General features: G+C 45.1%; 2 protein-coding genes across 5 annotated transcripts; both read left to right on the top strand.

Moving 5' to 3' along the window:
* The first annotated feature begins 27,119 nt into the window (after window positions 1-27,119).
* On the top strand, window positions 27,120-117,275 carry LOC115083701 (oocyte zinc finger protein XlCOF6-like). 4 transcript variants are annotated; one of them, XM_029587671.1, is made up of 4 exons: window positions 27,120-27,276; window positions 94,559-94,939; window positions 113,807-113,930; window positions 115,307-117,275. In XM_029587671.1, the coding sequence occupies exons 2-4, from the start codon at window positions 94,625-94,627 to the stop codon at window positions 117,067-117,069; spliced, it is 2,202 nt and encodes a 733-aa protein (XP_029443531.1). In that variant the 5' UTR covers window positions 27,120-27,276; window positions 94,559-94,624; the 3' UTR covers window positions 117,070-117,275. The 4 variants fall into 4 exon arrangements, with proteins under 4 accessions (XP_029443531.1, XP_029443532.1, XP_029443530.1 ...); XM_029587670.1 differs by lacking the exon at window positions 27,120-27,276 and adding an exon at window positions 91,417-91,577 and having other exon boundaries at window positions 115,310-117,275; XM_029587669.1 differs by lacking the exon at window positions 27,120-27,276 and adding an exon at window positions 91,417-91,577.
* Window positions 48,684-55,633, top strand: LOC115083702 (gastrula zinc finger protein XlCGF57.1-like). The gene is made up of 2 exons (XM_029587673.1): window positions 48,684-48,739; window positions 53,587-55,633. The coding sequence occupies exon 2, from the start codon at window positions 53,718-53,720 to the stop codon at window positions 55,080-55,082; it is 1,365 nt and encodes a 454-aa protein (XP_029443533.1). The 5' UTR covers window positions 48,684-48,739; window positions 53,587-53,717; the 3' UTR covers window positions 55,083-55,633.
* Window positions 117,276-136,287: the final 19,012 nt, after the last annotated feature.

The raw sequence follows: 136,287 nt of genomic DNA, 5'->3' as shown, positions 1-136,287 counted from the left end.
TTTCTATTACTACTGTTGTTTTTAATTTTATTTGTTATTAGTTATTATTCAATTTTCCTCCAAGTTCATGTTCCTGTTCCATGTAAGACACACATGTTAAGTCACCCCAATGTTATATGTAAACCGAAATGATTAGCAACATTGTTGCTAGAACTTCGGTATATAAAAAATGTTAAATAAATAAATAAACTTCTTTCAATTCATATCACTTGTGCAAAGTGGAAGGCGCCAAATCATTAAAGATGAAAATCTTGTGGCCTTCCCAAAGCCATTCATTTTGCTTTTTGGCCACAGCATAAAGTTGCTTCTTAAGGGCATAGCCTTGCAGACAAAATATAATGTCCCGAGCTTTATTATCAGTCTTTTGGCCCAATGCTCTAAGGGGCGGATTTTCAGAGCCCTGCTCGCCTAAATCCGCCCAAAACCGGGCGGATTTAGGCGAGCAGGGCCCTGCGCGCCGGTGAGCCTATTTTACATAGGCCTACCGGAGCACGCAGAGCCCCGGGACTCGCGTAAGTCCCGGGGTTCTCCGAGGGGGGCGTGTCGGGGGGCGGACCCGGTCGTCGCGGCGTTTCGGGGGTGTGTCGGCAGCGTTTTGGGGGCGGGTACGGGGGCGTGGCTACGGCCCGGGGCGGTCTGGGGGCGTGGCCGCGCCCTCCGTACCCACCCCCAGGTCGCGGCCCGGCGCGCAGGAGGCCTGCTGGCGCGCGGGGATTTACTTCTCCCTCCGGGAGGCGTAAATCCCCGGAGAAAGGTAAGGGGGGGTGTAGATAGGGCCGGGCGGGTGGGTTAGATAGAGGAAGGGAGGGGAAGATGAGGGGAGGGCGTTAGAGGATTCCCTCCAAGGCCGCTCCGATTTCGGAGCGGCCTTGGAGGGAACGGGGGTAGGCAGCGCGGCTCGGCGCGCGCCGGCTATACAGAATTCATAGCCTTGTGCGCGCCGATCCAGGATTTTAGTGGATACGCGCGGCTCCGCGCATATCTACTAAAATCCCGCATACTTTTGTTGGCGCCTGGAGCGCCAACAAAAGTACGCCAACGCGCCTTGTTTGAAAATCTACCCCTATGAGAGCTCTCAATTTTTATCTCCAGCAAGGACACCAAATCTGAGATAGAGCTACCATCAGGGGTTTTGAGTAAAAGTTTGCAAACTGACGACACCACTGTCAGGCAATTAACATATTCAGGCAATTCTGGGATGCCACAATCTGTAAATTGCATTGACAAGAACAGTTGTCCAAGTCCTCCAACTTTTCGGCAAGCAATACACATTCATTTTGCAAAGCTTTCTGTTGGTCCGCCACTTTTTTAAGTGAATCAGCCTAACTTTCCACACAAATATCCTTTTTGTCAATTCGGTGCCCAGAGCCACCATATTTATGAATTTGTATAATTTTGTGCTATTTCCGTTTGTGTTGCTATACAAAGTTTTGTGCTTTAATTATGTATGCTAATAAAAATAAAGTTAAAAAAGAGTATTAACAGTAAACATAAGAGAATGAGCTCATTCCCAACTTACTCTGTCTTATGAATGAGGTTCATTCCTGTCAAAATATGTGCAAACCTCATTTGTAAACATTAACTCTTGTAAGAAACCATTTACGTATCCTGATTGTGATAACATTTTCAGTAATCTATAGGATTCATACAGGGGATAAAAACAGTATCCAAGCTTATGTTAAGGCATCAACAGATCCCAGTACTCCAATAGTATGTAGTATGGAAGTAAATGGCCAAACTCAGTCTCCATCCTTAAGCTCAGATGATCGTTTCTGTGAATGGAAGAAGTGAGAAATTAGCAGCACATGATGGGAAAGAGGTAACTATTTGTAAAATGAGAGCAAAATCTCTTTAAAGAATCTCAGAGACGATCTGGTGTCGTGGGGCCACCACTTGGATGATATGGATATGAGGGCGGACAACCAGGCTGCCGCCCTAATAACACTGCAAGACCAGCAGGGTTCAATGGCCAAGGAGGTAGCCAATCTCCAAGAGAAATTGGAAGACTTGGAAAATCGCACCCACAGGTGCAACATTAGGATTCAAGGGGTTCCTGATTCTGCAGCCTTTGCGGACGCTCTGGAGGTGGCTGAGAAAGTTTAACGATTTATTCTTCAAGGGGGGCAGTCCGCAGATGGTGAGGGGGCTGCAAATCCATGTGTCTTCAACATAGAAAGAGCTCACAGGGCCTTGAGCCAGCGGTCAGAAACCAGACCGAGGGACATTATCATATGTTTTCACAGTTTTGTGCAAAAATCTCAGATTATGGCAGCAGCTCAAAAGAAAAATGACTGGACATGGGAGGGCCATGCCATAAGTATATGGCTTCGACGCTGAGGCAGAGGTATGATTTGCGGGAAGGGACTTTGCTCCTAAGGGCTGAAAATATTTGGTATCGATGGAACTTTCCTTTTGGTCTACAGTTTACGGTGAACAGCTCGATCCATCAGGTACGAACATTAGCTGAAGCAGCAGCTGCACTGGACAAGGCAGGTTTCAAGCTTAACATCGCTCTTTCCAAGATCGCACCCAAATCACAGAAAATCGATGACCAACCAAGATGGAGTCAGGTTGGCAAAGGAGACACTTGGAAGACTTGAGGGTGGCCCTCTCGGACCAGGGCTGAAGCTTGAACTTTTATCCTTTTACTTTTACTAATTTTTTGCTACCTCATATAGGGGTTTGATGGTTGGATTTCCTGGCCCAATCTGTATGGACAGGGCAAACTATTCCACTTTTCTTTAGGGTCCCTAAAGGGGCTGGTTTGTTATTCTGGTTTGTTATTATGGCTCTTATCCAATGTGACTAATGTTTTATGATTATTCAAAAATCAGTTGTTTTTATGCTTGAGTGTTCCGGGAGGGGGGAATGGGTGGGGGGCTGTCTCTAGCAATGACAGGGGCCCTCCTAAGAGGAGGAGAGGAAATGACCACCCAGATGGTCGGGAAGTCTAGATGAGAAGGGGGGTACGGGGGGGGGAGGTGGTGTCTCCAGGGGGAACCCTTACTCACCTATTTAATGGGGGGAATGGATGGGGGTCAGAGGGAATCGCTACTATTATTACTATTCAGGAGACAATTTTTACTCTTCCATCATGGTGTTGGCTGAGCATCTTGTCTCTATAAATGTGAAGGGACTCAATCATCACCACAAACGCTTTCTATTGGAGCAGGAGTTGCTGGCTAAGAGGGCATCCACAGCGTTAATACAAGAGACTCACCTATGCAAAAGGCATGAACACTTATTGTCATTCTGGCAGTTTCCCCATAGATATTTGGCTGCCAGTTCCAAAGTAGCTAAATACACGGGAGTGGGTATCTTGATACACAGGGACTTGATCCATGAGGTGTTGGCGGTAATCACAGATCCTCCTGGCAGGTATGTCCTACTAAAGCTGTGTTTGGGGACAGAAATTATTACAATATTAACGATCTATGCTCCCAATGTTGGCCAAGGCCACCTCTTTGCTGATATGGATGCCCTTTTAGTGAAACACTCGGAGGGGCTCCTTATCCTTGGGGTGATTTCAATGTTACTTATAATCCTAAATTAGATAATTCCTCGCAAGTTGCTACCGCTTCTGGTCATGCCCGTCGATCTCTTAAGTCCCTTATGTCCAGGTGGGGCTTGCATGATATCTGGAGGCAGAGGCACCCCCACTCATGTAGTTATTCATTTTATTCCTCAGCACATCAATCGTATTCTCGGATTGATTTTTTCTTGGTGGGTGCCTTGATTCAAAATCGAATCACACAGATAGATATTGATTCCATTACCTGGACAGATCATGCCCTGGTCTGGATGGAGGTGCGTTTGACCACAGTCCATCCAGGAGTCAAATTCTGGAGGTTAAATGAATCCTTATTACTAGATCCTAAATTTGTGCAGAGCTTAGGGGAGGGTGTCCGAGAATATTTCCAAGTCAAGACTTCTTCCACGCCTACATCCCCAGTAATTTGGGAATGCTCTAAAACGATTGCGAGGGGGCTCATTATATCCAGAGCCACTTTTTGCAAGCAACAGAAGGGGGAGAGGAGAGCACGACTGTTACGGGAGATAGATAGGCTCACCCTCCGGCATCAGGCCAATCAAAGTCCTAAGGTTTACAGGGAATTGGAATCTGCGAGGGCTGACCTGCAAACCATGAACACTGAAGCTCTAGCCCATGCTTTAGATATCACTAGGCAGCGTTATTTTGAAGAGGGAGACAAGGCAGGCTGTCTATTAGCGAGACGTCTGAAGGCAGTCCTTGCTCAGAATGCTATAGCCAAAATAAAGTCTGTGAGTGGGCAGTTCATTACCTCCTCTGAAGACATTCGCAGTAATTTTTCATATTTTTATACTGCATTATACATGGCTGATGAGACTATTTTGAAGGCAGATATGGACGCTTACTTGGCCGCACTATCCCTCCCCGAAATTACATATGCACAGTGGGTATTTTTGGATAGCCCCATAAGAGAGAGAGAGGTTCTACTAGCCATTAAATCGCTAAAAGCGGGGAAGTCCCTTGGGTTAGATGGTTTGAAGGGCACTTATTACAAAAACATTAGCTCATGTCCTATCACTTAACTGAGATGTGTAACTCTCTGAGGACTGATGTTTCATTGGACACTCATGCTAATGTAGCAGGCATAACAATCCTGGCAAAACCAGGAAGAGATCCAACCTTATGCGGGTCTTACAGGCCGATATCTTTGATCAATGTAGATCTCAAGCTATTGGCTAGTATCTTGGTGGAGAGACTGAAAACTGTTCTCCCTAATCTCATACATTCTGACCAGGTGGGCTTTGTGCCTGCACATATGGCCGGTGATAATGTACGCAAAGTGATTGATCTAGTGAAATGGGTTCAACGCAGACAATCCCCCGCGGTTTTATTGGCAATGGATGCTGAAAAGGCGTTTGACCTCATTCACTGGCCGTTTTTATTTAGGGTACTACAAAAATTGGGGTTTGGAGAGCATTTCCAGAAGTGGGTTGCCCAGTTGTATGATTCTCCCAAAGCTCGGGCGAAGGTGAACAAGGGATATGGCCCTAGGTTCCCTATTCAAAGGGGAACTAGACAAGGCTGCCTTTTATCACCCATGCTTTTTGCTCTCTTCCTGGAACCCTTTGCAACCCGTGTACAACACTCTGAGAGCATTCGGGGTGTTGAAGTCGAGTCCTCTCAGTACAAGCTGTGCCTTTTCGCTGATGATGTTCTGTTTACACTTACTGAGCTTTACAACTCAATGCGGGGGGTGGTGGAGGAATTGGATCGCTTTCATAAGGTAGCGGGCTTTAAGGTAAATTATGATAAGTCTGAGATGGGACTTATCATAATAGGCTAGAGATGGAACGCTAGATGGGCTAGAGATGGAACGCATTACTCGGGATTTTCCATTTCGGTGGGCGAAAAAATCAATCAAGTACTTGGGGGTCCAATTAAGAGCGAAGCTGTCAAATTATTTGCCCTAAATTATGCTCCTTTGTGAAGAACATTGAGAAAGATCTCACTTCCTGGAATTGGGAACACTTTTCTTGGGTAGGAAGAATAGCGGTTATTAAAATGAATGTCCTCCCTAGACTTTTGTATTTTTTTTTCTACTATTCCCATAATAAAATGTGGCAGAAAAAGATTTTTGACTATATCTGGAGGAAAAGGCCTCCTCAAGTGGCCAGAGCTGTCTTATATTTCTCTAGGCATCGGAGTGGCTGGGGAGTTCCTAATCTGATGTGGTATTGTGGTGCAGCTCAACTTAGGGCCTTGGTAGATCTCTACAATAAGAAAGAGGTAAAACAGTGGGTGGGCTTGGAGCAAGCCATGATAGATGGGATGCTATTGCAGGCCCTGCCTTGGCAGCCTAAGGCGACATGGAGGCCCGTGCTTTCTATGCTCCTGGCGTTGGGGAATACGCTTAAAGCCTGGACTCAATAGCGGGCCAAACTAGTAGGCTCCTTTCAATATTTTCATTTATCTCACCTATTCCACAATATTAGTTTTCTAGCAGGACTGGACTCCTCAGTTTTTACACAGTGGGCTGTGGAGGGGATTGTCTGCCTGGGCCACATATGGAAGGAGGGCTCTATAATCCCTTTCGCTGACTTTCAGCATAAATTCTCGGGATGTGCTCCACACTTTTTGAATTTTGCCCAGGTTCGCCACTTTTTGACAACATTTCAGGGCCGCCAGGTCCTGCGTACCTCTAAAACTCTTTTTGAAAACTATTGTGAGCATTCTGATCACATCAAAGGAGTGATCTCAAAAATATATACTCTTCTCAATGCTCTCTCCCCATACGAGTTCTCTCATCTCACTGCATGATCCTGGGATTTCGGTGCCTTCTTATCAGAGGATGATTAGGACTTAGTGTTCTCTAGGGTGGCGAAAAGTTCCATATCTGCCTCTGTTCAGGAACACTGTTCTAAGTTGTTATATAGATGGCATCTGACCCCAGTTAAACTACATGCTATTGTAACCCTTGAAGTTCAATTTTCTTTATGACTCCTTGTGTCTGAAACCTGCACTTTGATTCCCAACCCAGTATCAGAAATGAATCCACATGCTCTTTAGTGAGTAACAGTTTTATCTTTACTGGAATGAATGACTGAAATAAATCTGTTCACTTCCTAAGCATCTGCATTTGTCATATAAACACATGTATATAGTACAAGAGAAAACTCAACTTTGTCATAAACTCATGTTAAGTATTTCAACCAGAATCAGCATGTGATATAGCACCCGACCTTAAGCAGTCTCTGAACAAGCAAAGTCCCAGATTGTATCCTACTGTGTGTCCATTTGAATTTAGAGCTGAAGAGGGCGTCAGTACTGCTCTTTGCTTCAACTGCCAAATCCACAATACAGCAGCCTCTATCCAAAAGAAGAGCTTCAAATCCTGACAGGGCACAGTTCAATTACTCCCAAGTCGTCCACAGCAGGGTTCCAGAAAGAGAACCTTAATCAGTACAGATAATATTTATTAATTCAGAGCAGGGCAGGAACTCTGTTCAAGCTGAGCAGTGATCTGTTTGCACATGCTCAGACAATCCAATTTTGAATCTCCTTCCCCCCCCCCCAGCTCTTAAAGAGACAGCACTCTATTGTCAGTCTTTTCATGTCACAATGATGATTCAACATTTCTCTGCCCTAGTTCCTAGAGGTATGTTACATGGTCCCCTCCTAAAACCTGACGTCCCCGGCAGGTATTTATGTCCACAGCTTATATATTAACTCTGTTTGTTTCCTCAATATCTCTTGCATCATACTACTTAGTTGCTGCATGGATATACACGTCTCCAATGGATTCCTTGAATATGACTGTCTCAATATGTTGTGGCTGTGCAACCCCTTGGGCAATTGCACTTCAAAGTCATCGAATTTACTAGGCAGTCTCCTTGCTCTCTGCGATCTTTGAGGTAACGGTAGAAGTCCTATTTTGGTCATTGATTCATCAAGAGTTTTCCTCTTCCCCGAGGAGGATGCACGCTGTTCTTCATTGACTGAGCTGTTCAAATCGCATGAATTGTTATGATTTACTGGTATACTAACTTCCACAGGATCCTCTTCCCATGACTCTGGATGAAACTCCTCCGCATTAGGATTTAATGTTCCATTTGACTGAATTTCACCAGTAATTGGACTCTCTTCCAGTTCAGCTGGATCTGAACTTCCGCTCTCCATGATAGAGCCATCCATACTATCCTCAGCGTCCTCCTTCTGCTTTTTCATCAATTGCTTGGTACTATTGAATGGTTCACAGTGAATATCAGCCTCTTCTCTTCCAGAAATAAATCCACAGGGGCGCAGTAGATCCCTGTGTAACGTCCTTTCTGGTCCATCCCCTGTTTCTGGCTTCACCACATAGACTGGTATACCTTCAATTTGTTTTACCACAATATACACTGAAGACTCCCACCGATCAGCCAATTTGTGCTTGCCCCTCAACTTCACATTCTTGACCAATACTCTATCACCCTCTTCCACTGAGGATGGCATTACTTTCGCATCCCATCTGCGTTTGTTGGCTAGTTGATGTTTCTCAGCTTCCTGAGTAGCCAGCTCGTATGCATACTTCAACCTCTGACGTAACTCTCGTACATATTGGTGATGAGTTTTAGCGTTATGACCCACTGGACTGATGCCGAAGCATAAGTCTATTGGAAGTCGAGGTTCTCTTCCAAACATGAGAAAAAACGGAGAAATTCCAGTACTGTCATTCCGAGTACAATTATAGGCATGTACTAGTGGCCGAACATATTTTCTCCAAAGTTCCTTACGCTTATCCTCTAATGTACCCAACATTTCTATTAAGGTTCTATTGAAGCGTTCTACTGGATTTCCTCGAGGGTGATATGGAGTGGTTCTGGATTTAGTGCCTGCTATTCTACATAGCTCTGAAATGAGTTCAGATTCAAAATTGGCTCCTTGGTCACTATGGATTCGTTTTGGAAATCCATAGTGGCAGATGAAATTCTCCCACAGGGTAACAGCAACAGTTCTTGCAGTCTGATCTCTAGTGGGATATGCCTGAGCATACTTAGTAAAGTGATCCGTGACTACCAAAACATTTCGTGTATCCTTGTCGTCAGGCTCTAAGGTAAGGAAGTCAATGCAAACTAGCTCCATGGGGGCGTAAGCTTTTATATTTACCAAGGGGGCTGCTTTTTCTGCTCTAGCTTTTCTCCGCACACATCTTTCGCATGTCTTCACCCATTGCTCTACCCCATGTGCCATTCTCGGCCAATAAAAACGTGCACGTGCTAAGTCCAAGGTCCATTCACAACCCAGATGGCCAGTTTCATCATGTACCCCCTCCAGAGCTCTCTGACGATATTTTCTTGGAATCACAAGTTGTTGGTGTGGTCCTCCACTCCTCATCACTTTTCTGAAAAGTACTCCCTCTTGAAGACATAGTTTTTGCCTTTCTCTGAAGAATAATCGCAATTCTGGATGCTCCCGATTCCTGTCTCGATTTTCAAATTTCTCACCTCTCTCCAGCATCATTATGACTTGGGATAAACATGGATCTTCCCTCTGGAACACTCTCCAGTCACCCAAGGTAAACCCAGGTAGGGTGGGTTGTCCAGGCCACAGGTCCGGGTCATCAAAATCATCTGGAACAGCATCTCCTCCTGCAGGTAAGATTTCCACCAAGGCACCAGGGCTGCACTCAAACTTGGAAGTAGAATGAGGTGTAATGGGAGTGTCGTAGTCTCCCGAATCTTCTGAAATATGTGTCAAAATAGAGACATCATGCTTCTGGAATGCCGCCTTACATATTACCTTAGATAGAGTGTCCATTCCTTCTTGATCTGTCTTCACACGAGATAGCATCTTGGCAACCCTCTCCTCATATTTCAAAAATTCTTCATCATCTTCTTCAGGATCATGTGGTCTCCTAGACAACCCGTCAGCATCTATATTGGCTTTACCAGATTTGTATCCGATGTCAAAGTTGTACAGGGAGAGGGATGCTAACCATCGATGACCTGTGGCATCCAGTTTAGCAGTCGTCAGGACGTACGTCAGAGGGTTATTATCTGTCACTACTTTAAACTCTGCACCATATAGATAATCATGAAATTTTTCACAAACTGCCCATTTAAGGGCTAAAAATTCCAATTTGTGGATAGGGTAATTCCGTTCACTTTTAGTGAGCCCACGACTGGCATATGAAATCACTCGCAGTTTTCCTTCTTGAATTTGGTAAAGTGCAGCGCCTAGCCCTGTAGTGCTGGCATCAGTGTGTAATACATAAGGTAGCTTCCAATTTGCGAAAGCCAACACAGGGGCAACCGTGAGTTTTTCCTTTATAATTTCGAATGCTTTCTGACATTCTGAGGTCCACCGCGTACCCAATAGCTGCTGACTTTGAATCCGGGCTTCTTTCCTATCCTTTCGACTGTTTGTTAGTCCCACCAACAGATTACTGAGCGGCTTCACCAAGCGTGAGTATTGATTCACGAATCTTCGGTAATAGCCCGCAAATCCTAGAAAAGATCGCAGCTCTCTAATGTTTTTAGGTTGTGGCCACTTAGTAATGGCTGAAATTTTCTCTTCATCGGGGAGCACCCCCTTCTCTGAGATATGATGACCCAAATATTTCACTGACTTCTGAAAGAATTTACATTTAGATGGAGAGAGCTTCAATCCACATTTCAACAGTCGTTGTAACACCCTCATCAATCGGTCCTCATGCTCTTCCAGTGTGTCCGAGAATATTATAAGATCATCCAAGAAGGCCACAACTTCATGTAGATTAATATCAGTCATTACTTTCTCTATCATTCTTTGAAAACTTGCTGGAGCATTTGTCAGTCCTTGAGCCATTCTCTTAAACTGCCAATTTCCAAAGGGCGTGGTGAATGCAGTTTTAGGCCTATCCATTTCTTCTACCTCAATCTGATAGTACCCACTCTTGAGATCTAGTACTGAGAACCACTTGCTACCTGATAGGAGAGTGAATGTCTCCTCAATTCGAGGCAATGGATAGGAGTCTTTTCTGGTTATGTTGTTCAATTTACGATAATCAACAACCATCCTCAAGGTACCATTCTTCTTTCTAACCAATACCACAGGTGAAGCATAAGGGCTATCAGACTCCTCAATCACTCCTGTGGCTAATAGCTCCTTCAGGTGCTGCCTGAGATCCTCAAAGTCAGCTGGGGATACATGACGTGTGCGCTCTTTAAATGGAGTTGGATCCAACAAGGTGATTTTATGCATTATTCCTGGAATACATCCAATATCAAGGTCATGACAGGAAAATGCTCCTTTTGCCTCTTGATTAATTCTCTTTTCTATATGCTGTTTAAACTCTTCAGATATTGGAGAATCTCCGAAGTCTAGCGACACCTTCTCAGACTCCATGTTACCCTCTCCAATAGATTCTAGTTTAGCACCATCCTTATAGGTCGAGCCTGTAACGTTCATGGTCCTCACTATATCGACTGGCTCACCTACACCCAATGTCCTTCTAGGAGGCAAACTGATGCTACAATCCGATATATTCTTCAATAGCACCCTAGCCTTTGTGTGCGACTTACTGCCAGTTCGGATGAGTTGAGGTTGTACTAGTAAGCCTCCGGGTAGAGGATAATTTTCTGAAGCCTCAAGCAATATGGACAAACTCTGACCATGTCTGGGCATTCTCAGAATGCATTCCACTTCCTTCGCTTCATCCCTTTCGAACACTATTGGTCTGGTGCTGGTCAATCTAGCCATCATTGGCCTAGTAACTCTTTGATTGGAACTTTGATGAGAAACATAGGTCTGATATGTAGTTACCCAATTTTTGTCCATGGCTAACTCCTTAAGGTAATTTGGGCCAGCCAGTTCTTTACAGTCATGTATTAGATGTCTGAGAATATTTGTTCCCACTATTAAAGGCAGGGGTTTGTTCTTTTGATCGGGACAGACTAGAGCAAGGACAGAATATTTGTTCCCACTTCCACAGGCCTCCTTGGGAAACTGTACTTCAACTTCAATATACCCCAGATAAGGAACAGGTTGACCTCCTGCACCCGTAACACAAAGTAAGTCTTCTAGCGGGTATAGCTTCCGATGTGATAAATAGTCTTCATAGAAGGTTTGTGTTATGCACGTCACTTGAGAGCCAGTGTCCACTAAGCAAGGGCACTGCACACCATCCAAATAAGCGGTTGCAGAACAAACCTTTCCCACGAGGCGTTTCAAAACATCATCTGGTAGAGGACATGGTGGGATATGATCACTGGATATTTTTCTTTTGGGACTTATCTGAATTGCATTTGGTGCCTTTGTCTGCCCCTCGCAAAAGCACCTTTTTAGTTTAAAGGAGAATTTGAAACCTGCCTAATGCTGGGTATTTTTTTTTTTTTCAAATTTTTCCAGCAATTTCTGTTGGACTAGAGCAGCATTTACAGGATTGATGCATTCTCCCATCATGTGTCCATTCTCTCCACAGTTATAGCAAAATGAAAGTATCTTGGGATGATGCCTCCCTTTTTGAGGCATCTTCTCTACCCAAGAGTTTCTTCGCATCATGCTGTTTGCAACAGGGCTATTTACTATTTCTGAATTGGCAGCTCTACAATGAGTGATCAATGGGGCGAGCAAAACATTATCTTCTCCTGAAAATGTTCCCAACTCAGATCCCACCTTAAACTCACTTGCCTCTGGTGTCATATGTTGAGCAATGCTTATGTCATTTGCTAGGTAAGTCCTGCTTACAGGTTTAATCTGGGTAACTCCCAATTGACGTATCCTCCTAGATTCTTTCATGTTTCTTTCTTCCTCAATCGTTCTGATTTTAAATAGCAGCTCCGAGTACTGTGGCAGTTTCTTCGACTGGCTCTCTAATAAGTCCCTCAATTGCAGTCGGGTAATCAGGGTCTCCTCCCAGCACCCACGTACAAACTGTTGTAGTAACTGCCTGTCTGGGGCGAGCCCAAAGAAAATTCCCCGCTCCACAACTTTCTGTAACAGGACCTGAAGCCTTCTCAAATAGTCTGAAGATTTTTCTTTGCCATTCTGGAAAGTTTCAATAAATTGAAAAAATAATTCCTCTCCATTAGTTACACTGCCATATGCCTTCTCCAGTTCCTCTAAACACTGCTCTGCTGTGGCGCTTTTATCTATGTAAGAGACAATATTTAAAGCTGGAGGAAGGAGACTTTCAATTAATTTCCTTTTTTTTTGCACCTGCGGTGAGATCTGGATCCTGCAGTAATTGCTTAATTTGAATATGCCAAGTTTCATAGTCTCCTTCATTACTAGGTTTAGGGACATTTCCAGAGAAAACTTTAATTTTGTAGTACGTATGATTCAACTCTGCGCCCTTTTCCTTAGGAGTTTTGATCACATGCTCCACTATAACCTTTGAAACATCCGCAGGAATAGAAATTGGTGGAATGGAATATTGAGAAGAATTGACTGCCACAGGATGTTGGGTTAGCATAGCATCCAAGCACTTGGGGACTCCTTTTCGGCTTTTAACTGGAGTCTGCAATATACTCTGGGGTGATTGATCTATATCTCGTGTTTCTTTTTCTTGTGACCCCAAACTCTCAATCATGAGAGCAGATGTTCTTTTTCTCAGATCTTGAATATTGATTTTATGACTGTCAGCTATATATGCTAATTCTTCTTGAAGTCGATCTGTCATATCTAAAAGTATGTCACTCACTAGTGGGTCAGTGCATGCTTCAGGGGACATTGACTCAACATCCTGTTCTGATACTGTCTCATCTAAGACAGGTAAAATTATCCACTGACTGTCCAGTTCCCCTTTTAAGCTCATTCTTTCTAAAATAATTATAGAAATCGGTTCTTCAAACTCACACAAAACTTGATCAGATGACTCAGCTCTTAAACGTTTCAATTTTGTAACTACACCCGCTGGGCTTAATGCATCTTCTACACTTGCTAAAGATATTTCAGGATTTACAGAACTCAGAATAACAGATCTATCAGGAATACAATCATAGTACTTGCAATACTCCATTTTGTATGAGAAAGAAACAAAGAGAATACTGTGCTCACTTCACTAATGATGCTGGGTCGCTCAGTAGCAGGTCAGACAGAGAGAAAAAAAAAAAAAAAGAAACACCGCCCCACGTTGATGCGCCAGAATTTGTTGTAACCCTTGAAGTTCAATTTTCTTTATGACTCCTTGTGTCTGAAACCTGCACTTTGATTCCCAACCCAGTATCAGAAATGAATCCACATGCTCTTTAGTGAGTAACAGTTTTATCTTTACTGGAATGAATGACTGAAATAAATCTGTTCACTTCCTAAGCATCTGCATTTGTCATATAACACATGTATATAGTACAAGAGAAAACTCAACTTTGTCATAAACTCATGTTAAGTATTTCAACCAGAATCAGCATGTGATATAGCACCCGACCTTAAGCAGTCTCTGAACAAGCAAAGTCCCAGATTGTATCCTACTGTGTGTCCATTTGAATTTAGAGCTGAAGAGGGCGTCAGTACTGCTCTTTGCTTCAACTGCCAAATCCACAATACAGCAGCCTCTATCCAAAAGAAGAGCTTCAAATCCTGACAGGGCACAGTTCAATTACTCCCAAGTCGTCCACAGCAGGGTTCCAGAAAAGAGAACCTTAATCAGTACAGATAATATTTATTAATTCAGAGCAGGGCAGGAACTCTGTTCAAGCTGAGCAGTGATCTGTTTGCACATGCTCAGACAATCCAATTTTGAATCTCCTTCCCCCCCCCCAGCTCTTAAAGAGACAGCACTCTATTGTCAGTCTTTTCATGTCACAATGATGATTCAACATTTCTCTGCCCTAGTTCCTAGAGGTATGTTACACTATGTTCCCCACCACGTCCAACAAGTGTTGGAGGAACTGTGGACAAGATGGCACATATATTCATATTTGGTGGCATTGTCCTAAAGTGGTAGTCTTTTGGGAAGCTATTCGTAGGTGGATATGCACCCTCATTGGGGAAGAGATAATCTTAGTACCTCAGCAAGTCTTGTTAAACTTACCGGTGGAGGGCCTAGTTAAATCACACCAAACCCTCTGTACTCAGATCTTTATAGCCACATGATGTGAATTGGCAAAGGCGTGGAAATGTCTTGACCCTCCTTCTTTATCATTGGTGATTCATAGACTTCACACACACTATCGTCTGTCGCACTTAACAGTGATTAGGCAGGATAGGTTGACGTTATTTCATGCTATATGGTCTCCTCTGGGTGACTGGCTGCAGACACAGTCCCTTAACGGCTAGTTATTATATGTTTTATATTCTCTTCCATCCCATAACTGATCTCGTCATTAGAGATGTTCATGGTTTTGTAATTTTATTACTCTTATTGATTTACATGTTGTCTCCTGTTGACTCTGCCAGCTGTGGGGGTGTTCCTATTGGAGAAGGAGAGGGGAGGTAGAAGGGGTAATGACAAGACTCAATCTGTTATTGTTTGAAAATGTTTATCATCATCATTATATTACTATTCACATAAAATGACCTGACAGTACTGTTCTGCCACATTGTGTACAGCAGGAGTGGATGTTTGTGATAACCTGTTAAGGTCAATAAAAGATTACATTTAAAAAAAATATATATATAGTGGGAAACCTCATGTGGATCAAAATCTTGACTTAGGAATTTAGACTTGAAGGAAAGCACTAGTATCACACCCTTGAGATATTTGAAGACTTTGTGGTGATCTGGGACAATCCTGTTCCAATGGATAAAAAGCTCAATACAAGAAAACTGGAGCTTGTGGTAAAGGAGAAAAGCACAAGAAGAGCATTGTTGACAGGAGTCAGTACCAAGTAACTATTTTGTGGTTCAGATGGAGAGAGAGAAGATCCTCACATATCAAATAATGCAATTAGATATCAGGAGAGTGGCAGAGAGATACAGAAATAGTCCTAGTTGTATTGAGTGCCAGTGGCCTGAGTAAAAAGAATTTTCAGGCACAGCTGAAGATGTTGCCTGTGCATATAACTTCTTATGAGCAGAAGAAGGAGGCTCTCTTTGGTACAATGCAAGTATTATGAAGGGCATTAGCAGAGAATGTGAGAGATTGAGATCTTATTCCACATTTCCTGACTTGGTATTTGTCTGTACTGAATGTGACAAGAATTTCACTCAGCTTCTCACCCAAGTGCTCCATTCACATCTGAGGGACAGAAAATTGTATTTATTAAAAATATTTATATTCTGCATAATCTGAAAATAAATTAAGCAGATTACAAGTTTCTGAGATTAAATTTAAGGCAATAAAAATAATTACAACATTAAATAAACAATAAAACCAATAATAAAATTATAAAAAAGCTGCCTGAAACAATAAAGCCTTCAGCTGTTTCCAAAAACACTTTTATGTCATAAATTGCTCAACGGTTGTGAGGCAAAGAATTCCACTGAGAAGAACCTGAGACAAAAAAAAGCTTGGCTCCGGCTTTCTTTTAGATGCACCCTCTTACTACAGGGGATGTCCAATAAAAGCTTCCCTTGAGAACGTAATGTACGTGTTGGTTGATAATATTTTAGTAAAGATGACAAGTAACTTGGGCCTTCCTGTTTTATAGTTTTAAAGATCTTGTAATCAATTTAAATTCAATGCACTGTTTATCTAGCAGCCAAAGAAGTTCCTTTAGGATCAGTGTAATATGGAACAGAGCAACTCTTGAACATAAGAAATTGCCATACTGGGTCAGGCCAAGGATCCATCAAGCCCAGCAACCTGTTTCCAACAGTGGCCAATCCAAGCTATAATTACCTGGCAAGTACCCAAACATTAAATAGATCCCATAGCAGTGGCTATTCTCTATGTCAACTTGATTGATAGCAGTTAATGGACTTCTCCAAGGACTTCTCCGAACCTTTTTTTGAACCCAGCTACACCAACTGCAAGTACCACATTCTCTGGCAACAAATTCCAGAGCTTATTTGTGCGTTGAGTGAAAATAATTTTTTCTTTGATTAGTTTGAAACTTGCTAACTTCATGGAGTGCCTCCTAGTCCTTCTATTATATGGAAGAGTAAATCACCGATTCACCGGTACTCACCCCAGCCAGACACTTCTCCCAGGCACTTAGTCTACCCTACAACAGGGGGGATGTCCACCTAGAACCTGCCTGCCCCCCCCCCCCCCCCTGGAAGGAACGGCACCACTGAGTCCTTTGTCCTTTGCTGTTTTGTTTTGGGGTTTGGGTTTTTTTTGTTTTTTTTTTTAACTTTCTTGTTCTAAAAACTATGGACAAGAGAAGGATTCCTAAGTTGAGAATCCCCCCTGAACAAATTTTTTTTTTAAAACTAGAAGAGGACCACAGGGTCTGCCGCCTTCATCTGCTGGAGACAGAGAAATACTGAAGGGGCTGTGTTATGAGTGGGTGCTTTTCAAGTTTTTCTCTGTCTCCATCTGCTGGAAAGGAGGCATAACCCATGGTCTGGACTGATCCGGGTATGTACAGGGAACACAGATTGTCATCAAGCATAATGGAACAGTCCCCCCTTATGATCTTGCTAATGGCTATATCCCTATACACAACCTTACTACTAAATAAAATCACACATGCTTTTCTCCCAACTGCTGGTACAGCGGCATTTTCATCAGAATATACCGTCTTCCCTTGGTCAGCAACACCCTTCCACACGATCTCAGGCTTGGGCTTAATCCTTTCGTGGATGCCAATCCTTCCACAATGGGGCTTCTCACGGACCATCTGGTCCCAAGTCCACTCAATGAGACAACGCCGACCCATTCCTCGGTTCCTGTTATAGGGGGGGGGGGCTCTCCCTGTGTTGCGATAGTGCCCCGTTTGGGCAGTATCTTCACCTCTTTTGCCTGTTTCTTCAGCGGCCTGGAGGCTGCCAGCATTTCCTCTCGTGGTCCAGAGACCGTTGAAGCTCCCTATTGCGACTGGAGCTGTGCTGTTTCATCTCCTGCTGCCTGGTGCCGCCGACACTCTTCAGCATCTGGGAGAGTCCAGACCATGGGTTGTGCCTCCTTTCCAGCAGATGGAGACAGAGAACAACTTGAAAAGCACCCACTCATAACACGGCCCCTTCAGTATTTCTCTATGTGGCCAGGAGGCCACCAAGGTTCCTTAACACGGCTGGAACCATCCCAGCGCAGCCTTACGGTCCGGAGGCCACCGATGTTCCCAGCGCTGCTGGAGCTGTGCTGCTGTAAGCAATGTGGTCAGGACACCACCGTCAGCCCTCTTATGTGGCTGGAGCCACGTATCATAATTTCCTGCGGCCCACTGGCCGCCGACACCGCTGTTGTCTTCCCCAGCGCAGGGAGCCATCGGGGTGCATCTATATGCGGCAGGAAGCCACCGACTGGCATCTCCATGTGGCCCGGAGGCCACCAACCTTACCTCGAAGGGAAAGGCCTTCAGCCTCGGCCTTTCCTGCAGCAGGAAGCTGCCTTTGGTCCATCTTTCGTGGCAAGGAAGCCGCCGTCCATCCCAGGGTCTGTCCTGAGACCTGCTCGGGGTCTGCTCCTCTTCAGCATCTCCCTGCTCTGCATGGCTGCTGTCCAGGGTCCTGCCCCTTCTCCTAAGGGGCAAAGCCGCACCTCTTCTTCATTCTTAAAGGGCCAGTGAAAGAGTGGTCCACTTCTGATGTCATCAAGGGAGTCACCTCTTCAGCCCTATAAAAGGGGCTCATTGTCAGTTCAACCTTGCCTTCGCAAGAAGCCAGTCCTCCTTAGGACTTCTTGTGTTCTGCTTCTCAAGGCACTTTGATCCATGTGGGATCCCTTGTCTTCCTCATTCTTGGTCTCTCGTCTTGTCAAGTCTGTGTTCCAGCTGTTCAGACCTTCCGATGTCTTCCATCCTGATGTCGTCCACCTTCAGATATCTTCACATCCTGATCTTCATCGCCAGATGTCTTCACTTAACCTGACCTTCATCTCCTGATGTCTTCACATTCTGATCTTCATTTCCAGATGTCTTCACCTATCTTGATCCTCTCCCCCAGAGGTCTTCATGTATCTGGATTTCTTGCCTTTTGATATCCATCTCCTCAGCAGCTCAATCTCTGGAGTTCCTGGCTTTTAATCCTCCTTGCACTGAGTCCCGTCTCAGTGTTCCTTCACCGAGTCCCGCCTCGGTGATCCCAGCTCTGAGTCCCGTCTCTGAGCTTCTCCTTTTTCCCTGAACCATGTCCAGGTCCTTTGGAGTCCATTGCACTTGCTTCTGTCCACGAATGAACTCTGCTTTAACCTATTCGTTGGTGTGGTCCACGCCTGGCCTTGATTGACTGCGGAGGGCGCGCCTCGGTGCAGGCCTCGCCAGAGTCTTTGTCCTGGATCTTCTAGCAACCTGTGTTGGGAACCATCAGCGTGGTCCGTGACCTGCCTTAACTGGCTGTGTAGGGCACGTGGTATGGCAGTACCTACTCAGCCTTGTGGACACTGTGACTCTTTCAGAGTCCTCTTTTACAACCAATTCTGAGTCCCATCTCAGACCTTCTTTTCAGCTATCCGGAGACCTCTTTTTACCATTTGAGTCCCGCCTCAGACCACCTTCTTCAACCTATCTGAGTTCCGCACACTGCCCCCCAGCCAGACAGACTGGCGTCAGTGGTCACTATTACCCAGTGAGGGATCACGAGATCCTTCCTCTTCTGCAAGTGGTCCAAGATGAGCCACCATCGCAGACTGCATCTGGTGGAGTCCGATAGCTGCAACGGGGCATAGAACTCTTCCAACTTCAGTTTCCAGTGGGAAAGCAAAGCCCTCCGTAAGGGTCGCATATGAGCAAAAGCCCAAGATACCAACTCTAGAGTTGACCTCATAGATCCAAGAACTTGCAGACAGTCCCAGGCTCAGGGACGTGGTAGCAACAAGAGATCTTGCACTTAAGACATCAGCTTGATAGAGCGGTCTTGTCTGAGAAAACTTTCCCGACCTGAGTATCGAACTGTGCACCCAAAAATTCCAGAACCTGGGAAGGTAAAAGGTTGCTCTTGGCATAGTTGACAATCCAACCAAGGGATTGAAGGAGATGCAGCTATTTCTGAACTGCCAGCTGGCAAAGTCCTTCCGACTTCGCCTGGATGAGCCAGTCATCCAGGTAGGGATGGACCAGGATCCTGTCCCTCCAGAGAGCCGCTGCCACCATGATCATCACCTTGGTGAATGTATGCAGTGTGGTTGCTAGACCAAATGGGAGGGCCCGGAACTGGTAATGACATCCGAGTATCTTGAATCTCAGAAATTTCTGATGCTCTGGGCGTATTGCAATATGTAGATAAGCCTCTGTGAGATCCAAGGAAGCTAAAAACTCTCCAATTTGCATGGCTGAAATGACAGAGTGCAGTGATTCCATCCGAAAATGTTGCACTTTGAGGGCCTTGTTGACCTTTTTCAAATCTAGAATTGGACAGAATGACCCTTCCGTTTTGGGAACTATGAAGTAGATGGAATAATGACCTGTCCCGCACTCCTCTGGCAGAACCTGGAGGATGGCTCCAAGATCCGTTAGTCTGCGGAGGGTCTGACGAACCACCAGCTTTTTCGCTGAGGAACCACATGGAGAAACCAAAAACTGGTCTCACAGTGGACGAGCAAACTAAAGCATAACCATGTTTGATTCTTAGAACCCACTGATCCAAAGTAATTTCGACCCATTCCTCGTAGAACAAGGTGTTGCGGGACCGCAGGTAGTGGACCCATCTCTGGTGGAATATGTGTATCCCTGGGCCCTGACGCAGCTGCAGAGGGGCTCCAGCAAGTACAGAGGCAGGTGAGATGCGTCCGAGTGTAGGCTGGTGTAGATGGACCTTGACCACCACCGCACCTGTGCACAGCAGAGAGACCCAGACAACGCAATGCTTGGTCTCATGAGTGGTCCTCCGACTACTCCTAGCCCTTTCGGACCTGCCGCATGGGAGCAGCAACTGCGACAGGGCAGACAGTGGTCAGAGGATGAAGACATCAAAACGAAGGCTAGATATGTGAGGGCTTCACGGGTACTTGATTGAAGGTTGAGACGAAGACGAAGACTTGTATTGCTTGGAAAGAACTGGTTAGGTACTGTCTCATCACGCGCCCTACTCAGCCAATGAGGGCTGGTCGCGGACCACGCCAGCAGGCGCGCCCTACACAGCCAGTCAGGGCTGGTTGTGGACCACGCTGGTGATTCCCCGCTCAGGTAGGAGAAAGTGAGACGAGACTCAGGTTGGTTGGATACATAACCAGTAGTAGATGATACACTCACAATTGTAGATATCTGTAATGGCTTCTATGCAACAGAGAGTCTTCAGTATATTCAGGAACAGGAGCCATAGGCGTGTACTGGTTCCTATATGCAGTCTGGAATGAGAACTCACAATATCTGTGTATGAGATGGCTTCTGGAATAGAAGAGAATCTTTGGAGAGTTTTAGGAACATAGGCCCTCGTGAAGCGAGTACCGGTTCTTATCTGAAATCTATAATAGTAACTCACAAGATATAGGTATGTAATAGCTTCTGAGATAGAAGAGAGTCTGTGAAGGGTTTTAGGAACATGGGCCCTCGTGGAGCGAGTACCGGTTCCTATCTGCAATCTGCAATAATGACGCACAATCTCCGTACCTGCGATAATGACAGAAGGGAGTCTTTGGAGATTAGGAACATATACCCTCATGAAGCGAGTACCAGTTCCTATCCGTAATAGAACTCACAGTGTTCACGTCTGCGATCGCTTCCAGGTAGTAAGGAGTCTTCTGAGCATTCAGGGACGTAGGCCCTCGAGGAGCGAGTACCGGATCCCGTCTTAGCAATCTGAAATCAAGAAGAGAGAGCAGGGCCCCCGAGGAGCGGGTACCCCTTGGTAAGTTTGTGGAGGCAGAGCAGCGGAGAAAGAATTCCCCTTGCTAACTCGATTCGTAGTTGCAAGCAAAGACCTTTTAAGTTGGAAGTGGATGATGTCACTACGGGGGCACGCCCCCGAGGTTTGTGCCCTTGCCGGTACAAACTTTGGAGCGTGCGCGCACACGCGCCCTTACATCATCAGGAACATGGCGGATCCACAGCGTCAGACCAGCCTGGGGATTCCAGGAAGAATGGTGAGGAGAAGCCGCGGCAGCATCTGTCTGTCAGACCCAAAGGGAGTCGCCACTAAGGTAGAGAGGGTGGAGCGAGGGCGAGAACAGGCATGAACGCAACACCACTCTTGCATGAGGGCATCGATGTCCAAGGAATTTTGATCTCTCCTGCAACTGAAAAAGCAAGGAACCTTCGCATTGTGAGAAGTTGCCAGCAGGTCTAGAAATGGAAGGCCCCAGTGATTCACCCTCAAGCTGGTGCCTAGTTTGACAATTTCCATTCTCCTGGATCCAGACTCTGTCTGCTGAGAAAGTCGGCTCTGACATTGTCTTTTCCTGCAATGTGGGAGGCTGAGATCTTCTGAAGATGCACTTCTGCCCATTGCATAAGTTGGGCTATTTCTTGTAACACCTGCTGGCTCTTGGTTCCTCCCTGCTGATTGATGTAAGCCACTATCGTCACATTGTCCAACATTATCTGGACTGGTCAACCCTGCAAGCAGGTGACGCACCACAAGCCTGGACGGCACGGGCTTCCATCTGACTGATGCTCCAGAGAGCTGTCAGGAGTTGACAGCTCTTATGCTGTCAACTCCTGACAGTGAGCTCACCAACCCTGGAAGCTCACATCTGTCGTGAGTACTAGTCAATCTGGTGATCTTAGAGAACCCTCTTTCTTCATTTGATCCACTTGTAACCGCCATCGCAGTTGTATGCTGATCTCCATCAATAGGTGTAGCTGAATCGAATAGTCCTGAGACAGAGAGCTCCAATGACCCAGCAAAATGCACTGAAGAGGATGCATAAGCGCCCTTCCCCATGGCACCACCTCTAGGGCTGCCTCCATCAATCCGAGTACCTGTAAATAAGACCACATTGTTGGGCGTATTGTGTTCATCAATAGACGCACCTGCACCATCAGCTTCTGAATACGGCCCTCTGCAGGAACACCCTGCTGTGCCTCGTATTGAACCAAACAATGAGATACTCTAGTGTCTGGGATGGCTGAAGATTGCTCTTGGCAAGATTCATCACCCAACCTAGCTCCTGTAACACGGAGATCACCCTGCGTGAGACCCGAAGACTCTCTTCCAGACTCTTGGCCTGAATCAGCCAATCGTCTAAGTATAGGTGTACTAGAATCCCATCCTCTCTCAACTTTGTCACCACGACCACCACCACAATAACCTTGGAAAAAATTCTGGGCGCGGTGGCCAAACCAAAAGGCAGTGCTCGAAATTGAGAATGTTCTCAAAAGTGGTGGTCAATGCGACCGGCAAGGTCTATCAAGGAATCCAGGGAGTCAGGTAGTTTCCAGGCCACCAATTCTTCCTTGATCCGTGGGCTGAGACCTTCGAGGAAGATAGTACATAGGCAGTCCGAATTCCAGTGCAGTTCAGATGAGAGGGTCCTGAACTTAATGACGTAGTCGGTCAAAGACCTAGCGCCTTGTTGGAGATGAAGAAGGGAAGACCCGGATATGGTTTTTCGACCAGGATCGTCAAAGACGGAGCGAAATAAGGCAAGGAAGCCAGGCAAATCTCGAAGAACTGGGTCCGCTCGCTCCCACAGTGGTGACGCCCAGGCCAAGGCCTTACCATCCAGGAGTGACAGAATATACATTTGTGAATAGGTTTTGGGGTTGAGGGAGGGCATACTTTGAAACGTGATATGGATTAGTCAGTAGGTGGGCATATTTAGGGGAGGAGCTAATAGAGTTTTAACGTGCGCATGTGTAATGTTGTTTGTAGAATGTGCAAGATGGCGGATGTTATTTGAGAGAGCATTGTGAAACGGGTAAGCGGTGTATTGGGGATGAATGATGTACTTTTTGGGTGGGTATGTTGGGTTGTTATAAGTGGTATGTGTTTTATAATTTTAGAATGTTCAAGATGATCCCCTGATGCAGGCAACCATGAGCCGCCGAAACATTGCAGTGTCGGGCATGTGGACAACCTTGAAGAGCCAGTTACAGTCTATGGTTGTAAAAAAGAAAAGACTGTTTGGAGCGATGTGCACGTTTAAACAATGTGAAATGCAGCAGTTGAAGTGACTTTTTGGATTCTTTTTGACAGACCGGTGGATAGTTGACCACAGCGTGGAAATAGAGAAGGGATTGAACATTGAACATGTTTTTTTTTTAGATATTTATAAACATGATATGATATCTTAGCAATCAGAGAGAAAATGTCAAATTGGTTGAGATATAGAATAAATGTGGTGAGAAGTGTATGAGAGGTGCTGTTGAGTGAGTGTGTAGTTCATTAGGGGTGGGCTTGATATGAAAATTGTGCACTTTAACATGTAAATGGAATAATAATCTAGTAGTGGAAAAGGTGGATGAGGGATAAGAGTGTTTTATATAATATAAGTGAGATGGTATATTTTTACAATGAGAAAAGAATAAAGAGATTGTGTAAAAGAAAATTGAAGCCAATAGTAACAGGTGGGAGAGAAAAAAAGGGGAAAAAAATGGATAAAGTGCGTAGCTTGCTGGGCAGACTGGATGGGCTGTTTGGGCTTCTTCTGCCGTCATTTCTATGTTTCTTGTTTCTATGAGTAGTTGATGGTGTACTGTAGACTGTTCCCTTTTGTAGGGAGGTGATTTATTTGAGATAGTCATAGACTGTCTATTTTGCGGTGTGTGGTTTTGTTTCGGACCAATACAGAAAAACGTGTGGGAGAGCAGGCGAGCGCCTGCTCTCCCGACACACGCCCAGGCCACTCTCCTGGGCGAGCGATTCAGGAAGCAACAATATGCAAATTAGGGCCCATGGTAAAAAGAGGCGCTAGGGACACTAGCGCACCCTAGCGCCTCCTTTTGTTGTGTTCCGTGCCCGTGGCCGTCCGCAGGCACGCCCCCCTACCTGACCGCGATGGCGACCCACCGTGGCAAGCATCAGGAGGAGATCCGTGGTCCGGTGCCATTGTTCCCGTGCGTCGGCACGGGCCCCCGAGGTGACCGCCGAGCTGGGAACCGTCCCTGCTCCTCCTGCACGGCATCAAACAGCTTCTCCCCCACGGCCGGAATCCAAGATGGCCACCACCATCTTAGGCGTGAGGCCGCGCCCCTCACTAGATTTAAAGGGACCTGATCCCTTTAATTACTTCCAGCTGTCTTCAATGAGCCAGAGCAGAGGAAGTATAAAAGGAGGCTACCTCTGCTCATTCCTTGACTTGGCAACGTCTCTTGTAGCGCTGTTAAGTCTGCTTGCTTCGGTGAGTCTTCTTGCGCTTTGGATCCTTGTTCCTGGTTCCTGTCTCGTCTTGGTGTTCCTGATTTCGGATTGGCTAGCGGTGATTCCTGGTGTTTGACTTCGGACTGGCAAGCGGTGATTCCTGGTGTGTGACTTCAGACTGGCAAGTGGCGATCCCTTGGTATACAACCTCGGACTGGTAAGCGACGACCCTCTGGTAGGTGACCTCGGCACTTCACCTCTGGCACGTGACCCTCTGGCACGAAGACATTGTCTTCAAGGGCCCACCTAAGTCCCAGCGGCCTGGGTCCCTACGGGCTCCTCCTGGGGGGACCGCGGGCTTCCAGGGGTGAAGTTCCAGTTAGCCCTTGCACCGAACTCTGGACTCCTTGACCTCTCAAAGGTCCACCTAAGTCCCAGCGGTCCGGGTCCCTATGGGCTCCTCTTGGGGGGACCGCGGACTTGCAGTGGCGAAGACTCCATTCTTCTCCTTGACGTCATGACTCTTCATCTGCTCCACAGTCGCCTCAGTCTCCAGTGCCGAGGGTCAGCTGGTCGATCTTCTGTTCTGCCTTGCCACCCGACGGGAGAACCTACGGATCTTCCTCCTAGGTTACACCATCCTCCCGTCGGCCCAAGGGTTCACAAGCCTGAGCATAACACCTTTTTGATAGAAGCGGTGGCTGTCAGCGGGCTTGACAGCCGATGCTTAATATTACCGGCTTCGGTTGTCGAACCCACTGACAGCCACGGGTTCGGAAAACAGACACCGGCAAAATTGAGCGTCCGTCTTCCAACCCGGGGCTGCAGGCAAATTTTTTATTTTTTTTATTTTTAATGTTTTTTTATTTTTGTTGCCTCCGACTTGATCTCGCTATGATATTAAGTTGGAGAGTGTACAGAAAAGCAGTTTTTTCTGCTTTTCTGTACACTTTCCTGGTGCTGGACGAAATTAAAATGTGCAGCTTGGCTGCACATTTTACTTTCTGGATTGGGTGGGACTAAGTAATAGGGTCATCAACATATAGCATGTTGTGGACGCTATTAGTTTCGGGGGGGGTTCACCGCGCTACTACCCCTTATTGTATAAGGGGTAAAAATAACGCATCGAAAATGCGCAGCCAAATGGGGGCTAATGGTGCGCTCAGCCTCAGCACACTGTACTGACGGGCCGATACAGTACAAATCGCAGGACACTCTCCTGTGCGTGCGATTCAGTAAATTAAATTATTCAAATTAGGCCCACGGTAAAAAGAGGCGCTAGGGACACTAGCGCGTCCCTAGCGCCTCTTTTTGGACAGGAGCGGCGGCTGTCAGGGGGTTTGACAGCCAATGCTCAATTTTGCCGGCATCGGTTCTCGAACCTGCTGACAGCCAAGGGTTCGGAAACTGGATGCTGGCAAAATTGAGCGTCCGGTTTTCAACCTGCAAGCTGTGGGCTGATTTAAAAATTTTTTTTTTTATTTTTAACTTTTTTTAACTTTTGGGACCTCCGACTTAATATCGCGATGATATTAAGTTGGAGGGTGCATAGAAAAGCAGTTTTTACTGCTTTTCTGTGCACTTCCCCGTTGCCAGCAGAAATTAACTCCTACCTTTCAGTAGGCGCTAATTTCTTAAAGTAAAATGTGCGGCTTGGCATACTGAATAAGGGGTAAAGCTAATGCGTCGAAAATATGCGTCCAAACGTGGGTTAACAGGTGTGCTCTGTCGGAGCGCACTGTACTGTATCGGCCTGTGAATCGGCCCGTTTGTGAGTTAAAAAAAAATTAACCTGAGCGTTAAAAATGTGCGCTGGAAATCCGAGCACATAGGCCGATACAGTAAGGTTCGAGGGAGAGAGGGCGAGCTCTCGCTGTCCCGGCGCGTGCACAGGCCAGTGTCCTGTGCGCGCGATTCAGTAAATTAAAAGATTTAAATTAGGGCCGGCGGTAAAAAGAGGTGCTAGGGACACTAGCACGTCCCTAGCGCCTCTGTTTGGACAGGAGCAGCGGCTGTCAGCGGGTTTGACAGCCAACGTTCAATTGTGCAGGCATCGGTTCTCGAGCCCGCTGACAGCCACGGGTTCGGAAACAGGACGCCGGCAAAATTGAGCGTCCGGTTTTCAACCTGTGAGCCATGGGCCGATTTCAATTTTTATTTTTTTTTTAACTTTAACTTTCGGGACCTCCGACTTAATATCGCCATGATATTAAGTCGGAGGGTACACAGAAAGGGGGTAAAGCTAGCGCATCGAAAACGCGCTTCCAATCGCGGGTTAACAGTGCACTCCGCCGGAGCGCACTGTACAGTATCGGCCAGACTATTGCATCGGCTCCTTTTTCATTTGTTGCATGATCCAACCAGCAGTCGCACAGTGATGACGCAGTTGAAGCAGCAGCCTAGCCAGCAGTCTCACATTGATGACTCATCGGCAGCAGCAGCCAATCAGAAGAGCAAGAGGAGGAGGTCACTAGAAGAAGGGGGCGGTGGCTGCAGCCTGCAGAAGGTGGAAGACGAAGATCTCTCCCCTACCTCGTGTTCATAACAAAGCAATTTGCTTTTCTTAACCAGGAATAAGCGATTGCAGTGAAGCTCAGCCCCGGAGGGTAAGCGGTGCCTTTCCAGCCTGTTCTCTTCCCGGTGTCCCTGTGACATTTTCTAGCAGAAGCAGCAGCGCTGAGTGTGAGGAGCTCCAGGCAGGGGGCTCTGCACAGGGAGCAGGGGAGGGAAAGCAAAGCGGGGCCAGGTCTCTGATTAGGAATCTCAGCAGCCTCCCCGCCCTGAATTCAGCCCTCATCATGAGCTGCTCTGATTGCTGCCCAGAGGTTTCCCCATAAATTTGGATTTTAAAAACCTGAGCATTAAAATGTTAAGATTTAGGGGTAAAAGCTTTGCCAAGAAAAATCCTCACAAGACTTTGTGGCTTGAGTAGGAGCTGAGTGGGGGGCTAAGCACCACCCCGGTAAAGAGAGAAGAGGGGAATTGGTCCACCAGAGGCTCCTCTCAAAACTCACAATTTTACTTGTCATTTGTACTCTCTGTAACCTGTAATTTTACTTCAATGTTATTAATTTGTAGTTTTTATTATTTTTTTTCAATTTTGATATCCTTGTTTGGTGAGGATCTGTCTGTATATTCCATGTGTGACTCAGGTGAGGGATTCACCTAATGTTTAGTTTTTGTGTAAGGGTCTGTACCAGTCCAGCTTCTTTTGTTTTACAATAGATATATATATATATATATAAAAGCATTTCTAATTTACATATGACAAAAAGCTCATTGTATAGTTGCTGTAGGGCATAATAAAAAATGTTTCAGGTACATTCAAGGTAAAAAGCCTGTGAGTGAGTCAGTTGGACTATTAAATGATCAAGGGGTAAAAGGGAAACTTAGGGATGAGAAAGCCTTATCAGAAACAGCATCTATGTACCTGAAGACTGGAGGGTTGCCAATGTAATGCAAGGTTCCACAATAGGAGTCACCATTCAGGAAAGGGATCTAGGTGTCATCATTGATCATATGTTGAAAACGTTTGCTCAGTACGCAGCAGCAGCCAAGAAAGCAAATAGAATGCTAGGAATTATTAGGAAAGGAATGGAGAATAAAACAGAGAATATCAAAATACCTCTCTATTGCTCCATGGTGCAACCTCATCTTGAGTGTTGTGTGCAGTTCTGGTCACCAAATCTCAAAAAAGATATAGCAGAATTAGAAAAGGTACAGAGAAGGGCGATCAGAATGATAAAGGAGATGGAACAATTCCCATTTGAAGAAAGACTAAAGAGGTTAGGACTCTTCAGCTTGGAGAAGAGATGGCTGAGGTGAGATATGATGGAGGACTATAAAATAATGAGTGGAATGGAATGAGTAAACATTAATCAGTTGTTTAATCTTTCAAAAAGTACTAAGACCAGGGGACCCACAATGAAGTTACTAGGTAATACATTTAAAACTAATAAGAGAAAATATTTTTTTACTCAAAGCATAATTTCCTAGCATGTAGCCAGCTGGACTCGGGACCAATGGAGACGTAGTAAGATTTCAAAGCTGACGTCACCCTAGATATACCCCTGCAGTGACCTCAGCTATTCAGTATCTCTCTGTCTCCTAGCAGATGTAGACTGTTTCTCCCTATCTGGAATCCAATACTCCTTAGAATAGGAAAAATTACCTGTAAAATTGGAGAAATATCAAGCCCTGTTCTCCTGCGGTGATAACTAATGGGTCTTCCCCCAGTTGAGAATTCCTTAGGCAGTTTTTGAGATCTCTCAGACGTGTGCCTTGATCCGGTAGCCGGCTCCCAGCGTGGACTTTGCTGCTGAAGCAGCTGAAAGGCAGCGGGTGCAGGAAGCCGAGTACGACGGTGATGGTCTACGCCCCCTCCCCCCCGCAACTGGAGACCGTCTCTGTACTCTGCCGGTAAGCGCTGAGTCCAGGTAAGCAAGGAAGAGCTCCTCCAATCCAGAGTCGAGGAAGGGCTTCGGTAAGTCTTTCCTCCATTCTCCTTGCTCGCCGAGCCGTACCGATGACTTGCCCAATCCCGCCGCAGCAAGGGAAGGGGGTTTCTGAGCCGGTTGAGTAGCCCTTGGATGGGCTAGGACCTGATTCAGGTTTGGTGGGCACTCCACTTGGTAGGAGCCATCTTGCGCGTCGTCTTGTGTGGTGCCATCTTCCCCACCGTCCTGTACACATGGTACAGACCAGTCCTGTTGCGTGCATAGGTGTGCGCTTAGTGGCCATCACGCGCGGAGGTACGTGCCTTTGTGTGCGCCTTTTGCGCCCAGAGGGGCGCTCGGTCCTGTGTGCCTAGTGTGCCCCTAGGTGCGCACATAGCTGAGTGCGCTCCTGAGTGCATAACTGTGCGCTGAAATGGGTGCGTAACCGCGTGCAGGCACCCGCGCACAACCTGACGCCTTACTTACATGGGTCAGAACAGAACTGTGCGCGTTTGAACTCGGGCGTTTTCTGGCTGAATGCACAAGTGACAGGAACTATGGCTCTGGCAGCTAAGAAGCATAAGCACAACTCCCTTTGTGCCGCCTGCCATATTAGGGCCGCACAGTTTGACCTTGAATCAATCCTGTGACAGCACTGGAGGAGGCCCAGGGAGGGGGCTGGACTCTCAGAGGTTCTCCAGGTCCGGCCCCTCTCTGAGGATGGGTCGGCCACGACCTCCGGTAGCGCCCCGGGCCTAAGCAACCCCAGGCCTGCGTCATCCCCAGGAGAAGGCAGTTCAGCGGCCCCTCCCCCAGTTTTCCCTGGACTAGGCGTAGACCTGGCAATCTTTTCTTGGTTGGAATTCTTTCAGGACTTCAAGCCTTTGTTCAGGTGCCCCTGCTCAGTCTGAACCCAAGCTAGGAGGACCTCGTCCCCCCCAGCCCTACCAGCATACCTCAGGACATGCCTCGTCTCACCAAGGGCATCCTTGACAAGGACCTAGACCCTACGGACGACGATGGGGATGCAGACTCATTGGAGGATGAAGAAATTCCACCAGGACTGGAATCTTACAGGACCATGCTAAGGTTCTTCCACAGAGATGATTGTCAGACCTAGTCTCCCAGACCCTGTGAGTGTCCGGCATGGAGATTATGTTGGAATCAAAAAGGAACCCCATCCTGGTGTCTCTATGGAAATCCTCTTACTATTTCCCAGTATTGGAAGCCATCCAGGAGTTGAATGACCTAGAGTGGGATGCCCCGGAAGCCAGTTTTAAAGGAGATCGAGCATTAGAAGCCCTGTTCCCGCTGGACCCAGTGGCCAAGGAACGCCTGTGCTTGGTCTGAGCCATCTCGAAGTGGACACCTATCCCAGTAGAGGGAGGAGCAGCCTTGAAGGATACACACGACAGGAGGTTGGAGTCCATCCTTAAGCAAGCCTTTCACACGACAACAATGACACTGCAGATCACCTTGTGTTGTGCCCTGGTGGCCCGTTCATGTCTGGTTCTCTCTCTCAAGAGAGGCTGATAATGCAGGGGTTCCTACCAGGGAGGCGATGGAACCCGCTGTGGCCTTCCTAGCGGATGAAAGCTCAGATCTAGTGCGTACCTCGGCCAGAGGAGTAGCCTCAATGGTGGCAGCCAGAAGACAACTATGGCTATGAAATTGGTCAGCAGATGTGACCTCTAAGGCAAACCTCACAAAGATGCCCTTTAAGGAATCCCTTCTATTCGGAAGCGAGTTGGAAATCTTGCCAGTAAGTTGGGAGAATCTCCAGTGCCTCGGCTACCGGAAGATAGGAAGAAGAGGTCACAGGGCTCCTTACCCAGGAGGGGTTGGGCTAGGGGCTCCCAACACTTCCGGCCCTACAGAAACCCGGTGTACCAGACATCTCGATCTTCAGGAAGATCTCTGCCCTTTTGGAACCGACAACCAAAAAGAGAAACTGGTTCGGGCTCTGGTTTGGCCCAAACTGTACCATGAAGCTGGGCTGACCTATCCACTGGAAGAGGAGATAAGGGGCCAACTATCCCTCTTCTATCAGGTGGGTCAAGATCACGTCGGACAATTAGGTTCTGGACATCATATGAAAAAGATGTGCCCTAGAAATTTGCAGCATTCCTCGGGACACGTTCATGATGTCGCCTTGCCACTCCCAGCAGAAAAGACTGGCAGTAGAATCCACGGTAGTAATGTTCCTTAGTTTGAGGGCTATAACCCCAGTGCTCACACCTCAGGAAAATACGGGGCGTTATTTCATCGTACCCAAGAAGGAGGGGGTCATTTCGTCCCATTCTGGACCTGAAGAGCATCAACCGCCATCTACGGGTAACCCACTTCCGCATGGAAACTCTTCACTCTCAGAGGTCTACCTTCATATTCCAATTCATCAAGACTACCAGCGTTTTCTGAGCTTTGTGGTACTCTGCCACCATTATCTGTTCTGGGCATAGCCTTTCAGCCTGGCAACAGCTCCCCAAACATTCTCCAAAATTATGATAGTTGTAGGAGTGGCACTAAGGGAAGAAGGAGTCCTGGTACACCCTTACTTAGATGACTGGCTAATCTGGGCGAAGTTGTCTGAAGAGAATCTCCAAGCTACCAGCAGGGTAAGGTCCCTACTCCAGGAACTCAGGTCGTGAACATAGACAAGAGCAGTCTCAAGTCCTCCCAGAACTTGGAGTACCTGGGAGTCTGATTCGACACTAAACAAGACAAAGTCTTCCTCCCTCAAGGATAAGGAAGCTGATGCGCCTAGCGCACCATTGACTAACATAATACGCCCCAGGATATGGAGCTATTTCCAAGACCTCGGCCTGATGGCGTCAACACTGGAGGTAGTGCCATGGGCGAGGGCACACATGAGACAACTTCAACAGTCCTGCTGACACATTGGAACCCACTATTTCAAGACTACTCGATTCGCCTCCACCTACCAATGGAAGTATGTTCTCGGCTCCAGTGCAGGTTACAGGAAGTGAACTTATGCAAGGGGGTAAGCCTGTCCCCACCGAACTGGCTAGCCTTCCATCCATCAACCTGTTGGCCACATCTCACAATACAAAGGTCCCCTGATTCTTCAGTCACAGAAGAGATCAAGACTCCCAAGGCATAGACACCCTGGTTCAGACCTGGCCAGAGGAGGGCATACTTTACCTCTTCCCTCCATGGCCTATGCTGGGAAAGGTCATCCGCAAGATCAAACGACACAGAGGGTTAGTCCTCCTAGTGGCACCGAACTGGCCCAGATGCTCTTGGTATGTGGACTTGCGGAGGCTTCAGGTGCAGAGCCTCCTACAACTCCCCCCCCACCCCCCGGCACAAGGACCAACAAGATCTGATCCTTCACGAGGACCCGACTCAATTTTGTCCTACGGTTTGGCTCTTGAAAGTTCTCACCTAAAGAAGCGTGGATGCTCGGTGGGTGTATTCGCCACCTTGCTCCATGCGCAAAGTTTTTCAATGTCCCTGGCGTACGTGAGGATCTGGAGAGTTTTTGAGGCCTGATGCAACGAACACGAGGTGCCCCCTCGGACGACTGGGCTGAAGAAAGGGCTATCCCTGAACTCCTTGAAGGTTCAGGTTGCGGCTCTCTCCTTTTTCAGAGGCGAGGTGAACGGAGCCTGCTTAGCTATGCATCCAGACTTGACCCAATTCCTGAAAGGGGTTAAACATCTCCAACTGCCCTTAAAGTGGCCGGTGCCCCTATGGAACCTCAACCTTGTATTGGACTTCCTGACAGGGCCTTCATTCCAGCTCCTTCAACCTCTGTTCCTTCGCCTACGAATGCTGAAGACCGTATTTTTGGTGGTGATATGTTCTGCTCATCACATCTCTGAACTATAGGCTCTGAAATGTCCTCTAGCTGACTACAGGAATGTTGCAGCTTTGCACCGTCCCTTTTTACCAAAGGTAGTTTGAGTTCCACCTGAACCAGTTCATTTCCTTACCGTCCGTAGACAGATGCAAGGACTCGGAAGACTACCACCTCCTACACCACTAGAAGGTACAGAACTATTGTGCAAGATGGACTGTCTATTTGTTTTTCATGGCAGAAAGAAACAAGGCGAACCAGCTTCATGAGCTACCGTAGCCCGTTGGATGAAGGAAGTGATCAAGGGACCCTACATAGAGGCAGGGAAGCCTCTACCCCTTCAAATTAAAGCTCACTCCACTAGGGCCCAGGCGGTATCCTGGGCTGAAGCTAAGCTACTGTCTCCCGGCTGCATTTGCCGAGCAGCGACATGGTCTTCCTTGCACACCTTCTCCAGGTTCTACCGCTTGGACGTCCAAGCCCTAGAGGACACAGCCTTTGCATGGGCAGTGCTCACTGGACCACGGGTGGCTTTCTGCCCCGTCCAGGAGTAGCTATGTACATCCCATTGGTCCTGAGTCCATCTGGCTACACACTAGGAAACGGAGAAATTACTTACCCGAGGAGCAGGTACCCAAGACTTCCAGGCAGCAGTGAATACCCCGGGAGGGGTAGCAGGATTGAGTTTCCAAGCGGGCAGCTTAGAAGCGGTCGGAATAGCAAAACCGAAGTCCTTGATAACTCGGAGAGTGTTTGGTGGAGCAGAGACTAAATACCCGAGGTTCCCGCCATGACGTTTTCAAAAGTGTGGGTGGCGTGCGCGCGCCCACCCTAGGAGACCTCGGGAGGAAACATGGCGCACGCCGGAGAGGTCGGCAAACAGCAGCGGAGGCAGCCATGTTCCACATAGAGAGGAGCAGGATAGAAAAGAGGTGAGGCAGAGAGGGCGAGGCATCCCGCCCACAGCTGCCCACGAATAGTGCCAAGGAAAAGCACATGAACCTCAAGGGATTACAGGTAAGCCATCTCCCTATCCCTGGATTGGGATTTCTACGAGTTGGCCAGGATTCGGGGCTTAGGTCTGAGTGCAGCTACAGTCTCTGGCCTTCACATTTTGTAATCGAGTTTCTCAATGCTTAGTCCACAGTGGCTTTTGAAGAGAATACTGGATGGCTGAGGTCACTGCAGGGGTATAGCTAGGGTGATGTCAGCTTTGAAACCTGACTCCGTCTCTATCTGCTAGCAGAGGGGCACATAACCCATTGGTCCTGAGTTTGTCTGTCTACACTAAGGAAAACGAAATTATCAGGTAAGTAGTTTCTCCATTAAGATTGGGAATTCATTGCCAGAGGATGTGGTGAAACTATTAGTGTAGCTTCTTTAAAAATGGTTTGAACAAGTTCCTGGAGGAAAAGTCCAATAACAATTACTAAATTAGAGTTGCAGAAATCGCCTGCTTATTCCTGGGATAAGCAGCATGGACTCTATCAATCCTTGGGATGCAGCCAGTTACTTGTGACCTGGCTTGGCTGCTGTTGGAAACAGGATACTGGGCTTGATGGACCTTTGCTCTGACCCAGTATGGCAATTCTTATATTCTTATGTTCCAGTGTTACCGTTTCATAGATTAAATTGTTGCTGTGTGAGCTTTGGGTGTTAGCACTGTTTAAGTGTGATGGGTTTGATTATAAAGGTGCTGAGAGTGTTTTCTGCAGGGTTTTGTGTTACTTCCCAGAGTGCCCGGTACAGGAGGGAATTAACTCTCCAGATTCTCTCTTTCTCTCATCCTCAGCCCGACCTGTCTCTGCTGCTTACATCGAATAGAAAGGAAAAGTCTAAATCTCGCCCGTCTCCCATGGATGTTCCTGTTGGACCGATGGATGGTTTTATGGGTTCTAGGACTTCAGTGGAGCCCAGGAAGGGGGTTCTGCCTTCTCCAGAGCCAGATCCCTCCTCGGTACAGCCTCTGGCAGAGCCCCCGGGATCAGAGGAGGGGGCAGGGCTGGCTCTGGATCCACTGCAGCCCAGGACTTTGGGCTCTCTGTGGATGGTTCTGGAGCGGCTGGAAGCAACAATGAGCAGCAAGTTGGAAAGGATTCAAGGGGAAATCTCCTCTCAGCAGAAGAAAATCTCTGCTCATGCTAAACGGCTGCAGGTCCTGGAGAGCAAGGTAGGACATTTACTCTCAAACTATTCTGCCTCCGTTCAAGATTGTTTCACTCTTTAGGAACATTAAGAAGTTAGAAAATGTTGTGAGAAGAAAAATATTTTAGAATTATCAAATTTCCCACGAGATTAATAATTATTTATGGGAGGCTTAGCAAATATCCAAGGAATCTCTTCCTCCATTTAACCAAATTTCTTTTCTAATGAACATTACATTTATAAAGATTTTCTGTCTTTTGTTGCTGATCCACAAATTGAGGAATAAGAAGTTGAACCCAAAAACCTCTGTCATTTTTAGTCTTGAGTTCCCAGCCAGGTCACCTCTACCCCCTCCCTTCCCCCGCCACCCTCTATTCCTTTACTGAAGTCACAGTGACGGGGGCTGCCCATCTTCTCTCCTCCTCCAAACTCACTGCTTCAGGGGTGGCCAATTCCAGTCCTCGAGAGCCACAAACGGGCCTGGTTTTCAGGATATCCACCAGGAATATGCATGGGATAGATTTGTATGCACTGCATCCATTGTATGCAGATCTGTCTCATGCATATTCATGGTGGATATCCTGAAAACCTGGCCTGTTTGTGGCTCTCGGGGACCAGAGTTAGCCACCCCTGCAGTCCTTGCTCCTCTAACCCCATTGCCGCTAGCTCCTGAGCTGTATCTGTCCCATCCTCAATCTATCACTTTCCACTGTTACTGTTCCTGCTGCTTTGAAACGCGCTGTGATCTCCCCACTCCTCAGAAACCCTCACTGCTCCTTACCTGTCCTGCCAAATATCGTCCCGGCTTCCTCCTCCCGCCTCCCTTTCACTTCCAAACTACTTGAACTTGCTGTTCACCGCCTCTACCTTGATTCTTTCATCTCAAGCCATTCCCAATCCACTCCAGTCTGGTTTATGCAATTCAGAGAGTCAAGATCTCCCTCACCCCCAACAAAGGCAACAGCAACTTTTGGTGTTATTAAAGGCCGCAGTTTATTAACTAACCCGAGCCCGTACAATACATATCAAGTTAAGATATATAACATAACCCCCCCCCCCCCAATCCGTATCTTCCTCCTTATCTGCCTAAACCACCACGTTCCACCGGTAAGGCATAAGGGATAATCCCCTGCTTACCCCACCTCGTTCCAGCGAGAGTAAGCTGCGGCCTTGAGCTTAGCCCCTTGCTCTTTGGCTGCCCCGTGTAGCAGCCTCCCCAGCTACACAGGACTCCCCCCCCCCCAATATCCTTTTAACAATGCATTATCAACACAAACACAGTCTGGGCTCAGGTTTCTGCCACGAACCAGGATGAAAAAGTCACCCTTGTTCTCCCACTGCGGTCCTTCACACTGCAGCAATTGCTTTTTCCGGTCCCTTCTGAAGGGCAACACTGTCGTGGCAATGGCGGTGGTTTATTAAGAGAGGGAGGAGGAGTGGGCGGGGTTTATTTCGGGGTAGGGGGAGATGGATAAGGGAGGGGGGAAAAGCCTGGATGGGATTTCTTAGTGGATGGCTGAGGTGGAGGATACGATTAAGATGGTGGAGAATGGTCATAGCTAACAGGCATACACTGGTTCTGAAGAGTTTTAATAATTACATCCCTTAAATTTGTATCCTTGAATGTCAAGGGATTAAACTCACCATATAAACGCTCCATTCTGTTCAAAGAACTCCACACATTGAAAGCGTCCGTAGCGTTCATACAGAAAACGCATCTCCGTAAACGTCATGAGAGATTACTTCATTCACCCCAATATAATCATTTACTTCTAGCAGCTAGTGCACCGGCACATAAATATACGGGGTGGGGATTCTTATATCTAAAGATATAATGGTGCAGATTGAATCCGTGACTAGAGATGAAGAGGAACGTTTTATATAAATAAGGAGCTATATGTTTTGGTTAACGTATATAGCCCGAGCGTATTGCAGAGAGAGCTATATCAGAAATTGGACAAAGTATTATTGCAAACTAAGAGTGGAAAATTGATCATGGGGGGATTTTAATTTGGTGTATAATCATAAAGTGGACTGCTCTAAAGGGGGGGGCATTATTCAAAACCTGATCGGATAGCACGCCAGCGATTTATGGTTAAATGGCACTTGGTAGACATTTGGCGAGATAGACACCTCACAGGGAGGGATTTTTCATTCTATTCTAAGGCCAATGATACAATTACCGGAATTGATTACTTTCTGGTGGATAAATCATTTTCAGCTAATTCCAAGGAGGCGGGAATTGGGACCTTTCCGTGGTCAGACCACGTGCCTATATGGTGGGAATTACAGGGGCAATCTTTTGATAATGGTCGCAGATTTTGGAAATAAAAGGATTCACTACTTAAAGAGCGTGAGGTGGAATCAGAAATTAGGATGGATATAAGGGACTACCTGCACAATAATAATTCACCAGATATAACCCCAGTAATACTTTGGGACTGTTAAAAAGCTGTAATTTGGGGATGCCTGATTGCCGTGGCATCTCATAAAAAGAAAGAAGATTTGCCAATATACATCACTGAAAGAAATGTTAGTGGAAGTGGAAAAGGCACATAAAAAGACACCTACTAGGCATCTTCTGAAGGAATTGGGGGATATCCGACATCAGATATCTGTGGTGGAAGCAGAAGGGATGGCATACAAGCTGGATATGGTTAAACAAACATAATATGAGCATGGCAATAGAGCTGGGATGTTATTAGCCCATTCATTAAAAGCCAGGACATATCAATCTCAGATTGCAAACATTAAAGCTGGAGACAGGTCCATGCTCGTTGACAATGAGGGGATTAGAAAAAGGTTCAATCAGTTCTTCACTGAGTTGTATTCCTGTGAAAATGAGGTCTCAGCCAGCGACCTTGATGAATATCTGGACGGAGAACAACTCCCAAGTTTAGATGTAGAATTAGAAGAGAGGTTAGGTCATCCAATATCATCTGTAGAGGTGTTGGCAGCGATTGTTGAGCTCAAACCAGGGAAGGCTCCAGAGATCGATGGATATGCCCCTCTATTTTATAAAACGTTTAAGGATATTTTAGTAAGTCCCTTGATAAATATGTTTAATAGCTTAAACACTAGCGGCCATATTTTGCCCTCAGCCAGTGTGGCTGGAATAACTAAACTATCTAAACTACACTACCTAAACTGCACGCTATGCAGCTCATACCGCCCAATTTCACTTTTCAACATTGATTTGAAGTTGCTAGCTAAAATTTTGGCGAACAGATTGAAACTAGTAATTCCTTTGCTTATCCATGATGATCAGGCGGGATTCATGCCGGGGCGCATGCCTGCAGACAATATTAGACAGGTTGTCAATATTATTCATCATGCGAAGCAGAAGGGAATACCCTCAGTCTTGTTCGGGTTGGACGCTGAGAGAGCTTTTGACAGTGTACATTGGCCCTTTCTGTTTTGTATGAGAAAAGTGGGATTGGGGGAAGGTTTCCTCAAATGGGTACAGGAACTATATAGAGCATCTGAGGCCTATATAAAAATTAATGCGGGGTACTCTGCAAACTTCCAGGTGCAGAGGATTACGAGACAGGGGTGCCCATTATCACCCTTATTAAGAACATAAGAACATGCCATACTGGGTCAGACCAAGGGTCCATCAAGCCCAGCATCCTGCTTCCAACAGTGGCCAATCCAGGCCACAAGAACCTGGCAAGTACCCAAAAACTAAGTCTATTCCATGTTGCCATTGCTAATGGCAGTGGCTATTCTCTAGGTGAACTTAATAGCAGGTAATGGACTTCTCCAAGAACTTATCCAATCCTTTTTTAAACACAGCTATACTAACTGCACTAACCACATCCTCTGGCAACAAATTCCAGAGTTTAATTGTGCGTTGAGTGAAAAAGAACTTTCTCCGATTAATTTTAAATGTGCCACATGCTAACTTCATGGAGTGCCCCCTAGTCTTTCTATTATCTGAAAGACTAAATAACCGATTCACATCTACCCGTTCTAGACCTATCATGATTTTAAACACCTCTATCATATCCCCCCTCAGCCGTCTCTTCTCCAAGCTGAATAGTCCTAACCTCTTTAGTCTTTCCTCATAGGGGAGCTGTTCCATTCCCCTTATCATTTTGGTAGCCCTTCTCTGTACCTTCATCACAATTATATCTTTTTTGAGATGCGGTGACCAGAATTGTACACAGTATTCAAGGTGCGGTCTCACCATGGAGCGATACAGAGGCATTATGACATTTTCCATTTTATTCACCATTCCCTTTCTAATAATTCCTAACATTCTGTTTGCTTTTTTGACTGCCGCAGCACACTGAACCGACGATTTCAATGTGTTATCCACTATGATGCCTAGATATCTTTCTTGGGTAGTAGCACCTAATATGGAACCTAACATTGTGTAATTATAGCATGGGTTATTTTTCCCTATATGCATCACGTTGCACTTATCCACATTAAATTACATCTGCCATTTCGATGCCCAATTTTCCAGTCACACAAGGTCTTCCTGCAATTTATTACAATCTGCTTGTGATTTAACTACTCTGAACAATTTTGTATCATCTGCAAATTTGATTATCTCACTCATCGTATTTCTTTCCAGATCATTTATAAATATATTGAACAGTAAGGGTCCCAATACAGATCCCTGAGGCACTCCACTGCCCACTCCCTTCCACTGAGAAAATTGTCCATTTAATCCTACTCTCTGTTTCCTGTCTTTTAGCCAGTTTGCAATCCACGAAAGGACATCGCCACCTATCCCATGACTTTTTACTTTTCCTAGAAGCCTCTCATGAGGAACTTTGTCAAACGCCTTCTGAAAGTCCAAGTATACTATATCTACCGGTTCACCTTTATCCACCTGTTTATTAACTCCTTCAAAAAAGTGAAGCAGATTTGTGAGGCAAGACTTGCCCTGGGTAAAGCCATGCTGACTTTGTTCCATTAAACCATGTCTTTCTATATGTTCTGTGATTTTGATGCTTAGAACACTTTCCACTATTTTTCCTGGCACTGAAGTCAGGCTGACCGGTCTCTAGTTTCCTGGATCGCCCCTGGAGCCCTTTTTAAATATTGGGGTTACATTAGCTATCCTCTAGTCTTCAGGTACAATGGATGATTTTAATGATAGGTTACAAATTTTTACTGGTAGGTCTGAAATTTCATTTTTTTAGTTCCTTCAGAACCCTGGGGTGTATACCAGCCGGTCCAGTTGATGTACTACTCTTCACTTTATCAATCAGGCTTACCACATCTTCTAGGTTCACCGTGATTTGATTCAGTCCATCTGAATCATTACCCATGAAAACCTTCTCCATTACGGGTACCTCCCCAACATCTTCTTCAGTAAACACCGAAGCAAAGAAATCATTTAATCTTTCCGCGATGGCCTTATCTTCTCTAAGTGCCCCTTTAACCCCTCGATCATCTAACAGTCCGAATGACTCCCTCGAAGGCTTTCTGCTTCGGATATATTTAAAAAAGGTTTTACTGTGAGTTTTTGCCTCTACAGCCAACTTCTTTTCAAATTCTCTCTTAGCCTGTCTTATCAGTGTCTTACATTTAACTTGCTAACATTTATGCTTTATCCTATTTTCTTCTGTTGGATCCTTCTTCCAATTTTTGAATGAAGATCTTTTGGCTAAAATAGCTTCTCTCACCTCCCCTTTTAACCACGCCGGTAATTGTTTTGCCTTCTTTCCACCTTTCTTAATGTGTGGAATACATCTGGACTGTGCTTCTAGAATGGTATTTTTTAACAATGACCACGCCTCTTGCACACTTTTTACTTTTGTAGCTGCTCCTTTCAGATTTTTTTCTAACAATTTTTCTCATTTTATCAAAGTTTCCCTTTTGAAAGTTTAGCACGAGAGCCTTGGATTTGCACACTGTTCCTCTTCCAGTCATTAATTCAAATGTGATCATATTATGATCACTATTGCCAAGCAGCCCCATGGTTAGGCATGCCGGGGGTTGGGGGGGGAAGGGGCAGTTCTTTGGGCAGGGGGGGGGGGAACAGATGGCGCTGTTGTGATCTTTACATGGAACGACGGTATATAAAATGTCTAAATAAATAAATAATGACCTTAATGATTATAAGTATGATGGATATTCACGCATGTAGCTCTCAGAGCTTTGTTTTTGGGACATTGTGGGGGTGGGGGCTGGGCTGGGCTGGGCAATCTCCCCCACAATGGTGCTTGATGACTCTTTGATTATTTATTGGGGACCTTTGGCCATACTGCTCTAATGGTAACGGGGAAACTAACTTTTATTTTCTGGAATGTGTGCGGCATCAACTCCGTTATTAAACGCTCTAAAATATTTGACCGCCTTAAATAGGCTACATGCGGATATTGCATTCCTGCAGGAAACTCATTTGAGTGCAGAGGAGCACCGGAAATTAAAGAAGGAGTGGGTGGGCAAAGTTAAGTTCTCCTCGGCCTCCACACGCTCGGCGCTCAGCGGGGGTGGCTATATTAATCAGGAAAACTGTTCCGCTTAAAATAACACGTGAAATAGCAGATCCAGCTGGTCGCTACTTGATTCTGTTTGCAGAATCATATCGTAAGCCACTAATTCTTTGCAATATATCTGCACCAAATTGCTATAACCACACATTTTTTACCGCTCTCTATTCTCAGCTATGTCCGCATATGACTGATGCCATAATAGTAGGGGGAGATTTTAATTGGGCAAGAGACCCGGCTATGGACAGACCGCCTGCCTTGACTAGGGACCGGGCATTGGGTATTTGGAAAAGGGGCTGCAATTAGTGGATGGGTGGCGAATGCTCCATCCAGATGCGAGAGACTTCACGCATCTCTCCCGCGCACATGCCTCCCACTCACGGCTTGATTATTTCTTGGTATCCTGCCATCTTTTTTTCCCAGGTCCTAGAGGGCACAATTTATACCCTTCCCGTGTCCGACCATGCACCTGTAGGGCTCCAACTCATGGATTCTTCGGGGTAACAGGGCAGGAGGCCGTGGAGATTCCCTTATTATCTGGCACAAGACCTGCACTTTCAAAGTTATCTTAAGGAAAAATGGCAGATATTTGATGCAAACGCTGCACACCTTCAGGACCCCATACAGTTTTGGCAAACTGGCAAGGCAGTAATCTCCTTTGCTGCGCGACTAAGGAAAGACATAGATAGACAATTAATGGAGGTGGAAAAGCAAATGCATAAAGCCGAAAGGCGCCTGCTGGGGACCAACACTGATTTGGCTAGGGAGGATTACATAGCGTTGCGAACCCAAAAAAATGTAGCATATGACAAATATAAACTCTATCAATATAGTAACAAAACTGGTAAATATCTGGAAAATTTGATCAGGCCGGCAAAGGGAGCCATTTACATTTCCGGATTGCGGTCCGCTGGGGGTGGAGTTGTTCAAACCAACAAGGCAATTGCTGATGCGATGAAGTCCTTTTATCAGGAACTTTACACATCGCAGAAGTCGTCTTTCCAACTTAATTAGGCACCTCTTACAGGGTTTAACAGCTCTCCAGTTTCTCCGAGGAGCAAGTCACCAGGCTAAATAGGCCAATTACAGGGGAGGAAATCCGCATGCAAATCAGTCGGGCTAAACCTTTAAAAGCCGCGGGCCCAAATGGGTTTAGTGGGGAATTCTCCAAGATACTAAGCGACCCAATTTTCCAACTGCTCACTTAAGTCTTTCCGGACCTTCTGGAGAAAGGGACATACCTGGAGGGGGATAATATAGCCCAAATAGTAGTGCTGCCCAAGCCAGGCAAGGATCCTCTGCTTTTGGCTTCCGACCGACCCATATCACTGCTCAGTTTTTACCAAAAGCTTTTCACTAAGATCTGGGCAGATCGTCTAGCGCTTCTCCTGCCAAATGTGATAGGCCCCGGGCAGGTGGGTTTTGTGCGAGGGAGGCATGCCATGGCTAATGTTCACTGGGAGGCAGATTTTATAAATTTGCGCGAGCGCGTACTTTTGTTCGCGCACCAGGAGCGAACATAAGTACGCTGGATTTTATAAGATACGCGCGTATCTTATAAAATCCGGGGTCGGCGCGCGCAAGGGGGTGCACATTTGTGCAATCTGCACGCGCAGAGCCCGGCACGCACTGCCTGTTCCCTCCGAGGCCGCTCCGAAATCGGAGCGGCCTCGGAGGGAACTTTCTTTCCACCTTCCCCTCCCTTCTCCTACCTAACCCACCCCCCGGCCCTATCTAAACCCCCCCCCCCTACCTTTTGTTGGCAGATTTACGCCTGCTGAAAGCAGACGGAAATCTGCGTGCGCCAGCGGGCTGCTGGTGCACCATCACCCGACCCGGGGGCTGGACCGGGCCGGCGCCACGCCCCCCAGTCCCGCCCCGGGACTTACACGCGTCCCGGGGCTGTGCGTGCGCCGGCGGCCTATGGAAAATAGGTGTGCCGGCGCGCGAAAATCCAGCCGGATTTATGCACGCAGGGCATTTAAAATCCGGCCCTTGGTGATGTCTGCTATGACACATTGTCGCCATACACAGACAGCCTTTTTGGCAATCAGCTTCGATGCCAAAAAGGCATTCAATTGCGTAGAATGGGCTTATTTATTTGAGCTCATGCAACTCATGGGGTTGGAGGGCTCATTTGGTGTGGCGGTCCAACTATTGTATAACAATCCCAAAGCCATGGTAATGATTAACCAAACCAGTTCTGATCTTTTCCCCATTAGGCGAGGTACTAGGCAGGGGTGTCCTTTGTCCCCTCTTTTTTGTTTTTGTTGTTTTTAGAACCGTTCCTACGCTCCTTGAAGGCTGATGAGTCCATAGCGGGCATCCATTTGGGACAGTTCCATTTTAAGTACGCGGCATTCGCTGATGACATTCTGGTTTTCCTTACGTCTCCCATCGCCTCCCTACCATCCTTGTTGGATGCCTTTACAACCTTTGGGAGGGTTTCGGGCCTAACACTAAATATTGATAAATCAGAGGCCTTAGCTTATCCACCAGCGTTATCTGCAGACTGGGGCCCAGGCTTCCCGTTGAAATGGGCAGCAGGGCAATTTAGATACTTGGGCAGCCAGGTGTCTACAGATCCAATAGAATACTATGACCTAAACGTGCCCCACTTGCTGACTCACACCAAAGAGAAATTCCATATGTGGCAGAGTCTCCCTCTATCCTTGGGGGGGGGGGGGGGGGATGGGTGAATCTTTACAAAATGGTCCTATTTCCCAAGTGGATGTATGTACTCCAAACTTTACCCATTTGGCTCACTCGCAAGGATCTGGGGGCATTGAATTCCCTTCTTTCAAAATGTGTGGCAGGGGAAGAAGCCTCGTCTATCCCTATCCTGCTTAAAATTACCATGGGAGTAGGGAGGTATGGGAAAAACATTGGCACTTCCCTTGAGTTTACGCTATGTCCTTCATGCTGCTGATAAAGTGCTCCCGGGGGTAATCCGTAGGAATGTATTAATTGCTCCTATAAGATGGGCTTGGAAAAGGTTACTAAAGACATACAATCACTCGCATATCACCTCGCAACTATTACCACTCTATGGCAATCTGGACTTTCTCCCAGGGGGGCAATCCAAGGACTTTCGGAAGTGGTTTGCCATGGGTATTGTTTACTTGCAAAATGTACTGACCGAAGATGGCGGCATGAGACCCTTTATCTTGCTACAACCTGAATACGGACTGACCAATGCTAATTATTTCTCTTACCTGCAATTGAAGCACTGTGTGTCTATTCTACCAACCGTAGATTTTGACTTTAAAATACTGGACCTGTTGGAAGCCTTCGTCAGCCTGGACTGGAATAAATGTTCGGTGTCTACCCTTCAGGGAAAAAAACTTTGCACTCTTGCCACTCCTCCAAACCACAATATCATTGTGGATCGATGGAGGCAGGATGGAAGCATACAAGCACAGGACATAATGATTCAGAGATGCTTCAGCTCATTAAAGGATTTGACTGGGAGCATGGCATTACGCGAACTACATCAAAAAAGTATTGTGGAGAGCCTATGTGTCACAATGGCAGACTTTTAGGGCTGGTATAGCCCAGTCTCAATTGTGTCCTAGATGCCAGAAGGTACGGGGCACCTTGACTCACGCCTTTTGGTCCTGTAGTGTAGTTCAGCATTTTTGGGCCAAGGTCCTGACGTATCTCTCCACTCTTTTGCACCATCGCATTCCTTTGGACTCTGGGTCCATCCTCTTTGAATACATGCTGCCTACTGGTCTTAAATCTAGAGGAACAACTCTATTGTTTCGCAAAGCCTGCTTACTGGGGAAAAAAACGATACTATTGACGTGGAAGGAAGCCGCGGGTCTTTCCTACTGGAACTGGTGCAATTTATTCCATACCCTTGCAGTTATGGACTATAAAGCATCACACCACTCTTTTAAGAAACATTAACTCTCTATCCCCTAAAGCAAGAAGTTTAATATTGAACAATTGAACAAATCCCCTTAAGATTTTTATTTTTATTTATTTAAGGTTTTTATATACTGGCATTCATGATAAAATCACATCATGCTGGTTTACATTAAAACAGTGGTGCATAGAAAGAAAAAACAAACTGGAACTGTAGTGCGGAAGAAAGCAGTTACAAAAAACAGGGATGCTTAAACTGGGAGAGGAAGGAAAAAGAAAAGGTTAATAGCATTTTAAATATTTACAACGAACAGTTAACTGAGCTGGTTGTGTTATAGAACTTGAAGTTGAAGGACATTAGCTTGCCATATGCCAAGATGCCATATTAATTTCTCTATCCATCTACTCATAGACAAACTTTCATAGTTGCTACATGCACCATCTACATGACGGTTTATTTAGCTTATCTGGGGGGAGGGCTGAGGAAGGGAGGGGGTGGGTGCGACTAGTTTATATTAGCACTTAATGTTCTATGAAGGTTCACTATGCATATTGACCTGGAGGAGCGGGGTTTGTCAGGACAAACATAGCTTGCCTCCGGAGTTGCAGTTGTAATCTATTATAATGTTCTCCTTATACAGTTTAGTTGTATGTTGAGGGTATATCTGTCTAATATTGTGTGCTGATTATAATAAAAAAGATTAACAATAAATATCAACATCACAGAACATATAGAAAGATATGGTTTAATGGAACAAAGTCAGCATGTCTTGCCTTACAAATCTCCTTCACATTTTTTGAAGGAGTTAATAAACCGGTAGATTTAGTGTATTTGGATTTTCGGAAATCATTTGACAAAGTTCCTCATGAGAGGCTTCTAGGAAAAGTAAAAAGTCATGGGAGAGGTGGCAATGTCCTTTTGTGGATTACAAACTGGCTAAAAGACAGGAAACAGAGAGTAGGATTAAATGGTCAATTTTCTCAGTGGAAGGGAGTGGACAGTGGAGTGCCTCAGGGATCTGTATTGGGACCCTTACTTTTCAATATATTTATAAATGATCTGGAAAGAAATACAAGTGAGGTAATCAGATTTGCAGATGATACAAAATTGTTCAGAGTAGTTAAATTACAAGCAGACTGTGATAAATTGCAGGAAAAACTTGTGAGACTAGAAAATTATGCATCCAAATGGCAGATGAAATTTAATGTGGATAAGTGCAAGGTGATGCATATAGGGAAAATAACCCATGTTATAGTTACATAATGTTAGGTTCTATATTAGGAGCCTACCACCCGAAAAAGAGATCTAGTCCTAGTGGAATCATCGGTTCATTGTGCTGCGGCAGTCAAAAAAGCAAACAGAATGTTGGGAATTATTAGAAAGGGAATGGTGAATAAAACGGAAAATGTCATAATGCCTCTGTATCGCTCCATGGTGAGACCGCACCTTGAATACTGTGTACAATTCTGGTCGCCGCATCTCAAAAAAGATGGAGAAGGTACAGAGAAGGGTGACCAAAATGATAAAGGGGATGGAACACCTCCCCAATGAGGAAAGACTAAAGAGGTTAGGACTTTACAGCTTGGAGAAGAGACGGCTGCAGGGTGATATGATAGAGGTGTTTAAAATCATGAGAGGTCTAGAATGGGTAAATGTGAATCGGTTATTTACTCTTTCGGATAACAGACTAGGGGGCACTCCATGAAGTTAGCAAGTAGCACATGAAAGCAACAATCAAAGCAGTAAATAAAGAAGGCTTCTATAAATTACAGATTTTTAAAAAATTGAAACCTTTTTTTACATATTGGGGATTTCCGTACGGTACTGCAGGCACTTATTTCACCAAAGTGAGATTACTGTAATGCCCTTTTGCTGGGAGTACCAAGTTCGATTCTACGTCCCCTACAGTTGCTACAAAACGCAGCTGCGCGTTTATTAACCAACAAGAGGAAATACGACCATATTTCACCTGTCTTGAAGGAACTCCATTGGTTACCGATTCACTCAAGAATTCAATATAAATGTTTACCGGTATTACTTATCCATAAAACAGTGTATGGTAATAATTCCGAATGGCTAAATACTTCACTTCGGATCCACACACTTGTTCGCAATCTGAGATCTTTGAGTAAAGCATTGCTTATAATTCCTTCACCAAAAATAGCTCATCTGAGCTCAGTCAGAGAAAGGACTTTATCCCTGGCGGGCCCAAAAATTTGGAATGCTCTGCCTGTAGATTTTAGAACAGAAACCAGCATCCAGAAGTTTAAAAAACTGATAAAAACGTGGCTATTCGAGCAGGCTTTTAATGAAGTAAATTGAGACATTGGAGCAGGTAATATCTGATTATTTATTCTAATGAGAGTATTTAACAAGTTTTATTATTTAGTTTTTATCAAAATGTTTTAAGTTTTAGAATTTAGTTGTATTAGTAAGAATTTTAAATATAGAAGTGCTAAAGGATAGGGTAGTAATAGATGATCTGAGGAAGGTGATAGGATGTTTAGACTTATGGATAGCAGTGGTGAATAATTTAGATAAAGAATTGTTTATAACGATTATTCTGTAACATTTTATAATGCTTGTTTTATTGTATTTTATGTTTGGTTCTATTTTATATGATTGTGTTTTAATGGAAATGTATTGATATATTGTTAACCGACTTGATGTCTTTTGAGGAAGGTCGGTATATAAATACCTGTAAATAAATAAATAAAATTTAAAACTAATCAGAGAAAGTTCTGCACAATTTAACTCTGGAATTTGTTGCCAGGGGATGTGGTTAGTGCAGTTAGTGTAGCTGTGTTTAAAAAAGGATTGGATAAGTTCTTGGAGGAGAAGTCCATTACCTGCTATTAAGTTCACTTAGAGAATAGCCACTGCCATTAGCAACGGTAACATGAAATAGACTTAGTTTTTGGGTACTTGCCAAGTTCTTATGGCCTGGATTGGCCACTGTTGGAAACAGGATGCTAGGCTTGATGAACCCTTGGTCTGACCCAGTATGGCATGTTCTTATGTTCTTATTTGATATTCTGTGTCTCTGGGATTAGACTTGCAAACCTCATGGTCCAGAAAGGAAACTTATGCCAGTAAAACAAATCTGGCAGTTCCTGGGGATGAGGGGTCCTGGTCTCCCCTCTTCCATGATAAAATGTTATGAGATTAAAGCCAGATGAGCCCCTCCACGTGTCCCTGAGTGTTTCTGGTTTGTGTTTCAGGTGCCGGTGACATTTGAGGACCTCGCTGTCTCTTTCTCCCAGGAGGAAGGAGATTGTTTGGATGAAGGGCAGAAGGAGCTTTACAGTGATGTGAAGGAGAATTATGAGAGCCTGAGTTCTGTAGGTAAGGATTGCATTATCTCTATTTTTGGTAAATACAGGGGATGTTTTATTAAGTCATTTTTTCCTGGATCATCTCTACACCAAAGATGTGCAAACAGGGCTGGATTTAGCAATAGGTGCACGAGGCCTGTCCTCTCTGCCTCTCCCCTCCCTATGCTTGGTCCTCTCTGCCTCTCCCCTCCCTATGCTTGGTCCTCTCTCCCTCTCCCCTCCCCATACCTGGTCCCCTCATCCTCTTTTTCTCCCATCCTTAAGATCTCTCTGTGTTGATAGCTGAGATCACTTTTCCTCAATGAAAAGAAAGTGAATTATGCAGACACACAAGTTTGGAAAACTACTTTATGTAATGTAATAGAAAACATAGAAACATAGAATCATAGAAATGACGGCAGAAGAAGACCAAACTGCCCATCCAGTCTGCCCAGCAAGCTTCACACGTTTTTTTCTCTCATACTTATCTGTTTCTCTTAGCTCTTGGTTCTATTTCCCTTCCACCCCCACCATTGAAATATCTAGCTTGATTAGTTAGGGGTAGTAGGGGTAGTAACCGCCGCAACCAGCAAGCTACACCCATGCTTATTTGTTTTACCCAGACTATGTTATACAGTCCTTATTGGTTGTTTTTCTTCTCCCCTGCTGTTGAAGCAGGGAGCTATGCTGGAAATGCGTGATGTATCAGTCTTCTCCCATGCCGTTGAAGCAGAGAGCCATGCTGGATGTGCATCGAAAGTGAAGTATCGGACACAATTGGTTTGGGGTAGTAACCGCCGTAACAAGCCAGCTACTCCCCACTTTGTGAGTGCGAACCCTTTTTTCTTCTCCCCTGCCGTTGAAGCAGAGAACTATGCTGTATATGCATTGAAGGTGAAGCATCAGGCTTATTTGGTTTGGGGTAGTAACCGCCGTAACAAGCCAGCTACTCCCCTCTTTGTGAGTGTAAATCCATTTTTCCACATTTCCTCTTGCTGTTGAAGCTTAGAGTGATGTTGGAGTCACAGTAAGCATGTGTATGTTTATTGAATAAGGGTATTGTCTCCAGGCAGTAGCCGTCATTCTGGCGAGTCACCCACTCTTCATTGGCGGCCTCTTGACTTTATGGATCCACAGTGTTTATCCCACGCCCCTTTGAAGTCCTTCACAGGACTTGTTAGGAATTGTTAGGGATGTGAGAGATTTTTAAGTGATCTGTGCTTTAGATGTAGACATGCTATTGTATATTAAATGTGGTTTCTTATTATTTTAATTTATTGTAATCTGCTTAGTATGGCAGGTCCACTATAAGCAGATAATAATAAATGATTTTAAAAAAATATAATAGTAGATAAACCCAGAGGAACCAGACCCACAGGAATCCTAAAGGAGGGACCTGTGTGATCTCCAGCATTCCTGTATTGCCACAGCTTTATTGCTGCTCGGATAAAAATGTCACATCATTAGTGGCAGGGGTAGGTATGATCCCAACTCCTGTGTTAAAGGATCTTCACTGGCTCCCTGTGCAGAGTCGCTCTTAGGTGAAACTGATGGTGATATTCAGAAATAAAGTGTTTGATGTCTTCTAAGTTAGGAGGTTATGAGCCACCGATATCATTGAGGGCTGAAGGGACAGGGATGCTTCTGTTCCCTCTGCTCATAAGTACTGATTGCTACTAACACGTAAGAGATCATTTGTAGACATTAGTAAACTCAAAGATACTCTTGTTGCAATTCCTGAATTCTCAGAGAATAGCGACATAAATAATTTTTTCGATGAATGGGTTTCATATTTGAATTCTTCTTTGAATGCCATAGCTCCGTTTAGGTGTTATTCTGACTCTGTATCTAATAAAGAAAAGAATTCGACCTTGGAATACCCAGGCATTAATATTGTCTCGTCAACAGTTAAGGAAAAATGAACGTAAATGGTTTAAGCATCCTTCGCGTGAAACTGCTTTAATTTATCCATCTTCTTTAGAAAAATATCAGTCTGATACTTTATCTGCAAAAAGGGAATATTATTCCAGAAAGATAAATGAAATTAGTAATAATTCTAAAGCTTTGTTTAATCTTGTGCATAGATTAACTAAGAAGCAGACATTAGAATATAGTTCTGATTTGTCTGCACTCTCAGCTGATATGTTTGCTAATTATTTCGCTTTGAAATTGGAAAATGTACTTTTAACCTTTAAAGATGTGGCTCCTTGATATTCTGAATTGGTTGTAACTATCTCAAATTTGTGGTCTGAATTTGAATTAGTTTCTTCTGTCGAAATCGCAAATTTAAATAACACCATGTGTCCCATTTTGAATGTCTCTACTGTGACATTTAAAGATATTTTCGATCTTATGAGAGCTTCTATTACTCAAATAGAATAGTTAAATTCCACACTTACTGCTGGGATAATGCCCACCATATTGAAATCTGCAGTGGTTAAGCCATTGCTTAAAAAATCTAATTTAGATGCTAGTAAGGTCGAGAATTATAGACCTATTTCTTCGCTTCCTATTATTGCTAAAGTGATTGAAGGGATAGTTTTAAATCAATTGACTGATTTCTTGGAAAAAAATTAGGTTTTGAGTCCTCATCAATTTGGATTTCGTCGTGGTCTAAGTACAGAATTATTTCTTATCTCTATGGTTGATTCCATTAAACGGAGCCTTGATAGCGGGCAACAATTTCTTTTGGTTTCACTTGATATTACTGCTACTTTCGATTCAATTGATCATCAAATTTTATTGTGTCGCCTTCAGGAATGTGGGATTTCAGGAACAGTTCTTGCATGGTTTAATAGTTATTTATCTCAGCGGTCTCAATCCATCAATTTCGGGAATTCACGTTCGTCATTTCAACAGTTGAAGGCTGGGGTGCCACAGGGCTCTGCCCTTTCGGCAATGTTATTTAATATTTATCTTGCCCCCATTGCCAAATTGTTGACTATCATCACAGATGGTTTTAAGATCTATGCTGATGATATTCAGTTTTACATAAAAGTTCAACTTTCGTGGCAAGAAACAGTTGATTCTTTACTTCTATGCATGGATACCATTAAACAATGGTTGAGACAAAATAAACTTTTGTTGAATATAAGTAAGACCGCTATTCTTCTTATTCATCGACCACATTCAATACTGTCTCATGATACAGTGTCTATAGATAAAAAAATTTTCTCTTTGGTTAAACCTATAAGGAGCCTTGGTGTATTGCTTGATTCTAACTTTTCATTCAAACCTCAGATTAGGTCTCTCATTAAAATTGGTTTCTTTAAACTCCGGTTTTATTTATTTATTTATTTATTTATTGCTTTTATATACCGACATTCGATCGAGATATCACATCGGTTTACATATGACTAAACAAATAAGACGCGATCTGCTTATTTACATTGTAACAGGTAACTGATAAGAACGAGGAAGAGAAATATTTACATGGAACGTTATAACATTGCATCTTGGGAGATGCTATATAGGATACTATCTAAGAGTGTCTTAGGAAGGATAAATGTGGAGGGGTTCTTGAGAGAGGGAGGAGAGAGGATGGAAATGCTGGGCGAGGGGGCAGGGCAGTGGGTGGCAGCGGTAGGGGGTATCGTTAGCAAGTTTACGACACTTGCTTTATGACAGTGATTTCTTGACAGTGGTACAGGCGATCATATTTCCGCATATTGACTATTGCAGTAGTCTTTATATTGGTTTACCTAAAGATTTGATTTATTCAATACAGCTTTTATTGAATTCAGCCGCTAGATTAGTTTCTCATTCTAAGCGTTTCGAGCGGATTTCTCCTACTTTATGTAGGCTTAATTGGCTGCCAGTTACCGAGCGTATTGTGTTTAAAATTGTCATGATAGTTTATAAGCTTCTTGCTTCAGATTCTTCATATTGGCTTAATGCATTATTACGGATTTTTAAACCTGTAAGATGTTTGAGATCTTCTCAATTGAATCTTTTAGAGATCCCTTCAGTTCGACATGCTAAGTTGTTTAGTACGAGGGAGACCTCTTTTTCCATAGCAGCTCCTACTCAGTAGAATCTCATTCCTGTGGAATTGAGGTCATTGGAAGATGTTAAAAGATTTAAATAAGCATTTAAAGAGTTTTTTCTCCGCCGTGCTTATAATATGTAACAGCCTGAAGAATGTGTAATTCAGTTTTCAGTGAAAAGAATGTGAGAATATGGTTATCAGAAAAATGAGAATAATGTGAATTGAGTAATGGCTATGAGCTTTCGTTAATGTCAACTGACGAATAATAAATAACTTGATCTAGGGATATAGATACCATTATTTGGTAGTATTTTTCCCCCAGTTTCTGTGAAACTAAAGATTTTTGTCTGAAGTGTGTGTTTATTATTGTTTTTATTATGTATGTATTTTTGTTCATCGCCTAGGCCTATTCTGTGTTAGGCGATCAATACATTTTAATAAATGAAAAATGAAATGAAAGCCTTTACTTTCTCTTGCTCTTCCAGTTGACTTCAGGATGGAGTGTGATTTAAGAGTTCAGAAAGTATTTGAAAACGTTATTGTTTAAAGATGTTTTTAATTTATCAATTTTATATTATGTTGTTCTGTTTTATTTGTGATTGAATGTGCGTGTATTTTTGTAATCCACCCTGAAAGATTGCATTGGAGGAGGCGGGGTATAAGTTTTATAAATATATAAATGAATAAAACAAACCACAGGAGCTGTATAAAGACATCACACAGGCGTTCTCACAGGCGTCTCCTGAAGCTTTTGCTTCGTTAGAAAAATCTCTAATATTAGAGATCCTATGCAGTCATTGTGTGATCTTTTAAAAAGTCTGATCCCAGGTCATTGATAGCTTTCCATTCCATTGTCACTGACATGATTAATTCTTTCTTTTTATATCCAGCAGACAATGAGGTCGTACAGGAAGAGAAGAAGGAAGAGAATCAAGAAGAACACCCTATACTACTGGCACTTACCCCAAGACAATCAGGAAATGTCTGTGAGAATCTTTCCCAGAGGACTGAGGGGGGAGACATGAGCCAAAGTCAGCAGGAATCAGAGAAGAAGCAGCGAGACCCTGCAGGAGAGTCACCGGATGGAGTCACTGCATGGGAGAGAAGTGGCAGGGAGCTCACAGCCATCCCTGAGCACCAGAGACACCTGAGAGTAGAGAGACCCTTCCAGAGTAGTAACAGTGATCAAATGGCTTCTGAATTCCACCAGAGAGATCTGAGAGCAGAGACACCCTTCCAGAGTAATAACAGTGATCAAATGACTTCTGACCCCATCCAGAGACAGGAGGAAGAGAAGAAATCCTTTCACTGTCACCCCTGTGCGAAAACCTTTGCTAGGAAATGTCATTTTGTATTGCACCAAAAAACCCACACAGAAATGAGAACTTTTCCATGTTCTCAGTGTGGAAAATGTTTCAAACAGAAGGGCACCCTGAAATTACACCAGAGAATCCACACTCGAAGGAGCACTTTCACTTGTATTGAATGTAAGAAAAACTTTTCTAGCAGGAGATCCTTAATGATACACCAAAGCACACACACAGGTAAGAGACCCTTTCATTATCCTCAAGATGAGGAATCTTATAGCTCTGATTTCTCTTTATTAAATTCCCAGAAAATGGAAACAGAAGAGAGAACATTTACATCTTCTGAAAGAGGAGAAAACATAATTCAAACGCAAGACCTAATAATAAATGAAAAATTATTCATGTGTACTGATGGTGACAGAAACTTCAATGTGAGAGAAATGTTCACAGGACAACTAAAATTCCAAACAAGGGAGAAACCTTTTCCATGCTCTGAGTGTGGTGAATGCTTTAAGACAAAGGGAGAAATCAAAAGCCATCAGAGAATCCACACTGGAGAGAAACCATTTACATGTGAGTGTGGGAAAAGTTTCATTTATAAATGGGACTTGAAATACCATCAGAGAATTCACACAGGTGAGAAACCATTTACATGTAGTGTGTGTGGGAAAAGTTTCAGTTGGAAAGGAAACTTCAAATGTCACCAGAGAATCCACACTGGAGAGAAACCATTTAGATGCTTTGAGTGTAGTAAATGCTTTAAGACAAAGGGAGAAATGAAAAACCATCAGAGAATCCACACTGGAGAGAAACCATTTACATGTGAGTGTGGGAAAAGTTTCAGTCAGAAGGCCTCCTTGAAGTACCATCAGAGAATTCACACAGGTGAGAAACCATTTACATGTAGTGAATGTGGGAAAAGTTTCAGGCAGAAGGCATCCTTGAAAAACCATCAGAGAATTCACACAGGTGAGAAACCATTTACATGTAGTGAGTGTGGGAAAAGTTTCAGTCGGAAAGGAAACTTCAACTGTCACCAGAGAATCCACACAGGAGTGAAATCATTTTATATGCTGTGAATGTGGGGACAAAGGGAGACATCACAATCCATCAGAGTATCCGCACAGGTGAGAAACCATTTACATGTTGTGAGTGTGGGAAAAGTTTGTCGGAAAGGAATCTTCAAATGTCAGAGAATCCACACAGGAGAGAAACCATTTGCATGTAGTGAACGTGATAAAAGCTTCAGACAGAAATTTCTCATATGGCATTAGATAATCCACCTTGGAGTACTTTGTGAGGTAAAAGCTTTGGAACGAAGGAAGAACTTTCAAGTCACCTGAGAAGCCACACAGGAGTCAAATGTAATTCACACACTTTCCTATAATTTTGAGGTAGAGGTTCATCTGTAGCGAATGTTTTCAGAACGGAGAACCTTAGTAACTTCTTTCAATTCATATTTCTTGCGCAAATTGAAAGGCGCCAAATCATTTAAGATGAAAATCTTGTGGTCTTCCCAAAGCCATTCATTTTGCTTTCTGGTCACAGCATAAAGTTACTTCTTAAGGGCATACATAGTCTTGCAGATAAAAAAAAAATAATGTACTGAGCTTTATTATCAGTCTTGGGGCCCAATGCTCTATGAGCTCTCTCAATTTTTATCTCCGGCAAGGACAACAAATCTGAAGTAGAGCTAACATCAGGGGCTTTGCAAGCTTGCAAAGCCCCTGATGTTAGATGACAGTGTTGTTGTTAGTTTGCAAGCTTTGCAAGCTTGCAAACTAACAACACCACTGTCAGGCAATTAACATATTCAGGCAATTCTGGGATGGCGCGAATCTGTAAATTGCACCGACAAGAACGGTTTTCCAAGTTCTCCAACTTTTCGGCAAGCAATACACAGCAAAGCTTTCTGTTGGTCCGCCACTTTTTTAAGTGAATCAGCCTAACTTTCCACATGAATATTCTTTGTCAACTTGGGTGCCCAGAGCTGCCTTATTTATGAATTTGTATAATTTTGTGCTATTTCTGTTTGTGTTGCTATACAAAGGTTTCTGCTTTAATTATGTATTCTAATAAAAATAAAATAAAATAAAAAAGAGTATTAGCAGGAAACATGAGAGAATGAGCTCATTCCTGTCAAAATATGTGCAAATCTCATTTGTAAACATTGCCTCTTGAAAGAAACTATTTACATATCCTGATTGTGATAAAATTTTCAGTAATCTAAAGGATTCATACAGGGGATAAACAGTATTCAAGCTCATGTAAAGGCATTAACAGATCTCAGTTCTCAAATAGTATGTAGTATGGAAGTAAATGGCCAAAATCAGTCTTCATCCTTAAGCTCAGATGATAGTTTCTGTGAATGGAAGGCGTGAGAAATTACCAGCACATGATGGGAAAGAGGTAACAGAATTTGTAAAATGAGAGCAAAAACTTTTTAAAGAATCTGAGTAGCAGATGAGGAAACTCAATTGACACAAGCATAAATATAGTAGGAAATACAGAGAATGCTTCAGAAACCTCATGTGGATCAAAATCTTGACTTAGGAATTTAGACTTGAAGGAAAACACTGGTATCAAGCCCTTGAGATATTTGAAGAATTTGTGGTTATCTGGGACAATCCTGTTCCAATGGATAAAAAGCTCAATGCAAGAAAAGTGGAGCTTGTGGTAAAGGAGAAAAGCACAAGAAGACCATTGCTGATAGGAGTCAGTACCAAGTAACTGTTCTGTGGTTCAGATGGAGAGAGAGAAGATCCTCACGTATCAAATAATGCAATTAGATATCAGGAGAGTGTGGCAGAGAGATACAGAAATAGTTCTAGTTGTATGGAGTGCCAGTTGCCTGAGTAAGAAGAACTTTCAGGCACAGCTGGAGATGTTGCCTGTGCATATAATTTCTTATGAATGGCAGAAGGAGGCTCTCTTTGGTACAATGCAAGTATTATGAATGGTATTAGCAGTGAATGTAAGAGATTGAGATCTTATTCCACATACCCTGATTTGGTATTTGTCTGTTACTGAATGTGACAAAAATTTCCCTCAGCTCCACACCTTAAAAGGCACCAAATGCTCCATTCACATCTGAGGGACAGAAAATTTTATTTATTAAAAATATTTATATTCTGCATAAAATGAAAATAAATTAAGCAGATTACAAGTTTCTGAGATTAAATTTAAGGCAATAAAATAATTACAACATTAAATAAACAAAACTAATAATACAATTATAAAAAAGATGCCTGAAACAAACCTTCAGCTGTTTCCAAAACACTTTTATGGCATCAATTGCTCGACGATTGTGAGGCCAAGAATTCCAATGAGAAGAACCTGAGACAGAAAAATTGTTTGGCTCCTGTTACGTTTCCCGGCCGCGTGGGTGCCACAACCGGGCCTGCTCACCTCGCGCTTCCCTCCACCAGCTCCGGCTTTGCCCCTGCTGCCATCTCCCAGCACCCATGACGCTCACCATGGCCCTCTCTGGCTTCCTCCACTGCCTCGGCCCCACTACTAGGCGCGTGAGCGGCCAACATCGCCATCTTTAAAGGGCCAAGGGCGGGAACATCAGCTCGGACGCTCCCTGTTGACATCCTCTAGCAGGACTATAAGAGGCGAGGCCCTTTCCCCAGGACATCACCTTGGCAATCGGGTCGACACCCTGGTGTACTAGTTTGCCTAATTCTGCGTTCCAGTGTCTCCTCGTTCCAGTGTCTCCGTGTGTTTCTTCCTGAGTCCCTACTCAGGTAGTACCTTCTCGGACTGATCTCTGGTACTGACCTCAGCCTGTCTGACTACGCTCTTTGTCTGCTGCCTGGAACTGACCACTGCCTGCCTGAATACTCTCTTCGTTTGCTGCCTGGAACTGACTATCGCTTGCTTTGACTACGCTCGAACTGACCTTGGTATTGACCCCAGCTTTGGCTGACCACTTCTGGACAGATACTCTGGCTTTGACTCTTGCGCTTCACTCGGACACTCTCTTCTGGCCTTCCGTGACTACCAGACCTACCTGCTTGGACTCCATCCGCGGCCTTCACCTGACTAGACCCACAGGCGCTGCCTGCCTCAACTTTCTGCCTGCCCCACCCTTTCTGAACTGTCACCTCCTTGAGGTCTCCAGAGCTTCCAGTTCAGGTCTGGTCCATCCTCTCTGCATCAGCCGCGTACCCTTGCTCATGGTGAGCACACCCCTCCGCTACTTCTCCGGGAGCCCATCTGAGGCCCACCTGAGTCCAGGCGGTCTGGGTACCCAAGGTCTCAACCTGCGGAAACTCCGGATTGCTATTGGCGAAGCTCCAGCCAGCCTCTGTCTCCTCGTGTGCTCCACCTTCTGGTGGCAGGTGCTCTCTGGGTCTGACCAGAGGACCGTACCAATCCTGCACCAGGCCAAGGGTCCACCTCCCGCGCAACAGCTCCGGCTTTCTTTTAGATGCTTCCTCTTACTACAGGGGATGTCCAATAAAAACTTCCCATCAGAACGTAATGTATGTGTTGGTTGATAATATTTTAGTAAAGATGACAAGTAACTTGGGCCTTCCTGTTTTATAGTTTTAAAGATATTGTAATCAATTTAAATTCAATGCACTGTTTTAGTAGCCAATGAACATAAGAACACACCATACTGGGTAAGACCAAGGGTCCATCAAGCCCACATCCTGTTTCCAACAGTGGCCAATCCAGGCCATAAGAACCTGGCAAGAACCGAAAAACTGTCTATTCCGTTACTGTTGCTAGTAATAGCAGTGGTATTTTCTAAGTCAACTTAATTAATAGGAGGTAATGGACTTCTCCAAGAACTTATCCAATCTTTTTTAAACCCAGCTACACTAACTGCACTAACCACATCCTCTGGCAACAAATTGCAGAGTTTAATTGTGCGTTGAGTGAAAAAGAGCTTTCTCCGATTAGTTTTAAATGTGCCACATGCTAACTTCATGGAGTGCCCCCTAGTCTTTCTATTATGTGAAAGATCGGTGTAATATGGAACAGAGCAACTCTTGAACATAAGAAATTGCCATACTGGGACAGACCAAGGGTCCATCAAGCCCAGCATCCTGTTTCCAACAGTGGCCAATCCAGGCTGCAAGTACCCAAACATTAAATAGATCCCATAGCAATGACTATTCTCTAAGTCAACTTGATTGTTAGCAGTTAGTGGACTTCTCCAAGATCTTATCCAAACTTTTTTTAAACCCAGCTACACCAACTGCATTTACCACATTCTCTGGCAACAAATTCCAAAGCTTAATTGTGCGTTGAGTGAAAAAAAAATTTTCTTTGATTAGTTTTAAACTTGCTAATTTCATGGAGTGCTCCCTAGTCCTTCTATTATCCGAAAGAGTAAATAACTGATTCACAAATATCCATTTAGACCTCATGATTTTAAAGATTTACATCATATCCCCACCTCAGCCATCTCTTCTTCAAGCTGAACAGCCCAAACTTCTTTAGCCTTTCCTCATAGGGGAGCTGTTCCATCCCCTTTATCATTTTGGTCGCCTGTCTCTGTACCTTCTCCAGTGCAACTATATCTTTTTTGAGGTGCAGCGACCAGATTGTTATCATCTCAAAAAAGATATAGTTGCACTGGAGAAGGTACAGAGACAGGTGACCAAAATGATAAAGTATTGAAGGTGCGGTCTCACCATGGAGTATTATGACATTTTCTGTTTTATTCACCATTCCCTTCATAATAATTACTAAGATTCTGTTTGCTTTTTGGACTGCCGCAGCACACTGAGCCGATGATTTCAATGTATTATCCACTATGACACCAAGATCCTTTTACTGGGTCGTAGCTCCTAATATTTTTTATTTTTTTTATTTATTTATCGAGTTTTATATACCGTCATTCGGTTTCGCCATCACAATGGTTTACAATTTTCGATGGGTAAGATGTTAAGAGGTTAGGATGGGGATTAACTTCGTATTCATATTGGTTAATACGTTTTCGATGAATAAAGTGTTTGAAGGTTAGTAGATGCATTGATGTACATAGAGTGTTCATTTATACATACAGCGTTCATTTAAAGCATTATTAGGATTGAGGGGGATATTCTTAACATAGCAAGGGGAACATGGGGTTCTGAATGAAGGTTAATAGGGCGGGGGTGAGGAGGTTTCAGTCCAGATTTGTGTTATATTTTGGGGAGGTTGTGTATGACTCATTGGGTGTTTTGGTAGGCTTTGGTGAACATCCAGGTTTTAAGTTCCTTTTTGAAGGTTTTTAGGTTTGGATGAGTTCTTAGTTCCGTTGGGAGTGTGTTCCAGAGTTTGAGGCTGCCAAGGGATATGAGTCTTTCACGGGTTGGGGTTAGTTGTTTGGAGTGTGTAGGTGGGATCTTCAGAAGGCCTTTGTTGGTTGAGCGGAGGTTTCGTTGAGGTGTGTGTATTTTTATTGTTTACTTAACCAGTTAGTTTGTTCTTCATATATTGTTTTGTGCAGTAGTGTCAGTATTTTGTAATCTATTCGATGTTTTATAGGGAGCCAATGTAGAGCTATGAGAATTGGCGTAATATGTTCATGCTTTTTTGTTCCTGTGAGGATTCTGGCAGCAGTGTTTTGTAAGATTTATAGTGGGCGGATGGTGGAGAGTGGTATTCCAGATAATAGGGAGTTGCAATAATCCAGGTTGGAAAAGATGAGTAGTTGAAGGACTGTTCTGAAGTCAACTGGAGTAAGGAATGGTTTTAATCATCTTAGTGTGAGTAGTTTGTAGTATCCTTCCTTAATTTTATTCGTGATGTGGTTCTTGAAGGATAATTCCTAAATTACGAGCATGTGAGATCGGTGAGATTGCTGTCTTTTGGTTCTCTGTGTTGAGCGGTGGTGAGGATGATGGTGTGTTTTTCCTATCCAGGAGAATTATTTCTGTCTTTTCGATGTTTATTATGAGTTTCATGTTGGTTAATAATTGTTTTATTTTGGAGAGATGTGAGGCTGGTTTTTTTTGTAGGTTTTGGATTGGGATTAGTATTTGGATGTCGTCTGCATATAGGAAGTGGGTAAGTCCTAGGTCAGATAGAAAGTGGCAAAGTGGGAGAAGGTATATGTTGAAAAGGGTTGCGGATAGTGCAGAGCTTTGGGGAACACCAGTGTTTAGGTTTATTTTCTTCGAGAGGGTATTATTTATTAATACCTGGTAGCTTCTGTGTGATAGATAGGAAAAGAACCATTGTAATGTTTTCTCAGTTAATCCTATTTCAGTCAGTCGATCCAAAAGGATTGCGTGGTTTACAGTATCAAATGCGGCTGATAGGTCTAGGAGGATTAATAGGTAGCTTTGGCCATTTTCGAAGCCTTTGAGCACAGTGTCGCTTAGAGAGAGGAGTAGTGTTTCAGTACTCAGATATTTCCTGAAACTAAATTGTGTGGGGAATAGGATATTGTTCTTTTCTAGGTGGTCGGATACTTGGGAGTGGATGATCTTTTCAATGATTTTGGCGATGAAGGGTAGGTTAGATATGGGTCGATAGTTTAGTGGGTTGTTTGGGTCTAGGTTGGTCTTTTTTAAAATGGGTTTGATAACAGCTGATTTTAAGGAGTCCGGGTAGTTTCCTTCTACGAGGGATAGGTTAACTATGTTGGTTTTAGTTTTGGTTATTGATGTTTTGCTAGCTTCGATAGCTTTGATTGTTGGTATAGGTATGCTGTCAAAGGGGTGATTTGCTGGATTCATTTTTTTGATGATTGATTGTATTTCCAGTGATGAGGTTTCATCAAATTCGCACTAGCTTGGGGTTTGATTGGTATGCATTTTGATGATCTGGGTGTTGCAGTTGAGGTTGTTGTTGATTAGGTTGTTGATTTTCTTGTCAAAGAATTTGGCGAATTCATTGCTTTTGTTCTTGTGGAGTTGTGTTTTCTGATCATTTGGGGGTTTGATGAGATTTTGGACAATAGCGAAGAGCATTCTAGGGTTATGTTGGAATTTATTTTTTGTGAGTAGAGTTCCTTTTTTGCATTGTGTATAAGTTTTTTGTAATGTGCTAAGTGTGTTCGGTAGGCATTAAGTAGTGAGGTTGTTTTATTCTTGCGCCAGGCCTTCTCTTTTCTTCTGAGTTCTCGTTTGGCAGATCTGATAGTGTCGTTGTACCATTGATTCTAATGTTTTGGGCTTTTTATTGCTTTATTAATATGGAACCTAACATTGTGTAAGTACAGAATTGGTTATTTTTCCCTATATACATCACCTTGCACTTGTCGACGTTAAATTTCATCTGCCATTTGGATGCCCAATCTCCCAGTCTCGCAAGGTCCTCCTGCAATTTTCACAATCTGCTTGTGAGGTAACTACTCTGAATAATTTTGTATCATCTGCATATTTGATTATCTCACTCGTAGTAATCCTTTCCAGATCATTTATAAATACATTTAAAAGTACCAGTCCAAGTACAAATGCCTGAGTCACTCCACTGTTTACCCTTTTCCACAGAGAAAATTAACCATTTAATCCTACTCTCTGTTTCCTGTTTAACCAGTTTGTAATCCACGACAGAACATCGCCTCCTATCCCATGACTTTTTAATTTTCTTAGAAGCCTCTCATGAGGGATTTTGTCAAATGCCTTCTGAAATTCAAGGGCAATTTCTGGATAATTTGAGGGAAGCCATGCCTTCAAGAGTTGGAGGATCATCTTGGAGTGGGGGGTGATTTTAATTTGGTTAGGACCTTAGCGCTTGAGGAGGGGTTTGTCTGGCCAAAATCATTGGGTTAAACTAAACAGTGGGAGAACTGAGAGGAGAGGATCACCTTGCTGGTGGCTGAAAGGAATCAGTAAATTTTTGCTTGGGATATTGTCTTTTTTAAAAGTATTGGGGCAAAGTTAACTATTTGGAAATATTATTTAGTGTGTTTGTGCTTTTAATAGTCAGTAAGGCAGCGAATAAACAAGTTAGACTGTATTTTTAAATAGTCACTAAGGCAGCTAGTAAGCAGAACTGCGTGTTTGTATTAAAAAAAAAAAAAAAAGGTAGCCAGAAGCTAGAAATAAGCTAGGAGCAGTATATACCTAAGTAAAAAGGTTGAAAAGTTCAGTTCAGTTACTCACCTTGGAAAGGTGTTGAGGTAGTGTGATTTGGTTTGATTAGGTACCAACATTTGTTAATCAAGAGAGCAGTGAGTCACTCTGGCTGACTAACTGAAGTTAGACTGTTTGTATTTCAAACCCTCCCACTCATCGCCCAACCACCCATAGCTCATCCTTTAATTTATAGGCAGGTGCCACTTTCACAAAAAAAACAAAACAAAAACCCAACAACAACAAAAACTTTATTGAGAGTTTGATCAGTCCCTTGTAGGCCACTACCAGACATATAGTGAATTCACTAATACATTTAAAGGACATTAATTAGACACATTCCTGCTCCCATAGCAACCTAAAACTTAACTAGGAACTGAACAAAATTGAGATGAAGGCAGCAGCCCAGCAGCAAGAGGGGGGGCTTCCCAGTCTTTTGCATCGAGTGTCACATGTATGATATTTTACCTGCCGGTGAGAAGTTGTATATGTGCATGCGATGCAAAGAGCTCCTGGCTCTCAGAGAACGAGTACAATATCTGGAGGCTAGAGTGGCAGACCTGGAGGAGCTGAGGCATGAGAGAGGTATATATATGAGACCTTCAGGGACATAGTAGCCAAGTCCTAACTTCAGACTGGCAGCCCTGGTGCTGCCTTGGAGGAAGAAGGTCTCATGATTGGAGAGCATCAACCAGGTGCAGCAGGAAAGGATCCTGTAGCAAGGACCTGCTCTCCAGGTGATTATGCATTGTCCTTTCGCACCGAGGATATCTCCCCAAGGCCTACTGCCCAGGATGGAAGGGTTAGGTCAGCCGTCATAGTTGGTGATTCGATTATTAGGAATGTAGATAGCTGGGTGGCTGGTGGGCATGAGGATCGCCTGGTAACCTGCCTACCTGGTGCGAAGGTGGCGGACCTCATGCGTCACCTAGATAGGATTTTAGACAGTGCTGGGGAGGAGCCGGCTGTTGTGATACATGTGGGCACCAACGACATAGGAAAATGTGGGAGGGAGGTTCTGGAAGCCAAATTTAGGCTCTTAGGTAGAAAGCTTAAATCCAGAACCTCCAGGGTAGCATTTTCTGAAATGCTCCCTGTTCCATGCGCAGGTCACCAGAGGCAGGCAGAGCTCCGGAGTCTCAATGCGTGGATGAGACGATGGTGCAAGGAAGAGGGATTCAGTTTTGTTAGGAACTGGGGAACCTTTTGGGGAAGGGGGAGTCTTTTCCAAAGGGATGGACTCCACCTTAACCAGGTTGGAACCAGACTGCTGGCGCTAACCTTTAAAAAGGAGATAGAGCATCTTTTTTTTTTTTTAATTCTTTTTTTATTATTTTTCAATATACTCATCAATAAATTATTACATTCAATTAAATCCATTGAAATGTAACCATATATTTCAACAATAAAGGAAAAAAAATAAAAGTATAAACAATAGTAAAATTCACTCAAAGAGAATTTCCTAATTTATATATCAGTAATATCACATTAGGAATATATTAATTTATATATATGAGGCTTTGGAGAAAAAAACAAATATGGAGAATTATAAAAGGAAACTAAATACTTTAGGACATCAGCACAATATTACAGCTGTTTTAAATATTACGTCTACACATCAAGAGACAATAGGGGAGGAGGTTACTGGTTCCCGTGTCTCCACAAACTGACGTAATTGTTCTATCTGGGTAAAACTAAATGACTCATTTCCTTTCTTTATATTACACCGACATGGGTATCTAAGCATAAACGAGAAGCCTAAAAAAATCACTCTTTGTCTTATGGCCAAAAATGCACGACGTTTAATACGTGTAATTGGCGCTAAATCTGGGTAAATTTTTACAGTTTGGCCATAATAAGATACTGGAAATTTCTGAAAATATATTTTCATTAACTTACTTATCAGACGTTGTTATAAAAGATACAATTAACGTATCTCTGTCTAAGACCTCTAAAGTTGAATTCTCTAAGAAACCTGTAAGATTTGCTGGAATAGAAACAGCTGGAGCTGAGGTTCTTTTCTTAACAAAGAAACATGAATTAATTGAGAACAAATTATTTTCAGGAACACCAAGGACCTCAGCAAAAAATCTTTTTAAAGAAACATAAGGAATTTCTCCAGCAATCTTCGGAACGTTAACAATTCTAACATTCAAATGCCTGATATTATTCTCTAACATTTCTAACCGCCTGGAGGAAGCTGATTGATCTTTTATCAACATAGCATTTAATGTTTGTAAAGATTTAATATTTTTCTCAGCCTCCTCCACTCTAGCAACGACCTCATCTGTTTGTTGCTTCATACCCAGAAACTGTTGTTGAAAGTTTAAGGAAACAGAGTCAATTTTTTCTTCCAGTCTATTCACAGTTACACTTAAACCACTCACCAAGTCCCATATTGCTCCCAATGTCACCGTCTCTGGCCTTGAAGTTGTAGGCCGCATTTCCTCGGGCTGATCGGAGTGGGGGATTTCATGTTGTTTTCTTACAGACAATGCTGCCATCTCCTCCAAAGAGGAAATCTCCTCGGCGCTCCTCTCCTCTTTTCCTCTCTCCTCCGATGCCGGGTCGGATCCTGCACCTTCACACATTGACACTCGTTCCACATCTTCAGTGGGCGGCGCTATTGCATCTCCGTTTGCGCCACGTTGAGCAGGAGGTGGGTGTTGATCTGGACTGAGGGAAGCCTCGTCTAAGGGAGCCTCCCATTCTCCTACCGGGGAGCTACCAACAGATTCACCGGGTCCCTCTCTCTCCAGCTGAGTCATGAAGCGATCAATCTCAAGCTGAAGAAGCGGGGGTAAGGGCTCTGAAGGAAAGACCCTTACTTTCCCTTTTCTTTTGGCCGGCATGACTCAAAAGATAGGTACAAAGTTCTTTAGAAACCAATCATAGCTTGAGATTTAACGCTTCTCCTGTGCTGTCTTCTATTTTCGAAGCCTCAAAATAAATGGGACCAAGTATTCGAGCCTTCTCCTTAAGTCCGTCCTAGTCCGGACTAAGCCGGACCAAGCCGCGTGCCGGCGGCAGTGGCGCACCGCTCTTATGGCACTTAGGGCTCCTCCCCCTTACGTCGAGGCCTCCGGGGGTACGATGTTCCGGCCTTGGTCAGACGGCTCCAACCTGGTCCCGCAGCGTCCAACTCCACTACCGTGCCGCTCTTATGGCGCTTAGGGCTCCTCCCCCTTACGTCGAGGCCTCCGGGGGTACGATGTTCCGGCCTTGGTCAGATGGCTCCAACCTGGTCCCGCAGCCTAGAGCAGCTCTTAAGCTAGAACAAAGGGGAAAGCTGACAGTCACTCAGCAGTGCATGGTTTGGAGAGAGGTATCTTCAAAGGCTACTAATGATGCATTAGAATTAGGGAATCCCAGACGTCACCCGCTAAGATGGCCTCTTGAACTAGTGGATTGCGACTTCCACCCCCGCGATCCCTCACCATCGGCGGCACAAGCGCTTGGTTTTGCTCGCAAAACTCATAGCAGAGCTCCAGGACGCCAAACATAACAACCCCAAGGAAAACACTGGACCGAAATAGATTTTCCTTCGCTTCGGCGGCGGTGACGGCTGCAATCGGGTTTGGAGACAAAATGGTGCCCGGGCAGGAGAAAACGCTGACGCTGACACAGCCGCTATCACGGTTGCGGAGAGCTCCAACATCCCCACTAGACAGGAATTTAAAAGCTGGTTTCAGGAGTTGCGAAGGGATATGGCCCGATTCAGGAGAGAGATCGGAGACGTTTTGGAGAATATGCAAAGTGAAATAAGAGACCTCGGGGGAAGAGTGGAGGACGCAGAAACAGGCCTGGAGGAACAGCAAACGGAGGTCAGTAAGCTTAAAGAAGAGCAGGAAAAGCTGAGAGAAGCTCAAGAAGAGCTAAACCTGCATGTTGAAGATATAGAGAACTGATCATACCGCGTAAATTTGCGTTTCTGCGGGGTGCCTGAAGCAGAGGAATATCATGATTGCTTCACAGTGGTGAAAGACATTTGCTATATGTTATACCCCACTGGCGGCGAGGAAAATCGCAAGGAAGTGGTCTTAGAACGAGCTCACAGAGCTATGGGCAGCCCACGTAGCAATCAGGCACGGGACATCATAGCCTGTTTTCACAGCTTCACAGTAAAAGAGAGGGTGGCTCAAGCTGCCAGGAAAAGTGGGGCTTTATCTTGGCAGAATCACAAGATTGAGGTTTTTCAGGACCTTGCAGTTTGTTTATTTATTTATTTAAAGTCTTTTCTGTCGCTAAGATATATACCATCGCAACGGTTTACATGTAGGCACATAAGTAATGTTGGAGTAAGCGTACTATAGTACATTCTAACTGGTGCCATTAAGTTTTAGGTTACATTAAATCATCAAAATACGCATAAATGTTTAGTGTTGTAGGTTCTAGCCAGGTGTACCTGGAAGGTACTTTACAGGTAAAAAATCTCATTTCCTGTGTTTTATTATTACGTTCGTTGTGTGCTAAATTTGATAAAATATTGTAATGCACATTTTTGAGAATAGTGTTGTGTGCCGGTGCACTTCTGTTTATTCCAATATATTTTCTATTCTCCGGTCTCTTTATAAAAAGCTTGTTTAAAAAGCCATGTCTTTAGACTTCTCTTGAATGTTTTGGGGTCTCTCTGTAATCTGGGCTCTAAAGGCATTGTGTTCCAGAGTGTGGGTCCTGCTAAAGACAATGCCCTTTCTCTTACCTGGGTTAGTCTCGCTGTCTTGACTGAGGGAATGGTTAAGAGTGCTTTGATTGCTGAATGAAGGTTCCTGTGTGGTACATGTACCCGTAGTGCAGTGTTTAGCCAGTCCGCTTTTTCATCATGTATTAGTTTATGTATGGTACATAAGGCTTTGTATTTTATCCTTTGTTCTATGGGTAGCCAATGAAGTTCGGCTAAAATTTGTAATATGGTCTCTTCTGTTTTTTTCCAGTTAGTATTCTAGCTGCTGTGTTTTGTAGAATTTGAAGTGGTCTTATTGTTGTATTTGGGAGTTCTAGTAAAAGTGCATTACAGTAATCGGTACTGGCGAAAACTAGTGCCTGAAGCACTGTTCTGAAATCTGCAGGAGTTAGTAGCGGTTTAAGTTTTCTGAGGATTATGAGTTTAGCGTAGCCTTCTTTTACTTTTAGCAATATGTGTTGTTTTAGATTAATTTCGGGGTCCATTATTATTCCAAGGTTCCGTACTTTTTTCGCTAGTTCTATTTTCTGGTTGTTTTTGAGTATTATTGGGGTTTGAATGATTTCAATATTTTTTTTCTAAGTGTAGAAATTCCATTTTTTCAATGTTAATCACGAGTTCCATTCGGTTTAATAGTGGTTTTATTTATTTAGCACTTTTATATACCGATATTCATGTAACAAGGTACAAATCACCTCGGTTTACATTATAACAGAAACTGTTGCAAAAGAAAGCATTACATTAAACAAGGATGAACCAACTTGGATCCAAGGTTTAACATAGGGTAAGAAGAGGAACTTTAACCGGCAGGCCAGGTGCTAACTTAGGTGTATAGCCAGGTTTCTAAGAAGATGACACTGGTATTAAGTAATGAGGGGGAACCTTTGTTAACTCGTCTGTACAATGAGCGGCTTGCTAGTGAAGATGGTCTACTGACCAAACCGTGAGAAGATCCGTGGTTCATCTGAGTTCAGCGAAGGCTTGGCTGAACAGCCATGCTTGAGTCTTTTTTTTAAAGGTGATTGGGCATTGTTCGAGCCGGAGATCTGGAGGGAGCGAGTTCCATTGAGTTGGTCCAGACATGGAAAGAGCTCTCTTCCTTAAAGAGGTTTTAATGGGGTGGGCCTGGAGGGTGTCTCTATACGCTGATCTCACCGGTCTGGCAGGTCGAAGAGGGATCTTGAGATCCAGTGGGTTGATGTTGTGAATGGCCTTATGAATGATTGTTAGAACTTTGTATAGGGTCTTTATTATCCGTCAGAGGAGCAATGAGATTTGAGATGATTTTATGATGTCTATGTACATGTTAGCTAGGTTTAATGTTTTTTCTATTGTGTCGTCGATTGGTAGAATTAATTGAATATCATCTGCATAGATGTAATGTATGATTCCTAATCCTGCTAGTAGATGGCATAATGGTAGCATGTATATGTTAAAAAGGGTTGCGGACAAGGCTGATTCCTGCGGTCCTCCTGTTTCAAGATTGAATTTGTCTGACAGTGTGCTGTTGATTTGAACTTGAAAGAACCTATTATTTAGATATGAGCTGAACCAGATTATTGTTTCATTGTGTAGTCCAATTTCTTCTAGTCTTTTTAGTAGAATTTTATGGTTTACTGTGTCAAAGGCTGCTGATAGGTCTAACTTTATTAGAATGTATTGTTTTCCACTGTCAAAATCTCTTAGGATGTTGTCTGTAAGTGAGAGGCGTAGTGTCTCGGTACTGTAGTGTTTGCGAAACCCATGTTATGATGGATATAGTACGTTATTGTTATCAAGGTGTTCCGCTAGTTGTTTCTGTACAGTTTTTCTATTAATTTGACTAATAAGGGAAGATTTGAGACTGGGCAGTAGTTATTCAGGATCAGGGGGTCACTGTTTTTTTTCTTTATGATTGGTTTTATAATTGCTCCTTTTAGTATATCTGGAATTGTTCCTTCCTTTAAGGATAGGTTTATAATCTTAGCTAAGGTTGGGGAGACTGTGTTGGCTGCTTTTTTTATGTCAAATGTTGGTATTGTCTCAATTTTGTGTGGAGCCGGGTTTAGATTTTTTTTCAACTATAAGAAAGAGGAGAGAATTCCGTGACATCATTCAAACACTGCGATCCCAAAACATACGCTACCGCTGGTTGTTTCCCTTCGGCCTTACTTTTACAATCAGCTGAGTCAACGCTAGGGTCCGCAGAGTGACCGAGGCGGAGGACATCCTTCAGGAGGCTGGCCTGCCCCTGGAGGGCCCAAAGAGATCTGAGAACACAGTTGCTCTCAATGGGACAAACAGAGTGGTACGCCCCCACTGGAAGACAGTGGATAAAGGGGACCGACATCTTCAGAGGCAATCATGGGGACCACCGACGCCATCACAGGATCCTGGATAAGACAGAAGAGGAAGCAGCTAGTGGAATTTAATGCACATCCAGACTGAGTAATATGCAATAAGACGAGGTTAATTTCACTAATAATAGGTTGATGTTAGTTGACACAAACAGTTTTGCATCAAGAATTTATTCCGTTGATGGGGGGAGATCCTACGTTCCCTTCAAGTGATGTTGCTATTTTGTTCTGTTATAAGTTGGGGTGGGGGATTGGGCGCCACATTGGATGGCGGTGATGTCGAAACTCTCCAGGGAAGACTCCACATGGGAGAATGTGGAGCAGACAGGGAAAGGGAGGGGGGAAGGGGGATAATGGAGAGGAGGGGTTTCATGGGATGTCTACATTATACATGGTTCTTAGTAGCTATGAAGCAGAGACGGGACGATACCAGTACAGAGTGAGGAGGGTACTGCAGAAACAGAGTTCAGGAAGCGGGCGGGTAAGGATTATGGTATGGGGACTGTAAAAATGATCTCCATTAATGTGAAAGGGCTACAAACGTCCACTAAACAGCAGGTGTTCACTCGAGAATTGGCTGCACTTCGAGTCAATATTGTATTTTTGCCAAGAACCACACCTTACCAAGCAGCATGAACGCCTACTGGCATCCAAGGAGTACCCTCAGACATTTCACGCGGCGGCATCAATGCATCATAAGTACAGTGGGGTGGGAATGATGTTTTCCAAACACATGGTGTTAGATGTACTTACGGTTTTAAGGGACGTGGAAGGTAGATACCTTCTTGTGAAGGTGAAAATCCATGACAAAATATACACTCTCCTAAATGTCTATGCACCTAACACAGACCAGGCAGCTTTTCTGACCAAGATATCCAATATCATAAGTGAGTGGTCTGAAGGCCATCTTATTGTTGGGGGGGATTTTAATCGCACTAGGTACCCTTACCTAGACAATTGTAACCCAGGTGGCAGTGGGGCCAGGACAAACAGAATGGCACTGAAGCACATTATTGCAGACAAGAGGACTCACTGATATATGGCAGTTGCACAACCCCACTACACGCAATTACACTTTCTATTCTCACACACACAAATCATATTCCAAATTAGATTACTTCTTAATAGAGAAGCAGCTGGTTGGTTCAGTCAGTGAAGCAGAATTAGGGAACATCACATGGTCAGACCACACACCTATATGGATATCCATAATTGCTGGGGGGACACCTGCGGGTACAAAATTCTGGCGTCTAAATGATAGCCTTTTGAACGTCAGCACCTTTGTGGCCCAGTTGAAAGATGAAATTCAGACCTTTCTGAAACTTAATGATAATGGGGAGGTATCACCTGGGACCCTATGGGACAGTTTAAAGGCCTAGATAAGAGGATTGTTTATTGCGAGGGCTGCGCACGTAGAGAAAGACAGAGACAAAGAGCGGCTTGCCCTAATGGAAAGAATTAACAAATTGGAAATCCGCCGTAAACGATTCCCAGACGAGCTTACACTCGGTTGTCTGAAGGAAGCGAGACAGGCCTTACATAACCTAGAGCTTGGGAAAATTGCCTACCAATTAGAGCGGTTGAAACAGCAGCATTATGAGTTTGGCAATAAGGCAGGTCGTCTGTTAGCAAGAAAGTTAAAAGAGAAGGATGCTCAAACTCAGATTACTAAAATTAGGGATTCTCAGGGAACCTTTGTGTACTCACAGGCAGATATTTGGCGCCTATTCACACACTTCTACCAGACTCTATATGAGGCTGAAACTCAGTGCTTCCCGTTGGATATAACACAATTTCTGGATGGGGTGGACCCGGCAATCTCATGAGCACAGGGAAAAACTCAATGCTGAATTAACTGAGGGGGAAATCCTGGGTATTATTAAGGATCTCAAATTAGGGAAAGCCCCAGGTATTATAAGGTATTTAGCGCCGACTTAATAACACCCTAGTATATATGTATAATGCCCTAAGATCTGATGGCTCGATTGCACCGGCAGCTAATACGGCGGGCATCACAGTATTGGCAAAACCCGGGAGGGATCATACACTCTGCGATTCATATAGGCCGATATCCCTGATCAACATAGACCTTAAAATATTGGCCCATGTCTTAGCCATACGTCTGGGAAGGGTGGCACCCCTTTTAGTGGCGGTGGACCAGTCGGGGTTCATACCTGGCCAATTAGCATCGGACAATGTCCGAAGGGTGGTTGAGCTGATGTGGTGGGCCCAATGTCAGAATATTCCAGCAGTTCTTCTAGCGGTCGATGCAGAAAAGGCCTTCGACCGTGTGCATTGGCCTTATCTTTTTCAAGTGCTGGAAAGGATGGGATTAGGCGATTCAGAAATTGTATGGACACCCACATGCCAGAATACAGATTAATGGAGTCTATTCAGATCCTTTTGAGGTTAAAAGAGGGACTAGGCAGGGCTGCCCCCTATCACCTCTTCTATTTGCATTATTGCTGGAATCGCTGGCGGCCAGAGTGAAGAACCATGCTCAGATTCGGGGAATTCGTATAGGAGCGACCGACTATAAGATGTCGCTCTTTGCGGATGTCTTGCTATTTACTATATCAGACCCGGGAACATCCTTACTGATCCTGTTGGAGGAACTCATTCAATTTGGGCGATTATCAGGTTTTAAAATTAATGCCGATAAGTCGGAATTACTGAATGTATCTCTGTCGGCAGAACAGTATGCTGATGTGGGGGGCTCTCTACCATTTCGTTTGGCTAAAAATTATGTAAAATATCTAGGAGTCAAAATTGGAACTAATCTTGACCATTTGTACCAGTTAAACTATGATCCCTTAATCTCCCAAATTCAACAAGACATGGATAGGTGGGATAGATCAGATATTTCGTGGTTTGGCAGGATTGTGGTGATCAAAATGAATGTATAATTAATTGCAACAGTAGCATGGGATCTTCTTGGTGTTTGGGTACTTGCCAGGTTCTTATGGCCTGGTTTGGCCTCTGTTGGAAACAGGATGCTGGGCTTGCTGGACCCTTGGTCTGAGCCAGCATGGCAATTTCTTATGTTCTAATGTATTACCACACTTCTGCTACATGTTTCAAACATTGCCTGTTGAGGTTCTGGAGGGAGCAATGCATATGGAAAAGGAAACCTCCCAGGGTCTCATGTCAAGTTCTTTTTTTTTTTGTAATAAACTGTTTATTCACAGGGTAGTCATCAATAAAAGAGAGGTACAGCCAATACATGGAATAAAAATTATACAAAGTAAAAGAACAGTCATAATATAGGCGATACATCAATCACAGCAAAGCAACCCCGTCGTTTTAACATTAACAAAACCACGCCCAACCCCCCCTCCCCCCCCCAAGGAAGAGAAGCAAATAGCAAAAGAAAAACGTTGTGCAGAAATGAATAACATATGAAACAAAATCAGAGAACATGGGCAGCAGTAAAAACCCCCAGTATCCCCACTGCCAAATACAAGGCCGCACTCAAGGCTCTAGTAGCATACAAAAAAAAAAAAAACCCAAAGAAGGCAGTCCCAACCACCGAACGCCGGTGGAAAGGTATGTTCAAAGAGGAACCTGACAATGGGACAGTTGCCACTGCTGATACCATTTCCAAGGCGCAGCAAAACGCGCTAAGCGATCATACTTAATTGCAGTTAATTTCTCCATATAATACACCCAGTGAAGGCGCCTCAAAACACTATCAAACGGGGGCACGTGGGCACTTCGCCAATCACGAGCTAGGACCCCCCGTAGGGCCATAAGAGCTGCCTTCACGAAGGAGCATTGAGATTTAGGCAACGTATCCACAGGAAAATTCAAAAGCGCAATTTGAGGAGATAATATTACTGGGGTGAGCAGCACCTCACTGAGCCAGCTCTCTAGCTGATGCCACAGAGGCCGGAGGGCAGGGCAAGACCACCACATATGAAAAAAGTCGCCAAGCTGTCCACAGTTTCTCCAGCATTGAGGACCCCTGCCAGAGAACATTTTAGCCAGTCGAACCGGCGTATAGTACCATCGTACTAAAACTTTATAACTATTTTCCACTAGGGAGGCCGAGATAGTACTCCGGCTAGTCCGCAAAAAGCACTGATCCCAATCCTCTGCCGGGACTGCAATGCCCAGGTCTTTCTCCCAGGCCAGGAGAAATTTTGCGGAGTAGTCACTCACCGTGTTTAAGACACCATAAAGTTTAGAAATAACTCCCCGCACCTGATGCGCTTTATCACACATACCCTCAAATAAAGATTTCCCCTTAAGCATATCCGGGAACACCTCCTTGGAGTACAAAAAATGTCGCAATTGGCCATAGGCAAAATAATCCGTAGAGGGAAGGAGGAACCGCGTTTTAAGATCATCAAAAGACATAATAGTATCCCCCTTCCAAACCTGTCCCAGGGTAGTAAGGCCTTTCGTCGCCCAGTGTGAAAACACCTTCCCATCCCGCCCCGCAGGGAAGGCCGCACAACGACGAATAGCGGTAGAAAAAACATAACCCCTGGGGCCCACTATCCGAGAACGCCAGGCCCTCCAAATCGCCATTGTTAATGCAGTGCAGGGAGAGATTACATTTATGGAAGGCAATCGAATATCAAAAGACCAAAAGGATTCACGTAGCAAAGAGTCATTCATCATGCCCTCTTCAATTGCAACCCATTGTTTACCAGTGGTCGTATTATGAAATTCAACAATCGCCTTAAGATGGGCTGCAACATAATATTTAAGAAAATTAGGGACCCCTAGCCCCCCATGAACCTTAGGTTGATAAAGGACAGTCCGAGACACCCGTGGAGGCTTTCGTTTCCAAATAAAATGAAAGACTTTCCTTTGTAAAGTACGAAGATAACTCGAGGGCACGGGGCATGGCAATGTCTGAAAAAGATAACCAATCTTTGGCAATAGGGACATTTTTACGGCGGCTATACGCCCCAGCCAAGACACAGTAAGCCTGTCCCAACGACCGAGGTCATTGACCAATTGTTTAAACATGGGAGGATAGTTTAAAGAGAAGAGCGTCTCAAAAGCAGGGCCCAACAAAACCCCCAAGTATTTGATGGCTTTAGAGGCCCACTGGAATGGAAATAGGCCCTTAAGGCGTTGCTCAGCCTCTAAGCTAAGATAGACAGGCAACAGTTCGGACTTAGTAGTGTTAATTTTAAAACCGGATACTCTCCCATAGGCCTCTAATTCCTGAATCACAGCAGGTAATTCCTGAATCACAGCAGGATCATGTCAAGTTCTTTATCGGGACAAGAGCAGGGGGGGAGTCAATATTCCCAATTTACTTTGGAACTACTCAGCTATCATGTTGGGAGCGGTCATCAGTTGGCACAGACAGAAGGATGTGAAACCTTGGATCTTTATTGCCCAGGTGGTAGCAGGTGCCCCTCCCATGGAATATAGGGTCTGGAGTAAATCGGGGGGGGGGGAGAGGGGGAGATACTTGTAAATACCTGAGGCCCTTGTTGCAGGCTGTGCTTAAAGTCTGGCTGACATGGCGATCACATCTAGTGGGGGACAAGGGGGTATACCGCTCTACCTCTTTCCTATATGATTATGCCTTCCCACTGGGAATGGACAGAGCTTTTATCTATCGCTGGCGGGGGAAGGACCTGAGCAGGATAGGACAGTTTTATTTGGGCACCCAATTAATTCCATTTGTAGAACTGCAAAATAAGTCTGATCTGACACCAGTGGATGGGTATACGTATATACAACTAGCGCATTACTTTAAAGCGGTGGGGGCTCCAGAAGCCCTTTCAGCCGATAGGGCAAGGTTTGAAACTCTATGCGAGCAGCCCGGTCCCCTTTAATCGCCCAATATCCAGAGTGTATACGATTCTCAATGGTGGCTCCAAAACTAAGCTGACCTTGGGGGCGAGTTATCGGAACTAGAATGGGACTCATGCCACAAACAGATGGGCAGGAGCTCGGTATCAGCCACCTTCAAAGAAAATGGTTACAAACTCTTATAGAGGTGGTATAGGTCTCCCGAGCACTTACATAAATTGAATAGCGGTGTCAGCCCGCTGTGCTGGCGGCAGTGCGGGGAGAAGGGAACATTTTTTCATATGTGGTGGACCTGCCCCAAAATAGTGAAAACATGGGAATTGGTACTAGAGCATATTTTTGAAGTACTAGGTGTCTGTACAAAGCTGGCTCCTAAAACCTGCTTCTTAAGCCTGCTGGAGGACACAGCAGGAGACCCACTAAACTCACTGACACTCCAGTACATGATAGCAACTCGATATGAAATAGCCTATATGTGGAAGGGTGTCAATACCCCCAATCTCTCGAATATATTGAGCCCAGTAGACAGAGTATATCAGATGGGATACCTCACTGCCCTTCGAAATCAAAGCGTTCAGAAATTCCATGTGATATGGAAGCCTTACTGCACCTGGAAAAACCGTACTCTGCAATCACAGTAGAAGTTACTTTGTAGACACACAGGGGTTGGGGAGAGTGAAAGAGGGGAGGGAGGGTGAATGGGGGCTGTTCCAAGGGAAAAATTGCAATGTAATCAGATAAAGGAGACATGATATGGTATTGCAGAAGTGTTTAAACTCTTCACAGATATGTGGCATATCCGGGATTAATCTTTGATCTGGTTCTGTTCTTGAACTTCGAAAACATATATGTTGGTTGTTCTGTCTACAATAATAACTATGCATATCTGTACATTTCTGAAATCCTTATGGATGCTGTTGGTTATAATGGAAAATAAACAATTACAAAAAAAAAGAATTAGGGAATCCCAACAGAGAGGTTCCAATAATAAGAAAAGTAGTCCAAGTGCCTGTAACTAAAAACTCACCTGAGCTAAAAAAATTCTAACTTATCCCTATCAATTAAAAAGCAGAATGAAAATACAAACAAAAAACAAACTTTGAAATGTTTATATGCTAATGCCAGAAGTCTAAGAAGTAAGATGGGAGAATTAGAATGTATAGGAGTGAATGATGACATAGACTTAATTGGCATCTCAGAGACATGGTGGAAAGAGGATAACCAATGGGACAGTGCTATACCGGGGTACAAATTATATCGCAATGACAGAGAGGAGCACTCGGGAGGAGGTGTGGCACTTTATGTCCAGGATGGCATAGAGTCCAACAGGATAAACATCCTGCATGAGACTAAATACAAAATTGAATCTTTATGGGTAGAAGTCCCTTGTGTGTCAGGGAAGACTATAGTGATAGGGGTATACTACCATCCACCTGGTCAAGATGGTGAGACTGACAGTGAAATGCTAAGAGAAATTAGGGAAGCTAACCAAATTGGTAGTGCGGTAATAATGGGAGACTTCAATTACCATTGAAGTAAACAACGTGGTTCAATGTATTTTCAATTTGCAATGCTGTATGTTATTTCTGATAAATTTAAAGAGATACACAATTATATGAAATTAGGGACCATCATACCACCCACTGTGCTTGCAAGTTGAAACTTGTGTTTTATGCACTTTGTTGGGTCACTTTTAATCATCGGTCCAACAAGTCCAGTATACAACTTTTTCATAAACTTATATATAAAAAGAGTACAGAAGATATAACTTCCCTTCAGTAACTGTCGGGGTCAGTAGTCCGACGCACATGTTTTGCAACACTGCTGCTTCAGAGACATAAACTTTTCTGATTCTCCTGATCCAGCACTCCCCATACGTCTTACAGACAGGATTGTAGGCAAATCTTTCAAGCCAGTGCTTCTTTAGAAATCGCCGAATGTTACTGAGGCGACTTAATAGAAACTGAAGGTCCACTATAATTTCAGATCCAGAAAAGTAAAACGTCATGGGATAGGTGGCAATGTCCTTTCGTGGATTACAAACTGACTAAAACACAGGAAACAGAGAATAGGATTAAATGGACAATTTTCTCAGTGGAAGGGAGTGGGCAGTGGAGTGCCTCAGGGATCTGTATTGGGACCCTTACTTTTCAATATATTTATAAATGATCTGGAAAGAAATATGCTGAGTGAGATAATCAAATTTGCAGATGATACAAAATTGTTCAGAGTAGTTAAATCACAAGCAGATTGTTATAAATTGCAGGAAGACCTTGTGAGACTGGAAAATTGGGCATCCAAATGGCAGATGTAATTTAATGTGGATAAGTGCAAGGTGATGCATATAAGGAAAAATCACCCATGCTAAAGTTACATATTAGGTGCTCCATATTAGGTGCTACTACTCAAGCGAGAGATCTAGGCGTCATAATGGATAACACATTGAAATCGTCGGTTCAGTGTGCTGCGGTAGTCAAAAAAGCAAACAGAATATTGGGAATTATTAGAAAGGGAATGGTGAATAAAACAGAAAATGTCATAATGCCTCAGTATCGCTCCATGGTGAGACCGCACCTTGAATACTGTGTACAGTTCTGGTCGCCGCATCTCAAAAAAGATATAATTGCGATGGAAAAGGTACAGAGAAAGGCTACCAAAATGATAAAGGGGATGGAACAGCTCCCTATGAGGAAAGACTAAAGAGGTTAGGACTTTTCAGCTTGGAGAACAGATGGCTGAGGGGGGATATGATACAGATGTTTAAAATCATGAGAGATCTAGAACGGGTAGATGTGAATCTGTTATTTACTCTTTCGGATAATAGACAGACTAGGGGGCACTCCATGAAGTTAGCATGTGGTACATTTAAAACTAATCGGAGAAAGTTCTTTTTCATTCAACGCACAATTAAACTCTGGAATTTGTTGCCAGAGGATGTGGTTAGTGCAGTTAGTATAGCTGTGTTTAAAAAAGGATTGGATAAGTTCTTGGAGGAGAAGTCCATTACCTGCTATTAATTAAGTTGATTTAGAAAATAGCCACTGCTAATACTAGCAACAGTAAAATGGAATAGACTTAGTTTTTGGGTACTTGCCAGGTTCTTATGGCCTGGATTGGAAACAGGATGCTGGGCTTGATGGACCCTTGGTCTGACCCAGTATGGCATGTTCTTATGTTCTTAACAAAGTTTATGGAGCACTGGAACCTTTCAGATATTTGGTAGAGATGTGCTTCGTTTATCAAGGGTAAGCCATGTTTTCCTTCATCTAGGACATCCACCCTGCTGCGTGTCGACGCCTTCCGGTTGAAGGCACTGGCGGTCTCCAGCTATAGCCAATGAACTAGATCAAGTTAATCAAGTTAGTCAAATTAGTCAGTCACACATATATCCACAATGATTTTCGTGAAGAATACTGAAGAGCTGCACTTCCTGCAGGGGTATATGTACTAGGGCTGACGTCAGATTGAAATCTGATCTGACTCCAACTGCTAGCAGGAGTACACTATACCCATTGGTCCTGAGTCCATCTGTCTCCACTAAGGAAAACAAAATTATCAGGTAAGTAATTTCTCCATTGCACAACTTGCTACCTGCGCCAGATGACCTTAAAGCTTTAGATTTGAAAAGCATGGCCTACAATTTAGAATTGATCAAACAGTCATATTTTGAAGGAGGTAGTAAAGCTGGTCGTCATTTGGCACGGAAATTGAAATAATGTGATCAAATTGAAAAGCTGCAAGTGGCTACGGTACCAAGGCATATCTCTGAGGGATCTCAGAAATCGCCTCAGGAATTCTCAACTGGGAGAGGGATCTTTAGGTATCATTGCAGGAGAGCGGGGCTCAATCTGTTTTTCCAATTTAAATGTGGAATTTCTTCTTTCAAAAAGTACAGCAATCCCCATAGGGAGAGGTATATCCACAATCTGTTGAAGACTGAGAAATACTGAAAGGCTGAGGTCACTGCAGGAATGTATGTAGGGTGACATTAGCTTTGAAATCTGACTCCCTCTCCATCTGCTGGCAGGGGAGCATAATCCATTGGTCCTGAGTCCATTTGGCCACACACTAGAAAAATGATTACCAGCATGGTTAAAAGGTGAGACAAAACAGGCTATTTTATCGAAAAAAACATCCTTCACATATTGAAAGAAGGATCCATTTGAAGAAAATAGGGAAAAGCATAAGCATTGTCAAGTTAAGTGTAAAACATTGATAAAGCAGGCTAAGTTTAAAACCATGCTTAAGTTCAAATAGAAAATTTTTAGCATCAAGATCCCCACAGGGTGCAAATAGCCTCTATGGAAAAGAGCCAGACCTCATCAAGTATTCGTAACAACCTTTAAGGTGCATTTCTTGTATGAAGACTGTAGAAGCTTTAAACTGCCCCAGATCTTTGGAGAGAAATTGCCTTTTACGATGGGAATTTAATCCTTTCACATTTAGGGAAAAAGGAAAAGTAAATACAACAGTTCCCTGCAACTGCCTAACACAAGATCAAAGAGGCTTTTCCCAACCAAAATAATTTGATTGACTATCAGTTCCCACATAATCCCATGTCCCTTCCTTTACCGGATTTCTTACCCATGCCATCTTTATTCATAGAAGCCAGGCACCCGCCCCCCCCCCCCCATTTCACACATCCCCTCCAATGGGAGGAAAGATCATTGCCAGACCAATGGAAACCCCCCCCCTATCGGGCCTCGCCATCAAATATACCCCTGGATTCATCATTCCGCGGAATGATGAGCCACGAAAATGATGAGCCACGTAAAAAAGGGGCGGTGGACAATAGTGAGCAGGCTGCCGCATCGCAGCGGTGCATTATCGCCCACGTAGCACCAATGAAATAGCTGTAACTATTTCTGGCACTAATGCGGGTGATAAATTGCAATACATTATCGCCGCAGCGCTACAGGACCCAATTTTCTTAATCCCCACTTAAACCTCTCCCATCCTCCTCCCCTTTCCCTAATTTACATTTGCAATTCCCAAAGGGGTAGTTATCGCGTGTATTAGGGCGATTTGAAGAATGACCCCCATAGTTAGAAAACAAAAGCAAATATCAATAGAAAATGCTAAGTCTGAGCAACTTTTTAATGACAACAAGCAAGGTCAGTACGTGTGTTCAACAGTGCTCAACTCTGCATTTCTCTCTCATGAACATCTTCACCCTGTACATATTTTGCATTTGAAGTATGTTCTTTTGAAGCTGTTGATTGCCTCTGACCATCCCCTTATGGTTTTCAGTTCCATGTTGATGCTGATTATTCCCAGATTGACTATCTACACCAGGAATCTCAACTTCTTGTCTGACATTGCTGCCTGGATGTCCCTCTGCCACCTTAAACTTAATCTGGGTAAGACACAACTCCTTATCTTTCCCACCAAATCCACGTCCCCTCTTCCTCCATTACTCTAGACAACACTGCCATCCTCTCAGACCCATTAACTCATAACCAATTGGTCATCTTCCTCTCTTCTCTCTCCTTCTCTACATGCATCCAAATCACTGCTATAATGAGCCTTTTCTTTCTCTACAACATCACCAAAATCCATCCCTTCCTTTCTGAACACAGTACCAGAACCCTTATCCACTCTCATCTCTCGCTTACACCAATGCCACCTGCTCCTCACAGGTCTCCAGTGAGCCCTCTCTCTCCACTACAATCCATCCAAAATTCAGCTGTGTGACTTATCTCTCACCAATCGCTACACCCAGCTCCTGTTCATAGCCCAGATGAGACCAGACTCCTGTGTTTTGCCTCCCTGCCAGCAGATGGAGACAGAGAAGGTTTTACTGACACTGCCATATAACCTAGTGTGCCACCTGCAGTCCCTCAGTATTTCTCCATCTCCATCACGTAAAACCTGCAGTCTGGAGTACATTAAAAAAAAAAAAGAAGACGACAAAGGTTTGGAAGAATCCTCCCAGGAGGTTGTTAGGTCCTGGTTGAGGCAGGCAAGCAGGGGGTTGGTAACCCTTGTTGTGTTTCTGCCCTGAGCGAATGCTGAAATCCGGTGGTGCCGGAGCCCTCATCCCTCTCTCCCCCTCCCTGCTTGGCTGCGCTCCCTGTAGTGGCTCCAGAAGTGAAGATTACTGACAGGGAAGTATTTCTTTTCCTTTATTAAAAAAAAAAAAAAAAAAAAAGGGGGGGGGGGATTGGTTGGAGCCGGGGAATGTGGAGGCAGCCTCTCCAGCTGAGCTGTTGGTTTCCAGGCGGTGCGTTCACCCTGGGGAGGAGATGTTCGCAGCCGGCGGCTATGTGGCTGAGCTCGGGAGGACCTAAGCACTGGCAGTTGAATCTTTTTACTCAGCTGCAGTGCCGGGAGCGAGCAATATAGGTCCAACAGCGTCAGGGCCCGTGGGCTCGCTCAAGGCAAACAATTTATTTAATTAAAAAAAAAGAAACAGAAGACAGAGGGCTGGCATACTCGCTCCTGCTAGAGGTAGGAGCATAGGTTTTCCGGTGTCATGTTGAACTGTTCCGTTCAGATTAATTTCCCTCGCCGCTGAGCACGGGAGGACAAGTACCATTTACACTGCCTCCTCCAATTTACTCCCATTCAATAGAAAAACCTGTGTGAATCCATTACTTAGTTACTCATGTGACCACACCCGAGTTATGTGTGCAGTTCTGGTCTCCCCATCTCAAAACAAAACAAGTAAAATTGGACATGGAAATGGTACAGAGATGGGTGACAAAAATTATAATGTGGATGGAAAAGCTGAATAGATTAAGGCTCTTTAGCTTGGAAAAGGGATGAGAAAGGGGATATAATTGAAATTTATAAAAATCATGAATGGAATCGAATGGGTAAATAGGGAACGGTTATTTACTCTTTCAAACAACACTAGAATGATGGGATAATCCATGAAACTATCAACCAGCAAATTTAAAACAAATCGTAGGAATTATATTTTCATTTGGCACACAACCCATGGAATCTGTTGCCAGAGAACGTAGTCAAGCTAACTACCATAGAGGGGTCCAAAACAGGATTGGACAAGTTCCTGAAGGAAAAGTCCATAACCAGTGTGGAGATTTGTCAGTGCTGTCAGCCTGACTGTGCTTTTTCTAATACCCCATTAGGAGTAGCCTAATGGTTAGAACAATGAGCTGGAAACCAGAGTTCAAATCCCACTTTGGCTCCTTATAACTTGTAGGAAATCTTAAGGAGGAGCTAGCTTGTGGAAGAGTATTGTACTGTGATAGATAGGAATGAAGTGGAGAAATTAGTGTAATTATTTGATATAAGGCATATAAGTTCTGAGAATAAAAATGCCATTTTTCTTAGCCTGCTTGAAACATAAAACAAGTCCTGAGATCAGATACATTGAAAGAGCAGTTAATCGAGGGCTAACTGTGCAGATATCTGAGGAAAACAGGACACTAGCCTCTTGGCCACACTTAGCTGCTGCTGATGAGGTAAGACAATAGGTATTATGGGAGTCTCTGTTTAGTGGACCCTTGGGCCGTCTTGCTGGAGACTGGGAAAGGTGGTCAATGTCTCTAATGAATAGCAGGCCGGGAGGCAGATGTTCAGGCAGGACGTAGATGCTCTTCACCCTGGAAGCTGGTACTCCCCTGGGAGGAGCCCGTAGGAGTCCAACCGCTGGAACTTAGGTGGCTTCACCTTTGGAAGCTGAAGCCCCCACCCCGGGAGGAGCCTGGCCCCTGAGCAGTGCCTTGGCAATCGGGTCGAACACTCCTGTGTTACTAGTTTGCCTCGTCTTGTTCCTGATCCTGTGTTCCAGTGTATTGTTCCAGTTCTTCTGTTCCAGTGTCCTCCTGTCCCAGCGACCGTCTGTTCCAGTGTCCTCCTGTTCCTTCACCTTCCCAGGTAGTACCTTTGGACTGCCTTCTCGGTACTGACTTCTGCCTGCTTCTGACCACATCTGCTCGCTGCCTGGAACTGACCACTGCTCGTCCTCTGACCACGTCTTAATGCTGCCTGGAAATTGATCTTGCTTGAACTGACTATCCACGGACTGACCACAGGGATTGACCCTTGCTTCGGCTGGCTAATCTTCCTTGACTCTGGCCTTGATCCTTGCTCTTCATTCAGAGACTCTGTTCTGGCCTTCTCAGGCCTCTGGACTTCCTAGTTTGAATCTCAACCTTGCACCCTTGTCCGTGGTGGGCACACCCTTGAACTTTATCTCTCAGAGATCCTGCAAGAACCAATTAAGACCAGGCGGCCCGGGTAACCAAGGGCTCAACCTGAGAGAACCCTGGGTTGCTATTGGTGAAGCTTCAGCTAGCTTCTGTCTCCTGTTCTCTGCCTCCTGGTGGCAGGCGCTCTCTAGTCCCTACCAGAGGGCCTACCAATCCTGCACCAGGCTATGGGTCCACCTCCAGGCGCAACAGGTTGCCAAGGCCATGGACTCGGCGGAGTCTCCCGCCTCATGGGCCATTTCGGGTCTGGCCGCAACTGTCCAAGAACAACGACGTACCTTGGAAACTCTAGCGTCTTCAGTAGAAGAGCTCTGTTCTCAATTGCAGGATGCAGTACTGGCTAACCCAGTGGGTCTCACTTCTACCCTGCTACCGAGAGCATCACTGGCCTTGCCAGCTCCACCTCATTTCAACGGGGATCCATGCCTCTGCCGAGGCTTCCTCAACCAGTGTGTTGCTTCCGTCGGTCTCAGACGGCTTCGACCTCTGTGCCTCACCTTTCTTCCTTCTCTCTCCTCAAGCCTTGGGAAGATGGCTGCTGCCGCGTCTTCATACGCTCTCTCCAGCGTCCCCGGATCGGCGACGGTGTTCACCATGATTTTCCTGAGGGCCTCCTAGGGTGCACGCACGGACGCCACCCACGTCTATATCCACGTCATGGCGGGAACCTCGGGGGTGTCCCCTCCGAGTGACATCATCACATCCTGGTATTTAGCCTTCCCTTCATTTGCTAACAAACTGAGTTAGCAAGGTTTGGATTGGATTGGAATGCCTCCGGTCTAAGCTGCTCTGCCGCTTCCAGCTGCCACAGGAAGCTCTCTCTGCCCTTCGGGGTATTCTTCACTAACCTGGGTACCCGCTCCTCGGGGGCCTTCTACTTTATTTCAGGTACCTATCCTGGGATACCGGGTACTCGCTCCTCGAGGGCTTGCTCTCCCTAATCTGGTGCCTGTCACTGAACAACTTCTGCCTGCCAGGACCTTCTACAACACAGCTTCAGCTCAGTGAGAACTAATTCAGGTCTGTCTCATCTCCAGCGCTCAGGGTTTACATCCGGGACCTGTCCCTGCTATGCCGTGTTGCCTACCACCTACTCAAATGGGAGACGTGTCTCCTCTGCTGAGGACCCCTGGACTACTTCACTGGACTACCTTCACTGCTGTCCACCCTGGGCAATACCATCAAGATGTACAATAAATATTACTTCTCTGTGTCTGCGTGTATAGAGTCTAGCCTAGTACTGCAGTTCTTCACGGGGCTCCTCCCCGTGGGAGTGGCCATCACCACAGTACCCAAGAATCCACTTCAACACCTCATAACCATAACACAGTGCTTCATGCAATTCGCACTTCAGCCTTCTCTGTTCCTGAAGGAATCCACCAAGGTCACCTTCATCCTCTCACGCCTTGAGGGGAAGGCCCTGGCATGGGCTTCTCCACTTTGGGAGTGCTCTGATCCCATTCTTGCCCATTCGTCCCAGTTCATCGCCGCCTTCAAGCGGACCTTTGAAGATCCTGGTCGTCAGGCGGTCGCTGGCCACCATCTCCTCCACTTCTGTCAAGGCTCAACATCCATCTCTGAATTCACGGTGGAATTCAAAACACTGGCCACAGAACTGGGATGGCAAGAGGATTGCCTACGGGCCCTCTATCTAGAAGGTCTGTCTCCCGTGCTCAAAGACGAGCTTGCTGTCCGTGAGATTCCCATATCTCTAGAGGCCCTGATTTCCCTCGTTGGGAAGATAGACCATCACCTCCGGCAATGGCACCAAGAGGTGAAGGCCTCCCGACCTCTTGCTTAATGCCCAGCACGTGCTGTAAGCCCTCAGGTGAAGGCCTTACTGGCACCACCGCAACCTACAGAAGAACCAATGCAAGTCAACCGTGGGCGTTTATCACCCCAAGAGCTTCTTCGTTACAAGAAGCAAGGCCTCTGCCTTTACTGCGGTGCCTCCGGACACCTATGGCAGTCCTGTCCGGCCCAGCTGGAAACCTGCAGAGCCTGAGCCCGGCAGGGGTCCCAAGCTTGGGCACAACAGTTACTGGCCCTCAACTATTGCTTCCAGTATCCCTTTCCATGGAATCCTGTTCCTTCGCCACCACTGCTCTTATTGACACAGAAGCAAGTGGCAGATTTATTATGGACGACATCGTCAAACTCCTAAAGATTCCCCTGCAGCTCTCAGAGGTGCCTCTCCGCATCGCATCAATCCAGGGGGAACACCTCCCTGGATGCATCACTTATCGCTCGGTGGCCTTCTGCCTCACCGTGGGAACCCTCCACGAGGAAGGTTTGGATAAGTTCTTGGAGGAGAAGTCCATTAATGGCTATTAATCAATTTTACTTAGGGAATAGCCACTGCTATTAACTGCATCAGTAGCATGGGATCTTCTTAGTGTTTGGGTAATTGCCAGGTTCTTGAGGCCTGGTTTTGGCCTCTGATGGAAACAGGATGCTGGGCTTGATGGACCCTTGGTCTGACCCAGCATGGCAATTTCTTATGTTCTTAAATATCCTTGTATGTCTTGAAGCGTTCTACGCATCCAGATATCCTGGGGCTTCCATGGCTTCAGATGCACGCACCTCAATTTGACTGGCAATCTCTACAGTTGGTCCAGTGGAGACCCCAATGCCAGAAACACTGCTTAAGAAAAGTGTCCCCAGCAGACTCCGTCCTAAAGACTACAACTCTCACCAGATTACCCGCACAGTATTCTGACTTCGAGGACGTTGTTTCAAAACATAAAGCAGACACTCTACCTCCACTCAGGAAGTTCAATTGCTCCATTGAGCTCCTACCGGGCACCACACTCCCAAAGGCAGAACTTACCCACTCTCACTTCCAGAGACCTGGGCGATGTCCGAGTATATTAAAGAGAATCTGGAGAAAGGTTCATCCGACCCTCCAATTCCCCGGCTGGAGCAGGCTTCTTCTTCGTCAAAAAGAAGGATGGTGGGCTACGCCCATGTATCGATTATCGTGGACTAAATGCCATCACCCGCAAGCACCGCTATCCGCTGCCACTCATAAGTGAACTCTTTGACCGCCTGCAAGGCGCCCAGATCTTCATGAAGCTGGATCTTCGAGAGGCGTACAATCTCGTAAGCATCCAGCCAGAAGATGTTTGGAAGACAGCTTTTAATACCCGGGACGGCCACTACGAGTACATAGTGATGCCTTTCGGCCTTTGTAATGCCCCTGCGGTCTTTCAATGCCTGATGAATGAGATCCTCAGAGACCTCCTATACTCATTTGTAGTGCTCTATCTAAACGACATATTGATTTTTTCAAAGGACCTGAAATCACACAGCACACACGTCAGGACAGTCCTCCATCTCAGAGAGAACCACCTCTATGCGAAACTGGAAAAATGTATCTTTGAACAGAATCGTCTGCCCTTCTTGGGATACATCATCTCAGCTCGGGGGTTTACAATGGACCCTGAGAAGCTTCAAGCGATTTGTGACTGGCACCAACCAGTAGGCCTCCGTGCCTTGCAACGATTTCTCGGATTCACAAACTATGACAGAAGCATCATAGCAAACTACTCCACACTAGCTGTTCCACTCACAGCCATGATGAGAAAGGGAACTAATTTCCGAGTCTGGACTCCCAAGGCTCAAGCCGCCTTCCACACCTTGAAAGAGGTGTTCTGCTCCGGCCCCTGTCTATGCCATCCTGACCCGAACCGCCCATTCATCGTTGAGGTCGATGCATCCGCCATTGGAGCAGGGGCAGTGCTGAGTCAGTACTCTTCCAACAGGAATCTGGTATCATGTTCATTCTACTCCCATAAATTTTCTCCTGCAGAGCAGAACTACGCGATTGGAGACTGGGAACTTCTAGCCGTCAAGCTAGCTCTCCAAGAGTGGCACCCGTGGCTGGAAGGAGCACAGCATAAGTTCACCATATTCACGGATCATAAGAACCTTGAACATCTGAAAGAAGCACAATTATTAAACCCTAGGCAGGCTCAATGGGCATTGTTCTTCGAATGTTTCCATTTTGAACTTCGCTACCAGCCAGCATCGAAGAACCTCCAGGTGGATGTGCTCTCGCGCTCCCTCGAACCAGAGGACACATCAGACACCCCAAGACACATTATTGATCTAGCCTGTGTGTCCCTCGCTGCTACCATCATGGTACCAACTGGAAAAACAGTGGTTCCACATTGCCTGCGAGAGCATGTACTCCGCTGGGCCCGCGATTCAAAGTTAGCCGGACAACCTGGACGAGCCTGAAACCTTGAGATGTTAAGAAGGTTCTACTGGTGGCCCAGCATAGTAAAGGACTCTCGCAACTATGTCGACTCGTGTCCCATCTGTGCCCAACAAAAACCTCCAACTGGTCGACCATGGGGGCTTCTTCAACCTCTCCCGGCGCCCACCAAACCTTGGTCAAGTATATCCACTGATTTTATCACAGACCTACCTGTTTCAGGAAAACACCGTAATTTGGGTCATCATTTACCGATTTTCTAAGATGGGCCACTTTATTTCCCTACGAAACTTTCCATTTGCTCCTGAATTAGCCAAGTTATTCCTTAAGCACGTCTTCCTTCTCCAAGGGTTGCCCAAAGAGATAATTTCGGATTGAGGACCACAGTTTGCAGCTAAGTACTGGTGATCGCTGTGCAAAAAATTTAATATCATCCTCAACTTTACATCAGCCTACCACCCTCAGGCAAATGGACAAGTGGAGAGGAATAACCGCACACTGAAAACCTTCTTGAGGTCTTACGTGAATGACCAACAAAATAACCGGGCCGACCTGTTACCCTGGGCAGAGTTATCACACAACACACACGTTGCTGCCTCCACTGACGTCACCCCATTTTCAGTGGTGTTCGGCCATCAACCACAACTACCCTTACCAGTACCCCTCTCCATGCCTGCGCCAGAGGCTCAGTTCACAGCCTAGACCATTCACAGTGTATGGAACCAAGTAAGAGAACACCTGACTCAAGCCTCAGAATGCTCCAAGAAGGTCGCTGACGCTCATCGATGGGCAGCCCTTCTCTTTGGAATCAGTCAAAAGGTATGGTTATATGCCAAGCACATCAGGCTATGACTGCCCTCTCACCATCCAACACCGAAATATATTGGACCGTTTCAAATTCTCCAGCGAGTAGGAGCAGTATCCTACCAAGTCCAGCTGCCACAGTCCTTAGGGATACATAATACCTTCCATATGTCCCTGTTAAAGCCGCTTTTACTGTCATGGCCTTCTCATAAGGAACCACCTCCTCAAGATGTATCAGCTGAGCCTGAAGAGACCATGCAGGTACGAGAGGTCCTTGATGTCCGCAAGAGACTAGGCCATTGGGACTATCTCCTGTCATGGGAGGGCTTCAGGCCCGAGGAAAACTCGTGGGAGCCCTCCCACACATATATGACAAAAAGCCCTCTGTCATGGGCTCCATTACCATTTGTTTGAACAGAGCCCCTTGAAGGGCATCCATTATCTTTCTACGTCTGGTAGATTCCACAGAAGGGATTCTCCAGTCTACATCCAGCAGATTAAAATCTCCAACCAGCAACACGTCTTCCTTTCCCACCTTTTGGATATATTTGACCAGATCTCTGTCCAGTTCTTCTGTTTGAGTTGGTGGCCTGCAGATCACACCAGTAAAAATGGAAGCAACATCTTCTCTTTTTAGGACTGTCCATAATGCTTCTTCTCTACCCTACATCCCTTGCAATTCAGTTGCTTGGATATTGTTTTTGACATAAAGAGCTACTCCTTGTCCTTTTCTGTCCTCTCTCTCCTTCCTTATCGCATTATCACCAGAGATGGCTGTATCCCAATCATGAGACTCAGTGAACCAGGTCTTTGTAACAGCAACTCTGTCCAAGTCCACTTCCACCATTAAGGCCTGCAGCTCTGGGATTTTATTGCCCAGACTATAGGCATTTTTCCAACCATTCTCCCTAGGATTGCTGTTCTTTCTAGTCATGTTTTTGCTATTTTGAGCTAATTGATTTTCTTGTTTTCTTCTCCCAATTCCTGTATTTCTTGTGGGTGACAAGGCAATTTCTTTGGCTACCTCTTGGTACCCCTGCCTTCTAGTTTAAATGCCGGATAATGTATGCTCTGAATTTCTCCCTTAGCATCCAGTATTTATCCAGCTATGTGTCGGGGTCACTACCACATAGCCCCTTGTAGAAATGGCCCGGTGAAAAGCCAGCACTGGAAGCTCTCCCGGGAGGGGGAGCAAAGCAGAATAAAGGAACGACCCCATGAAATGCCAGAACTACACGTTCTCTGGGGCAGAGGGAGCAAAACGGAATAAAGGAAGGGCAACACAAAATGCCTGTAGTAATTGAGATCAGGGCCAGCACAATTCCAGCCCAAATGCTAAGAACCCTCCACCACTCTCGCCTTAATGAGCCCGTCCCACTGCAGGGTCCCCGGGCCATCTCTCCTTACTGGCACTGGCCTCTTCCTCGGCTTGCTGCTTTCCCCCCTCCCCCTCAAGCTGATACAATAAAGTGTGTTCAGCTGGTTTTATCCACACTTGGGCGTGCCTTTTCTGCAGGCAAAACTTACTCCCGATGCAGGAAATGTTTGCATGCAGAAAATGTGCATACTTCAAGAGAGTAATGCTTAGCGCCCTCGCATGGAAATCCCATGCAAATGATTGCATTATTACCACCCAACGCACCTTCTTTACCACTGGAAACTTAACTTCCGAGTCAAGCCTGGAGTTGTTTCCAGTGCTATAGAAAAGATAATTAAAAAGGGAAAAAAATGTCCGCTGCTGCCGCCACCTAGGCAGATAAGTACTGAATTATCCGTCTATTGGGCAGCGGGAAGCAGCTGCCAGATAGCTGGATACATCAGTAAATATCTGGCTAGATTTCCACTCCATAGCCCACACTTGTAGAAAGAGCCCTGTAAAACGCAGACACTGCAAGCTCTCCAGGGCAGGGGGAGCACAGCGGGATAAAGGAACAGCCCCGTGCAACACTTTGCAGCCCAAACCCCGAAAACCCTCCGCCGCTCTCGCTTTAATGCGCCTGACCCGCAGCGGGGTCCCTGGGCTGGCCCACCACTTCTCCTTACCCATCTCGATTGCGCCTCCCTCTTCTCAGACTGTTGCTCTCCCCCACCCCCCCTTCTCCGTGTTTGGTATTTTTATCTCCTGATGCATTAGCATATTATTAACTTATTTTATCTGGAATTAAAAATGTACGCTAGAAGTCCGAGCACAGGTTTTTTTACGCTCTGATTACTGCATCAGCTCCTTTGCTTTTGGCTCCTTTTTTATTTGCTGCACGGTCCCACCAGCAGTCGTAGGGTGATGACGTACGAGCAGAAGCAGTCCCGCTATTAGTCGCAGACTGATGACGTACCTGAAGCAGCAGCCCAACCAACCGTCTCAGATTGATGGCTCATCGGCGGCAGCAGCCAATCAGAAGTGGCAAGAGGAGGAGGTCACTAGAAGGGGACGGTGGCTGAAGCAGGTGGAAGATGAAGATCTCTCCCCTGCCTCGTGCTCATAACAAAGCAATTTACTTTTCTTAACCAGGAATGAGCGATTGCAGTGAAGCTCAGCCCCGGAGGGTAAGCGGTGCCTTTCCAGCCTGTTCTCTTCCCGGTGTCCCTGTGACATTTTCTAGCAGAAGCAGCAGCGCTGAGTGTGAGGAGCTCCAGGCAGGGGGCTCTGCACAGGGAGCAGGGGAGGGAAAGCAAAGCGGGGCCAGGTCTCTGATTCGGAATCTCAGCAGCCTCCCCGCCCTGAATTCAGTCCTCCTCATGAGCTGATTTGATTTGCTGCCCTTAGGTTTCTCATTAATTTAGCTTTCAAAAACTTGAGCATTAAAATATGATTTAGGGGTCAAAATTTTGTCAAGAAAAAGCCCCACAAGACCTTGTGGCTTGAATAGGAGCTGAGTGGGGGGCTAAGCACCACCCCGGTAAAGAGAGAAGAGGGGAGTTAGCCCACGAGAGGCTCCTCTCAAAACTCACAGTTTTACTTATTTATTTATTATTTTTGTCTACCGACATTCGATCTGAGATATCACATCGGTTTACATTCAGGTACTGTAGGTACATAAATCTAAAATTTGTCCTTTGTACTCTATGTAATCTGTAATTTTATTTTAGTGTTATTAATTTGTAGTTTTTATTACTTTTTTCAATTTTGATATTCCTTATTTGGTGAGGGTCTGTCTGTATATTCCATGTGTGACTCAGGTGAGGGATTCACCTAGTGTTTAGTCTTTGTGTCAAGATCTGTACCAGTCCAGCTTGTTTTGTTTTACAATACATTTTTTTATGTATTTAAAAACATTTCTAATTCCCATTTGACAAAAAGCTCATTGTATAGCTACTTTAGGGCATAATAAAAAACGTTTCAGGTGCATTCAAGGTAAAAAGCCCATGAGTGAGTCAGTTGGACTATTAGATGATCAAGGGGTAAAAGGGGAACGTAGGGATGAGAAAGCCATAGCAGAGAGACTATGAGTTCTTTGCTTCGGTATTCACAAATGGGGCGGAAAACGCGCGTCCAACCCGCGGCACCTAATAGCGCCCTCAACATGCAAATGCATGTTGATGGCCCTATTAGGTATTCCCCGCGATACAGAAAGTAAAATGTGCAGCCAAGCCGCACATTTTACTTTAAGACATTAGCGCCTGCCCAAAGGTAGGCGCTAGTTTCTGCCGGCACCGGGAAAGTGCACAGAAAAGCAGTAAAAACTTTCCTGTAAGTAGACGCCCTGGTCTGCGTCGTCTCGAAGCATCAACTATCTCAGTAGAAGGAGGAGTGGCCTTGAAGGATGTACATGACAGGAGGTTGGAGTCCATCCTTAAGCAAGCCTTTGACACGACAGCAATCACACTGCAGATCGCCTTCTGTTATGCCCTTCGGGTCCATTCATGTCTGCTTCTCTTCTCTCTCTCTCTCTCTCACTCTCTCTCGAGGCTGATAGCTCAGGGGTTCCTTAGTTTTACGAGCAACTCACACTGCTTCATAAGCATAGTATGTCAGTCTAGATACTGAATTTTTGACGTCCCCGATTGGGAATGTGTAAACAACTACTTCCAATTTAGAAATTCGCCAAAGGCAGAAATCACTGCTTGAATACAAAAATTCAGTATCTAGACTGACATACTATGCTTATGAAGCAGTGTGAGTTGCTCGTAAAACTAAGGTCCTTGTTTGCCATCCTTGTTGCTACATAAAAGAATGTTTATGTAGTTTCATAATCATCAAATGAAATTTGAGCCACCTGATGCAGCCTCACTTGGCAAAACTCGGCCGGAGTTGGGCTCTCTAATAGAATATATCAATAAAATCTTTCCACGGTATAAGGTTGTCCTTTGTTGTTTTTTGCCTTGGCTACGTGGGACCGCCTTCGATTTGTTTTATTGGACCTTCTTTTTAGTGCCATTCCTCCACTAGGGCTCGGGCGGTATCCTGGGCAGAAGCTAAGCTACTGTATCCCGACAACATTTGCAGAGCAGCGACATGGTCTTCCTTGCACACCTTCTCCAGGTTCTACCGCTTGGACATCCCTAGAGGATGCAGCCTTTGCGAGGGCAGTGCTAACTGGACCACGGGTGGCTTCTTGCTTTGTACAGGAGTAGCTTTTGTTCATCCCATTGGTCCTGAGTCCATCTGGCTACATGCTAGGAAATGGAGAAATTACTTACCTGATAATTTCATTTTCCTTAGTGTAGACAGATGGACTCGGCATCCCCCCCACAGCTGCCCACGAATAGTGCCAAGGGAGAGGACATGAACCTCGTCCCCAAGGGACTACAGGTAAGCCATCTCCCTATCCCTGGATCGGGATTTCTACGAGTTGGCTGGGATTCAGGGCTTACGTCTGAGTGCAGCTACGGTTTCTGGCCTTCACGTTTTGTAATTGAGTTTCTCAATGCTTAGTCCACAGTAGCTTTTGAAGAGAATACTGGATGGCTGAGGTCACTGCAGGGGTATATCTAGGGTGATGTCAGCTTTGAAACCTGACTCCATCTCTATCTGCTAGCAGGGGAGCACATAACCCATTGGTCCTGAGTTTATCTGTCTACACTAAGAAAACGAAATTATCAGGTAAGTAGTTTCTCCATTAAGATTGGGAATTCATTGCCAGAGGATGTGGTGAAAGCTATTAGTGTAGCTTCTTTAAAAAAGGTTTTTGGACAAGTTCCTGGAGGAAAAGTCCAATAACCACTACTAAATTAGAGTTGCAGAAATCCCCTGCTTATTCTTGGGATAAGCAGATGGAATTTATCTAATCCTTAGGATGCAGCCAGTTACTTGTGACCTGGCTTGGCTGCTGATGAAAACAGGATACTGGGCTTGATGGACCTTTGGTCTGACCCATTATGGGAAGTTTTATGTTCTTATGTTCCAGTGTTACCGTTTCATAGATTAGATTGTTGCTGTGTGAGTTTTGGGTGTTAGTGCTGTTTAGGTGTGATGGGTTTGATACAAAGGTGCTGAGAGTGTTTCTGCAGGGTTTTGTGTTACTTCCCAGAGTGCCCGGTACAGGAGGGAGTTAACTCTCCAGATTCTCTCTTTCTCTCATCCTCAGCCCGACCTGTCTCTGTTGCCGACTACATCGACTAGAAAGGGAAAGTCTAAATCTCGCCCATCTCCCATGGATGTTACTGTCGGACTGATGGATGGTTTTATGGGTTCTGGGACTTCAGTGGACCCCTGGAAGGGGGTTCTGCCTTCTCCAGAGCCAGATCCCTCCTCGGTGCAGCCTCTGGCAGAGCCCCCGGGATCAGAGGAGGGGGCAGAGCTGGCTCTGGATCCACTGCAGCCCAGGACTTTGGGCTCTCTGTGGATGGTTCTGGTGCGGCTGGAAGCGACAATGAGCAGCAAGTTGGAAAGGATTCAAGGAGAAATCTCCTCGCAGGAGAAGACAATCTTAGCTCATGCTAGACGGCTGCAGGCGCTGGAGAACAAGGTGGGACATTTATTCACAAACTTTTCAGCCTCCATTCAAGATCGTGTTTCACTCTGTAGGAACATTAAGAAGTTAGAAAATGTTGTGAGAAGAAAAACATTTTAGAAAATATCAACTTTCCCAAGAGATAATATTTCACCAGGGGAGATGATTAATAATTATTTAGGGGAGGCTTTGTAAATAGCCAAGGAATCTCTTCCTCCAATTAACCAAATTTCTTTTCCAATGAAATTTAAATCTATAAAGGTTTTCTGTCTTTTGTTGCTGATCTACAAATTGAAGAATAAAAAGTTGAACCCAAAAACTAATTTTCTAAACCTCGGTCATTTTTAGTCTTGAGTTCCCAGCCAGGTCACCTCTACACCCTCCCTTCCCCCGCCACCCTCTATTCCTTTGCTGAAATCACAGTGACGGGGGCTGCCCATCTTCTCTCCTCCTCCAAACTCACTACTTCAGGGGTGGCCAATTCCAGTCCTCGAGAGCCACAAACGGGCCTGGTTTTCAGGATATCCACCATGAATATGCATGGGATAGATTTGTATGCACTGCATCAATTGTATGCAGATCTATCTCATGCATATTCATGGTGGATATCCTGAAAACCTGGCCTGTTTGTGGCTCTCGAGGATGTAATCAAGGCTTATATCGAAGCACAAGGCTGCTCTGTGCTGGGCCTGCCTGTTGTAACCGGAGGGAACATATAAAACATCTACTTCACCACCTCTGAGGTAAAAGTGAATGACAGAAGACTATCAGTTTATTATACCTCCGGACTGTGGTTCTTTGCACCGTGGGGAGCAGTAAAGACTATTTCTTTCAATACTACTTCTCAGTTTTCCTTTGGATACATTATACCATTGTCTTCTTTCAACAGAACTGATTTGCCCCTAAGAGAAGGCGCAGGTCACCTATTCGATTTCCAGATGGACTGTGATCCTTTCATCGTATTTTGAGGGCTGTTTTTCCTGGTTTAAGAGTTTTTGAACTTGAAAGTGCTTTAAAAAATCTTTCTGCCACTGTGAAAGTCACACTGAACAAGACAACAAAGATTATGGGACTAATGCAATTAGAGATCAAGTCTCTTAAAGAAATAGTTTTAGATAATCGAATGACGTTAGACATGTTGCTTGCTGACAAAGGAGGGGTTTGCCAATTTATTAAATTCTTCTTGTTGTTCCTATATTAATGATGATGGTAGTATTAGAAATCACATGCAAGCTATAGATAATTTACTGTCACACCTTTCTCACTATACTGACACAGAAAACCCCTCCTGGGATGTTTTTGTATGCACTGCGAGTAAATATATAGTAAATATTTAAGACAAGCATTGCCCCTGGACCAAAAGGAGGGACTGTGATAATAAAATGTATTAGGGCCATCTGTTTAGTGGAAATTTACCAAAAGGGCTCCAGGGGGCACTGCTCGGTCTTGAAACTGTCTCTGAAGCTGTCTCACACTTAGATAACAGAAAAACATATGTATCACTTTGTAGTTTTAGGCAGCACAATGAAGAGATATAAAATTTATTTATTTATTTAGGGTTGTTTTTTTTATATACCGACATTCTCGATATACATATCAAATCAAGTCGGTTTCCATACAACAAAACTGTCGCCGGTCAAGGCGTTACATTAAACAATAGACAGCGTATTGAACAGAGAACGTTCAATCAAGGTTAGTTAGTTTCCCAGAGCCCTTTGGAATGCCAAATGTAAGCAAATGTTTCCTTTCACCTTGTAACCTTAAATCAAAGGAGTATTGTTTTAATTACTATGCAAAACTGTATTTAAGATTAGCCAATTCAATCACTAATCAAGTCAGCCTCTTAGGCTTATGAGCTGACTTCCTTATGCGCATAAGAAATAAAGGCTTTTGTTCATGAGAAATACACTGTCTCTATTTTCCTCGTGTCCTGGCTAAACCTTTTTCATTGCAAGGACCAGAGTTAGCCACCCCTGCAGTACTTGCTCCTCTAACCCCATTGCCGCCAGCTCCTGAGCTGTATCTGTCCCATCCTCAGTCTATCACTTTCCACTGTTACTGTTCCTGCTGCTTTGAAACGCTCTGTAATCTCCCCACTCCTCAGAAACCCTCACTGCTCCTTACCTGTCCTGCCAAATATCGTCCCGGCTTCCTCCTCCCTCCTCCCTTTCACTTCCAAACTACTTGAACTTGCTGTTCACCGCCTCTACATTGATTCTTTCATCTCAAGCCATTCCCAATCCACTCCAGTCTGGTTTTTGTCCTTTACATTCCCCAGAAACAGCTCCTGCCAAAGTCTCCAAGGACCTGTTCATGGCTAAACCCAAAGGCCTTCCCTCAGTCCTTATCCTCCTTGATCTGTCTCCTGCTCTGACACTGTTGACCACAATCTCCTCCTTGATGCTCTGTCCTCACTGGGATTTCAGGTCTCCCTCCTGTCTTGGTTCTCTTCTTACCTCTCTCATTGAACGTTTAATGTCTTCTGGTGGATCCTCCTCGCCTTCCATCCCACTATCACTTGGTTACCTCGGGGCTCTGTCCTAGGCCCGCTTCTCTTCTCTCTCTATACTAATTCCCTTGGTGCTCTGATCTCATAGAAATATGATGGCAGAAAAGGACCGATAGGAGTCTCTAGTCTGCCCATTCACCCAAATAACTTGGCTTTACAATTCCCATCACTCCCTCAGAGATCCCATGTGCTTATTCCATGATTTCTTGAATTAAGATCATGTGTTTCCCTCCATCACTTCCACTGGGAGGCTGTTCCATGCATCCACCACCCTCTCTGTAAAGAAATATTTCCTAAGTTTATTCCTGAGTCTGCCCCCTTTGACCTTTATCTCATGACCCCTTGTTCTGGAGCCTCCTTTCCTTTGAACGAGGCTCACCTCCTGTGCATGGAAACCTTGCAGGTATTTAAATGCCTCTCTCATATCTCCCCTATCTCACCTTTCCTCTAGGGTATTCATGTTTAGATCTTTAAGTCTATCCCTATATACTTGAGAATGATGACCACTGACCATTGTAGCCGCCTCCCTCTGGGCCGACTCCATCCTGTTTATATCCTTTGAAGGTGCGGTCTCCAGAATTGTACACAGGAATCCAAGTGAGGTCTCACCAGGGATCTATACAGGGGCAATATCACCTCCCTTTCTGCTGACCCTTCCTCTCCCTGAGGATCTTTCTGGCTTTTGCTGTTGCTTTATCCACCTTTTTGGCCATTTTTAAGATCATCAGATACAATCAGCCCCAGATCCTGCTCTTCTTTGTGCTTAGAAGGATTTCACCCCCAATGCTTTACCTCTCCCTAAATACATAACTCTGCATTTTTTATCATTAAATCTTACTTCCCAGACCCTCATCCATTCCTTGAGCTTAACTAACTCCCTCCTCATGTCTTCCATGACTGCCTTTGGGTCCTGGACTTTATTTCCCATACTGTGAGCATTACAGAGCTTTTCCAGATGTTGCTCTTTTTTTCCCCATTTTTATACAAGTATTTCATGTTTTACTTACCTTCAGGGGTTTATTCACCCATCCCTGACCATCCTCTCCTCATTTTCAACTTCACCTTATGCTGATGATTCCCAGATTTACCTCTATACCAAGAATCCAGTCCCAAATCTCAGCTTCTTGTCTGACATTGCTGCCTGGATGTCCTTCCACCACCTTAAACTCAACGGGAGCCAGACAGAGCTCCTCATCTTTCCCACCAAACCCACATCCCCTCTTTCTCCCTTCTTCCTGTATTACACTGGACAGCACTGCCATCCTCCCAGTCCCCTTAACCCATAACCATGAGGTCATCTTCCTCTCCTCTCTCTCCTTCTCTACACACATCCATAGCACTGCTAAAATGAGTCATTTCTTTCTCTATAACATCACCAACATCCATCCCTTCCTTTCTGAACCCTTATGTCCTCCCGCTTACATCAGTGCAGCTGGCTCCTCACAGATCTCCCGTGAGCCCTCTCTCTCCCCTACTGTCTGTCTTTTTTTTTTTTAATTTAAATTTTAATTGCAATTTTTTTAAACAGTACAACCATAATAATATGCATGTTCTAACAGCATACAGGCATGTATTCATAAGAACATAAGAACATGCCATACTGGGTCAGACCAAGGGTCCATCAAGCCCAGCATCCTGTTTCCAACAGTGGCCAATCCAGGCCATAAGAACCTGGCAAGTACCCGAAAACTATGTCTATTTCATGTTACCGATGCTAGTAATAGCAGTGGCTATTTTCTAAGTCAACTTAATTAATAGCAGGTAATGGACTTCTCCTCCAAGAACTTATCCAATCCTTTTTTAAACCCAGCTATACTAACTGCACTAACCACATCCTCTGGCAACAAATTCCAGAGTTTAATTGTGCGTTGAGTGAAAAAGAATTTTCTCTGATTAGTTTTAAATGTGCCCCATGCTAACTTCATGGAGTGCCCCCTAGTCTTTCTATTATCCGAAAGAGTAAATAACCGATTCACATCTACCCGTTCTAGACCTCTCATGATTTTAAACACCTCTATCATATCCCCCCTCAGCCGTTTCTTCTCCAAGCTGAAAAGTCCTAACCTCTTTAGTCTTTCCTCATAGGGGAGCCGTTCCATTCCCCTTATCATTTTTATTTATTTATTTATTTATTTTGACGGTTTTGTATATCGACATTCGTTAAGAAAACATCACATCGGTTTCCATAGAACAATAAATAGCCAACAGGGCTTTACAATGAACCTGATACAATAAACTAGGGAGGGGGTGAAGAAGGAGGGGGCGGGGAGGAGGTGGAGTGGGATTAGAGGGTGTGGGGAACCGGGGTTATACTGTACATATGGGTTAACATAAAAACATAGTTAAATACAATTATAATTAGCGTACATGAGGATTATAGTTAATATAAATATAGATAATGTACATTGAAAACTCGGAGGATAGAGTTAAGAATGGGGTATTCGGTGGGGGCCTAGGGGGGTGAGGGGAGGGGTAGGGGGTGGAGGCGGGGTAAAGGAAAGATGGAGCGGAAGGAATAGGGGGCTCATGAGTAGGCTCGGGCGAACAACCAGGTCTTGAGGTTCTGTCTGAATTTCTTAGAGCAGGTTTCAAGGCGAAGGTGGGTGGGCATAGAATTCCATAGGGAGGGTCCAGCTAGGGATAATGCACGTTGCTTGGTGGTTTTTAGATGGAAGAGTTTGGGAGAGGGTGTGTTAATGTTAGCGGTGTAGGGTGCTCTGGTGGGTCTGGAAGAGGAACGTATGAGTAAATATTCTGAGAACCAGAGCATGTCTGGATTGTGGATGGCTTTGTGGATAAGTGTGAGGGTTTTAAATTGAATTCTGGCTGTGATGGGGAGCCAGTGAAGTTGTTTGAGGATAGGTGTGATGTGTTCTTTTCTGCGGGTGCCTGTCAATATCCTTGCAGCAGCATTTTGAAGTAGTTGCAGGGGGGCAAGGCTGTTCTTCGGGAGACCTAAGAGCAGAGCGTTTGCATAGTCTATTTTAGATAAAATGAGGGCTTGTAGGGCTGTTCTGAAGTCATTGAGGTGCAGAATAGGTTTGAGTTTTTTGAGGGTGTGTAATTTGAAGTAGCAGTCTTTGATGGTGGAGGAGATAAATTTCTGTAGGTTGAATTGTGGGTCAAGTGTGACACCTAGGTCTCTTACAAGTTGCGAGAGGACTGGAGGAGAAGGGGGGGAGTTGGCTGAGGGTATGGGTACGTGGGGGGAGTTGGCTGAGGGTATGGGTACGTGGTTGATGGGTTGGGGTGAGATGATAATGAGTTCAGTCTTGTTAGGATTTAGGGCTAGATTGAGTTGGGTGAGTAGACTGTTGATGGAAGATAGGGCACTGTCCCATCTTTTTAGGGCATTGGGGATGAAGTCGGTGATAGGGAAAAGCACTTGCACATCGTCGGCATAGACGAAATGCGGGAGGCCGAGATTTGAGAGTAGCTGGCAGAGGGGGAGGAGGTATGTGTTGAAGAGTGTGGATGATAAGGAGGAGCCCTGGGGTACACCCCTTGTGATGTCAATTGGCTCAGATTCATGGTTTTCAATCTTTACCTTGTAGTGTCTGTCCTTTATATATGAATTAAACCAGCGAAGAGGGGTCCCAGAGATGCCAATGTCGGCTAGCCTGTCGAGTAATATAGAATGGTTGATAGTGTCGAAGGCTGCGGAAATGTCTAATAGGGCAAGGATGAATGTGTGACCTTTGTCAAAGCCTCCGATGACGAGGTTGGTGATTGTCCTCTGTACCTTCTCCATTGCAATTATATCTTTTTTGAGATGCGGCAACCGGAATTGTACACAGTATTCGAGGTGCGGAATTGTACACAGTATTCAAGGTGCGGTCTCACCATGGAGCGATACAGAGGCATTATGACATTTCTCTTCTACCCTTCCCCCTCCCCCCTGGGTAGGAAGTGTAGACCGTCCTCTCATATAGAGCTTCAATTTTCGTCGTAATCAAGGACCATAGTAATGTCCACATCGAGTATCACATGAAAACGGTTGACAGAGTTGACAACTTCAAGTCATATTTTAACATCATTAGTGCAAGAACAGCATAGTAGGCAACAGTATGAATATGCGTATGAGAAAGGCATAAGAGTATATAAGCGAGAGGGCCTAAAATCTGATCCACAAGTAAGACTGACCACCACGATCATTTGCTGATTGTCCATATGGAAGCGTAAAAACAAGCTACTACCCTTGCCAGTGATTTCACTTAACAAGAACGAAATACTGAGTGAGATAAGGTATGTGCTATGAGTTCATATCCTCACGTGGCCGCTCCATCAGGCAGCACCTTCCATACTTTATTAAATGAGGTCAACTGGTTGTATTTGGCCGCCGTCAGATGAGCTAACCGGAGCCCTTGTAGCGTAGCCTTCACCTCTGACATATCAGGTACCTGTTCCGACTTCGTGTCGTAGGATCACCAATCGTGAAGCAGCAAAATTTCTGTTGGTTAATGTCTAATCCCTCCATTGGGGCATTTAAAAGAGAGCTTATAGGATCTGCAATAAGTTGTTTCTTCAGTACCGTTCCCAGAACGGAGTAATCTTAGGACAATCCCACCACATGTGCCAATAAGAGCCTATATTACCACAATCTCTCCAGCATTTAGGTGAGACTGTGGGATAGATTTTATTTAATTTCTCTGGAGTGAGATGCCACCGATACAGCATTTTATAACAGTTTTCCTGTAAGCTTGCAGATACAGAGCTTTTACCAGCTCTCTGAAATATGGCCTCCCTCGTTTTCCTTGAAAGTTTCCTTCCCAAATCAGACTCCCATTTTGTTATATGAGAGAGGCTTTGTACCTCAAAATTATTTAAAAGCCCATCAATTTTCGATATCACCTTAATGTGCTTATCTGCATTGATGCATAAGTTCTCAAAAAGGGATCTGGTATTTCTAAGTTGTTGAGTAGCTAAGATATTTCTAATAAAATGTTGTATTTGAGCGTAAGCTAAAAAACTGGTGTCATCTAGCTCACATTTTTTAAATAGTTGTGACAGGCTTAGCATCTTGCCCTCGTAGAGCAATTGTCCTTTATGAGAAATGCCAACGTGTTGCCATTTACGAAAGAAGCTTGATTGAAAATCGATTGCAAAATCTGTATTATGGAAAAGATGTCTTTGGTAAAAGTAGCTATATTCTCCCACCAGTTTCTTTCGCCACGTTGTCCAAAGCTTTAAAGTGGTTTGTAATGACCATGGGATAGTTAATAATTTGCGCCAAGTATTCCTAGGCTGCCAAGGGAGTACCTCCAGAGGCATTGACCCAACCATAAGTTGTTCTGCTTAGGGACGTTATGTCGATTAATATCTAGTACAGCTCTCAACTGAGAGGCCATGTAATATAATTGTAAGTTAGGGACCCCCATACACCCCTTGTGGTTTAGGTAGGAAAAGAATACGCTTCGCCACTCTGGGGGGGTGTTGTCTCCATATGAAGTCAAAGATTTTCTTTTGTAATCTGCATAAAAGCGCTGTCGCCAGATAGATTGGTAATGTTGAAAACAAATATAGGTAATGGGGTAAAATATTCATCTTTGTTATAGCCATACGGCCCAACCACGAATGGGGCCCTATATGCCATTTATTGATGTCCCTATCGATAGAATTTATTAGCGGGGCATAATTAAGGGCAAATAAATTTTCCAATGATGGATGTTTGATTTATTTATTTATTTAACAGCTTTTCTATACCGACATTAAAATATACATCATATCGGTTTATGTTTTAACGTAAAAAAAGGTGGAAAATTTGTAAGAAAATCCCTAAATATTTTAACGCTTTCTTAGTCCAGCGAAAGGGGAACCGCTGTGTAATCATGGAAATTTCAGATTGCGATAAAGAGATATTTAGTAACTCTGATTTTTCAGAATTCATCTTAAACCCTGATATTGTACTAAATGATTTCAGTTCAAGTTCTTCCCCAACCAGTGCTGTTAGTGGTTCAGATAGGGTAAACATGATGTCATCAGCAAATAAACGCGCCTGCATTCCCGAAAGTGGACACTATGGCTTGTGCAGTCTCAAAGCAAACAACGATTCCCGTTGAGGGAGGAGAGGCCCTGAAGGACAGACGATTGGAGTCCATCCTTAAGCAGGCCTTCGACGCAATAGCAATGACACTGCAGATTGCTTTCGGCCAGAAATACGATGGAATCTGCGGCATCCTTCCTCACTGAAGCAAGCTCAGACCTAGTGCACACCCCAGACAGAGGCATTGCCTTGGTAATAGCAGCCAGAAGACAACTATGGCTACGAAATTGGTCTGCAGATGCGACATCTAAAGCAAATCTTACAAGGTTCCCCTTAAAGGATCTCTCTTGTTCGGGAGCATTTTGGAGAAGTTAGCCAACAAATGGGCTGAATCTCCAGTGCCTCGACTACTGGAAGATAGAGGTAAAAAGACCCCAGCGTTCCTCCCCCAGAAGGACCTAGGGCAGAAGTACGCAGCCCCAGGTACCTCGCCCCTCCAGAAGGAACCAGTTCTCCTGGAGCAGACACACCAAGAGTGGAGCAGGACTGGGGGACAGGCTCCAGCCGTACCCCACATGAGAAAAGACCGACCCATCCACAGGAAGAAGCCATAGGGGGTCGACTGCCCTCTTCTACCAAAGATGGGTCGATATAACGTCGGACAAATGGGTCCTAAATATCATTCGAGAGGGGTACTCTCTGGAATTCCGCTGCATCAATCAAGACAAAGTTATGAGATCACCCTGCCACTCCCACTGAAGAGACTGGCAGTAGAAACCACATTAACAAGACGACTCAGTCTGAAGGCAATAATTCCGGTGCCCACGCCCTAGCAAACTACTGGGCGCTATTCCATCTAGTTTATCACTTCCAAGAAGGGAAGGGTCATTCCGACCCATCTTGGATCTCAAGAACTTCAACAGTCATCTACGGATGCCACATTTCCACAAGGAAACCCTGTGCTCCATTATAATGGCAGTACAACCGGAAGAGTTCCTAACCTCTCTGGACCTTTCCGAAGTCTATCTTCACATCCCAGTTCATCAGGATCACCAGTACTTAAGAACATAAGAAATTGCCATAATGAGTCAGACTAAGGGTCCATCAAGCCCAGCATCCTGTTTCCAACAGAGGCCAAACCAGGCCACAAGAACCTGGCAATTATCCAAACACTAAGAAGATCCCATGCTACTGATGCAGTTAATAGCAGTGGCTACTCCCTAAGTAAACTTGATTAATAGCCGTTAATGGACTTCTCCTCCAAGAACTTCCTGCGTTTTGCGATACTGGATCACCATTACCAGTCCCGGGTGCTTCCCTTGGGCCTAGCAACTGCCCCCAGGACCTTCACCAAATCATGGTGGTCGTGGCAGCAGCACTGAAGAAGGAGGGGATCCTAGTACATCCTCACCTGGACGGCAGACTGATCAGGGCAAAATCTTCGGAGGAGAGCAGGCAGGTGACCAGCAGAGTCAAGAGCTTACTGCAGGAGTGCGGATGGGTCATGAACACCAAACAGAACAGTTTTCCTTCCCCCGAGGAGAAGAAAACTGAAGTAACAATCATGACAATTGACAACCAATGCATGCCTCAAGGTATGGGACTACCTTCAAGCCTGCTGCCTCATGGCATTAACCCCCGGAGGTCATTCCGCGAGCAAGTGCCCACACACGACCGCTCCAGTGCTCCCTACTGTCACGATGGAATCCACTGTCCCAGGACTACCCAATTCACCTCCATCTACCAGCAGAGGTTCAGGCTCAACCCCAATGGTGACTACAGGAAGTCCACCTAAGCAGAGGAGTAAGCCTATCCCTACTGAACCGGATCATGCGAGCCTTCGAGGGTGTGGAACCCACTGTCAGGAACTGACGGTCCAGGGACAAGGGAACAAGAAAGAGGCAGAATGGAACATAATCTGCCTGGAAGCTCGTGCAGTCAGGCTAGCGTACCTGCGATTCAGCCACAGACTCCGGGGCGAGTCAGTCAGACTAATGTCTCGGACATCGCGACAACAGTGGCTTACATCAACTGCCAGGGAGGAACCAAGAGCCGGGGATGGAGATAGACCCTCTCTTGGCAGGGCTGGAGATAAATCTATGAGGGATCTCGGCCTCCCAATTCGCAGGAAAAGATAATGTCTCAGCAGACTACTCCAGCAGAGAGAGCCCACACCCAGCGGAATGGATGCTGTCGACCACAGCCCTTCAACTGATAGTAAATAGCTGGGGCCTCCCAGCTTTGGATCTACTGGCAACCCGGCTCAATGCCCGAGTTCCCAGGTTCTTCAGTCACAGATGAGAACCACAACCCTGGGGACTCGACGCTCTCATCCAAACCTGGTCACAGGAAGACCTATTGTATGTTTTTCCATGACCTCCACTGGGCAGAGTCATCCGCAAGATAGAGCACCACAGGGGACTAGTTTACTAGTCACCCCTGATTGACCAAGATGACCATGGTACGCAGACATGCGAAGACTACTTGCGGGGAACCCTCTGTGCCTACCTCCACACAGGGATCTCACCCAGCAGGGCCCGATCCTCCATGTAGGTTCGTCTCGATTCTCTCTTACGTCTTGACCCTTGAGAGGCCCAGCCTGAAGAATCACAGTTACACAAGGCCGTGATGGACACTCTGCTTCCAGCACACAAGGTCTCCTCATCCCTGCCTTACATCTGGATCTGGAGAATATCCGAAGCCTAGTGTAAGAACCACGGGATTTTCTCGCGGACAGCCAATAATCCATGATCCTGGAGTTCCTGCAGGATGATATGAAGAAGGGGTTGGCACGCAACTCCCTCAAGCTCCAACTTGCCATACTGACCGGCTTCTCTGCCAAAGTAGACGGCATCAGACTAGCAACCCATCCAGATGTATCCCACTCCCAGAAAGGGGTTAAACAACTCCGACCACCCCTAAAGTGGCCGGTACCCCTATGGAATCTCTACCTAGACGAGACTTCCTGCAGATCAACTCGTGGTCTGCCACCACACCTAACATTGAAGGCGGCATCCTTGGTGCTCCAGCTTGTTGCATCTCCGAACTCAGGCTCTATTCAGTCAGGAACCGTCCCTAGACTCAAGCCTAGAATCATACAACTACGCACGGTCTACTCCATCTTACCGAAAGTGGTTTCCCAGTTTCATCTTCAGATGAACATAAGGATTCTGAAGACTCCGCCTCCTTCGCCATCTAAATGTCAGCAGACTCCTAGTCAGATACCTGAAAAGATCGGGACCTGTGGGCAAAACTGATCGCCTGTTCATTCTTCACAGTGGGAAGGAACAAGGGGAAGCGGCATCGCAGGCGACCATAGCCAGCTGGATCAACGAAGTAATTAATGCAGCATACAGAGAGGCAGGAAAACCATTACCTCTACAGGTCAAGGCTCATTCTACAAGGGCCCAGGCTCCTGGGCTGAAACCAAGCCGCTTTTGCCAGTCGAGATCTGTCGTGTGGCGACGTGATCCTCCCTACACACCTTCTCCAGGTTCTACTGCCTGGATGTTCAGGCCAGGGAGGACACAGCTTATGCAAGGGAAGCACTAAGTGGGTCACGGGCAGCCTCCCACCCTGTAGGGGAGTAGCTTTTGTACATCCCATTGGTCCTGAGTCCATCTGGCTACAAGCTAGGAAATGGAAAAATTAATTACCTGATAATTTTGTTTTCCTTAGTGTAGACAGATTGACTCAGCATCCCGCCCATGGCTGCTCCAGAAATAGAGAACCTCGGATATCAAATCTCGAGACTGAGCAAATAAGGGTAAGCCACGGCCTACCTCTAATCCAAGACACCCGCAGTTGCCAGGTGTCGGCGTTCATTGTTTCAATGCACTGGCGGTCTCTAGTTTCAAATTTTACATATATATAATCAGTTGAACCAGTTCAAGGTCAATCAAGGTCAATCAAGTATTAAGCAACTTATATCCACACTGGCTTTTCGAAGAGAATATTAAAGACCTGAGCATGCTCACGGGTATATGTAGGCTTACGTCTGCTTTGAAATCTGACTCCATCTGCTATCAGGAATACACTATACCCATTGTTCCTGAGTCCATCTTTCTACACTAAGGAATACGAAATTATCAGGTTAGTAATTTCTCCATTAATCCACCACATATTAAACTCTGAGTCATCCTGAAGAAGGAGTAGTTAACTCCGAAACATTGCAGTATTGGACAGACTACGGACTGCAAGAGACATCGTTGCATTGTGGATGGTTACTCAGATAAGTGCATTCAATAGCTCCAATATGGAGAATCCATGAACTTTAAGTACAAGTGACCTATGATTAAAAAGCTGAGTAGGGGGGCGTGGTTAACGCAGCCGATGAAAGCAGACGCATAGCTCTTGAGCTCCGCTCCCCCACGAGCCCGCTATCCGCCCCAAAGGCAGCGAACCGGGTAGATTTTTTGCGAAATTGCCTGGAAGACTTGCACTCAGGGTCCGCGTACCTTTTTTGATGGCCACCAAGCGAAAACCAGCCGATCTTCGGCAATTTTCTTACAACAAATTACCGCCGGATCCGGAGCAAGATGGCGCCTCGGACGGCGACTTCAGCGCGGGGGAAGGTGAGGAGGCCGAGGAAACGCGCGCGCTGGCGCCCGGCGGGGCTGCTCCCTCGACAGCTGATTATCTCACAAGAACGGAGGTACGGCAATGGTTTATGGACCTCAGAAAAGATATGAAGCAGCATAAACAGGACATTATGGCATCTGTAGCAGATCTAAAAGAAGATTTGGCGGCTATGGGGCACAGGGTCGATGACGTAGAAACCCGGGTGGAATCTCATGGCGAGGCCCTCAACACGCTACAAACTCAGGGCACCCAATATCAGTCTGATATTCTGGAGCTTCAGGAGAAAATAGAGGACCTGGAAAATAGAAACAGGAGGGCTAATCTCCGTATAAGGGGCGTCCCTGAGACTCCTGAATTTTCCGATGCGGCGCTTGTGGCTACCCAAATCTGCCAGCATTTGCTCCTTGGTGGCCCGGATAGTAACGCTGCCTCACCGGCCGACCCCCCCAGAGGTGCGCTTGGAGCGGGCACACCGTGCGCTGGGTCAGCGCCGGGATCAGCAGCCCCGTGACTTAGTCATCTGCTTTCATAGCTTTCTGATAAAGGAAAGGGTGTATGCTGCTTCTCGCTCACAGAAGGACATACATTGGCGCAATCTGACCATCTCAGTCTTTCAAGACCTTGCACCCGTCACCCTTCAGAAACGGTATGCCTTGCGAGAGGCCACAGCTGCGTTACGCTCCAAGGATATCAAGTATCGTTGGACTTTCCCTTTTGGCCTGCTTTTTCAGGCTCAAGGAGTTACCTATAGGATTAAAACTTTGGCTGATGCCGCGGAAGCCTTTCAAAAAGCACAAATTCCAGCCACGTTCCAGGTCCCTAAGATGGCGGTTTCCCTGGGAAAACTGGACGCCACCCCTCGTTGGCAACGAGCAGACAAGGGGGGAAAGAGGCTGAGGAGGCAATCTGATGTTCGCCGCTCCCCACAGAAGGACCTAGGGTGAAATCTTATTTTGAACAGTTTTTTTTCTACACTTGTGGGTTTCACTTCTGTGTTGCTGCTTTATAACAGAGGTGCGGACTTGCTGTTGTTTTTGGACTGACTTTTTCCCAGAGACCCTTTCTTATTACCATGCCAGGCTGAATGTGTGGTTTCTTCTGGTACACTACATTTTTGTTAAGCAAGTGGGTTTCTTGTTCAGGTTTTTGTTTTGTGCTTACTTTAGGCTGCGGGCTCAGGGGAGGGAGGGTTTTGGGGGTTTGTAGCTGCTGTATATCGGGAGACCACGGCTCCCATTATCTGTGTATCCCTGGGGCGGATGCTGGGATACGGTGTAATTATGGGAACACACACGGGGGCATTTGTTTTTTCTCTGTTATTTTGGATGGAGGGGGTTTGGATGGGGGTATCTCTTTTCTCTTTGGTTGTGCAATGGGTTGGGGAAATCTCACTATCTTTCTTGGTTAGCTGTTTTCCTATGACCAATGGCTACTAAGATTCTCTCACTTAATGTGAAAGGGTTGAACACCCCTCGCAAGCGTTCGTTACTTGCTAGGGAGCTCCAGCGTCAGAAGGTGGGAGTAGCCTTCCTGCAGGAGACTCACGTGCGTAGGCACCATGAGCGGCTGCTGACATTTCCAAATTTTTCTACTGCATGTTGGGCGGCTAGCTCCAAGGCTCACAAGTATGTGGGAGTGGGGATACTGATTTCTAATACCTGTGTGCATGAAGTCCTGCTTACCATTACTGACCCTCAGGGCAGGTATATTTTTCTACAGATTAGGGTGGGTACCAGTGTTATTTCCCTCCTTAACGTTTATTTTCCAAATACGGGTCAGGTGGCGTTTCTTAGTTCACTTGACCATCTTTTACAACAACATTTGGAGGGGGACCTGGTCCTGGGAGGCGATTTTAACGCCACCTTGTCTCCTAAAATGGATCACAGTACTGGCGCGGGGCTAGCCACTAGATTTCGTACTAGATGGTGTCGCTTCCTGACCAAATGGTGCGTTGTTGATATTTGGCGGCAACGCTACCCGCATTCTAGATCCTACACCTTCTACTCTAATCCTCATGGCAGCTATACCAGAATCGACTATTTATTTGTTTCAGTGCAGATTCAGGCCCGAGTACTCCAGACAGGGATAGAACCCATTACCTGGTCTGATCATGCTCCCATTTGGATTGAGGTTGCCCTCCATGATTCAGATCCAGGGTACCGACCATGGCGTCTTAACGAGGGTCTCCTTAAAGATCAGGGATTTCTCACTAAAATGGAATCCCATTTACAACATTACTTCCAGGAGAATACTACTGAGGGCACTGGTCCTTTGCTTATATGGGAGTGTTCTAAGGCTGTCATGAGGGGACACTTTCTATCGCAGGCTGCCTATTGTAACAAAACTAGGGCCCAGTCTAGGCTTACATTACTGTCCGACCTGGAAGCCTTAACTAAACAACACATTGCCACCTCCTCTCAATCAGTCTACCGACGCATATTACAAATTAAGAGTCAACTTAGCTCACTGGACGATGAAGCTATCAGTCATCGTCTCCTTTTATTAAAACAACAGTTTTTTGAAGGGGGTAACAAGGCGGGGCGTTATCTTGCGCATAGACTGCGTGCAGCCAGGGCCATAACAACTATTGAAAAATTGGATTTAGGGACTGGATCTCACATTACCACCTCTGATGGTATCCAGCAAGCTTTCACTAGATTTTATGCCCAGTTGTATGCCCCTGATGGCGTGGTAACTGACACTGCTATCGATGACTATCTCCGTTCGGTCCAGTTACCTAAGCTCACGGATTCGCAGAGGGCATATTTAGACAAACCCATTGACCAGGATGAGGTCCACCAGGCTATCAAACTCTTAAAGCCAAGCAAGGCCCCGGGCCTCGATGGATTCACGGGCTCCTACTACCGCAAATTTGCACATATATTAGTGGGTCCCCTAACGGACGCCTTTAACTCTCTCTTACAGGGTGCCTCTCTCGGTAGTGATTCCAATACCGCAGGGATAACAGTGCTTCCCAAGCCGGGTAGAGATCCCACTAAATGCAGCTCATATAGACCCATTTCGCTAATTAACATAGACCTTAAATTGTTGGCCAGAGTTTTAGCAGTACGGCTTAATGGGGTCTTGCCCACCTTAGTGCACAATGACCAAGTGGGTTTTGTACCAGGTCGTCTGGCGGCGGACAACGTTAGGAGGATAGTGGACATTATTGATTTGGTACACACTCAGCGGCAGCCAGCGGTCCTTCTCTCCTTAGATGCCGAGAAGGCTTTTGATTTGGTTCACTGGCCCTTTTTATTTAAAACCTTGCAGTCCATGGCCTTTGGCTCCTCCTTTATGTCTTGGTTGGCGAAACTATACGACCATCCTTTGGCTCAGGTAAAGGCGAATGGGGGTTATGGTATATCCTTTCCCATTAATCGGGGCACAAGGCAGGGGTGCCCATTGTCCCCTCTCTTGTTCGCTCTGTTCCTAGAACCCTTCACCACGACCGTCCGGGAATCCAAGGATATAGTGGGAGTACAGAAGGGCGGTCGTCATTTTAAAATTTCCCTTTTTGCGGATGACGTGATGCTCACACTTACTGATCCGGAAACGTCCCTTAGGGGTGTTATGACAGAGCTGGGTCGGTTCACTGCCGTCTCCGGCATGAAAGTGAACTATGATAAATCAGAACTTCTCAATTTAACTCTATTGCCTTCAGAGGCACAACTGATAGAACAAGCCTTTCCGTTTAAATGGGCCCAGCCTGCCCTGAAATATCTGGGGGTTCGCTTGGGATCTTCCAACAGTCAATTATTCTCCCTGAATTATGACCCTCTTATAAAAAAAATACTGCAGGATTTACGTAGTTGGCAGAATCAAATGCATTCCTGGTTGGGCCGCTTGGCTGTCATTAAGATGAATGTCCTCCCCAGATTTTTATATTTTTTTACCACTATTCCCATTTATTTACCCACCAGTGTTCTCAAACAATGGCAACGAATTTTGTGCAGCTATATTTGGCGCAAGCGACCTCCGAGGGTGGCACGGAACACGTTGTATCGTCCAAAACTCAGGGGGGGTGTTAACTTACCAAATTTGTTATGGTATTATTCCGCTGCGCAACTGCGAGCTCTGGTTGCCATCCATCGCTCTCATGACATTCCACAGTGGGTGCATTTAGAACAGTCACTTCTAGGGGATTTCCCCATATCTGCGCTACCCTGGCAACCCAAAGTTACGTGGGGACCACTCCTCTATCTTCCGTTTGCGCTCCGCACGACTCTTCGTGTTTGGCGCACTTGGAAACTTGCCCTTGTTGGTCCTGAGAAATACTCTACCATGACCCATATGCGGTCTAACACAGTATATTCTACCCAGGATAACTCGGCGACCCTGAGTCAGTGGGCGTCTAGGGGCCTTATTTGTTTGTTCCAAGTCCAACAGTTAGGGGCTCTTTTGACTCGCGATCAGCTTTGCTTAATGTACTCCTTGCCTGCGATAGATTTCTTGCATTATGCAAAGCTGCACTATTTTGTTCAGCGGGGCCTTCGTGGACGTGACTTGACATTAAAGGGTACCCTTTTTGAAAACTACTGCAAGAATGCATCCACCATACGAGGCGTTATCTCTAAAGTGTATGGCATTCTTAATGGACTGGCAAGGGATCCCCCCCGTCATCGTGGTCTGTGGGACCGGGACTTTCAGTGTCAGCTGGACGATCAGGATTGGGATGCTATATATATTAATGCTCATAAATGCTCAGTGTCGGTGGGTCTCCAGGAAAACTGTTATAAACTTATATATAGATGGCACTATACTCCGGTCCAATTACATAAGTATCGCCCATCCCTATCGGATTGCTGTTGGAGGGGGTGCGGGATCACTGGCACCTACTACCATTTATGGTGGGAATGCCAGCAGATTGCTCTTGTTTGGCGGGAGGTGTTCGATTGGTTGTCCACGTTTATCCCGGACCCGATAGCAGCTGAGCCTTGGCATGTGCTCTTAGGCCTTCCAGTTCCCGGACACAATAAACACACTCAGAGGTTCTTGACACATGTTTTTATTGCTGTTCGCTCGGAAATTGCATTACACTGGAAAGGGGCCACAGTGCCGAACATGGCTAAAATACAACATAGGTTACACACCTTTTATCAACTCAGTAGACTTACTGCTGTTCTTAGGGATCGTTTGGGTATTTTTGAGAAAATATGGGTTCATTATGTTCACTGGCCTGGGTCTCAGGCACTCTCAGTTCCCCATGCTCCTTCCTCTTGAGCGTTTATGAGGCTCCCTGGAGCTTACTGATGTTTTTCGGCCTTTGGTTTTTCCCTAGTATGTCTCATGTGCCTCCATGATCCTTCAGTTTGGGGTGCCTCACTCTGGACATATTGGGCGATTTTTCCTCAAGCTGTTGTCCTCCTTACTTTTCCCCCTTTCTAGTCCTTCTACTCTTACTCTTATCTTACCCTCATTTTATCTTTTTTTTTTTTTTTTTGTTTTGCACACTTGTATTTCGATGTCCCGTTGTGTGTGTGTGTGGGTGGGTGGGGGGTGGGTTTTGGGGATAGGATATACTTATACACTGTATGAAAATTGGTCAATTGAGGTTTTATCTTTTCGTGCATGGACCTCTACGACTTCATTTGTATTTGAGTTCTGATTCATGTTTCCGGTTCTTGTTCTGTTTTTTTACTATGTTGTAGCTTTGATTGCCAATAAAAACTTTTATAAAAAAAAAAAAAAAAAAAAAGCTGAGTAAAACAAGTCTGGCAGTGCCCCCTCTTCCATGATAAAATGTTATGAGATTAAAGCCAGCTGAACCCCTCCAAGTGTTCCTGAGTGTTTCTGGTTTGTGTTTCAGGTGCCGGTGACATTTGAGGACCTCACTGTCTCTTTCTCTCAGGAGGAAGGAGGTTGTTTAGATGAAGGACAGAAGGAGCTTTACAGGGATGTGAAGGAGAATTATGAGAGCCTGAGCTCTGTAGGTAAGGATTGCATTATCTCTAATTTTAATAAATACATGGGATGTTTTACTAAGTCATTTTTTCCTGGATCAACTCTACACCAGAAATGTCCAAATGGGGCTGGATTTAGCAATAGGTGTACGAGGCCTGTCCTCTCTTCCTCTCCCCTCCCTATGCTTTGTCCTCTCTCCCTCTCCCCTCCCTGTGCTTGGTCCTATCTCCCTCTCCCATCCCATGCTTGTTCCTCTCTCCCTCTCCCCTCCCCATGCCTGCTCCTTTCTTCCTCTCCCCTTCCCATGCCTGGTCCCCTCAACCTCTTTTTCTCCCATCCCTGAGATCTCCTCTTTGTGTTGATACCTGAGATCACTTTTCCTCAATAAAAAGAAAGTGAATTATGCAGACACACAAGTTTGGAAAACTACTTTATTTATATAATGTAATAGAAAAGATGGAATTGTTAGGGATGTGAGAGATTTTTAAGTGATCTGTGCTTTAGATATAGATATGCTATTGTATATTAAATGTGGTTTCTTATTATTTTAATTTGTTATTGTAATCTGATTAGTATTGTAGATCCACTATAAGCAGATAATAATAAATGATTTAAAAAAATATAATAGTAGATAAGCCCAGAGGAACCAGACCCACAGGAATCCTAAAGGAGGGACCTGTGTTATCTCCAGTGTTCCTGTATTACAACAGCTTTATTGCTGCTCGGATAAAAATGTCACATCATTAGTGGCAGGGGTAGGTATGATCCCAACTCCTGTGTTAAAGGATCTTCACTGGCTTCCTGTGCAGAGTCGCTCTTAGGTGAAACTGATGGTAATATTCAGAAATAAAGTGTTTGATGTCTTATAAGTTAGAAGGTTATGAGCCACCGATATCATTGAGGGCTGAAGGGACAGGGATGCTTCTGTTCCCTCTGCTCATGAGTACTGATTGTTACTAACACGTAAGAAAGCCTTTACTTTCTCTTGCTCTTCCAGTTGAGTTCAGGATGGAGGGTGATTTAAGAGTTCAGAAAGTATTTGAAAATGTTATTGTTTAAAAATGTTTTTAATTTAACAGTTTTATATTATGTTGTTCTGTTTTATTTGTGATTGAATGTGCGTATATCTTTGTAATCCACCCTGAACGATTGCATTGGAGGAGGCGGGGTATAAGTTTTATAAATATATAAATAAAACAAACCATAGGAACTGTATAAAGACATCACACAGGAGTTCTCACAGGCATCTCCTGAAGCTTTTGCTTCGTTAGAAAAATCTCTAATATTAGAGATCCTATGCAGTCATTGTGTGATCTTTAAAAAGTCTGATCCCAGGTCATTGATAGCTTTCCATTCCATTGTCACTGACACTGACACATGATTAATTCTTTCTTTTTATATCCAGCAGCCAATGAAGTCATACAGGAAGAGAAGAAGGAGGAGAATCAAGAAGAACACCCTATAGTACTGGCACTTACACCAAGACAATCAGGAAATGTCTTTGAGAATCTTTCCCAGAAGACTGAGGGGGGAGACACGAGCCAAAGTCAGCAGGAATCGGAGAAGAAGCAGCGAGACCCTGCAGGAGACTCAGTGGATGGAGTCACTGCATGGGAGAGAAGTGGCAGGGAGCTCACAGCCATCCCTGAGCACCAGAGACACCTGAGAGCAGAGAGACCCTTCCAGAGTAGTAACAGGGATCAAATGACTTCTGAACCCATCCAGCGACAGGAGGAAGGGAAGAAATCCTTTCACTGTAACACCTGTGGGAAAACCTTTGCTAGGAAATGTCATTTTATATTGCACCAGAAAACCCACACAGAAATGAGAACTTTTCCATGTTCTCAGTGTGGAAAATGTTTCAAACAGAAGGAAACCCTGAAATTACACCAGAGAATCCACAGTCAAGAGAGCACTTTCACTTGTATTGAATGTAAGAAAAACTTTTCTAGCAGGAGCTCCTTAATGATACACCAAAGCACACACACAGGTAAGAGATCCTTTCATTATCCTCAAGATGAGGAATCTTACAGTTCTGAGTTCTCTTTATTAAATCCCCAGAAAATGGAGACAGAAGAGAGAACATTTCCATCTTCTGAAAGAGGAGAAAACATAATTCAAAAGCAAGACCTAATACTAAATGAAAAATCACAGAGAGAAGAAAAATTATTCATGTGTACTGATGGTGTCAAAATCTTCAATGAGAGAGAAATGTTCACAGGACAACTAAAAAGCCAAACAAGAGAGAAACCATTTCCATGCCCTGATTGTGATAAATGCTTTAAGACAAAGGGAGACCTGAAAAGCCATCACAGGATGCACACTGGAGAGAAACCATTTAGTTGCTTTGAGTGTGGTAAACGTTTCATTCATAAAAGGGATTTGAAACACCATGAGAGAATTCACACAGGTGAGAAACCATTTACATGTGCTGAGTGTGGTAAATGCTTTAAGACAAAGGGAGAAATGAAAAGCCATCAAAGAATCCACACTGGAGAGAAACCGTTTACATGCTTTGAGTGTGGTAAATGCTTTAAGACAAAAGGAGACATCAAAATCCATCAGAGAGTCCACACAGGTGAGAAACCATTTACCTGTAGTGAGTGTGGGAAAAGTTTCAGTCGGAACGGAAACTTCAGATGTCACCAGAGAATCCACACTGGAGAGAAACCATTTACATGTAGTGAGTGTGGGAAAAGTTTCATTCATAAATGGGTCTTGAAATACCATCAGAAAATTCACACAGGAGAGAAACCATTTACATGTAGTGAGTGTGGGAAAAGTTTTAGTAGGAAGGGAAATTTCAAATGTCACCAGAGACTCCACACAGGAGAGAAACCATTTACATGTAGTGAGTGTGGGAAAAGTTTCAGTCGCAACGAAAACTTCAAATGTCACCAGAGACTCCACACAGGAGAGAAACCATTTACATGCTGTGAGTGTGGAAAATGCTTTAAGACAAAGGAAGAAATGAAAATCCATCAGAGAGTCCACACAGGTGAGAAACCATTTACATGTAGTGAGTGTGGGAAACGTTTCAGTAGGATAGGAATCTTCAAATGTCATCAGAGAATCCACACGGGAGAGAAACCATTTACATGTGTTGAATGTGGTAAATGTTTTAATCAGCAGGGTAGTTTGAAAACACATCAGAGAATTCACACATGAGTAACCATTTACATGTAGTGAATGAGATAAAAGCTTCAGAATCAAATTTCTCATATGGTGTCAGAGAATCCACCTTGGAGTACCGTATTTTTCGCTCCATAAGATGCACTTTTTTCCCCCCAAAAGTGGGGGGAAAATGTATGTGCGTCTTATGGAGCGAATATAAAAAAAAACTAAAAATCTAACAAACCCCCCCCCCCCACCATCCTGACTCTCCCAAGACCTGCCGACTTAATTTACTACAACCCCCCACCCTCCTGACCCCCCCAAGACCTGCCAAACGTCCCTGGTGGTCCAGCGGGGGTCCAGGAGCGATCTCCTGGGCTTGGGCCGTCGGCTGCCAGTAATCAAAATGGCGCCGACGGTCCTTTGCCCTCACTATGTCACTGGGACCGACCAATGGCAGCGGTAGTCCCTGTGACATAGTAAGGGCAAAGGGCCGTCGGCTGCCAGTAATCAAAATGGCGCCGACGGCCCTTTGCCCTCACTATGTCACTGGGACCGACCGCTGCTATTGGTCGGTCTCAGTGACATGGAGAGGGCAAAGGGCCATCGGCGCCATTTTGTTTACTGGCAGCCGACGCCCGAAGCCGAGGAGATCGTTCCCGGACCGCTCCTGGACCCCCCCGCTGGACCACCAGGGACGTTTGGCAGGTCTTGGGGGGGTCAGGAGGGTGGGGGGTTGTAGTAAATTAAGTCGGCAGGTCTTGGAGGTGGGTAAGGAGGGTGGGGGTTGTTAATTAATTTAAAGGGTTGGGATGGGGGTTTTTTTGGGGGGGAGGGGTTCCCAGAGAAAGAGAAAAGTTTTCTGATCTGGGGAGTGGACCGAAATGGCCCTCCCCAGACCCGAAAACAAAATGGGGAGAAAAAAAAAAGCTATGCACTCCCCTAATTTGCTCCATAAGACGCCCAGACGCAGAGCCGGTTTAGCACAAATTTTTTTTTTTTTTTTTATTTTCCCCCTCTGAATCCTAGGTGCGTCTTATGGAGCAAAAAATACGGTACTTTGTGAGGTAAAAACTTTAGAACAAAGGAAGAACTTTCAAGTCACCTGAGAAGCCACACAGGAGTCAAATGTAATTCACACACTTTCCTATAATTTTGAGGTAGAGGTCCATCTGTAGCGAATGTTTTCCAAATGTAGAACCTTAGTAACTTCTTTCAATTCATATTGCTTGCGCAAAGTGGAAGGTGCCAAATCATTAAAGATAAAAATCTTGTGGCATTCCCAAAGCCATTCATTTTGCTTTCTGGCCACAGCGTAAAGTTGCTTCTTAAGGGCATAGCCTTGCAGACAAAAAATAATATCACAAGCTTTATTATCAGTCTTGGGGCCCAATGCTCTATGAGCGCTCTCAATTTTTATCTCCGGAAAATCTGAGGTAGAGCTACCATCAGGGGCTCTGAGTAAAAGCTTGCAAACTGACAACACCACTGTCAGTCAGTTAACATATTCAGACAATTCTGGGATGCTGCAAATCTGTAAATTGCACCGACAAGAACGGTTTTCCAAGTCCTCCAACTTTTCGGCAAGCAATACACATTCATTTTGCAAAGCTTTCTGTTGGTCCGCCACTTTTTTAAGTGAATCAGCCTAACTTTCCACACGAATATCCTTTTCGTCAACTCTGGTGCCCAGAACCACCATATTTATGAATTTGTATAATTTTGTGCTATTTGTTTGTGTTGCTATACAAAGTATTGTGCTTTAATTATGTATTCTAATAAAAATAAAGTTTAAAAAAAAGAGTATTAGCAGTAAACATGAGAGAATGAGCTCATTCCCAACTTACTCTGTCTTATGAATGAGGTTCATTCCTGTCAGAATATGTGCAAATTACCTCTTGAAAGAAACAATTTACATATCCTGATTGTGATAAAATTTTCAGTAACTAAAGGATTCATACAGGAGATAAAAACAGTATTCAAGCTTATGTAAAGGCATCAACAGATCCCAGTTCTCAAATAGTGTGTAGTATGGAAGTAAATGGCCAAAATCAGCCTCCATCCTTAAGCTCAGATGATCATTTCTGTGAATGGAAGGAGTGAGAAATTAGCAGCACATGATGGGAAAGAGGTGTAAAATGAGAGCAAAAACTCTTTAAAGAATCTGAGTAGCAGATGAGGAAACTCAATTGACACAAGCATAAATATAGTGGGAAATACAGAGAATGCTTCAGAAACCTCATGTGGATCAAAATCTTGACTTAGGAATTTAGACTTGAAGGAAAGCACTAGTATCACACCCTTGAGATAATTGAAGAATTTGTGGTGATCTGGGACAATCCTGTTCCAATGGATAAAAAGCTCAATGCAAGAAAACTGGAGCTCGTGGTAAAGGAGAAAAGCACAAGAAGAGCATTGCTGATAGGAGTCAGTACCAAGTAACTATTCTGTGATTCAGATGGAGAAAGAGAAGATCCTCAACTTTCAAATAATGCAATTAGATATCAGGAGAGTGTGGCAGAGAGATACAGAAATAGTCCTAGTTGTATTGAGTGCCAGTGGCCTGAGTAAGAAGAATTTTCAGGCACAGCTGGAGATGTTGCCTGTGCATATAACTTCTTATGACCGTCAGAAGGAGGCTCTCTTTGTTACAATGCAAGTATTATGAAGGGCATTAGCAGAGAATGTGAGAGATTGAGATCTTATTCCACATACCCTGACTTGGTATTTGTCTGTACTGAATGTGACAAGAATTTCACTCAGCTCCACACCTTAAAAGGCACCAAGTGCTCCATTCAATCTGAGGAACAGAAAATGTTATTTATTAAAAATATTTATATTCTGCATAATATGAAAATAAATTAAGCAGATTACAAGTTTCTGAGATTAAGCAATAAAAATAATTACAACATTAAATAAACAAAACTAATAATAAAATTGTTAAAAAGCTGCCTGAAACAATAAAGCCTTCAGCTGTTTCCAAAACACTTTTATGTCATCAATTGCTCGATGATTGTGAGGCAAAGAATTCCAATGAGAAGAACCTGAGACAAAAAAAAGCTTGGCTCCGGCTTTCTTTTAGATGCACCCTCTTACTACAGGGGGATATCCAATAAAAACTTCCCTTGAGAACGTAATGTACATGTTGGTTGATAATATTTTAGTAAAGATGACAAGCAACTTGGGCCTTCCTGTTTTATAGTTTTAAAGATCTTGTAATCAATTTAAATTCAATGCGCTGTTTAACTAGCAGCCAATGAAGTTCCTTTAGAATCGGTGTAATATGGAACAGAGCAACTCTTGAACATAAGAAATTGCCTTACTAGGTCAGACCAAGGGTCCATCAAGCCCAGCATCCTGTTTCCAACAGTGACCAATCCAAGTTACAAGTACCTGGCAAGTACCCAAACATTAAATAGATCCCATAGCAGTGGCTATTCTCTAAGTCAACTTGATTGATAGCAGTTAATGGACTTCTCCAAGATCTTATCCAAACCTTTTTTTAAACACAGCTACACCAACTGCACTTTCCACATTCTCTGGCAACAAATTCCAGAGTTTAATTGTGTGTTGAGTGAAAACAATCTTTCCTTTGATTAGTTTTAAACTTGCTAACTTCATGGAGTGCTCCCTAGTTCTTCTATTATCCTGAAGAGTAAATCACCGATTCACAAATACCCGTTCTAGATCTCTCATGATTTTAAAGACTTCCATCATATCCCCACCTCAGCTGTCTCTTCTTCAAGCTGAACAGCCCAAACTTCTTTAGCCTTTCCTCATAGGAGAGCTGTTCCATCCCCTTTATCATTTTGGTTGCCCGTCTCTGTACCTTCTCCATTGCAACTGTATCTTTTTTGAGATGTGGCAACCAGAATTGTACACAGTATTCAAGGTGCTGGTCTCACCGTGGAGCGATACAGAGGCATTATGACATTTTCTGTTTTATTCACCATTCCCTTCATAACAAGTTACTAAGATTCTGTTTGCTTGTTTGCTTTTTTGATTGCCACAACACACTGAGCCGATGATTTCAATGCATTATCCACTATGACGCCTAGATCTCTTTCCTGGGTCATAGCTCCAAATATGGAACCTAACATCTTGTAACTATAGAATGGGTTATTTTTCCCTGTATGTATCACCTTGCACTTCCCGCCAGACTGATGGAAACCCCCACCCTATGGGGCCTCACCCTCAAATATACCCCTGGATTCCGTGGAATGATGAGCCATGAGAAAAAATGGCAGGGACAATAGTGAGCAGGCGGCCGCTCTTCTGCGGTAATACCTAAAGGTCCCTCCCCCAGTTGAGAATTCCTGAGGTGATTTCTGAGATCCTTCAGAGGTATGCCTTGGTCTGGTAGCCAGTTGCGTGGACTTTGCTGCTTAAGCAGCTGGAAGGCAGTGGGTACAGTAAGCTGAATGTGGCGGTAACAGCCAAAGCCCTCTCCCCCTGCAGCCGGAGACAGTCTCTGTACTCAGCCACTAACTGCAGAGCCCAGGTAAGTAAAAAAGAAAAAGATTTCTCATGAGGCAGAGGGAGTTTTCATTAAGACTTCCTCCGGTCTCCTTGCTCAGTGCGCCGTACCGACATCATTCCCGAACCCGTTGGGGTAAGGGGAAGTGGGCTTCTGAGCCGGTTGAGTGCCCCCTCCCCCCCCCCCGATGGGTTAGGCCCCATTTCAGGCTTGATGGGCACACCGCGTCGTAGGCCATGGCAGCTCCATCTTGCATGAGTCTTTGTGTGTGCCATATTGCCCTCCATAGAATGGCGGTACGGCTCTGCGCACGCAGTGCACGCAAAACATCGAGCACATACATACGTGCACAACCTACTAAGCACAGAATACTGGTAAAGCCGGGCACACGGGCTGTGCATGCACCTTGCCACATTCCGCCTAGGCGCCCAAAATCTGTACACATAAAATTATAAGCTCGAGCCAACAGAACGCACTGTTACCGCTGCCCATGGCTCCGGCAGCCAAGAAACATAAGCGCCTCTCTCTCTGCGCTGCTTTCCATGTTAGGCCTTCACAGTCTGACCTGGATTCCAACTTATGTCAGCACTGTGAGGAAGCCCCAGGAGAGTTGGCCTCCCCGGACCTTGCTAAGCCTGGCTTCTCCCATTCAGAGGATGCGTTACCACAGCCTTAACTGGAAGTACCACAGATCTAAGTAGCCCCGTGAGTGGGTCATCCATGGGAGAAGGAAATTCAGAGGTGCTTACCTTAGTACCTCCTGGGCTAGGCATGGACGCAACTGCCTTCTCATGGGTGGAATTTTTCCAGGGCCTTCAAGCCTTCATACAGGACCAGTCTGCTACCTCGCTTGCCCCTATTCGGACGGAACCTCAGCCGGTAAGCCCTCCCTCTCCCAGTCCTATTGGCAGAGCTCGAGTCATCCCCCACCTCACCAAGGGTATCCCTGGCAGGGACCCGGATGGCACGGACAAAGAGGAGGATATGGATTCCTTGGAAACTGGGGAAATTCCCCCTGGCTTAGAACCATTTCGGACCATGTTACGGTTTTTCCATAGAGATGAATTGCCGGCCCTGGTTTCCCAGACTCTGAAGATGCTGGGAGTTCCAGGGGAGGACTCTGTGACGGAACCAAAGAAGAATCCCATTCTGATTTCTCCTCAGAAAGCCTCTTGCTACTTTCCAGTACGGGAAGCCATCCAGGGGTTGATTGTCATGGAATAGGATGCCCCAGAAGAAAGTTTTAAAGGGGGATGAGTGTTAGAAGCTCTGTACTCATTGGAACTGGCAGTGAGAGAGCGTTTGCATTTCCCTAAAGTGGATGCACTGGTCTGTGCCATCTCTAAGTGAACTATCCCAGTGGAGGGAGGAGCGGCCTTAAAGGATGCGCACGATAGATGGAGTCCATCCTTAAACAGGCCTTTGACACAGTATTAATGACCTTACAGATTGCTTCTTGTTGTGCCCTGGTAGCTCGTTCGTGCCTGCTCCTCTCTCAGGAGGTGGATTATTTAGGGGTGAATGCAAGAAGAGTTATGGAACCCGTTGCCTTTTTAACTGACGGGGCTCAGATCTAGTCTGAACTTCGGCTAGAGAAGTGGCCTCAATGGTAGTGGCCAGAGGACAGCTATGGCTGCAGAATTGGTCAGCAGATGCAACCTCCAAGGCAAATCTTACAAATATGCCCTTTAAAGGATCACTCCTTTTCGGAAGCAAACTGGAAAAGCTGGCCAGTAAATGGGGCGAATCTGCAGTTCCCCAGCTACAGAAGATAAGAGAAAGCAGTTACAGCACCCCTCACCTATGATTGAGCCAGGGGCTCCCAACACTTTCGCCACCACAGAAACTCGACATTTCAGAGGTCTCTGCCCTTTGGGAGGTCTCAGTCCTTTTGTAGTCGACAGCCCAAGAGAGGGGCAGGTTCAGGTTCATCCCCAATCTCCCAATGAAATTTTGCTGACCCACCCTTGGAACGAGGAGATAGGGGGTTGACTGTCCCTCTTCTACCAGCAGAGGGTGCAGTTCACTTCAAACAAATGGGTACTGGAGGTCATACGAGAAGGATATGCGCTGGAATTTCACAGCACTCCTCGGGGAAATATTCATGATGTTTCCTTGCCACTACCAGCACAAGAAACAGGCAGTGGAGACTACCCTAAGGCTCCTCAGAATGAGGGCAATAATCCCAGTACCTGCGCCCCAGGAAAATACGGGGAGTTATTCCATCTATTTCATCGTACCCAAGAAGGAAGGTTCCTTTCGCCCCCATCCTGTTCCTCAAGAGCGTCAACCGACATCTATGAGTGAATCCAGACACTTTACTAAAAGCCCCCTTCTCAGTCACAACTCCCTCTAAAGAAGGTGAGGGGGATCGATCAAAGGAAAGAAGATATCGTCAGCAAATAAGGAAAGTTTAAAAGACATCTCTCCCACCTGAGGGCCAGAAATCAAAGAGCTATTTCTTATTCTAGTGGCAAATGACTCAAAAAAAAAAAATACAGCCTCTGGCAGGCGTAACTTGCGCGTGCTGGCCGGCTGCTGTGCTGGAGGCCTCGGTCCCGCCTCCGGAGCGCCCTCGTATTGGCGCCACGCCCCCGCCCCTTCTTCAAAGCCCCGGGACATACGCGCGTCCCTGGGCTTGCGAGCGCCGTCGAGCCTATGCAAAATAGGCTTGGTGCGCGCAGGGGCAGGTTTTTGGGGTTAAGCGCGCGACCTTTTGAAAATCCATGTGAATCCATTACTTAGTTACTCATGTGACCACACCCGAGTATTGTGTGCAGTTCTGGTCTCCCCATCTCAAAACAAAAACCCAAAGAAAGTAAAATTGGACATGGAAACGGTACAGAGATGGGTGACAAAAATGATAATGGGGATGGAAAAGCTAAATAGATTAGGGTTCATTAGCTTGGAAAAGGGATGAGAAAGGGGATATAATTGAAATTTATAAAAATCATGAGTGGAATCGAACGGGTAAATAGGGAACGGTTATTTACTCTTTCAAACAACACTAGAATGAAGGGATAATCCATTAAACTATCAACCAGCAAATTTAAAACAAATCGTAGGAATTATATTTTCACTCAGCACACAACCCATGGAATCTGTTGCCAGAGAACATAGTCAAGGCAACTACCATAGAGGGGTTGGACAAGTTCCTGAAGGAAAAGCCCATAACCAGTGTGGTGATTTGGCACTGCTGACTGTCAGCCTGATTGTGCTTTTTCTAATACCCCACTTACTGTAGTAGGAGTAGCCTAGTGGTTAGAGCAATGAGCTGGAAACCAGAGTTCAAATCCCACTTTGGCACATAAGAACATGCCATACTGGGTCAGACCAAGGGTCCATCAAGCCCAGCATCCTGTTTCCAACAGTGGCCAATCCAGGCCATAAGAACCTGGCAAGTACCCAAAAACTAATTCTATTTCATGTTTCCGTTGCTAGTAATAGCAGTGGCTATTTTCTAAGTCAACTTAATTAATAGCAGGGTAATGGACTTCTCCTCCAAGAACTTATCCAATCCTTTTTTAAACACAGCTATACTAACTGCACTAACCACATCCTCTGGCAACAAATTCCAGAGTTTAATTGTGCGCTGAGTAAAAAAGAACTTTCTCCGATTAGTTTTAAATGTGCCACATGCTAACTTCATGGAGTGTCCCCTAGTCTTTCTATTATCCGAAAGAGTAAATAACCGATTCACATCTACCCGTTCTAGACCTCTCATGATTTTAAACACCTCTATCATATCCCCCCTCAGTCGTCTCTTCTCCAAGCTATAAAGTCCTAACCTCTTTTGTCTTTCCTCATAGGGGAGCTGTTCCATTCCCCTTATCATTTTGGTAGCCCTTCTCTGTACCTTCTCCATCGTAATTATATCTTTTTTAAGATGCGGCGACCAGAATTGTACACAGTATTCAAGGTGTGGTCTCACCATGGAGCGATACAGAAGCATTATGACATTTTCCGTTTTATTCACCATTCCCTTTCTAATAATTCCCAACATTCTGTTTGCTTTTTTGACTGCCGCAGCACACTAAACCGATTTCAATGTGTTATCCACTATGACAGTTGTGGCGCCTGGCCACAGTCGCCCATGGCCAGGCCCCCCTACCTCTGTTGGTCCATCGGCACAGGGTCCCTCTCGACGTGGCAGGCCACGCATGGTACGCGGTGCGACTTCCCCAGCGGCTCAACAGACAGCATCGGGTAGAGCGCGGCAAGCTCCGCCTCTTAAAGGGGCCGCAGCGTGAAAGCCAGGCCGGCCCCGGAAGATGACGTCACTAACCAGGGAGATTTAAACCTCTCCCTGGGACCAGGAAGTTGCCTTGCAACAGGTTCTGTTGGCGTTTGGCTGTCTTGCCTCTCCTTGCTTTCATCGTCTCCCGGTTAACCTTGGATTGTTTCTTCATTATCGTCTGCCTGCTGCCCGTCCTGTCCTTGGATGGTTTCTTCATTATCGTCTGCCCACTGCCCATCCTGAGCCCAGATTGTTCCTCGACTCCGCACTTTGCTGCCAGCCCCGGATCTTCTGCCTGGACTTCGTCTCTACTTCTCGCCTCCTGCCCCCGGAACCTCGGACTGGACTGTTCTTTCTTATTGTCAGACTCTGGTTGTACTTCTGGAGTACCCGCTCCTCGGGGGCTCCCCGACGCTCTTGGCTGTCCGCTCCTCGGAGGAATACTTGGACTGTTCTGTGGAACCTTTATCCAGTAGTGCTGTTACCTGTACCACCTTCCGGAGACGAGTTCATCGGGGCTGATCCTCGGTGTTTTTTCATCCCTTACTCTGGACTAAGGGTCCACAAACGTTACAATGACGCCTAGATCTCTTTCTTGGGTTGTAGCACCTAATATGGAACCTAACATTGTGTAACTATAGCATGGGTTATTTTTCCCTATGTGCATCACCTTGCACTTATCCACATTAAATTTCATCTGCCATTTTGATGCCCAATTTTCCAGTCTCACAAGGTCTTCCTGCAATTTATCACAATCTGCTTGTGATTTAACTACTCTGAACAATTTAAGGAGGAGCTAGCTTGTGGAAGAGTATTGTACTGTGATAGATAGGAATGAAGTGGAGAAATTAGTGTAATATTTGATATAAGGCATATAAGTTCTGGGAATAAAAATGCCATTTTTCTTAGCTTGCTTGTAACAAAAAACAAGTCCTGAGATCAGATACATTGAAGGAGCAGTTAATCCGAGGGCTAACTGTGCAGATATATGAGGAAAACAGGACACTAGCCTCTTGGCCATACTTAGCTGCTGCTGATGAGATAAGACAATAGGGGCCTCAAAGAGCACATGGGAGTGGTCCAGAGAAGAAACTGGAGCAGAGGTCAGCAGAATTGACTTAAAAAGACCTACTGCAAATTAACAGGCCCTTCCCTGTGGAATTCCATTCCTACAGATCTCAGAATGGAACCCTGCCTCTTAACTTTTAGGAAAAGACTTAAGACTTGGTTATTCAAGCAAGCTTTCCCAGACACATCACAATGACACAAGCCAAAGACACAAACCAAGGATTCCTCATAACATTCAGCCATTAATCATGCCATTTGTACATAGCATTTAATTTAATTTTTCTGTATACCGTTAACCGTTTACTCTTTCCTATCTCTTCCTCCTTCTCCAAGTTCTTCTACCCTCGTTATTTGTAACTATTCCTTCGGTCACAACAGTTCCTAGTTGATGTATTTAATGCACTCCCGTTTCATGTAAACCAGCAAGATATGTTCTCATGATTGCCGGTATATAAAAACCTTAAATAAATAAATAAATAAATAAATAAATAAAATAAACAGTTTGAAATCAGAGAACAACAGCTTGGAGGAAAAGCTTTGGAGCATTACCAGTGGTTAATGGAGTGACCAATGAGCTATTCTGATTTCTCAATGCATTGTGTTCTCAGATTTTTCCAAAAATATATTACATTGGGAACTGTGAGGAAAGTATTTTTGTGTAGATATTATTTAATGCATACTTTAATCTTGTGTGCCTTTATTGATTATTCTCAGACATAAATAAACTTCTATGCTTATAAATAAGTGTGTTGTGTAATCTATGACAAAATAATCACCAATTTTCCTACCCCCTACATGACTTTAGGCAAGTCACATTACCCTCCTTTGCCTCAGGTACAAACATATACTGTAAGTCCTCCGGGGATAGGGAAATACCCCCAGTACTTGAATGTAATCTGCTTTGAAATGTCAAAAAAGCAGAATATAAATCAAAATAAACTACATAGAGTTAAGAGTTGTAGCAGAGCTAGAAGTTATAGACAAAGAAGGTTGCTTTCCTAGCATGTAGCAGATGGATTCAGGACCAATGGGTATAGTGTGCTCCTGATAGCAGTTGGGAGACGGAGTGAGATTTCAATCTGACGTCAGCACTACATATACCCGTGCAGGAAGCTCTGCTCTTCAGTATTTCTCCATCTCCTTAGCAGTTTGGGACTCTACACATGCTTGCACAGCATTAGAAAATCCAAACCAAAGAAGAAAGAAAATTCCAAACCAAAGAAGAAACATCTTACCTCTGCCTAGACGGGCAGGTACCTGCCTTATTTGCGCGGTATATAAGAATTTTTAAAATAAAATAAAAATAAATAAATAAATGAGCCCCGCTCTCCTGCGGTGATAATTAAGGGTTCCCTCCCCCAGTTGAGAATTCCTGAGGTGATTTCCAAGATCCCTCAGAGGTAAGCCTCGGTCCGGTAGCTGGTTCCCGGCGTGGACTTAGCCCCCAGGAACGGGAGTGGCTGAGAGGCAGCGGGTGCAATACCGAGCACAGCGGTGAAGGTATTTTCCCTCTCCCCACACAGCCGGAGACCGGGAAGCGCCGAGACAAGGAAAGGTAGAAAGCTTTTCTTAAAGTCTCCGGTCTCCGAGGCTCGGATAGCCTCACAGATTGCCCTCCAGCGTCTGTCCTATCGGGTTGAACAGCCCTGTCCGGGTTAGACCCTGATCCAGTATGAGGGTCCTCCCACGTGGAGACCCTCCGGGGGGCTGCCATCTTGCCTGCGTGGTCTTCTGCGCCATTTCCCCCCTTGATCGCCGTATTGTCTGTACAGCGGCAAGCCGGGCACTTAAACTACTTGTGCGCACAGCGGCGCACACATCCGTACCATGCGCATAGCGGCGTGTGCATCCGTACCGGGTGCACAGTGGCACGTTCAACAGCGCCGGGCGCACAAATTAAGCCTGTGTGCACAACAGGCATGCAAATCTTTCTAGGCGCACTTAGCGGCCTGCACGGATAGCTTCGGCGCACCTGGAGCGCATATCTAAGCCTCCCGACGCACACCTATAAGCACACAGACGAGTTTTGAACACCTCCACGCGCACAAATCATGGCATCACTGCCCAAGAAAGCCAAGGGACAAGCCCTCTGCCCAGCCTGCCACCTGAGAGCTGCGCAACACGAAGTGGCTTCTCCCCTGGGCCTACAGTGCGAAGAGGCTCTGGGGGAACCGGGACAAGGCCCCCCTCTGCCAGTAGAGGAATCCGGCTCCACCAATGATAGTACCCCGGACCTCTTTATCCCTGGCTCAGCCCCTCCTCAGATGGGCCCCTCGGGGAACGCCGCTGGGCTCATTATGGACCCAGGAAACTTTTCTTGGGTAGAATTTTTCAAAAGGCTGCAAACCTTTGTCCAGGCACAATTGGTGCCACCGGTGACACAGCCACAGTCTCCACCAGAAGACCAAAACCTTCCAGGCCCCTCTCGGCCTCCCCGAGACGTGTCTTCTCCTGACAAAAGCCTCCCCTTAGGGGACACGGACTCCTCGGAGGAAGAGCCAGACTCCCTGGAGGAAGGGGAAATCTCTCCAGGAACAGAACCATAGCGAACCATGATGTGTTTCTTCTCCAAAGACGAGTTATCAGACCTCGTGTCTCTGAGCCTGAAGACGCTGGCCATCCCAGGCGCAAGCACTGCAGCGGAGCCAAAGTCGAACCCTGTTTTGGTCGGGCTCCGTCAGGCCTCACGCCATTTCCCAATGCTGCAGGCCGTACAACAACTGATTGACTTGGAATGGAATGCCCCGGAGGCCAGTTTCAAAGGAGGACAGGCTCTAGAAGCCCTATACCCGCTGGAACCCTCAGCCAAAGAACTCCTGGGGTTCCCCAAAGTGGACGCCATGGTCTGCACGGTCGCAAAGCGCACTACCATTCCAGTCGAAGGAGGAGCTGCACTCAAGGATACCCAGGACAGACGTCAGGAATCCATCCTTAAACAGTCATTTGATGTCGCAGCTATGTCCCTGCAGATCGCTGCCTGCTGCACCGTGGTGACACGGGCCTGCTTATCACTTTCCAGGGACGCAACCACGTCCGGCAAAACACTAGAACCGGCAATATCTTTCCTCACGGATGCAACCTCCGACCTGGTGCTCACCTCAGCCAGGGGAGTCTCAACCATAGTGGCAGCCAGAAAGCAACTCTAGCTCTGAAGTTGGTCAGCCAACACAACTTCCAAGATGAAACTCACGAGAATGCCCTTTAAAGGAGCCCTCCTCATGCCCTGTTCTATGCGGATGCTGCTTTGATGAACCCCATTGCGCCGGCTTATGCAGTACAATCTGTGTCGCCAGCAATCCCCTCGTTTATAAAGACAACAAAGTTGGTGTGCCCACTTAGGCTAACATGGAGGCGGCTGATGCGACTTTTAAAGCTGCCGACATCCTGTGCCTATTTTTTCCCGGTGGTGGGAAACCCTGATTTTACCCCGGGGTCTCAATCCTCATCTTTTAGGGTCTGGACAGAGAGAGGTATCACGCATATGGGGCACATGTGGACAACCACGGGAGAAATACTTTCATTCAAGGATTTCCAGGCCCTTTATGGGTTCGGGATCACGCAAGCCTTCCCATATATGCAAATTGTCCACTATTTACGTGCGCTACCAGCTTCTTATAGCGATCCCTTGGTGTATCGGAGGCTGGATGAGCTTTTCCGGTTTGCGGAAAATAAGACACCTTCCTTATCTCAGTATTACCAACGCCTGAAAAAAGGGCTGGATGTGGATATATACCCCAAATTGGTCACCCGTTGGGCGAGGGATGGCGACTTCACTATCACCCAGGATATTTTGAGCGTGGGATTTGGGCGAATCTCCAAGATCTCCTCTAATATGTATTACAGGGAGTTGCAATTTAAATTTCTAAGTAGGGCATATATTTCCCCTCAAGTGGCCTCCCAATTAACTATAACATCGTCAGCGAACTGCTCCAGATGCCATGACAAGCTGGGGACGTTGTCCCATGCTTTTTGGACTTGCCCAGGGGTACAACGCTTCTGGCGCAAAGTGGCAGATTATCTGGCGACGATATTAGATGTAGCATTCCCAGTTACCCCTTACTGGATGTTATTTGGTTGCAAATCGCCCATTAGGATACGGGACCCGGGGTCACGCCTTCTATTACAAAAAGCCTGCTTAGTGGGGAAAAGGGTGATACTCTCAGTCTGGCGGTCGACAGAACCTCCGTCGTATTGGACCTGGAGGAATTTATTCCATGCAATCATGACTATGCAATCTTTGGCTTCTCATGCATCGGCACGAGGCAGACGTCGCTTTCTGTCGGTGTGGCAGGCCTATCTGCAATCAGTCTCCCATAGAGCACGAAGTCTTGTAGTGAATGATTAACTTTGTAGGTAGGCAATTGAATAATGGGATGTGGTATATGTCACTCTGTGTGGATAGGAGGTGGGGGGGGGGGGGGGTGAGGGGGGTTGTTCTGTACAGTTGTGAAGTATTGTATTTTTGGTCTGAGGAGAGATCAGATTCCATTCTCCTCAGTGTTGTACTTTGTATTGGAAACTCAATAAAAATCATTTAAACAACAATAAAGGAGCCCTCCTGTTCAGAAGCGAACTATAGAAGTTAGCCGACAAATGGGGCGAATCCCCAGTACCTCGGCTACCGGAGGACAGAAACAAAAGAAGCCAACTCCCCTCTTCCCGAACACCCAAGGGTAGAGGATCTCAACGTTTTAGACCGTACAAAAACACATACCAAGCACCTTGCCCCACAGGCAGGGGCCAGTCCTTTCGGAACAGACACAACAAGAGGGGAGCCGGCTCATGTCCAGGCCCCAGCCGTACCCCACAATGAGAATCAACCGACCCATCCACAGGAAGAAGCCATAGGGGGCAGGCTTGCCCTATTCTACCAAAGATGGGTCGAGATAATGTCGGACAAGTGGGTTCTAACCATTATTCGAGAGGGATACTACCTGGGCTTCCACAGCATCCCTAAAGACAAATTTGTGAAATCCCCTTGCCACTCCCTCTCCAAGAGGACGGCAGTGGAAACCACACTGACAAAATTACTCGCCCTAAAGGCTATAACACCGGTGCCCATGCACCAACAAAATACTGGACACTATTCCATCTATTTTATCGTCCCCAATAAAGAGGGAATGTACCGGCCCATCCTGGACCTCAAGTCCGTCAACCCCTACCTGAGGGTACCACACTTCTGCGTGGAAACCTTATGCTCGGTCATAAGGGCAGTATAGCCGGGAGAATTTCTGACCTCTCTGGATCTGTCAGAAGCCTATCTCCACATTCCGGTCTACGCTTCGCAATCTTGGACCATCATTACCAGTTCCGGGCGCTACCCTTCGGACTAGCTACTGCTCCTCAGACATTCACCAAAATCATGGTGGTAGTGGCAGCGACACTGAGGAAAGAAGGAATCCTAGTACGTCCCTATCTGAATGATTGGCTGATCAGGGCAAAATCTCCAGAGGAAAGTTACCAGACGACCACCAGAGTCAAGAATCTACTGCAGAATCTCGGGTGGGTCGTCAACACAGCCAAAAGCTGCCTGCAGCCACTTCTGTTTATTCGCTGCCTTACTGACTATTAAAAGCACAAACACACTAAATAATATTCCCCAATAATTAAGTTCACCCCAATACTTTAAAAAAAGAAAATTTCCCAAGCAAAACTTACTGATTCCTTTCAGCCCCCGGCAATGTGATCCTCTCCTCTCAGTGCTCCTGGAGAGTCAGACCTCTCTGAGCTGGGGGTGTAGCTGCTATGGGCAGAAAGGAGACCTATGGGATCTTCTTATATCACAGACACACTCACACTGCATCCAAGGAGTAAGGTGGCATGCTCAGAAGGGATTTTTCTGTTCCCTGTGTCTGAAAAGATTACCAGCCTAGGAAATTTTACTGTGTATGCCACCTTGTAATTGCCATATTGTCTGCCCTGGGTAGTTGCCAAAGGTGACCTTGACTAGTCCAGAGAAAAGGAAGGGAATCTGAGAATCTGTGGGTAAAGGAGGAGGAGGGTTTCTGTATGTCCAGGCTACTGCTAACAAAAAGAGAGAAAGGAGGGAGATAGAAAGGAGCAGGGGGGGCCATTCCTAGCCCACAAGCTTGTGTGTTATCTTTTGCTGTGCAATACTCCCTACTATCTATCGGGCCGATACAGTAAAAATCGCGGGAGAGCGGGCAAGCTCTCTACATCCTGGACTTGGCCTATTCAGGCTTTGGCCTGTTCTTGCTCAGGCACCCCCTGCCTGACTTTGTTTCCATTGGCTTCCGGGTCCCCGGGACTTTGCCTCGCCCAGTACAGACTTCTTCATCTCACTGCTGCTGCCTCTGGGCTGACCCTTCGGTCCCTTCATCGACGACGACAACATACGGAGGCCCACCTAAATCCAGCCGGCTCCACTACCCAAAGGCTCAACCCGCGGGGAACGAGGGCTGGTATTGGTGAAGCGCCAGTCGGCCTCCATTCTTCAGCCCACTCCGCCTGCCCGTGGGATCCCTGCTACAGGTAGCGTCAACCCCACCTCGGCCCAAGGGTCCACCTCCGGCACAAAAGGGATCCATTTTGAAGGCTGTTAGGCTATTATATAAGAATCCGAAGGCCTATATTTGAGTCAGTGGATCAGTATCGCCTATTTTTAGTTTGAGTTCGGGAACAAGGCAGGGTTTCCCCTTGTCACCTCTATTTATTTTATCATTAGAACCAGTAATTCATAAAATCAAGGAGGACAACGCAGTTACTGACTTCAAGATAGGACAAACAGTTAAAAATGATGCTTTTTGCAGACGACATGTTGATGGTGTTAAAGGATGCTCGGGTCACACTTCCAAAAGTATTGGACTGTACGTCTATCTTTAGTAGTTTTTCTGTCCTAAAATTAAATTTAACTAAGTCAGAGGCTATGGATATTACAGGAAAGGTAATGTTTAACTGGCCAAATTTTCCCTTGATTTGGGCAACCGAAACTATAAAATATTTGGGCCTCAAGGTACACAGGAATCCCAGTGTAATATAGGTATTAAAAAGATAAATAAATAATAACAGAATAATAAAAATAAATCGTTACCTGGGACTGAAGCAAGAGCGGGACAAGCAAAAGCACAGTTCCAGGGGTAGCAAGAATTTTTTTCTAAGAAGTTGAGCTGACATTGAGGTTGGTTTATTTTTATAACTGCTGCACTTGTAAAGAAGAGGATAGAAAAGGGAGAGAGGACTGTGAAAGCCCCGGTGCTGTATGAGGCATGTTTGTTTTGTTTATTTGCCGCTCCCATGTCTGAGTCTGTTGGGAAAGCCGGCAGGGTGATATCTGCTGTAATGCAGATGAAAAGAGGGTTTTGTTTCATTTGTTTGCTTAGGTTAAACGCCCTCTAGCAGGAGGAGGGTTCTTGTGCTGCCTGAAGCAGGGCACTCCTTGCTCTGAAGCTGACTGCAGGGAGTGGTTAAGTCCCTGATTTTTGTCTCAGAGGCTGACAGCTGCCGCCACCTTGTTTATTTAAAAAAAATTGCGTCTGTCGGTCTTCGATAGCTTCACCCCGCTTGCCTCACCCTGTTCTCGGCTCCTCCCGCTTACCTGGGCAAGATGGTTACCGCAGCGTCGTCAAGCCGACCTCTCTGGCGTCCCCGGAACGGCTATAGTGCAGCTGTACACCATTGCTCCTCCCAGGTACCTGCTAGGGTGTGCGCGTAACCCACGGCTTTGTACACCCAGTGGCGCGAACCTCGAGGGCGTTCCCTCATCTTGTCATCGCGCCATCCGGGTATATCTACTTCTTAAGATTGCTAGCTCATTGAGTTTGCAAAGACTCGAACTAGGACTCGAACTGTTCCTGTCTGCGCTACTCTGTTGCTTCCGTGCTGCCTGCAGGAAGCTCTAAGAAATTAAGAACATGCCATACTGGGTCAGACCAAGGGTCCATCAAGCCCAGCATCCTGTTTCCAACAGTGGCCAATCCAGGCCATAAGAACCTGGCAATTACCCAAAAACTAAGTCTATTCCATGTTACCATTGCTAATGGCAGTGGCTATTTTCTAAGTGAACTTAATAACAGGTAATGGACTTCTCCTCCAAGAACTTATCCAATCCTTTTTTAAACACAGCTACACAAACTCCTTCTGTCCTTCGGGGTTTACTACTAACTTGAATATTTCATCACAATTCAATATTGAATATTGAATTGTGATGGATCATGACCTGAATTTGACTATAACCTTGTTCTTATGACATTATAGTTCACTTGTTGTTTGTTCCTATGCTTCTCTGCTCTCCTTATGGTTTTTTGTACCCCTTACCCTTCCCCTGTTACTTGTAATTTCCGTTGCTTTTGTTCCATGTAAACCGAGGTGATGTTTCGACTAACATCGGTATAAAAGACTTTTTAAATAAATAAATAAATAAATAAATAAACAAACTTGGGTACCTGCTCCTCGGGGGCCCTCTGTTCTACTTTCAGGTGCCATTCAGGGAACAGGTACTCGCTCCTCGAGGGCCTGCTCTCTCTGCCTCGGTGCCTGTACCTCCAACTCCATACCTGGTGGAATCGCATCCATAACAGCTGACACCGAGTGAGTTCTCTAATCTCTCATCTGTCTCATGCACAGTAACTCCTTGCTGCGGAACCTCCTGACGTCACCCAGGAGAAAAGGGCTCCCTCTGCCGAGGTCCCTGAGACTACAACTTACCACTGCCACCTGGTGGCTAACTTCAAGCTGTGCAATAAAAGAGTTCAAATTCCGGTGTTTTTTGTATCACAGTCTGGCCCAGTGCTGTGGCTCCTCACGGGGCTCCTCCCCGTGGGCGCGGTCATCTCCACAGCACCCAAGGATCCACTAAAAACACACGAAATAACAACAGGGGGAATTGACAGCGGGGCTATAAAAGGCCCTGACGGAGAAATAAAATGTCTAGGCCTCTGAAGTTAGGGTCCGATTGATTATTATTTTATTTAGTTAGGATAGTTAGACACGGTTTAACAACAAGACGGCGGAGACATACACATAGGTGCCACTTCAATACATTAGTTATCGGAAGATGGTCGGTATAGGGAGACAGTTTTTCTATTGTTTTTGAGTTTGTAAAGTATAAGTAGTAGGAAGAAGACAGGAAAAGAAGAGAAGACAGGAAAAGAAAGAAGAAGAAAGAAGACGATACTGGGGAAAAAATAAAGATAAGTGTCTGCATACCCCAACACTGAATGACATTAACAAAAATAAGAAACTGCAAGGAGACAAGTTTACACAGAATTCAAAGACACAGAATCCAAACACCACGCAGACCCAACAGGCTCAAGGACCCACACTGCCTAACCAACCCAGCTCCCTCTGAAACCGGCTTGACTCACCTCAGGACTACTACTTCTCATAAGTTGGTAACCACTGTTATAAGTTGTAACTACTGTACTGTAACTATTTGTCAACCTCCATTTGAACTGACCTACTCTGCTAATATTACTGGTACCGCTATTACCTACAGTTCCCTCCCTATGCTCCCCCCCTTTCTGCTCACCAG

The sequence above is a fragment of the Rhinatrema bivittatum genome, chromosome 2 (genome assembly GCF_901001135.1).
Source record: "Rhinatrema bivittatum chromosome 2, aRhiBiv1.1, whole genome shotgun sequence".
In the NCBI taxonomy this organism is placed as follows: Eukaryota; Metazoa; Chordata; class Amphibia; order Gymnophiona; family Rhinatrematidae; genus Rhinatrema; species Rhinatrema bivittatum.
The sequence above is the reverse complement of the archived record's forward strand: the minus strand, read 5'-3'. Positions and strand labels throughout refer to the sequence as shown.

Bases quoted from the DNA above. Each gene is read 5' to 3' on its own strand.
- LOC115083702 (XM_029587673.1), top strand. From the start codon at position 53,718: ATGAGCCAAAGTCAGCAGGAATCAGAGAAGAAGCAGCGAGACCCTGCA.
- LOC115083701 (XM_029587669.1), top strand. From the start codon at position 91,545: ATGAGCGATTGCAGTGAAGCTCAGCCCCGGAGG. The intron at 94,940-113,806 runs GTGGGACATTTA...TTTGTGTTTCAG, and splicing joins TGCAGGCGCTGGAGAACAAG to GTGCCGGTGACATTTGAGGA. The intron at 113,931-115,306 runs GTAAGGATTGCA...TTTTATATCCAG, and splicing joins TGAGAGCCTGAGCTCTGTAG to CAGCCAATGAAGTCATACAG.